The following is a 144179-nucleotide window of genomic DNA, read 5'->3' as shown; positions in this document are numbered from 1 at the left end:
ATAAAATATTTTATAATATAAAAAATAATTTTTATTAAATATTGTTAGCTAATATATAAAATATTAAAATAAACTTTTAAAGCTGATCTTTTCTTTACTGTAAAAAGGTTATACTTTTGCAGTCTTATTGTACATCCAAATTTTTTTTACAACCAAGTTTAACTAAGTTGGTCTAAATCCAACAAAATTCACTCACACAACGTGAGCGTGAAATCATACACTTCTTTTTCTATGTGTTTTTACCTTTTTTCCACACGATGTTTTTGCCTCCTCCTTCTTCTATTAGTGCTGCTATTGATGCGTTTTATTTTTATTTCTTCTTCTCCTCCTCTTCCTCATGTGTTATTGCACTTTTTTTTTTCTTTTTCTAGATTTATTCCACTTAAGAGAGTGAAACAAGAATACTTATCAAAAAAATAAGAAGGAGAAGATAAAAAAAAAAGATGAAAAGAAGAAGAAGAAGAAGCAGAAGATAAGGAAAAAGAGTGAAAATTTTGAATTGTGCATAATTTATTAGAAAAATAGCAACAAAATTTCTTAACAATAACCCAAAAAAATTTTAATTTTGTGTTTTTGCTATAAAGTAGAATTACAAACAGTAGTTCTCTTTATAGTGTTGATTTTGTTATAATTGTGCTAGTTTAGTGTTATCTAACTCATGTTCATGATTTTTCGGGATTTAAATTTACGTGCATGTATTTTTGTGGTTAATTGAGTTTTGTTTGTGTGATTGTTCTTAATTGAATTCGTGTGTCATCATCATTAATTATTTTTTATATCATTTTGAGTTAAATGTGTTGTACTTACTGTTAATAACTTGGATTTGTTATAATTAGATTATATAAGGTCTGGTGTCATTTTAAGCCATATTCTTCACTTTTTCTGATCCAAAATTGATTTGGATATGTTTGTGTGGTTGATTGAATCTTGTTTATGTGCTTGTTCTGAACTGAGTTTTTGTGTCATTATCATTAAGTAATTTCGGTGTTATTCTAAATTAAATGAGGTGCACTTGGTCTCATTGACTGGGATTTGATGTAATTAGGTCATACAAGAGAACTGTAGTGATTCTGGTGTCATTTAAGTCATATTCATGATTTTTTTTCTTAATTTAATTTTCCTTCCTATTTACGTTCCTTATTTTAGCAAAAAAACTTGTAATTTTAGAATAATCTTTGTAGAATTTTCTAGCTTCTTTAAGTGTGTTGAAAGTTATCCCAACCTTTGGCACAAATTGCTCATCAACATCACACAAAAACTACAAACACATAGAAAAGTATAAGCACGACACCATTGTAAATTAACAACAACACTGAAACTGTTCATATTCGTAATTAAAGAATTTCATCAGCTCATTGCTAAATGAAAAAAAAAACATAAAAGTAAAAAATACCATAACTAATTTCATTTAGCACTGAATATATAGCATAAGAACCAACAAAATTAACCACAAAATCATATATCAAAGTAACCACAACAAATATACAGCACCAAAATTAATTCTACCTTGCACCAAATTATGTTTTAAACAACACCATAACTATCATTAAACATAACAAAAATAGATTGATCGAAAAAACAATTCAAAATTCTTAGATTTCATTCAAATTCAAATCCTTAATTGTCAATACTGATTTTCACAAAGAAAAATAAAATTATTCGACTTGTATCCAAAACTACTACACGAGCATCAACTACTCATAAACTACATTAATCAAAGAAACGAATCAAACCTCTTCAAGTTGATTCGATTCAGAACAATGATTGAATTCACCCTGGTTCAACTGATATGAATTTGTATCATATATCGTTTTTGAAAACAAAACTACTATACGATTCTAATTTCACTACTTGATTTCAAAAAACAAGAATCACTACAAAATAACTAAAAATTTGATTGAAAATAAATTTAGATTAAAAACATTGATTGTAAAAGGAGAAATTTGTAGAGAAAAAGAGGAAATTCACAGAGAATGCAGAGAAATTAAGAAGAAAATGAAAATACAATGAAAAAATTGTTTATGTTAAAAATCAGTTACATATAGATAGTGCATGAACGTAAAAGAGATTTTAACAATTTGATTGGACTTGATTAGATAATTCACTTATTGTAGAACATTATTGATACTTTTGTTGGATCCCTAATTATATAAGCACTTGTTATATTGTAGTAATGAGCTTGTATATTATTTATTAATTTTATTATACATTTTTTCAAATTTAATAGATAGAATAAAATAATGAGAGTAATATATAATTGTAAGAAGAATTAAATCTCAAAGTCATCCCTGAACTTACAGTCGAATCTCAATCTCATTATTCAATTTGCAATTGTCCTAACTTTGTCCGTGATATTAACAATATTGATTCACGGTCGTCCTTAAGGTACTTTCTGGTGACGGAATGATGATTTGATTGGACGGAGACCACGCTGGAAGCCACGCTGGACTGATAAAGCGTCATCGTTTCATTTTTGGCACCTAAATAAAATAGAAACAACATCGTTTAAGGTATTTTTAGGGGTTTTAACATGTTGGGGTTACTTTTCTCTCTCTCTCTCTCTCTCTCTCTCTCTCTCTCTCTCTCTCTCTCTCTCTCTCTCTCTCTCTCTCTCTCTCTCTCTCACGAAGTCTTTTCTTTATTTTCTTCAATGGTGCCACTTTGAGAAGGGTTTTATTTGGTGTTCTCTCTGAAGGAAAGCAACCACACTGGAATCGCCTCATCTTTGTCGCAAACGGAGTGGTCTAGGGAGAAGCATTTTGACTGATAGAGGTAACCAAAATAAAAAAGAAAAACTAAATAGCCACTGCCTACTCCATTTTTTCTTAATCGTGGATTTTTCTTTGTTTATTCTGCACTGTTAACTCAGTATCCATTCATTCATCTCTTTTTTCCATTTGTCTGTTGTCTATGAATTTGTGTTAGGGTTTGCTTCTTGTGATGTTTCATCTTTTTGTTTGTTTTTGTTTGTTGGGATCATGGTAGCTATGATTGGAATGTACTGTAAATAGAAGTTGTTTTATATGTAGTTTATTAGTTTTTATGGCGGGTTATAATTTAGGTTAATTGTATGTTCTTGGTTGATGGTGTCTCACCTTGGTTTTTCTTTTTTAAAGATTATGATGTTGATGATGAATATCATGATGATTCAGATGCGGCAGATTCTTGGTATTCGAAAAAAATGAAGACACTTCCTAACTCAGAGGATAAGCTAGGTGAGGTTGATGTTGACGAAGCGTTCCCTATTTTTAAAAGTGGTAGAAGATTTGGAGAGCTACACCTTGAGGTGGGAATGAAATTTAACACAAAACAAGATTTTAAGGAGGCTATGAGAGAGAACTTCATATAGGAATGATAAAGAAACAATAGGATAAATAAGACAAGAATTAAAATTGAATAAAAAAAAGATAAATTATAATTGAAATAGAAACAAAGGGATAGATTGAAATTGAGTACAAAGAGAATCACTCTACTTTCTACCCAATTTCTTGACGCAACAAGAGAGGGACTCCTCAACCTAACTTGTCAACGCCATAGTTTGGAAATTGAATCGAAAGGACTCCTCAACCTTCTACTCAATTCTCCGATGCAACAAAAGAGGACTCCTCAACCTCAATTGTCTACACCATAGTTTCATCACGAAATCAAAAAGGGGTTTTGAAACCTCTAAATCATTCTGTGCTAAGACTACAATAGCTAAGAAGGTATTTATAATATCTTATTAGGTTAAATCAAAGAAAATTCTAAAGACCATACACATAAGGCCCAATTTAATAATTAAATAAACAAAATCAAAATACATTAAATTAAAACATTCTAAAAATGTAAACTAATATCTTCTAAATAACACTTAAAATCTTCATATCACGAACATTTGAAGCGCGTATTATTCTCCTCCTCTTCAAAAAAGATTCGTCCTCGAATCTTGTAGGTGAAAAAAAATATATGAAAAGGACAATAACTACAAAGAAGATAATTTTTTTCTTTTTGTTTTTTTTTTTCTTTCCTTTTTGTATTTTTTTTCTTTTTCTTTTTTGCACTTTATGCTTTTTTTATTTTTTTAAACAATAATGAAATGCAAACGAAAAATAAAAACACAAGAACTTAAAGAAAGATGTGACAGACACTGGATTCTCTCTTTTTTTATAAAAGAAGAACAGATATAGATTAATAAGAATTAATCTAATACCTGAGCTCTGATACCAAATGACAAAGAAATAAAAGGATAAACAAGACAAGAATTGAAACTGAATAGAAAAGATAAATTGTAATTGAAATAAAAAAAATGGATATGTTGAAATTGAGAACAAAGAGAATCACTCTACTTTCTACCCAATTTCTTGACGCAACAAGAAAGGGACTCCTCAACCTAACTTGCCAACGCCATAGTTTAGAAATTGAATCGAAGAGACTCCTCAACCTTCTACTCAATTTCCCAATGTAACAAGAGGGGGACTCCTCAACCTCAATTGTCCACATTATGGTTTCATCACAAAACCAAAAAGGGGTTTTCAAACCTCTAAATCATTCTATGCTACGACTACAATAGCTAAGGAGGTATTTATAACCTCTTATTAGGTTAAAATAAAGAAAACCCTAAAGCCCATATACATAAGGCCCAATTTAATAATTAAATAAACAAAATTAAAATACATTAAATTAAAACATTCTAAAAATATAAACTAATATCTTCTAAATAACACTTGAACTTTTCATATCACGAACATTTGAAGCGCGTATCAAAGAAGGTAGGAGAATTCGGTTCAAGAAAAATGATAATGTAAGATGTTAGACTTTATGCAAAAGTGAAGAATGCTCCTAGGTTATTTATGCCTCTAGGGACAGTGAAGATGTTTCTTGGCAAGTTAAAACTTTTAATGATGATCATACCTACCTAAAAGAGATAAAGAATAGATTGACCAACAGAAGGTGGATAGCAAGCAAGGTGGTTAAGAAAGAGGATATATAAAGAAGCAGAAGACCACCAAGCTGAAGAGGATATATAAAGAGGGTTCTTGCTGCCATTGTGGTGGTAAAGGTCACGACAAGAGGAACTGTCCAAGAAGAAAGATGAAGATGAGGCTACAATTGTTGTATCTATTGCTGCTACTGTTTCATCTGGTGAAGCTGTTGCAAGTACTGAGAATCAACCTCCAATTGCTGCAAATGAAGTCTAAGATGAAAGCAATGCTACGGAGATTGAGCTTGCATTGACATTATCCAACCTATTGTGTCAAAAAATGAAGACTCTTAACAAGTCTTAAATATTGTTCTCTTTTAAAGTTGCTTTGTATCTCTCTTTTCAGCTAATTAAATATTTTTCTATAATTGTTAATAGGGTGCCACAACTGATGTGCATCCCCAGGCTAGGCAAGCAAAGCTCCCCCCTAAACGAAGACATCCTCATACCTCAATTATTCTACCACCACCAATTGCATCAGCTTTAATTACTCCACCAGCCACGACTGCTCCAATTTCAAGTACTCTACCACCACCACCCATTCTTCCAGTTTCAAGTACTCCCCCACCGACAAGTACTCCTATTGATCCAATGGTTAGTGCATCTGAAGCTACCGTTTTAAAGCTGAGCAACTTCATGCGATTTGTACCAACTCCAAAATTTAAACACTAAAAAAGTCCAAGAATTGAACTTATGCATCAAGATATTTTTGTTGTGACATTTTGGTTTTAAATATTTACCTTTAGAGTTACTGAGTTTCATATCTATGTTAGGGTGTATGTGTTTTGGTTCTTATTTAAATACTTTGTGTGGTATGTTTTTTGATGATGTCTAGTTTAACAAAGACAAGTTTAAAACATTTTACTTGGTGTGAATGTTATTAATGAATATGTTGGTTTTATTACTGTATCTTAGCTTTGTTTTTCTTCAATTTTAAATTACAAGTTGGCAACAACAATAAAAAAATAGAATATTAGTCATTTTTATTCGTCTGTTCATAGGATACAATCATAACCATCACATTTAGGTTTTCTATTACACAATATCCAAATTGAACTTCACCACTTTTATGCTACACAGACAACTATCACAATTATTAACATAATAACCAACAACAAATAAAATGCCACTTTTAAAGTTCTAACTTCATATTTCAAGTTTCCAATCTTTTAGTTAAATTTTATTTTTCATTCCTGTATTTTAAATCCAGGATCAGCTCTACCAATTACTTTTTCTTCATGTTGAACTTTGTCAGTCCATATAAAAAGACCACATTATTTCTTGCCAACACTTTGCAACCACATTTCATAGCCATAGAGAAGAAATATTACATATTGAAAGAGCACGAGACTAGCTACATACATTAACAAAAATGATTTATATTGTAGTTTGAACAACCATAAAGTGAATTCGCATTTGTTCCTTCCCATTTGAGACAGGTCAGCTACCATACCCACACCTCTCTGGAAGTTATTCATGAATGCTTCTAGTGGTTCTCCTCCCACAGCTTCCCTCAGATCATCGGTTGCTACATCTACCAACAACGTTGCTGCCTCCACCCATCATACCCTTTCGCAACATGCCTAACAACGGCAGAGAAGAAGAAGGATAGTAGCTTCTAATATTGGACGCATCTTTCTTGAGCTCAAATTTGGATTAGGGTTATAAACTACTACATGGACTAAATTTAGTTAGACAGTAATAATAGTCATGTAATATAGTCATTGATTGTCCAACGTGGCTTTCCTCCATACACGTTATCACTCTGTTCATGAATATTCATACCTTGGAAACAGCCTTGAGTCAATATTGTTAAGATTGGGGACAAAGATGGGACAATTACAAGTTGAGGAATGAGATTGAGACTCGACTGCAAGTTTGGAGACCACTTTGAGATTTAACTCTTGTAAGAATATGAAAAAAATTTAGAAAGTTATATGCTATTAGTGTCCTGGCCCCTAGAAAATCTAAAATACAAAAAAACTTTTCTATCTTTAAATTAGTGTCCTTCTCGAATCAAGAATGATCCATTCGTCTTCCAATTTTTATAAAATTTTAAAAAATAATATTTGTAATATATTGGTGTATAATTTTTTTACATTAAAAATAATTTTTAAGTTTTTTATTTTTAATTTTCACTTAATTAATGAACTAACTAAAAAGAAAAGATAAGAGAAATATTTAGTTAAAACCTACAAAATGAGTTTACCCAATTTTTTTTTCTTTTCTCTTTTTTTTTCCTTCTTGCCAACAACTATTTTTCTTCTCGCTGGAAAAAAGTTGGGTGTAGATTTATCAATGACAACTCAAAATATAAAGGGGGCATAGGAAAAGACGTCTATTTACAGCATTGGTGGCACGTGCCATTGTCATGTGTGGCTAACTACAGTGTTGATTCCCATTTTGATTAGATAATGTCAATTATTTATTTATTTCAGACCCTATAGATCACTTATTAATTGTCTCTATTGTACATACATAATAGCAAGATGCTATCCAAAAAAAGAAAGATGAAACTATTTAAAAATGGAAAAAGACAAAACAAAGAACAGAAATTGAGATATTGAAGGAGATTTTTTTGTGTAAAGTATAATCAATCAAATCAAATGAAAGCTTAATCCAAATCAAGGAGTGTGAAATGTCAATCTTATCCTCGTCAATGATGATCACTTGTTTGGGCCATAGACCATAACATACACAATGATTATTATTGTGGTGTGCTGTAAGAACAAGACAACTTGGAAATAGATGTGCACTTTCCTGCATAAAGCAATTACATGGTTAGTTAACACATTCCATTTGTGCACAAAAAAATAAGCCAATAGTGAAAAAAATCTCTCTATCTCAATTGGCTTCAACTCATACGCATTCATCCTTAGCCCCATTATTCACTCTCATCATGTCAATTGATACGTGGAGGCATATCATTGGCTATTGAGGAAAAGGAAGGAAAACATAACCTCGTGTGAAATGGGTGAAGTGAAATGCCTTTTTGGATTGGTGTTGTGATATGGAAAAAAAGGATGACATTAAGTTGTTGCCACACCTTGGAGAAATCCAATTCAGGATTCTTCAGCCAAATTCATTGGACCTATGTTCTTCAAGGGAAGGGAAAATGTTACATCTTACTTCTATTATTACGTATTGCACGTTATGTGGACTCATTTCATAAAAATCAAATGAAAAAATTTAAGATGAAAAGACAATATTTAACTCAAAATTTTAAGATAATAAATTAATGAGTTGCTCGTCTTATAAATATTTTTATTTTTTTTATGTAAGACTAACTTTATACACTTTTCACACTTGTAACATTAACAACATCCTTAAATATACATGAAAGTTGATTAGTCTGTATTTTATGATCTGCGAAAAATTAGAAAAGAAATACATATTTCTCATGATAAAAAGTGTATGTATAACCAACTCATAAAGAAAATGATATTTAATATGTGGATTCTTTTAATCGACGGGATTATTCATCACAAAACTTCCTAATGCTAATAAATGTGAGAAATGTTTGATGGAAACAATATCATGTGGTTACATTTGTCCATACTCAGGTAAGTTAATGCCAAACATTTCATTTCAATCTTAATCTACTAAGGCACTCAACTAAGAAGGGTCAAATAATTCTAGAAGAATTAGAGTCGATTAAGATTATTATCTGCCCCATTTTCTTAATATGCATTCTAATAATAGGGAGCTGGATCTGACTTAGATAACTATTTAAGCTTTAAAAAAATTGATATTAGGCACAGCATAGTTTTTTCTCTTATTGAAAATCACCTTTAGATTTTACTATATCTAATGAATTCTCTACCAAAAATCCAAAATGACTGCGAAATTCTCATAGTTGAAAGAGCCTAACAGCGGAAACGACACAAATGTCCAACACAAGAACAATATGGAAGCACTCACAACGCAATATGGCAGCAACTATAACAAGCAAATATAGCAAGTAAAGCAATAACAAGAACACACCGAGATTTTAACGTGGAAAACCCCCTCAATGTGAGAGGTAAAAACCACGGGTCGTCCAGACCAATGAAATAGCTCCACTATAATCAAATGAGGTATAAGAGAGTCTCAAACAAAGCACAAAAACGTGCATATAACCAGCCAAAACATCAATGCACCAAAGCTCACAAATAATAGGCAAGAAGATGAAATATACCCAAAAAACAGAGCTGATGTCGAAGCCAATTTCTCCCTCTGCAGATCTCCAATTAAAATCTCCACCGTTCAGAATAAAGACCAAAATGTGAAGAATCTACAGTTCAAATTTCACGTCGATCCAACGGTGAAAGAATGAGAAACTGCCGTTCCAAGATTGCTGCTCTGTGTAAAAACGGGAAACCTAATTTCTCTCTTGCGAAACCAATTTCTCCTACTGCAAACCTCCAATCAACATCTCCACCGATCAGAATGAAGAACAAGATGATAGGAACACGCAGTTTAAATTTCAAGCCGATCCAACGGTGAAAAACTGAGAAACTACCATTTGAAATTTGCTACTTTGGACAAAAACGAAAATTCTGTTTTTCCCTTTCTTTCTCTCTTTTGTGGCTACTCTCTATCACTCTCAATGACACTCAAAAACTGATTAGGGTTGTGGCACAATGGGTGCAAGAGACACCCTCAAAATGTTGGGCTTGGGCCTCACAAAGGAGAGAAAAAACCCAACAAATCTCCCCCTTCTCGACTAGGTGGAGGCCCTCGCCATTCCGGCGATCAAACAACATGTTTCAAACTTTTCTCTTGACAATGCTTTTGTCATCATATCAGCACCATTGTCATCAGTATGAACTTTCTCAAGTTCCAACAACTTGGAATCTAACACATCCCGTATCCAATGATACCTAACATCGATATGTTTAGATCTTGGATGAAAAGTAGAATTCTTGGCAAGATGAATAGCACTTTGGCTATCACACAACAAGACATAACGGTCTTGCTTAAAACCAAGTGCTGCAAGAAACTTCTTCATCCACAACAACTCTTTACATGCTTCAGTTGCTGCAATAAACTCTGCCTCTGTGGTAGAAAGTGCAACACACTTCTGTAGCCTTGACTGCCATGAAATAGCTCCCCCTGCAAACTTGACCAAATAACCTGAAGTAGACTTTCGAGAATCAATATCTCCTGCCATGTCTGCATCAGTAAAGCCAACTAGCAAAGGTTTCTCACCACCAAAACTCAAACTCAAGTTAGTTGTACCTTTGAGATATCTCATAATCCATTTAACAGCATTCCAATGTTCTTTACCTGGATTAGAGAGAAAACGACTCACAGTACCAACCGCATGAGCAATGTCTGGTCTAGTACACACCATAGCATACATCAAGCTTCCAACAGCTGAGGCATAAGGAATTTCATCCATTGCTTGTTTCTCCTCATCAGTGGTTGGACACTGCTTGGTACTCAACTTAAAATGAGGAGCAAAAGAACTAGCAACACATTTGGCATCATTCATGCCAAACCTTTGAAGCACTTTCTTTATGTACTTCTCCTGTGACAAATAAAGCTTCTTGGAATCTCTATAACGAGTAATAGTCATGCCCAAAATTTGTTTGGCAGGACCCAAGTCCTTCATAGCAAAGAACTTGCTCAACTGTTTCTTCAACTCATTAATCCTCAAAGCATTCTTGCCCACAATCAAAATATCATCCACATAAAGCAAAAGAATGATAAAATCATCATCAGAAAATTTTTGCACAAATACACAATGATCTGAAGTTGTCTTACGGTAACCATGCTTCTCCATAACAGATTCAAACTTCTTGTACCACTGTCTTGGAGCTTGCTTCAACCCATAAAGACTCTTCTTAAGCTTGCACACAAAATCTTCCTTTCCTTTAACAACAAAGCCCTCCGGTTGCTCCATGTAGATCTCCTTATCTAAATCACCATGAAGAAAAGCGGTCTTCACATCCATTTGCTCAATCTCCAAATCAAGAGATGCTGCTAATCCAAGCACAGCACGAATGGATGACATCCTCACAACAGGAGAAAAGATCTCCTCATAATCAACACCTTTTCTCTGGCTAAAACCTCTAACAACCAATCTAGCCTTATACCGAGGCTTAGAATTGCGTTCTTCATTCTTGATTCTGAATACCCATTTGTTCTTCAAAACTCGCATACCCTTCGGTAGCTTCACCAACTCATAGGTATCATTCTCAAGCAAGGACTTCATTTCTTCTTGCATAGCTTCAAGCCATTGAGCTTTGCTTTCATCTTCAACAGCCTCTCCAAAGCATTCAGGTTCTCCCCCATCAGTCAACAAAACAAACTCATGTGGAGAATACCTTGACGAAGGCTTTCTCTCTCTTGTAGACCTTCTAAGTGCATTTGCAGGAATTTCTAAAGCTGGTTCTTCATCTTGATCATCATCACCAACTTCATCAAGTATCGGATCAACTGTTCCATCTTCACCTGCACTTGTATCATGCTCATTATTTTGAGCTTCAATTCTACCATCTTCTACCATAGGCATAGAGGGAGTAATATCCAAGTCAGAAAAATCATCACTAGGCTGAACCATTGGCTTCTCCGCATGATCAACATCCTTCAATGTTTGGTCTTCAACAAAGACAACATCTCTACTCCGAATCACCTTCTTGTTAACAGGATCATAAAACCTGTAACCAAACTCATCCATGCCATAGCCAATAAAAATACACTGCCTAGTCTTTACATCAAGCTTAGATCTCTCATCTTTGGGAATATGAACAAAAGCTTTACATCCAAAGACTCTTAAATGATCATAAGAAACATCTTTACCTGACCATACCTTCTCTGGCACTTCAAATTGCAAGGGAACACATGGTGTCCGGTTCAAGACATGAACAACAGTGCTCAAAGCTTCACCCCAAAAGGATTTTGCCAATCCAGATTGTGACAACAAGCACCTAACTCTTTCAACCAATGTTCTGTTCATCCTTTCAGCCAAGCCATTCAACTGAGGAGTCTTCGGAGGAGTCTTCTGATGTCTTATACCATGCTCTTTACAATAAGCATCAAATGGACCTGAGTACTCACCACCATTGTCAGTACGAATGCATTTCAACTTCTTCCCAGTTTCTCTTTCAACAGAAGCTTGAAATTGCTTGAACACATTCAAAACTTGATCTTTGGTCTTCAAAGTGTAAACCCATAATTTTCTAGAATGATCATCAATAAAGGTTACAAAATAGATAGACCCTCCAAGTGTTCTTGTCTTTATCGGCCCACATACATCAGAATGCACCAAGTCAAGTATCTCCGGCTTTCTTGAAGGTGGATGGCTCTTAAAAGAGACCCTGTTTTGTTTTCCAGCAAAACAATGATTGCACTTTTGCAAAGCAACCTTACAACCAGATAAAAGATTCCTCTTGGATAACATATTCATGCCTTTCTCACTCATATGACATAATCTCTTATGCCATAAATCAGTTTCATCAACAAACTCAGCAGCATTAACAATATCTTTCATAATCTTTGCTTGAGTTAAATAAAGAGTAGAGTGTCTTGTACCTCTAGCAACAACCATGGAACCCTTGGTGAGCTTCCAGCTATCACGAGAAAATGAGCTATTCAAGTCTTCATCACACAACTTACCAACAGAAAGTAAGTTCAAACGAATATCTGGAACATGCTTCACACGCTTCAAAGTCAACTTGGTACCGTTGGAGGTTTCTAAACAAACTTGTCCAACACCAGCACATTTTGCAACACCTTGATGAGCCATTTTCACATCACCAAAATCACCAGGAGTATAGGACGTAAACAAATCCCTCCTAGATGTAACATGAATAGAAGCACCGCTATCAATCACCCAACTAGTGCTATTATCAACAAGGTTAACAGATTCAAACTCCTCAACAACAAGAAAATCATCATGAGTTACATTAACCTTGTCTTCCTTGTTACCATCATCTTTATTTGTGCTATTTTCTTTACTTGCCTTGGCTTTCTCCTTCTTTAGCTGCCAACAAAATCTCTTCACATGTCCCTTTTGACCGCAATGATGACACTCAATATTCTTATACTTTCCTCGAGACTTGCTTCTGCTTTGATCTCTACCTTTAGGACCTCGACTTTTGCTTCTCCCCCTAGACTCAGAAACAAGAACATCTGAATGTGTAGTCGATGTACCTTGTGACTTTCTTCTCATCTCTTCATTCAAAACACTGCTCTTGGCAAGATCCATAGAGATTACACCATCAGGAGCAGAATTGGACAATGACATTCTGAGAATTTCCCACGAGTCTGGTAAGGAGCCAAGAAGTAACAATCCTTGAACCTCTTCATCAAACTTGATACCCATGGAAGATAACTGATTCATAATTCCTTGGAAATTGTTCAAGTGATCTGTTATTGATGTCCCATCTGTATACTTCAAAGCCAACAACTGCTTGATCAAAAACATCTTGTTATTCCCAGTTTTTTGAGCATACAACTGTTCAAGCTTAATCCAAAGGGTTCGAGCATGTGTCTCTCTAATAATATGGTTCAACACATTATCGTCAACCCACTGCCTAATATATCCACAGACTTGTCTATGCAACAAAGTCCAATCATCATCAGACTTATCATTAGGCTTCTCTGTACCAAAAACTGGTTGATAAAAATTTTTGACATAAAGAAAATCTTCCATCTTTGACTTCCACAAATCATAATTAAGACCATTAAGAGTGATCATCCTACTAGTATTAGTATTAGCTTCCATTGTTCACAAAATCACAAGCCCAGAAAAATACCAACAAGCTCTGATGCCAGTATGAAAGAGCCTAACAGCGGAAACGACACAAATGTCCAACACAAGAACAATATGGAAGCACTCACAACGCAATATGGCAGCAACTATAACAAGCAAATATAGCAAGTAAAGCAATAACAAGAACACACCGAGATTTTAACGTGGAAAACCCCCTCAATGTGAGAGGTAAAAACCACGGGTCGTCCAGACCAATGAAATAGCTCCACTATAATCAAATGAGGTATAAGAGAGTCTCAAACAAAGCACAAAAACGTGCATATAACCAGCCAAAACATCAATGCACCAAAGCTCACAAATAATAGGCAAGAAGATGAAATATACCCAAAAAACAGAGCTGATGTCGAAGCCAATTTCTCCCTCTTCAGATCTCCAATTAAAATCTCCACCGTTCAGAATGAAGACCAAAATGTGAAGAATCTACAGTTCAAATTTCACGTCGATCCAACGGTGAATAAATGAGAAACTGCCGTTCCAAGATTGCTGCTCTGTGTAAAAACGGGAAACCTAATTTCTCTCTTGCGAAACCAATTTCTCCTACTGCAAACCTCCAATCAACATCTCCACCGATCAGAATGAAGAACAAGATGATAGGAACACGCAGTTTAAATTTCAAGCCGATCCAACGGTGAAAAACTGAGAAACTACCATTTGAAATTTGCTACTTTGGACAAAAACGAAAATTCTGTTTTTCCCTTTCTTTCTCTCTTTTGTGGCTACTCTCTATCACTCTCAATGACACTCAAAAACTGATTAGGGTTGTGGCACAATGGGTGCAAGAGACACCCTCAAAATGTTGGGCTTGGACCTCACAAAGGAGAGAAAAAACCCAACAATAGTCAATATCGATTCAACTATGAAAAAATTAATAATAAATTCCACATCAAAGATGGAATATAATAATAAACAAATTCCTCATCGTCACACCTAAGACTGGATATATAGAATATAATTTGCAAGACTAAATATATGTGGATGGTTCAACTAACAAACATAATAAATTCTTTATCATATAAAAATTAAGTAGATAAAACACAATTTTAAAAACAAACTAAAAGGTTAGGAATTAAGGCCATTATGGCCATATCCCTAAATTATGTGAAACTTATTATGATGATAAATAGTCTTCCGTTAACATAATTTTGAATAGAGAAAGCATGCAACCATACATGCATGCATGTTTCCATTGTTGGCACTCGTCTAAAGTTTGAACAATGGTTAATCAGAGTTAATTTTTAACAAGTGAGATTATCTAATATATGTGGATGGTTTGATATTTTTGTGTCCTGTAAACTGTGTTTGGTTTTGAGAATAGAATAAGACAATATACTAAAAATTAGAACACAAATAATATAAACATAAAAATTAATATTTTTATATTTTGTTTAATAGTAAATTGAATATAAGATAAAATAAATAATAAAAAATCTAATTTATCTCAATTTTTTTTCATACAAAATTTAAAATAAAATAATAAAATAATAAAAAATTGATGATAATAAAAAAAATAAAATAAAAAATAAGTTGTATCTTCGTTTAATATATATATATATATATATATATATATATATATATATATGTTTTTCTCGTTAGAAATAATACAAAATACATTAATTCAATATTTTAAAACATAATATCTCTATCTATATCTTATTTACTAGATATAATTTTATGTCTATGTATCGATGTCTCGTATACTATCCTTATAACCAAACGCAGTATTTGTTTAATTGGATGGGAATATGAAAACACGCGTAAAATATATATATACACACACTCTTGCTTACTTTTCTAGCTTCCATGCAATTTCCAAATTCCAAAGAAGCTCAATTAAAATCTCTTCGAAATTGGATTAGAAATGATTCGTATTTGATACGATGGAGATGTGCCAGCTCCCCAACTCTTGTGTATTCTCAACTTATTTGCTAACACATGAGAATTGAGATTAATATATTATTATATAGTATATTATTATTTCAATGACAATGACCTTTTACGATGAATTCGATTCTCCATTACTCTTATCCAATATGTATATGTATATTCCCTCCTATGGCTTATGGTGATAACTGGAAGATCCTCTAAAATGACAAAATGTTTTTAATTTCAATTATAATCACTTAAGCTCCTGTATTTTTTTTTTTCGTATGTGTGGATTTTGTCTTAGGGTCAAGTTTTCTTTTGTTGCCTTGTTATATGTATATGAACATCCTATTAATAAGGCATGTTCTGGCCCACTTCATAGTTGGGCTTGAACTGAAGCTTAAAATAAGGAGCCTCTTTCTTCATCCTAGGATACAAATATTAGTATTGATCAGTACACCAATAGTATTGATCGCGGGAAATTTAATTTGAATATGAAAGTAAAGGAAGTATTGGACTTGCGTATGGGGGAGGAGGGGTGTTTCACCTCGTGTGGGATCAGAGGAAGCAGAACTCGGACCCTGCGAGTTATGTCCCTCAAAATGTAAAAAAAAATTACCCAGAACAAGAAAACCGGAGGATCCGAATTCCACGTTTCAGATTTCAAATTCTATAGCTGCAAATCGAATCATACGATTTGTGAAGCAAAATTTCATCACCCAAGAACTCGCATGGTTCGAGTTGTGTACTCTGAGTTTTTTCACATTTTTAACATAAATCGGACCCTCCGATTTGTGTACTCTAAATTTTTTTCAACTTTTTAAATACAAATCGGAGGGTCTGATTTGTGTACTCCCATAATTTTAAAAAACACAAAAAATTACCATATTAAAGTATATCACTCATTTTGCTTCCATATCAAAATTTTTTAGCCTATTGATCGCACCCAAAAGAAAAAACAAAATGTAATATTGGTTAAACTTAGACTCAAAAGTGTCCCTTAAGAGGCATAAAAATAACAATAAAAAGTATCAATTGTGTGCCGTATGAGCTTAAAATAGATTATATCCCTGCCGAATAAATGACTATTGTGATTAACATTAAAAAGAAAGAGCTAGTCTGTTTCCAATTAAATGGATTGATGAAACCAAATTTAATGTGATTATTCACATAAAGTTCTTTATGTGAAAATAATAGTTACAAAACATTAGATAATTTAACATAGTTGAGTGAATTGCTTAAATTTAATTAGGCATGTGTGAAAGGAATTTGCTCATTCTATCATACAACAAATTTGCTAGACTTTTTAAGTTTAGATAGTTCACAAAAACATACAAGACATATTAATAATCATAAGCTTAAATTTAATCAAAATTGTCTCTGTCTACAAGCTTAAGACCCCAACTCATATCTTCACAGTGCCTCACATGAGGAACAAGTTCACCTGTGTCAATTCCTCTCTTAGCCCTGCAGTCATAGAATGGAGGAGCATGGAAACACGGTTCCATTGACATGGCACGCCGGCAAGGAGGATTCGGAGCAGTTCGGTTCTCGGGCTTGTAGAGTATCCAAGGCTTCAAGCCTCCAAGACCTTGAGCAACATATCCAAAAGTAGACCAAGAACTAGTAACCAACACATCACTCAAACTTAAGAGGTACATTTCGGCCCAAGCTTTTTGGTTATGAATCTGTTTCTCGGATTGTTGATGTCCTTCATGGCTTGGTTGGTAAATTCCAACAACTTCTCCTGTCACAGTAGGATATTCCCAATACATGTCCCTTACCTTTTCAAAATAGCCAGCATTTAAGGATGTCATTAGCACCGCTTTCGATTTCGGTGTTTCTGATGGACTCACTATGTCGTCTTCGCGGTTAACATCCGGCAAGAGATTCTCCTTCAATGTACAAGCTAAGATTTGATCCAATACATGTTGGAATGGGCCAGGATCTGTGTCGAACACTCGAATTTGTATGCCAACTCTTTCATTGGCATTGGCTAAATAAGACTCGTAGTATCTTACAACTAGTCCCCACACGTTGTTTGTTGGGTGGAGTAAGTATCTGCCCAAGAAGTGGAAAATTGTTTCTTTGTTTGGGAATAGGTCCTTCAGTTCCTGCTCGAAAGACGGCATCAAGAATAGAGATGGAGTGAAGTAATTATCTGTTTTGATGAGTAACCATGGTACTTTCTTGAGGAAATTTTGTTGTTCATCACAGAAGAAAAGCTTGTCTTCATCATCATAGTCATGGACTAGATGAAGGTAGAGAAAAGACGGCGGCAAAGTTGAACTCGCAACCGAGTTGTTTTTCAATATTTTTCCATAACATTGTTCAGATTTCTGATTGAAACCATGAAACTGACTTTTGAGAGGAAAATCAGGAGGGAGAAACCAGGACACTTCTGGGAATGGTTCACAAAAGAGATCAACCATATCCACTCCCGGATCGACCAGCAGAACTCGGTCCGTAAGGAGAGCATAAAGAAATGCAGAAGCTAGGGTCAATATCCTATTCCCCAATCCACTAAATGAAATCCACACAACATATTTACAAGGTGAGGACTTGGAAAACTGACCAGACCTGAGTTCTTTCACAGTTTTGTTATAAGCTTCGGTATAAGGTCCACATTGTTTGTGTAGAGCTTCATATTTTCTTAGCCTAGAAATAAGGTAAGAAGAAGGTTTAGCTGATAGTCCTTTGTGATAATTGGCTGTTTGATACCTGCTGAGACAAGATCTTTCATCGAATCCATCGATTAGAAGGCCACCAATCAGTTTATCAATTGGCTTCTCAACAGAATCAGAGGAAATATTGTTCACACCTTCAAGTCACAGAACATCAAATTCCATTACTTAACAATGAATTCAAATAAATAGTAAAGCACTAAATCACAAGAAAGACAAATTTTTGGACATGGGTATGAGTTGAATTGAACATTGAAAAGAGAATCAATCAAATGTAAGAACCCTAAAAAAGTTAAAATCTTGGTATCATAGAGGCAAATATAACAGAGGAAATTGGATAGCCAACTTCAAACAAAAATCTAAATTCTGTTGTTTTCCATGTGCACTTCTCATCACCAAATTCTAAAAGGACAAGAAAACTACTCTGTTGTTGGATCAAGTGCTTACCATCAAAACAAAAATCATAATTGAATTTTCTGTCGCTGTCTCAGAGTACCCTAGGGTAACACAAGTGAAGTAAAACAATGCTTATACTTTCTGAATCAAAGTTCCATTTTGCTTAGAAAATTGAAATGCACCAGGCTAAGAATAAATTAAGCAAGTTAATCTTAAACCAAGTAGCTAACACAATGAAACATTGGGAATGATGAAGAAATTACCTTGTTGCTGAAAGACAGTAGTAGTAATAGTGGGTGAAGCTTCTAGAACAGCATCAGAGGGAGGGTCTCTAAGAACAACAGAGAGTGAGAAGAGCACAGAGAAGAGCATGAAAGAAACAAGAAAGAACCCCATCAAACGCATAAGAGGGAGAGTAGTAGTATTATTCTTCTTCTCCAAATCTGAGGACAGATTCAGATTCAGATTCTTCAATGCATCATCAGTGTCATCACCACCTTCTTCCACATTCCTAATTGTAATGAGCCTTTTCATCACTTGCACATAGAAAGTTAAAGAGTAATAGGTGTGGTTCTTGCTTCAACAAGAGACACTGAACAATGATCTAAATCCAAAACTGATTAACTCATACATACAGTGTTGCTGTGTCACTAAGGTTAAGACATAATTTAATAGAGTCATTTGAAAAGAAAGATTATAAAAATACCAAATATACATTAAAATATATTAAATACAAGCACATATAGAATTAATTACATAATTGATTCTTTATGTGCTCATATTACTTTTGTAATATACATCATTTTTGGATGATTTTTTTTCTTTAATAAGAATTAATAATACAATCTTAGTGTTTATGTAAAATTGGCTGTCGGTGGCTCTATTATGTTAATGTTACCTTCCACTACCAATCGCCATTATTTATGGCTATGTGTTGTCCGCCTCCTTCAATTTTAAAATAAAATAAAGTTTTTCATATAATGTCTCAATGACCGTTTTTTTTTTCTTTTGGTATTCTGTGAGTCTCACGTTTCATGAATTAATTAAGAGTATATATCCATTTTGGTCTTCAAAGAATTTTAAATCAGACATTTTAGTCTCCAATTAAAATTAATTACTCGATTGGTCTCTAACAATTAATTCCATCAGTCACTTAGGTCTTTGGCTCTGTCAACTCTAACGGAAGACAAAATGGTCCCTGAAAACTCTAACATGAGACAAAATGATCCCTGACAACTCTAACAAGGGACAAAATGATCCCTGACCCTTTTATTCGAAAACGACACTGTTCTTTCCCAATTTTCATCATATCTCGCATAACCTTAACATTCATACTTTTATTCTTCACCTTCACAATCTTCTTTTTCATCTTTTTCTTCCTACTCTTTAGTTCCAAGATTAAGTCATAGTGTAATTGTCACACATGTCGCACCTACCTCAACATGTCATGGACCACACACTTCCTAAATCTTTGTGACTGGTACATCCACCTCCTCTGCACTTCACCCACGAAAAGTATCCACTTCTACGTCTTTGATAACATCACCTCCAACCCCGACAACATTTTTGGTAACAAAAACAAAGCAATAACTACAAAGAAAACATAAAAACTAGCAGAAAATAACAAACAAGGAGCAAAAGAATATAATGATTTTAGCTTCTCCAAAGACACTTCAAGATGAATCCGATCAGTTATACAACATCAAATCATGATCATTCTCCTTCCAACTTTTACTCTGCAAAATCATTGGCCTTTTTCATAGATCAGTAAATCATGCATCAAAGATCAACTTCATATGTCTTCTTATTCACCTTAGACTTGATATTTGCACTCATAAGTACATAAATTACTCCTATATTGTCGATCTTGACACCATCGATTTGTGCATTCTACAACTTCCTCCTTTAACTTCTCTAATACCAACACTCCATTATTAAAGACAATGTTATTTCTACATCTCCATGTGCACCATATTACAGGAAAAATAACACCATCCACACTTCCTTCATATCTTTTCTTATCATTCTATCCATCCACACCTCAAAGCATTCTTTGGTGGTTCCTGGCCAAACCCAAATCACACTCCAATCCACCAAGATTGATCCCACAACTTTCATATACGATCACATGAAAAAAACAAGTGATGTACCGTCTCCAATCTATCCTTACATAAGACATAAAAGGATTCCGCTTCTGGTACAATCTTAAACTTACATAATCTATTTCTAGTATTCAATCTTTCTAAAATTACAAACCACATCGCAACTCAACCCATGGAGGATTTTTTTTCTTGTGAACATTAAATTTATAGAGTGTGCATTGTGTAGTTTGAAGTTACAGTGTTAGACTGTTAGTGTTATGCGAGATATGATGGAATTTGGGAGAGAACAGTGTCGTTTCCGAATAGAGGAGATCAGGGACTATTTTGTCCCCTGTTAGAGTTATCAGGGTCTATTTTGTCCTCTGTTAGAATTAACGGAGTAAAGGACTTAAGTGACTGACGGAGTTAATTGTTAGGGACCAATCGAGTAATTAATTTTAGTTGGGGACTAAAGTGTCCAGTTTAAAATTCTTTGAGGACCAAAATGGATATATACTCATTAATTAAAGAATAGGAAAGTATTAGAGATTAATATCTATTTAAAATATAATAATTAAGCAGTTCAGTACACGAGATTTGAAGAGTGTTCTCACTAAGAACTCCTAACTCTAAAGTTTCAGAGGTGATAACACGTTGTCCGCAATGAATAGTGTTCCTTCCATTAAAATGAAAATACAAATCCACTGCAATGTATTGGCTTTTGCATAAAGAAGCCTCCAAAAATTGTCCACCACCAGTGTTATCATCCAAGAAAAAAAAATTGTTGTCCTTTCAGCAGGACTGTTTGCAAAAGTAACATTTCAGTGGATAAAGTAGTTACAGTATTCCTTCTAAAAAAAGTGTAGAGGTGACGACGGCTTCGTTGGTCAGAGTTTATAATAAAATTAAATTCCAGATGCAAGCAACATATCTTTCTGCCCATGTGTAAAGACTTGCGATTAATAAATGATTAGATTTGGGACATCCCATTTTAACGCTCACCGGAACTCTTTAAAAATCTCAATTTTTTCTGCTCGTTCCATTCATTGATAGATAAACAACTCTATATAAATATTAGAATGGTACAGGTTACATGGAAAATATAAATCTATTGTTAATTGTACCTGGTAGAACTTTTGGTTGAAGCAGTTTTAGAGTGCAAAGAATGGCTGCAAAAATAAACTTGATCAGAGACATCAATCCAACCAAGCTTACTTGGTCATTGGTCGTGGGTGTTGCCCAATTGTATGAGTTTTCCAGCCAGTAAAACCAGAATGAGGTGTTTAACTTGGAAATGGTTTTGCAAGATGAGCAGGTATTGAATGAGTGATTGTTATACGTTGCATCTTCTTCTTGAGTGCTTTTCTAACAAGTTTTAGTTTCTTGGTTTTAAAATGTTTTGCAGGGTGATAGAATTCATGCAACGATACGCAAGCATGGGTTGGATTTGTTCGGGGAGAGGATAAAAGAGCATGCCGTGTATAATATGCCAAATTTTATTGTGAAAATTAACAATGGGAAGGTAAGGACAACTGCTCATAAGTACATGTTTAGCTTCTATACAAAGACAGACGTGGAAGTCCTTCCAATTGAGACTTTTGCTTTTAACCCATTCAAAATGTGTCCATTTGCTGAACTTGAGACAAATACTCCAATGGATGAAAATTTGTTGTTTGGTACGTTACGTCGACATACTTTTTATTTTGTTAAGATATGATCTTGAATTTTATTACAGGTTTATATTTAAATGGCCTTATTGTGATATGCAGATTACATAAGAAAGGTTGTTGGAAAGGAAGAAGCTATGGGGATGATTACACGCACGAGTGAAGAAAGCAAGCGTATTACACTACAATTGGAAGGCCTAGAATAATATTTACTATTTTGTCTCTCCTTTTAGTTGTATATTTTGTTTTTGTTTTGCAGTCATTTAATTCAGGCATATGCTGGATATTAAGTGTCCAAAAATACTGTTAGAATTGTATTATGCCTTTCATTCCAAGAAGCACAAGATTAAATGTACATTGTTTGGGGAATCGGTGGACCAAGTGCTTCCACACTTCGTACGAGATGATGGGGAGCCTTTCATAATGTTTGTTCAGCTCTTTAAGTCGAATGTATACTTAAGTTATGTGAATGTTCAAAGCACTTACTATGTCTCCAAATGTTACTTCAATCCAAACCTTCCCGAAGTTATTGATTTCAAGAAAAGGTGTGTCTCTAGAGTGCCCAAATTGCTGCTCTGTTATGAGTTCATAAAACATAATTTAAAAACCATATTAATTTATATGAGTCTTCTTGGACTCTTTACAAATTTGCAAAGGAGGTTGTGTTGTGTGCACAATGGATAATTCCTCTTCAATCGCAACTTCAATACTCTGTGGCAGATGAAATCAACACAGGCATTGCCCCAATACGCACCATAGAGAAGGTTCTTAATATGATACAGGTGAGGTTTGTAATTGATCACTTAAGCCGATAAAGTTTTGTTACTGATTTTGAAACATTCTTTTAGAAAACCTCCTACTGGATTGTGGGAAACATTGTGTCTTTAAAGGTTGGTAAAGATGACTGGTCCTATAAGCCATGTAAGACATGTCCAAAGAAAGTTCTAGAGAGCAAAAATAGGTATTGGTGTGATCATTGTAGACGTGTAGGCTTTAAGGCTACACTAAGGTTAACTGTTTTGTATCCAATCTTTGTTTGCTTTTTTTAAGGTTCGGTTGATATCATGAACTATGAAATTCAGTGTAGTTGCATATGGTCATGTTTTTATTGTTAGCGGTGATGTGCTGCTGAGATGTTGTTCCATGTATAAGCTGCAAGTAATCGTGACTAATGGAAGTGGTTGTATGAAGCTCCTTCTGTGGAACAAAGAAGCAGAGCATATGGTGGGAAAGGCTGCTGTGATAATTAAAGAGTTATGCGTAAGTCTAATTCATGAGAGTTTAAAATACTTTGCTCCTGTAATGTATGTTTTCCGGACTGATAAAAAAATTATTATGTGCATGTAAAGAGGTGGAAAAAAGGAGAGTCGTATCCTAAATACTTGGATAATATTGTTGACAAAAGGTTCTTATTCAAGCTCAACATCATCTACAAGAATATTAATGTCGTGGAAGGGGTATACAACGTTTTAAAGATTTTAGATGATGAATGGCTCATGTCCAGTTTTGGTTCTGCCAATTCTTCTTTCGATGCTTCTGTAAGTATAGCATGTTGCGATTGGAACTAGAACTAAGCTGTGTTGATTAGTATACTGTTGAAACTAACATCTTACCTTCAAATGATCTTCATTCCTGCAGTGTTCTCAACATGTACCTAATCCCTCTACAACTGAAATAGGTGATAATAGCAATGGCATGGGGCAGTTTCTCTGTCCAAGGTAAGAAGTTTATATGTCTTTTTTTTATTGATATCCACCTTATACAGAGATCATTAAACCTGATCAAGAGGTCGCTCATGTTTTGCTTGCTAATTGTCGAGTTTCTGTCAACAATAAGATTTAGTAGTTGAGGGCAACGATGATAGCTCCTCTGAGACTCCAGCCAAGAGGTCCTCCCCTAATACAGGTGATGGTTCTACGGCAGAAGCAGGTGTGTCTGCAGATGTGCAAGCATCAATTAACAAGAATTTTAAGAGGAATTGTGGAAAAAAATCTCGATTGAAAACTTTTGATGTTAGTTACATTGTTGGTGTGTTTAAGAAGTTATGATGAGACAAATGTTTTCTTAGCATTCTAGCTTAGTATATGTAGTATCTGCAATCTGATAGGAATTCATGTATTCAGTATAGTTAATTAATTTGCTTTGTTAATTGGGTTGTTAGGGTTTAGGGTTTGCACCTATCGACAGATACTATGGTTGTCAAAACCTTTAAACCTTACAAGTAAAATTTTCTATTTTACTATGTGGCAGAAAATTCCTTTCACTTATTGCTAGTTAACATGATTGCAATGTTACTTGATCCAAAGGATGCCTAACACATCCATCATAACTAAATTAGTTCTTGCAGAAAATTTTTGCCATACATTAAAGCTTGTTAGCTTTCGAAATTGAACTATTAGTATCAATAGGAATAGGATAATTCACTTATTGTAGAAGTTAGAGACATGTTTGGATTAACGTTCGTAAAAGGGAGATTTGTATAAAATTGATTTTGATCAAAAGTGATTTGGTATTAACGTGGTTTATGTTTTAGTCATTTTTATTCAAAATAAATTATAGTACACTAAATATTGTTTGGATTACATTATTCAAAATCACTTTTAGATGAAAAATTATAGAAAAAAACATGAATTTAAATAATTAGTTTATATTATCTTATAATTTTATTTTAGATATTTAAATAAATTTTAATATTCTTTTTTTAGTACTCTCAGTACTCTTTAGTACTCTAATAGGATTAATAGAATCATAATATAATGCAAAAAAATATTCCATACAAAAAAGAAATAACAATAATAGTGAAAAAACTCATATAAACAAAAAGATAGAAGTTTTATAAAAATAAGAATATGCATAAGAGAGTATTAGAGAAAAATATTATAAAAAAACAAACATATGAATAATGAAGGACATAATTATTTCTTAGCACATTATACTTTGATCATGCATAATATATAATAATACGTTGCTCGTTGGGACAATACATATAAGTAATGCTATATGGATTTTCATTTAGTGTATAATTATTATATGGAAAAGTATCGAGAGACAATGAGAGTAGTAAACGATGTGAACAATAGAGTAAAAAGGAAAAAATAAAATTAAAATCATAAATCAGATGATTAATTAATTATTAATAATTGCAGATTTTAAAATTTAAAAAATAAGGATTTCAAATTAAACCAAATCACAAATGGTGCAGTTACACCCAATAATCACGCTAACTTCTCTTCTCCAATCATGATCTCCAGTCTGCAGAGTAACCTAACCGCCGATTCACTTTCCCGCTCTCCGGTCCGATGCTGCCCAGACTCTAGCTGCCACCACCTAGCCTTCGTCCCACGTTGCCCAACCTCTCTGTGAAATTCGATCGCCTCGCACCAGCCCTGGACAGCCTTCTTCGCGCTTCCCACCCGCCGTCGCCCAACATTCAACCGACACCGCCCAACCTCTCCACAAATGTTTGATCGCTTTGATTATTTGATTTTATTAGATCAGTACGTTGGTATACTGTTTTTTCATTTTGCTTAAGGGACCATATTGGGCATGACTTTCATAACATTGATTGGCAGTGTCAAGAAAGGTGGTCCAAATGTAACATCTAATCCATTGTTAGCCGCTATACTTGAGAAAGCTAAGGAGCTTGATGTGCCAAAAGATATTGTTAAGCGTAACATCAAAAGAGTTTCAGAGAAGGGACATGAGGCTTATAATGAGAAGTTGTTGCGTGGTTGCTTTATCGTCGGATCTCCTCCCCTGCCTCCATGCATCGTCGTCGACTCTCTCCACCCCGCAAATATGCTGAATGTTCAATTCACTAGGTATGTAGATGGTTATTTTAATTCTTAGTTGGATGGTTATTTTGTTCGATTCAGTTTAAGTATATACCATTAGCAAATGCTGGATGGTCATTTCACTAGGTAGTCAGATGATTATTTTAATAATTACGTAGATGGTTGTTTGAAGACGATCCCGCTATAGTGATGGGGAAAGGGGCTACAGGGGTGGACGAGGTGGAATGATTGATGAGGGTGGGGTGGCAAATGGTTTGGGGGGAAGAGGGTGTTTAGGTGAATTCCTTTGGTAAATTAAGGTTGGGATGGAAAATTAACTGTTTGGGTTTTTTGGCTTAAATAATTTGGAAAGTTTTCATTTTTTTCTCTTATATTAGGCTAAATTCACAGCCCATTATTCACATTATTTAGATTCCTCATTGTCTCCCTAGCGAAATTGTTATTATATACATTAAACCATATATACTATGTTGCTATTCATTGTACCTCAACTAAGTCAATTAGGCTAGTCTTCTGCATAACCAATAGCTTTGTAAATTCCGTTCAATTTCTTAGGTGGCTCAATTTCATCTTATAAAAAACTCTTTAAAAAAATGCCCTGGACACAATAATGCTGAGTTTTTCATTAAGTTTTTCGTAGGAAAAAGTATAATTAGACATAAGAAGAAAAGCATGAGGTTGAAGTCGAAAAATTCCACGGTATATCTGATGGAAAGACACTGTTAATGTTTTTGAGACCATGTAGCGAGCACCTCCTAAAACATTCTATACCGTATCAGATTTGTTGTATTGAAGATATATAATCGAAAATACGAGCAATTTTTCATGCCAAGTAGATCAATGAACAAGATACATAGAAAATTCTCATATAGAGACTTCAGTGTAAGGCAACAGTTCTAAGATAATAATAGAATTCTACCTCTAAATAGAGAAAATTTAAGCGAAGAAAAAGCAGAAAACACTAAATGGGCTGATTCTCGATCAAGAAAATTCTCTGTGCTCATTCTTAATCGCCGATATGGGAAGAAGGTCTATTATATAAAGCTAAAGTTTTGTTTTTATAGTGCAAGCTAAGACTTTTCAACTTACATTCATTACTTCCAACAGTAGCCCACGTCTATTTTAGGCTGTGTTTGGCAAAGTATCCTATGATAGATAAATATAGAGACACTAAGATGGTGGTATTTTTCTTTGTCTCCACGCTCCACTGTCCCTTCTTTGTTGGCGGTAGAAAGTTTTTGTTTGAAGACAAAGATTTTTTGCTTATTCATCTAATTGTCTTTTCTATATATGATTGTATCTCCTAATAATGTCTTTATATTTCTATTTTAAGACAGTTACCAAACATGGTCTTATGTACATAGAATAATGGGAATTAAAGGGCAGTTAAGGATTCATTCTATTATGTTACCCCTTCTAAAGTAGCTGCATAGATGAACACGGATTTTTTTTCCTGTAGTCAAAATTCAACTTGTGCTTGATTTTGGTAGCGATTATACTCGGCCGTCTTTGTAATTTGAATTTCATATTTAATTATCTTGAGAACTTAACATGATTTAGAACTCAATAATTATTTTAATATTTGTCATTTTCTTTCCTTTGTGCGTCTTTATCAGGTACTTGATAGCCTCGCATATAACCGATTATCAAAATCCGATGCTCTTCTTCAATACCTTGGCAGTGATGAAAGATGCCATATATCATGAATATCCACTGTAGGTAATAAATTATTTCTTCGCACATTATACTTTCATCATGTATAATATATAATAATACGCTGCTCCTTGGGACAATACATATAAGTAATGCTATATGGATTTCTATTTAGTGTATCATTATTATATATATTAAACCACATATACTATGTTGCTATTCATAGTACCTCAACTAAGTCAATTAAGCCAATCTTCTACATAACCACATTAATTATGTTCAATTTCTTAGGTGGCTCAATTTCATATGATAAAAAACTCTTTAAACAAATTTTCTGGTCATAATAATGTAGAGTCAATTAAATATACTTCAAATTAAGTTTTAGAATTTTTATTGTGGTTTCGTTGTTTAATTTAAACTCGAATCTTCCACAATTAGTCTAGCTGAATTTAGCAGTATGGTGCCTCAATCAATTACTGATGCAACTTAATTTAAATACATTAGAATAGGATAAAGAACTCAGACCTCTGCCAAATTGTATCCTATTTTCGTTGCTTCATTTATGGCATTCTAACTACATAGATAATTATCTATATATCTTGTAATCAGATTTTTAAAATTTTACCTTATAATGTGTTGTCATTTTTAAGAAGTCCTTTCACCCATTTATTATGGAAGTCTGACGTTGTTAAAGTAATAAAGGACTTGCCTGTTTATGTTAGAGGAACCAGATGGCAAGGAAAAATCGAAATGAAAAATATATTACCCCATTTGCAAAGTAGAACTCATTAGAAAGTGAATAAACCAGGCAGAGGGATAAAATAGAGAATACACACACTTAAGTCTGATTTGTTAGTCATGTCACCATTAATGGTAAATCTTCACCGAGATTCTCTTTGATTATATTTGTAGTTAGAATTAAAACTTCTCTTTATTGTATCAAGATATGCCTTGAAAATGTTGAGATTTCATCTTCTTGCTTTTGTAAATAATAAACCTCTACTTACTCTCCATGCATTTTGCCATCATCACTTCGAGATCAGTGTGAGCATAAGATGCAACATCTCAACAGTGTATGAAAAGTGCATTGATTGCTAAGAATGGAACATGCCAAAATACTATTTACTGAATGAGAATTAGAAGATCTTTAAGAAATTTCTTGTCTCACTCAAATTGGCTTCACAAACTCTGACTCTACTGATAATAGTAGAGCTAAAAGCTGTTCCACTATTTGTTGTGAGATATTGTTTATTTGTCAACCTTCAATATTACCTAAAAAAGACTCATCAATATATGTATACTTGAATTTAAAAAAAATTGAATTGCGTAAATACATCTAAAAAATTTAATCATGTCATTAAAGCTAAACTCCTCTATACTCCTCTATAAATAAAGATCAGTCCTCACAACAGAGGAACATATCTCATACTCAGCTAAAACTTCTATCCCAAACTCTCATATCTTTCCACTCCCACAAATCTAATTTGTGCGATCCCTATATTTCAAAGAGGATGAGTGATATTCCTTCAGTTTCTCTTCTCCTGGCAGAATTCCCTAACGAGATTCTCTTAGACATATTCCACATTGTGGATGCTTCAACCATCTTTAATGTCTGCTGCACATCTCACTACTAGAGAGTGAAGCTTAGCAGCTATGAATTCGTGTCAATCATTGCTGAAAGGTAAAAACATCATGGCTGCTCACTGATGTTGCATTTTTGCTATCCGTCCTCTTTGTTGAAGTCACTTGATTGGGTCATGAGGATGGATTCTTCGAGTGGTTACACTATTCCATTTTACTTCCCTTTTTTGCTGACATATGAAGGTTGGTTCCAAATTATTAGCATTGAAAATGGTATCTTCTGCATAAGATACTCCTCCATGGGAAGGAAGTCTTACCTGCTAGCTTGGAAATCTATTAGCAGAAGGCCCAAAATCATTCAAAATTCTATTTATGTTTACAAACCTGACATGGTATATCTATATGCATTTCTATACTATCCGTACACTCTTCATTATGCCATTGTGCATGTCTTTAAGCATAGTTTGGAAAGTATTGCATGCACACTAGCCATCTATATAAGCTTTATAAGAGACTGGCATATGTTAATGACATGTCCACCATATATGCAAACTATAGATGCAACCTATGTTACACTTGATGGATGTATTTATTGGGTAACATACTCAGATGAGGATGTTGAAAGAACAAACCCTTATGTTGAATGTTTCTCTATATTATCTAACACTTTTCAACAGATTTTTGTTCCTGAACAAGCTCTGGCTCATTACTGCACGCTCATGATTCTCAACCAAAAGCTTTGCCTTGTTGCATCTGATCATGACGAGGAAATATTCCACACTTCTATTTGGCATGTTCATGTTACCGAGAAAGATCCAACATGGACTAAGTTGTTCATGTATAATGGTATTGATTTCTCTTTACTTCTACTATGTTTGTTGATGACGATATAATAAAAATCAAAGAAAGACATTTTGAAACTGAGGGTGCGGATGAGTCACACTTTTCACATTTTTATATTTGCCGATATACTCCCATAAACAACAAAAGGAGAACTCTTCATTGGATAGAATATGAAGATCAAGTAAGGCTTAGGTCACTACATGTGTACTATGAGACAATATATCCCGTGTGAAGTCGATCTCACATATTGCATCCAGTTTTAGCAAGGTTATAAGAAGCCAGATGTTAGGATACCTCTAAGGTACCTCTGTTGTTTGTAATGACCTTAGTTTTAGGCCTATGTATGGTGCATGTCTCATTAATCTTTAATTTATGTCATTAGTGATTAATCACATGGTCTAGGCACCCTTATTAGTAGTACAAGGTATATATTAAAGCTAATTATGCAGTGGTATGTTAATGCATTTTTCCTACGACACATCTACTACAATATCATGTAATTTAATGCTTTGGTTGCTATGAACTAATATAGATTAATGTTGTTACACTCGCCTTAAATTTATTACTCAGCATTGTCACTTAAAGTCACTCACTTTATGCTTGAATCATAACATATATATGGGTTAAAAAAATGGATGCTTTAGTCAATGTCATAGATTATTTGTTGAAGTCAATTTGAGGCAAAATGTAGCATAATAAAGGGAGCTTCATGTCATAGAATTTGCCATTTTTTGAAAAGGCTCATGGAAACTGGATTTCTCCTTATATGCCACTCACTATAAATTCTGAAACAAAATTAATTTAATGGGAGGTTTATTCAGAATATGGCTCTGTAATGAGTGACAAAAATAGAATGCAAAGAAAATACTGAAACTATTAAACAAGACATGTCTGTAAAGAAATTATTAAATTAGTTTCAGATTTTGTAGTTGCTACAGTTTACTAGCAAACAATATATTATTTGTCTATGAGCCCATGAATGACTACTTTTTCACCACATGCATAAATGGGGTTTACATCTTGGTTGGACTAATATTCCTTTAATTTTGATAATATGCTTCCATTAGTTTACTATTTATCCAGCTCCCTTTGTAAGAAAATAAAGTTAACAATATATAATTATACATGAATTGGTTTAAACTATGAAAAGTTTTAGTATTTATTCAAAGAATCCTCTCAATTTTTTTTATTAATGGTCTACTGATTGGTTTAGGTATCAATGTGACAAAAGAGTGAATTAGCCATGTCTTTGGAAGTAGCTTACATGCATTCAGTATTAATTTATTTTGTTGCAATTACATTTTTTGTTTGATTAATCTGAGCAATTCTTGGTTTAATTAATATGAGGTTGCAAAATAGTTTAAAAAAGAATTTGGTCTTGGTATATTGATCTTGTTTTTTTTTTCTTTTGAATATAGTTTCTCTCATGTAACTACATAAATGGATAAGTAATAGTTGTTGAAGTTCATATATATGAAGACATTTGTACAAACAAAAATGTAAGCAATATATTTTTCACAAATAAGAACTAACCTAAAACAAAAATTCTCAAAATAAAGTAAATTAAGAAATGTCAATTTTTTATTGTAAAATAAGACTAGGTCTTTACTACATTGTTTAGGATTATATTTAAGTAAATATTTTTTTTATATTGTCAACAAGATATTATAACAATTCATATGTTATATTTTTTTAAGAATAAAAATTATTAATGTCATCTCTTATGATTGATATGCAACTCTTTTAATAAAAAGATTTAGTTTTTAATGTTGTTTTTAACTTATTGATAGTTGAATATGTGTTTAATATCATCAAATTTATAATTTAAAAAATTACCTAAATATATAAATTTTTTATACTATTAATACCTAAAAATTGAATTCTATTTTTTATTCTTCCATTGATTCAAAAAGTAAATTATTCAATTATATTTTTTGGTTAATTTATACTATTAAACCCTCTAATTATTTGGTATGATATAATAGCTTACATGCATTTAGTATTAGTTTTCATGCTACTAAAATTTTGTTGCATCCTCGGCTGATTTACAAAAAGGTTCTAAATATATCTACATATGAAGGCAAACATAAGTCATTCAAAACCAAGGTTACACTGAACTTTAAATCATAGTCCTTAAAAGAAAATTCTTTTGTCACAAGACTTAAGCATAATATAGAGGATAAGATTCAACTGCAAGCATAGTTAATTTCTAAAGTCTGTAGATGGATAATCTAATTAAACATACAAAATGTTGCACTCCAACTTGGACCTTGCATTTTTTACGGTGGAAAGTCATGTCATTTTAACTTTTCACTCAGTATCTATTAAATTATACATGCCAAGAGCTGCACCAAAAGAATGGACTATCTTTAGCCTCAGCATTGTATGTACTCAAAGACATATGCCACTGCTTCTATGTAGCAGTGAAAAATGCAGCTTCGTGCCAATTAAGTACAGCTAGCATCATAAACCATTCATTTTCTATATTTCTCCCTAAGAAGCCACGCATGTGGCCTCCTCATCAAAGCAACCAAACTATGGGGTCACGCCTGAACTTCATCTGAACCGCAACGTGAAGATTCCAATTGTATTTTCATTCTTAAATGTAAAATAGCATAAATCTCACTAATTCTCAATAAACACCAAACATATCATCAACTGCTTTCGAACCATTTTTTTCCTGAGCATTCAGACCTCGAGCATTGCAATACTTACATGAGACAAATAGAACAAAATCTTCCCGATGCCAAAAAAAGCTAAGTGAAACAAATTCGAAAAGTTATCTGAAAAAAAAAAAAGAAAGCTAATAGATTCCTGTCACAAAGATGCTTCTAAAGTATATGTTTAGATTAGATGAAACAATTTTATTGTTGCTTATATGCTTTGTTCGTACATTACCAAGTTTTATCTCATATGTGCTAACATGTTGTAGAAAATAATGAAGTAAGTAGCACGGGACCTTCTGCAGAAGCAACATCTATCCACAGTACATCAATCTTGTGAGTGTGTAGCTCAACAATGCCAACATAGAACCCCCTGAAGTGTAACACCCTACCATACAGAGACTTATGCTTAAGTCATAATTCAAAGATGGCAAGGTATTACGACCTCTAAAATAAAAATTTAGTACGTATAGTAGTATGAATGATTGTTTATAACTAGGAGCCTTTGTAGAAAAAGGGGTAAACAAAAATCGCAACTCGAAAGCGCAACACTCCGATCGATAACGTAACGAACAAGGATAATCCAACGCGTGATTATATATATACAAAAGAGTGTCAAAAACAGGAATATCAAGACTCAAGATCCGGATGCGAAGATAACCGGTCCGAGCATAACAATATATATACATATGATAAAATAAGGAAAAACCCAAAGGAAACCCAAAGGGACACAAATACAGAAAACCTATTTTCCAAAATCTCCCATAAGAGGAGTCATCACAGTTTGTATTATTTAATGAAGATATAAGTATCTAAACAAAACATATAAACCAAAAACATGGTCCCCAAGAACAAGGAATCTTCGCAATCAAGAAGTCTCCAGCATGCCTCAGCGGGAAACCTCACGTCCTGCATCTGAAAACCACAAAATCCGCATGGGTGAGAACCAGAGGTTCCCAGCAGGTAACAGCTTCCACATATATAATACATAATAATGGAGGAAAGCCGAAGGCAATCCTAGAACTCCCTCCAAGAAATATCAAAGCTTAAAAACAAGCTAAACCATATAAGGGCATCTGACTAAAGATTCTTCAGTCTAACTAATACTTCCCTTTCCAATTCCTTCAAACCTCCCAACCACCAGCAGGAGTATATTATAGCAAACACAGTTATATCAGACAAAGAATATACAAATAGGAGCAGTTAAGACATTTAGACAATTAGCAAGTAATATGCAGTCAAATAGGCAATCTCAAACAATTCACATAGTATGCATATGATGAATGCCTGTCCCTATTGGCCGATGATATCATCTTGTCGGTTATATAGCCAACCCGACAAGTCCTGGTCGCTAACCATTGGACTGTCCCTCTGCCGTGCATCCCCAAACTCGAGTTATACTCGTTATAAACTTGATCATAAACATGATCCATATACATCACCCTCACTGGTGAATATTTACGGGGGTTCGAGCTCATCCGGGCCTTTCACAGTGCCCGGCCACACTTACGACATAGGGTCAACAGAGTCTCAAGCCTCAACCTGGAGCACGTGGTGGCTAGCCACTGCTACTACCCAGGGAAACTCGTATCTCTGATAGTGGAAGTGCAAATCACAATTATCAATAATTCAGCATCAACATGCGTGAATTCTCATCCATGGATCAACATCCATACTAGCCATTCCGGCTCACGGTTCAATCCAGAACCAGCCAATATTCATAGCATACACAGCTATTTCGACTCACGGTTAAATCCATAACCAGCCATTTCATTAACAATTATAGCCTTTCGGCCCATGGCATCACAAGCACTTCCACCACCATCCTCCGCATCTCACATAATCATCTTGATCCTCATTGATCATTCATATTCCCCTTGCTTCACTCGCAAGTTACCTCATTCACTAGCCCCTTTTTAATAGCTAGACATGCCATAATGATTTAAGACATAAATGGTGAGATCGGAGGCTTAGAAGTATGAGATTTGGCTTTTAAAACTCAAAAATCAACTTTGGGATGAAAACAGGGCCGCGCATACGCGCACTCCACGCGCACGCGTGGATGGCCACAACAACTCATCGACGCGCAAGCGTCATGCACGCTAACGCGTGGATTCCAAACTTGCCCATCGGCGCGCACGCGTCACCTACGCGTACGCGCGGGTGTTCTCGTGCCCCAGGCACAACACCGGCACAGTTCTGGCATAACTCTCTGTAAAATGGCTGGGCATTGGGTGCAGCACAATCGGCGCGCCCGCGCACATCACGCGTACGCGTGGATGGCATTTTCTGGAAGATCGGCGCGCACGCGCCAAGTGCGCCCACGCGCAAGGGGTCATTCTGCTAAAAATTTTCTAAGTTAAAAGCTGCAGAATTCACAGATTTACACCCCAATCTCCCGACGGACATAACTTCCTCATTTTAAATCGTTTTTCACCCGTTCTTCGAACGGCATGGACATCCCGGATCCAATTTCATTTCTAAACAGATTTGGCACAAAACGGAGATCCGTAATCCAAGTTATGTCCCGTCAAAGTATGCCCAAAAACCATATTTTCATACAAAACCACAATATGCCATTTTCAAAACAAACCATTTTCAACTCTTTTCAAAACCAATCAAAACATGCCAATTTCATCCCTTTCCTTGAAATCAATTCAAAATGTATCAAATTCAACATCAAGCCTCCTCAACTCACACATTGACACATTACCACAATTTACCAAAATCACTATCTCATCGTTTTACTCCACTTCACCCAAGTGGCTCAAACTCAAACATATTGACATATCATATACTATTCCTCTTGCCAATTATCAACAACACCAATTCCAATAAGTCATTATTGTACACAATCAACATCATACTCACCATCAACATGGTTCAACCCACAATTCAACCATAACCATTCATCAAGCATATATTACAACATGCATATTTCTCATACATCATACCATTAAGGCATCAATAATCATCATCACATATATGACCACATCATATATCTCAAGCATCTAACAATATCAACCATTCAATGCCTATCTTAGGGCCTCTAGCCTAAGTATTTCCTACCACATTACATATTAGATACGGGAAACCGAAACCATACCTTAGCCGATTTTCCCAAGCTCCACCGGAGCACTTCTAAACCACTTATCCACAAGCTCTCAAGGCCTCAACACTTCCAAGAACAGATTTTGCACCACCAAACCCTTTCCAAGCTTTTCAAAATCACCAATCAAGCTCCAATATCCACACATACACAACCTAAGCCACAACCATCATACCCATACACAACATCTCAAACCCAAACATCATAAAACAACAAAAATACACTAGGGTTGAGAATCTTGCCACACCCAAGGTCCAAGGAGACAAGATTAACCTTCTCCTTCAAGAGAGTTGGGTCCTATAACATCAAAGAACCCAAAATCTCAACATTTAACTCATGAAACTCGAAAATAGGGGCTGAGATTTCGAACAGCAAGGTGTGGCTTACCTCAAGATTAATGGTATGGGTTTTGTAGAGCTCTCCGCGGTGAACGCGTGGCCGCAAACGGGGCGGCAATCGGAGCTCTAGATCAAAAGTTATGGTGGTTTGAAGATCAAGTGAGAGAAAGAACTTGAGAGAGTGTTCTTCTCCCCTTCTCTCTAATTTTCAGCTTGTGTGTGTAACAAATGAGGAGAGAGAGTGCTGAAAACTAGGGTTTTGGTTAAGTTATGTTGGGCCAAGGGCCCACTTTGGGTCCAATTGGCCCGGTTTGGCCCGTTCGGTCCAATCTTGGTCCGAATTCTATAAAATTGGTACCAAAATTCTCGTCTCAGTCTCCTCTATCACATTTAGCCATAAAAATCACATTTTAGGCTTTCTAGAATAAATTCTCATTTATGGGTTAATTAGCCGTTAATTAACCGGGTTTTACATCCTATCCACCTAATTGGGAATTTTGCCCACAAAATTCAAATGCAATTACCTGAGAATAAATGCGGATAATCCGATCGCATCTCTGACTCAAGTTCCCAAGTGTGTTCCTCAACGCCGCCTCGACTCCATGCCACTTTGACTAGTGAAACATCTTTTCCACGCAACCGTTTAATACTAGTATCATCAATTCTGACTGGAGCCACTGGAAGCGTCAAATCTTCCCTTAACTGAACCGATTCGGGTTCCAACACATGGCTAGCATCAGGAGTGTACTTCCGAAGCTGCGACACGTGAAACACGTCGTGCAGGTTCGAAAGATGAGGTGGTAAAGCTATTCGATACGCCACCGGTCCAACCCTCTCCAGGATTTGAAATGGACCAATGTATCGAGGATTCAACTTCTTTGCCTTAATCGCCCTACCTACTCCCGTAGTCGGAGTAACCTTAAGGAAAACATGGTCTCCTTCCTCAAATTCTAAGGGCTTTCGCCTCTGATCGGCGTAACTCTTTTGACGACTCTGCGCCGTAAGCATCCTATCACGGATTTTCTTGACTTGTTCAGTAGTCTCAGCTATCATTTCTGGCCCCAACAAGCTTTTCTCTCCAACTTCATACCAACATAGCGGAGATTGACATTTCCTCCCATACAAGGCCTCATACGGAGCCATTCCAATGCTCGCATGATAGCTATTATTGTATGCAAACTCCACTAATGGCATATACCGATCCCAACTCGCCGGTTGGTCCAAAACACAAGCTCTCAACATATCCTCTAGTGTTTGGATCGTCTTCTCGGATTGACCATCTGTTTGAGGATGGTAAGCCGTGCTCAAGCTTAATCGGGTTCCAAAAGCTTTCTGAAATGCACCCCAAAACCTTGAAGTGAAACGAGGATCTCTATCGGAGATTATAGTAGCAGGTACACCATGAAGTCTCACAATCTCCTTTATGTACAACCGTGCTAGCTCCTCAAGGGTGTAAGTCATCCGAATGGGCAAAAAGTGAGCTGACTTCGTCAGTCGGTCCACAATCACCCAAATAGCATCAAAACCAGCCCTAGTCCTTGGCAATCCCGACACAAAGTCCATTGCAATACTTTCCCACTTCTATTGTGGAATCTCTAAAGGTTGCAACATTCCGGAAGGTCTTTGATGTTCAATCTTTACCTTTTGACAAGTTAAGCACTTTGAAACATACTCCGCCACATCATTCTTCATACCCGACCACCAAAACATCACCTTTAAATCATGGTACATCTTAGTACTTCCCGGGTGAATGGAGAATCCGCTTTTGTGTGCCTCCTTTAAGATATCTTGCCTCAAAGTGCCAACATCCGGCACAATGATCCTACCCTTGAATCTCCATAACCCATCTTTTTCTTCCGACACCCTCCACTGTTTTCCTTGCTCAATGGCCGGTAACACCTTCCATAAAGCTTCATCATTTTGATGAGCCTTTAGGAGTTCGGACTTAAAGTCACTTGAGATTTCTAATCGGCTCAAACACAAGGTTCCGGATACTTCTTGAGTACCAATTTTTAGACTCTCAAATCCCTTGAGCAATTTCTCCTCTTGGAGCATCATCCAAGCTGCACATAATGACTTTCGACTTAACGCATCCGCCACTACATTCGCCTTTCCCGGATGGTAATGCAACTCAAAGTCGTAGTCCTTCAATAATTCCATCCACCTTCTCTGCCTCATATTAAGCTCTTTCTGATCAAAGAGATACTTCAAGCTCTTATGATCAGAGAAAACTTGGAACTTAACCCCATAGAGATAATGCCTCCACACCTTCAAGGCAAACACAACCGCAGCGAGTTCCAAATCGTGCGTAGGGTAACTAACTTCATGAGGTCTCAACTGTCGTGAGGCATACGCCACCACATTACGATGCTGCATCAGCACGCACCCTAAACCCTTTAATGAGGCATCACAATACACCTCAAATGGCTCATTCGGCTCGGGTAACACTAACACAGGTGCGGTGGTCAACTTTTTCTTCAATGTCTGAAAGCTCTCATCGCACTCAGGAGTCCAAACAAACGGAGTGTCTTTGCGGGTTAACTTTGTCATTGGCAAGGCTATCTGTGAAAAGCTTTTGATAAACCTTCGGTAATAGCCAGCTAGACCCAGAAAACTCCTTATCTCTGTTATGGTGGTTGGTTGTTTCCAATCCATCACCGCCTCCACCTTAGTTGGATCTACTGCTATTCCCTTCTTACTCACCACATGGCCCAAAAACTTCACCTCACTCTTCCAAAACTCACACTTAGACAGTTTTGCATAAAGTTTCTTCTCTTTTAGAATCTGCAACACGGTTCTCAAGTGTTCCGCATGCTCTTCTTCAGTCTTGGAATAAATCAATATGTCATCAATGAAGACAACAACGAATTTATCCAGAAACGGACGGAAGACTCTATTCATGTAATCCATAAACACTGCAGGAGCGTTCGTCAATCCAAAGGACATCACAGTGTACTCGTAATGACCATAACGAGTTCTGAAAGCGGTCTTAGGGATATCCTCACCCCTCACCCTTATCTGGTGGTAACCGGATCGCAAGTCAATCTTGGAGAAAACTCCAGCTCCTTGTAACTGATCCATGAGATCATCAATTCTCGGTAATGGGTATTTATTCTTTATTGTAACCTTGTTTAGCTGCCTGTAATCCACACAGAGCCGCATACTCCCATCCTTCTTCTTCACCAGTAACACTGGAGCACCCCACGGAGAGACACTTGGTCGTATAAAATTCTTTCCCAACAAGTCCTCTAACTGAGACTTTAGCTCGTTCATCTCTAACGGTGACATCCTATAAGGAGCACTCGAGATTGGTCCCGCCCCGGGCACCAACTCAATAGCAAACTCAACCTCTCGGTTAGGTGGAAACTCATCAATATCATCGGGAAACACTTCCGGAAACTCACACACAACCGGAATCTGTTCCAACTTTTGGTCATCACCCGAAACGCCCGCGGTTAACAACATGATACCCTGATATTCGATTCCAGAACAGTTCACCATCATCGAATTCAAGTAATAATTATTCACCACGACCGGCCCTTCCGTATCTTCCGGCATAAAGTACACCGATTTTGTAGAACAATCAAGTAGGACATGGTTCTTAGATAACCAATCCAATCCCAAGATAAGATCAAGACCGATCATCGGTAAGCAGATTAAATTATGAACAAAATCACGCTGCTTGAACCTAAAGGAAACTTCCGGGCATCCTAGCCTAGTTACCGTGGCTTCATGGGTAGCATTGTACACTCTTAGATCATAACCTAAAGTTACAATCTTCAACCCTAACTCATGGGCTTTCTCAAATGCAATGAATGAATGTGATGCTCCCGAATCAAATAAAGCATTTAAAGTTTGGCCAGCTAATTCACAGTTACCTCGAATGAGTGTCTCAGATCCCTCAGCTCCTACAGCTGAAGTGGTGAACACCCGACCAGTCTGTTGTGCCTTCCCAGCACCTTGTTTCTGCCTCTCCAGACAATTGGCGGCTTTATGCCCCGCTTTTCCACAATTGTAGCACAAACCCCATCCGGCCTTGTATGGTGCTCCCGGATGGTGACTCCCACACCTAGTGCAAGCTTGATCATTCTGAGGCTGCTTCCCAAACTTCTTTCCTTGGGAGTTGTTGTTGTTGGGCCTCCTGAAAGAGCCTCCTCTCTTGAAAGACGAACCTCTAGGTGCAAAGCTCTTCCCTCGGTTCTGTGGAAATGATCCTTTGTGACTCCCCTTCTCAGTGGTTGCCCTTTTTACACACTCTTCAGCAACCCTACACTTGTTCACCAACTCGGAGAAAGTCCTAATCTCCATTGGTCCCACTGAACTGAAGATATCACTCCGGAGTCCTCCTTCATACTTAACACACTTCCATTCCTCATATTCCACCGGAGTCCCTTGGCACATACGAGAGAACCTGAACAGCTCCTCAAACTTGTCAGTATACTCTGATATGGACATAGCACCCTGCTTCAGCTGTAACAATTCAAGTTCCTTAGCCGTCCTAGCAGAAATCGGAAAGTACTTCTTATAGAACTCCTCTTGGAAGACATTCCAGGTGATATAGTCATCACCCTGCTGCAGAAGACGTCGGATGCCTTGCCACCAATGCAATGCCTCACCGGTGAGCATATAAGTGGCAAACTCGACACGCTGTCCTTCGGGTACCACTTGTGCTTGTAATGCTCGCTCTATAGCCTGAAACCATGTATCAGCCTCAGTCGGACTAGTAGTTCCCTTGAACTTAGGTGGATTAACCTTCAAAAAGTTTGCCAAGGTCATCGGGCCCTGAACTCCACCTCCATCATTACCATGGTTGTTCATATTTTGACCAAGAGCCGCAGCAGTGGCTTGCATAGCAGCAGCCATGTTCTCCAACGCAGTCATGAAGTTCACCGGGTCATTCGGGTTATTCTCCGGCGCACGAGCATTCGTACGACCTCTCGCACTACCTCTACCGCGTCCACGAGGCGCCATCTGGTTCCTATACATACCAAACAATCGATATTAAGTTGATCAGTCTCAATATCGGAAGTCTAGTACTTCAAAGTCCCAAATGCATGCTCATGAACGTTTATGCCAATTATATCAAGTAGATATACTAATAGCACATAACACACACACAGAGAATGCACAGAAGCATAGTCAGTCCATCCCTCAGGCTCTACAGGAACGAACTGCTCTGATACCATAATGTAACACCCTACCATACAGAGACTTATGCTTAAGTCATAATTCAAAGATGGCAAGGTATTACGACCTCTAAAATAAAAATTTAGTACGTATAGTAGTATGAATGATTGTTTATAACTAGGAGCCTTTGTAGAAAAAGGGGTAAACAAAAATCGCAACTCGAAAGCGCAACACTCCGATCGATAACGTAACGAACAAGGATAATCCAACGCGTGATTATATATATACAAAAGAGTGTCAAAAACAGGAATATCAAGACTCAAGATCCGGATGCGAAGATAACCGGTCCGAGCATAACAATATATATACATATGATAAAATAAGGAAAAACCCAAAGGAAACCCAAAGGGACACAAATACAGAAAACCTATTTTCCAAAATCTCCCATAAGAGGAGTCATCACAGTTTGTATTATTTAATGAAGATATAAGTATCTAAACAAAACATATAAACCAAAAACATGGTCCCCAAGAACAAGGAATCTTCGCAATCAAGAAGTCTCCAGCATGCCTCAGCGGGAAACCTCACGTCCTGCATCTGAAAACCACAAAATCCGCATGGGTGAGAACCAGAGGTTCCCAGCAGGTAACAGCTTCCACATATATAATACATAATAATGGAGGAAAGCCGAAGGCAATCCTAGAACTCCCTCCAAGAAATATCAAAGCTTAAAAACAAGCTAAACCATATAAGGGCATCTGACTAAAGATTCTTCAGTCTAACTAATACTTCCCTTTCCAATTCCTTCAAACCTCCCAACCACCAGCAGGAGTATATTATAGCAAACACAGTTATATCAGACAAAGAATATACAAATAGGAGCAGTTAAGACATTTAGACAATTAGCAAGTAATATGCAGTCAAATAGGCAATCTCAAACAATTCACATAGTATGCATATGATGAATGCCTGTCCCTATTGGCCGATGATATCATCTTGTCGGTTATATAGCCAACCCGACAAGTCCTGGTCGCTAACCATTGGACTGTCCCTCTGCCGTGCATCCCCAAACTCGAGTTATACTCGTTATAAACTTGATCATAAACATGATCCATATACATCACCCTCACTGGTGAATATTTACGGGGGTTCGAGCTCATCCGGGCCTTTCACAGTGCCCGGCCACACTTACGACATAGGGTCAACAGAGTCTCAAGCCTCAACCTGGAGCACGTGGTGGCTAGCCACTGCTACTACCCAGGGAAACTCGTATCTCTGATAGTGGAAGTGCAAATCACAATTATCAATAATTCAGCATCAACATGCGTGAATTCTCATCCATGGATCAACATCCATACTAGCCATTCCGGCTCACGGTTCAATCCAGAACCAGCCAATATTCATAGCATACACAGCTATTTCGACTCACGGTTAAATCCATAACCAGCCATTTCATTAACAATTATAGCCTTTCGGCCCATGGCATCACAAGCACTTCCACCACCATCCTCCGCATCTCACATAATCATCTTGATCCTCATTGATCATTCATATTCCCCTTGCTTCACTCGCAAGTTACCTCATTCACTAGCCCCTTTTTAATAGCTAGACATGCCATAATGATTTAAGACATAAATGGTGAGATCGGAGGCTTAGAAGTATGAGATTTGGCTTTTAAAACTCAAAAATCAACTTTGGGATGAAAACAGGGCCGCGCATACGCGCACTCCACGCGCACGCGTGGATGGCCACAACAACTCATCGACGCGCAAGCGTCATGCACGCTAACGCGTGGATTCCAAACTTGCCCATCGGCGCGCACGCGTCACCTACGCGTACGCGCGGGTGTTCTCGTGCCCCAGGCACAACACCGGCACAGTTCTGGCATAACTCTCTGTAAAATGGCTGGGCATTGGGTGCAGCACAATCGGCGCGCCCGCGCACATCACGCGTACGCGTGGATGGCATTTTCTGGAAGATCGGCGCGCACGCGCCAAGTGCGCCCACGCGCAAGGGGTCATTCTGCTAAAAATTTTCTAAGTTAAAAGCTGCAGAATTCACAGATTTACACCCCAATCTCCCGACGGACATAACTTCCTCATTTTAAATCGTTTTTCACCCGTTCTTCGAACGGCATGGACATCCCGGATCCAATTTCATTTCTAAACAGATTTGGCACAAAACGGAGATCCGTAATCCAAGTTATGTCCCGTCAAAGTATGCCCAAAAACCATATTTTCATACAAAACCACAATATGCCATTTTCAAAACAAACCATTTTCAACTCTTTTCAAAACCAATCAAAACATGCCAATTTCATCCCCTTCCTTGAAATCAATTCAAAATGTATCAAATTCAACATCAAGCCTCCTCAACTCACACATTGACACATTACCACAATTTACCAAAATCACTATCTCATCGTTTTACTCCACTTCACCCAAGTGGCTCAAACTCAAACATATTGACATATCATATACTATTCCTCTTGCCAATTATCAACAACACCAATTCCAATAAGTCATTATTGTACACAATCAACATCATACTCACCATCAACATGGTTCAACCCACAATTCAACCATAACCATTCATCAAGCATATATTACAACATGCATATTTCTCATACATCATACCATTAAGGCATCAATAATCATCATCACATATATGACCACATCATATATCTCAAGCATTTAACAACATCAACCATTCAATGCCTATCTTAGGGCCTCTAGCCTAAGTATTTCCTACCACATTACATATTAGATACGGGAAACCGAAACCATACCTTAGCCGATTTTCCCAAGCTCCACCGGAGCACTTCTAAACCACTTATCCACAAGCTCTCAAGGCCTCAACACTTCCAAGAACAGATTTTACACCACCAAACCCTTTCCAAGCTTTTCAAAATCACCAATCAAGCTCCAATATCCACACATACACAACCTAAGCCACAACCATCATACCCATACACAACATCTCAAACCCAAACATCATAAAACAACAAAAATACACTAGGATTGAGAATCTTACCACACCCAAGGTCCAAGGAGACAAGATTAACCTTCTCTTTCAAGAGGGTTGGGTCCTATAACATCAAAGAACCCAAAATCTCAACATTTAACTCATGAAACTCGAAAATAGGGGCTGAGATTTCGAACAGCAAGGTGTGGCTTACCTCAAGATTAATGGTATGGGTTTTGTAGAGCTCTCCGCGGTGAACGCGTGGCCGCAAACGGGGCGGCAATCGGAGCTCTAGATCAAAAGTTATGGTGGTTTGAAGATCAAGTGAGAGAAAGAACTTGAGAGAGTGTTCTTCTCCCCTTCTCTCTAATTTTCAGCTTGTGTGTGTAACAAATGAGGAGAGAGAGTGCTGAAAACTAGGGTTTTGGTTAAGTTATGTTGGGCCAAGGGCCCACTTTGGGTCCAATTGGCCCGGTTTGGCCCGTTCGGTCCAATCTTGGTCCGAATTCTATAAAATTGGTACCAAAATTCTCGTCTCAGTCTCCTCTATCACATTTAGCCATAAAAATCACATTTTAGGCTTTCTAGAATAAATTCTCATTTATGGGTTAATTAGCCGTTAATTAACCGGGTTTTACATGAAGCAGCTGTCATTACCTTTACTACAAGGTATGTCATGTTCACGGTTTATATGTGCCGGAAAAATAATTAATGGAAAACAATAACTAATGTTGTCTTCAGCTACACTGTACACATCTTTCAATTGCTTATTATTTTTTCTAAATCTTCTAATTATGTTGTAAAGTTAACTTTTTTGCTTTAACGATTGGGAACCCCAACTAATTAGAGAAGCCTATCATGTTGAATTGTCACAAAATGACATATTTGAGTTACGACCACTCCATTATATTATTCTTAATTATATTTGTTACCCAAAACATGCATGTTTCAGACACCAACTATAACCCGATTGATCCAATTTCTCTAAACCTATCAATTAGTGCCACCTTTAAAAATAAGCTGACATTATAATTGGCCACTTTAAGAATTTTGGATACCACTGACCAAACACTGAGTAGAGAGTTTTTGAACATCTCTGACAACTTCTTGGGTTCAGATTCCTCCATCACAAGGAAAACACCTCAACGTTTGGAGACTTACAAATTTTATGCACGTTGTTAATGTTTAACAAAGAAGCCAATTGTAACTAAAATATATACACTTTGTTTTTAGGTGCAAAAAACACGATGCAATTAACTTCGTATCTAAGTCATCCCTGCTACTATGCTCAAAAGCTTTCAAGAAGTGTGGGCACAGGCCGGCACATTCTAACTCCATCTTCACATGACCTCACCAATGCAAAATCATCCTTGCTACCAACAAATTCTCCTCTACTTGCAAGCGAAGGTACAAATCTCCTTCCATTCTTTTTCATAATTCTTCAAGATAGATTATTCCTGGTGACGTCTATGTATTTTTTGAATAGTATCAAAGAATAAAATGATGAAGCCACAATAGTTTCTTTTTAGATCCAACAATGTCCCAGAAGATTCCTTCAAATGAAAGTCAAAGTGGTGTCATTTTTTTCGGGTCTTGCAAAGGTCTAGCATTGACATGCGAGATACTCAATGCATCATTAGATGGCAGAACCAACTTAGAACCAACCACCCTACATACCTCCATCTTATTTCAATGCAACCCAGCGAAGGTTACATTTAATTTATTTTTTTTAAGGCTGCTTCTTCATGTATACAAATATATAAAAGTTTCACTTGGCAAAGTATTTGAAACAATGATTAATAACAAATCAAAAGCATGTACAACTTTTTCGCATGAAGAACACAATCATTTTTATAGTGCATTTTTCCAATCCAGATGAAGCCAGTGGAGATGATGCACATGAATTTCATACTAGCACAGTTACCAGCTCCTGTTTAGGTGACCAACAAAATCCTAGAGAATCTCCTCTTAGTAACAGACTTAGAGCATTTATTCCGAATATTGAGATATGAGCCAACAAAATATTCATTCATTATAACATAGTTGATTGAATCTTTTGAATTTAGCATACTTGGAACACACAACTGGCCACATACAGTCAAATCTAATACCGAATGAAACATTGCACACGAATATAGTTGACGTCTCCAATACAAGTTTGTGCTTTAGGAGTAAATTTTTGCCATCCCCGCCTTTTGATGATGAACCTATCTACCGTAAAAGATTTTAGAATCTAACTTTCAAGCTTTAACGTGATAAAATGTCTCAATATAACCATTTAACTTATGAAATTATCAACTTCATTCATTGACATATAAGATTAAAATAGGTAAAACTTGCTATTGAGTCCATTTACATGGTTCAATTCTCAGATTCACCAGTTTATGAAAAGAAGTTATATTCTCTTTATTTTACATTCCATTTATTTAACAACCACCCATCATTTATTTTAGGTTATAGAAACTGAAAATTAATTATCCATATAGTCAGGGACGGATTCAGAAATTTTTTGAAGAGGGGTCAAAAATAAAATATCTATATAATTAAATATTGTATTATATAATTGATGATATTATTTTATTATTATTATTTTTAATAAAAAATTATTAATAAGTACTATATTAAAATAGAAAGTTCTACTAAAAAATAATAATGTTATATTTGATATCATTTATAATAACTAAAATTCTAATTTTTATCCTTTATTATTATAAATAATATAACATGAATAATATAGATCAGTTATTCTGATATTTTTTATATATGCATTTAAAATAAATTAGCGAATAAAGTATGTAAAATATTTATATTAATATATAATTTATTTAATGTTATTATTTTAATATCATGAGAAATAAATAATTGTTGAAATAATTTAATTTTTATGTATATATTTTTTTACTATTCAATTAGAATTTGTTATAAAAATTAAAGTATTTTTTATATGATAATAGATTTAAAAGTTAAGGAAATATTAAAAAGATAAAAGGAACAATAGAGAAATAATTCATTAAAATAATTGGTTAATGAAAAAAAATAAAGAATAATGAAAAAAGCATTATGGATCAAAAAGATTGTTCTAAAAAAATATAATACACTATTAATATTCAAAATGTAACAATTGGAATTTAAACCCAAGTCATGGGACAAAAAATATTTTAATTAGCTACTAGATTAACAATTAAATTTTAAAGTTAAATTTATCATCATATAATATATAGAAGTTTTAAAATCATTGGAAGGATGATCTTTGTTCCACCATCATCTGGTGAGCTATATTATTTAAGGTTGTTGTTAAATATTGTAAAGAGACCAACAAGCTATGCAGAAATTCAGACTTACAATGGTGTTATTTACTCATCATTTCGAGATACATGCTATGTGCGCGGCTTGCTTGATGACGACAAAGAATACATTGATGCTATTGAGAAAGTAAGTCATTGGGACTCGGACCATTATTTGCGAAGGTTGTTTGCGACTCTATTGTGGTCTAACTCAATGGTATGCCCCGAAGCTGTTTGGGAAAAAACAGCCATGCTATTGAGCGATGAAATTTTGCATGATCATAAAGCCATGTTTGGCCTACATGGTAAGCAAACAATTACAATAAATAATTTTTTAATTAAATTTAAAATCTTTAAAATGTTGCTTACATGTTTTTGTTGTCTTTCTTTTATCTATCATCAATTTTCGTGTACAATAGTAAATGATATTTTTACCTTCTCAACATTTCAGATCTAGCTTTGAGTGATAAAGAATTAAAGAATCTAACGTTGATTGAGATCAAGCAAATATTGAATAGTAATGGAAAAGGCTTGTGGAATTACCCGACCATGCCATTTTTATCAGGAGATACTGACCATCTCAGAACACAAAAAAAAATGATCTTTGATGAGTTAAATTATGATCGTGTCATTAGAAAAGGAACACAACGAGTGCTTCTCCAAATTAATTATAGAGCAAAGAAGGGTTTATGATAAGATCATCAATGCTTCTGAAAGTCAACATGGACGTGTATTCTTTTCGTATGGCCACGGAGGTACATGAAATACTTTCCTTTGGAAAACTTTAGCTTCGGTACTAAGATCAAAGGAAAAAATAGTCTTAACTATTGCATCTAGCGGCATTACCTCTCTATTGCTACCTGGAAGTCGGACTGCACATTCTAGGTTTACCATATCATTAACTCCAGATGGGTTCTCAACTTGCAACATCAAACAAAGAAGTCCATTAGCAGAATTAATTGTAACAGCTAAGATCATAATTTGGGACAAAACTCGTATGATGAGCAAATTTTGCTTCGAGGCACTGGATAAGACAATAAGAGATTTGATGAGGTTCAAAGATTATCAGAATAAAAAATTTCCTTCTGGGGAAAAACAATTATTTTCGGCAGAAATTTTAGACAAATCTTACCAGTGGTCCCGAAAGGAACTAGACAAGATATCGTAAATGCGTCTTTAAACTCATCATATCTATGGTAATATTGTGAAATATTAAAGCTCACTGTAAACATGCGACTGCAATGTATAACTACAGATACTTCGGCAGAAGATTTAAAGCAATTTCTAAATGGATTCTTCAAGTCGGCAACAGAACATCTGAAGGAACATGTGATGGATGCAACATGATTAACATACCTCCTGAATTGCTTATTACTAATTATAATGATCCTATACAGGCAATGATTAAAGCAATCTATTCTAATTATATTGCTTACATGGCTAACGAAAGCCACTTGAAGGTTCGAGCTATTTTAGCTTCTATAATTTATGTTGTAGATGAGGTAAATGATTACACGACTGCAATGAACAACAATCAGTACAAGACCTATATTAGTTCCAATAAGTCTCTGTCCGAAGGAGGTAGCACTGAAATTGATGGCATCCACACACCATAATTTTTAGCAACACTTAAGTGCTTAGAGCTTCTAAATCATGAATTGAAGCTAAAGGTCGGTTGTCCTGTTATGCTTATTAGAAACATTGATCACTCATAAGGGCTTTGCAATGGTACTAGGTTGATAATTACAAAACTTGGGAATAAAGTTATCGAGGCAAAGTTGTTGAATTCTAACCACTGTCTCAATAAAGTCTTCATTCTTAGAATGACACTCACATCGTCAGATGTAAAGATACCATTTAGATTTCAAAGGCGACAATTTTCTATTTTGTTATCTTATGCAATGACAATAAACAAAAGTCAAAGACAATCGTTGGACTATGCCGGATTGCTACTGAAAAAACTAGTGTTTACACATGGCCAACTTTGTTGCCATCTCAAGAGTCACAAATAAAAAAAATTTAAAAATTTTAATTACTCATGATGAAAACACTAACAACACAGAAAATATTGTTTATTCCAAAATCTTCAGAAATATATCATAATAAATTCAACTTGGGGTATTTTTTCTTTATCATCTCATTTCTATATACATTCATGATCCCTTATACAAACCTATTCTTTTCCCTCATCTGATATTGCTCCAACTTTAATTTATTGTTGACCATGATAATATATTTGACCAACATTTTTTTCTTTTCAGAATTTATATAATAATCTATAATTTTCTTATATTATTCTCAATCTTGCTGATCCAGCAACAACATCCATATCTTGAATATTAAATACTACCAATCTTGCCACATAACATATCCTATCTCATAGAGGATTAAGACTTGCATGGCTTATTTTAGTTATATCATTTTAACTACTTTTTTGTACTTCTATTACATCAAACTTATATTTTTTTTGTAGTTTTTACACCATTAAAAATCTATTTTATTTCTTGCTACTGTATACCAATTATTTTTACCTAATATTCAATTCATCATATCCTCAGTTACGATCAAAAACATCGCATAAACTTCATTAATTTTTCTTTTTCTTTTATAGAAACTCTTTCCATTTTTTTCAAAATTTAAACAAATTTGTTTACACCATACATAATCTCTTTTATTTTCTATACTAAATAAAATACAAAATATGAACATACATTTATGTCATTGTAGTTTGCATCTATATTGTTTGCGCACAATGTGGATATCTTGTTAGATTTTATTATAGAAAATATAGAGTTAATTAGTATTTGTTTAAATGTTAGACAAAAAAAAGTATTGATAACTTAATAATTTTTTAAAAAATTAATATTTAAATTAGCCTTTAACTATTTTTAAATTAGATATCTCAGTTTTTAATAAATTTTTATTATTTTAAAATTTTTTTAAAGTTATTTTACTATTTTAAAAGAAATTAATATTTTTTAAAATTTAATTATCATATAGCATAATTTATTAAAATTTTATTTATTGAATACATATATTAAAAACTTTGTTAGAAAGTCACGAAATAACAAATCTATTAAAAATTAATTAGATATTTACTTTTTAAGAAAAAAATTGACGATTAATATTCGGGCTTACAATACAATCAACCAATTCAACTTCACTGTCATAATTTTGGCAAATTGGATAGAAAATCTTCCGCTTAAAATAAATTTAAACTGCTGACATTACTCTTATTTATTTACCAAAAATATACTTAAAATCATAAGTTCCAACTTTATTAATAATCATAAGTTCTTATTTATTTGAATAAACAATATTAGATGGTTAGTAAATATTATTATTTTGACTATTATTTGGCTAACTAGGAGCAGAGTTATATTAACTTTTAAGGAGGGAAAAAAATTATCGTTAACAAAAAAAAAAATTAAAAGGGACTAAATTAAAATTTATAAATAATTTATAAAAAAAAACTTGATAATTGAGAGAAGGCATTGCCCTTCTTGTCTTGTACGAGCTCTGCTTCTTCTAAAATCAGGGATAATTTATGCTCATAATTATAAAAATTTACATATATAAATTAATATTATATTTATATTTATATTTATTAAAATTTATATATATAAATTAATAAAATTTATTTATTAAAATAATTTAATATTTATACCGATAAAATATTAATAAAAAATATTAAAAATTATTGGTCACCAAAAATGTCTGATTCTGAATATTTAGTGATGGAACAACAAAGAAACAAACAAGGGATTAAGGCATCGCAATCATTAAGAAGTGGTTCAAGGAACACGGTACACGGATGTCTGATACCAAAGTTGAACTCCAGGAGAAGAAAAAAAGAAGCTCCATGCTAATAATAATATTCGGTAGCTAAATGTTATCGACAAAGAAGGTCCTCTTATTCGCAATCTTGTAAGTAAAATTTAATGAATAATTTATAACAATATCTGTAGTTTGTTGTTAATTTATGAGTTAACATGTAATAATTACAGTGTTGTTAATTTATATTCTAAAAAAACTCAAAATTTAGTTCATCTAGTTGTAAATTATTTTAATATAATATAAAAATTTAACGGTATGAAATATTTTTTAATTAGTCATTAAATAGAAATAATAATTAAATTAATATCTTATTTTCATATCCCATAAACAAATTAATCTATCCAGAAAATGACTAAATTGATTAAGATACTTTTTGTACTAACTTGATTTATGCTTCAAAGTTGAAAAATTAACTTGATTAATTTTTTAAAAACTTATTTAATTATCGTGTGTAAACCAGAAGATCGATTTATTTTTTTTAAAGTTATCTCCCAAACTCTCACTAAAAGGATTAAAAAATTAAATAATAAAATTTCAATTAATCGAGATTATTTTTCGTTTTAAGTTTGATGATCTATCAATGTAAAACAATTTTATATATCTTTTTAATTATATAACATTATATTAATAAAAATAAATTTTTATATTATTCGTAAAAATAGTTAAGAACAAATATAGTTAAATAATTATATAAAATATTTTAACTATATTAGATATATATTAAAATTTGTCACTAAGATAATTATTAATATAAAATATAAATATATATATATTAAAAATAAATTAAATAATATATATATATATATACATAAATATATAATGATAAATTTTAATAAAAAAAATTAAAAGTAGACAATGAAAATATCAAATAATATGAACAATAGATATATCGAATGGTCAATTCACTAGGTATACGGATGATTATTCTAATATTAAAATTTAAGTAAATAATTTAAAAATATAATATATTTTTATTTTATTGAACTAATTTTAAAATTTATTATTCATATTATTCACAAAAATCATTCTCTATTAAATAAAATCTTTTTAATAATTAATTTTAATGTATAAATAGTATTTGTAAAAATATTTATACTCCCAATACATTTCAAGATAAGAATTGGTGTAAAATAAGGTTGGAAAGAAGTCAATTAAAATAAAATAAACGACGGGTAGGCATGAAAAACCTAAAATGCCCCTTGTGTGTATGCTGCTAGTCTCTGTCCTCTCTTCCCTTCGTTTTGAGGTCAGCAACGACGCGATGGTATGTGAGGAGCAGAGCGCCAACCATTTCCGATAAGCAAATCCCCACCAACACACCACGTGTCATCCACACGATTTTCCCACTATATATATTCTTTTATTTTTTTGGGATATTTTTCATACCATACTTCACATACCAGAGACTGAAACATCCCAAGAGGTTCAAACTTCGAAGATGGCTGCTACCTCCTTGTGTTCATCAACCCTCCAATCCCAAATCAATGGAATCAATCTTTCTAAAACCTCTCTTTCCCAACCACCTTCCCTCACTTTCTCTAGGTATATCCCTTCCTTTTTCTTCGCTTTTAAGCAAGATAAAGTCACGAGTTTTATTTTATTTTATTATTTTCACTGAATTCTGTGTTCATTGGAAGCAAATCTATTGAAATCTGGAAATTTTTTTTTGAATTTTGCTGTGGAATCTGAAAGTCTTTATTATGATTGAAATCAGTTCAATTCTGTAACACCTTTAGGGTGTCTATCGTGATACCTTGTTCTGGATGAGAATGTTACCATCATGCAAGTGTTGTCCCATTCTTATGCTGGTTTTTGTTAGATCTTATATGTAATCAACTCTAGGCATTTGAAAGGGGAGCAAGAACTAACAACCTTTTATGCTGTTTTAGAAGTCAGATAATTGATGATTCTGTTAATTTGCAACCTTGCTATTAGATTTGACACTGGCCTATTGCCAATGCATGAGGTTTGATAGTCTTATTCACAATAACAGGATAAAGAAATTGCTACCTTCTGATGAAACTATTTCCCCTAAAGTCAATATATTTATGCAGTGTGTAGTGCTTCTTGAAGGAATAATGTGCTCTGCTTTAATCCTGATTTGTTAATTGCTGTCTTGTGAGTTCAGGAGGAGATTTTCAACCATAGTGAAGGCTTCGTCTCGTGTGGACAAGTTTTCAAAGAGTGACATCATTGTTTCTCCGTCAATTCTTTCTGCCAACTTTTCGAAATTGGGAGAGCAGGTTCTATAATACGCGTTATATTCTGTATTCAATATCCAATATTTTGGTTTGGCTACTAAACAAGAAGATTATCAGTCAAAAGACAACAGTTTCTTACAATGTTTAATATATTAATCATAATCCATTTACCAAGTTTGCGAATATTAGTAGCTATGTCTTTTAGTTAGCAAATCACTCTTACCATGTTTTCTGATTTTCAGCAGTTATGATTCTTGAAGTTTGTTCCTTAACATGTCTAGGTGAAAGCAGTGGAGTTAGCTGGTTGTGATTGGATTCATGTTGATGTAATGGATGGTCGTTTTGTTCCAAACATTACAATTGGACCTCTTGTGGTTGATGCATTACGCCCAGTGACTGATCTTCCTCTGGATGTGCACCTGGTACTCATCTTTATACATATTTTGCATTTAGATGACTTAACGTTTTATGTACTTTTTCTGACTATTGTTAAAGCACTGCAGATGATTGTAGAACCTGAACAGCGGGTGCCAGATTTTATCAAGGCAGGAGCTGACATAGTCAGTATCCACTGTGAGCAATCTTCCACCATTCATTTGCATCGGACAGTTAATCAAGTAAGGTTTCCTCTTGATCTGTATACTTCTTAACTAATATTGTTTCAACTGAAAGTTGATACAAAGGGGATTAACTTGATTAGAACTTAACCAATATGATTAACCTGTAGAGATAATGCCATGTCTACTTACATTAGTATGTATATTTCTATTCTATTATATGGATGGAAAGAGTTGACAAAAGCCTCAAGGAAATTTGTGAAGGAGGATTAAACCTTAGAATGAGCTCAGCATTTCCTAAAACAAAAGTGGAGGAAATCCTAAAACTCAGCATTTCCTAAAATGTTTTAATATTTCAATGAACACCCAATGGTAAAATTACTTCACATCTCTCTTTTTTATCCATTTCTTTGTTGGTGTGGGTAAGTAATCAACTATTATTTAGGTTACGGTAAAATGCAGTAGAAGCCATTGGTCTCTTTTTGTATATGGCCAGACTTATATGAAGCTATCTACTTATTTCTGATGAGGTATGCTTAGCCTCATAATATCAATTAAGTATCTAAATTAATTTTCGAGTTAAGCTGCCTTGTTTTTTCTCAGGAGTTTTCCTTTTCCAGAAGCTATATATGCTCTGTAGCATGAAATTTGAGGCCTCACTGTTGAGTTTATGATTTTAAAGAGTATTGGTTTCTTGGTTTCAGGCTATGAACAACATATATGAGATGGGGAAAAATGTTTTTAAGATAGAACTAGAAAGTTTTCCACTCCCCTCTTAGCTTTTCAGTTCAAATATATATGATTACACTCTTTTGATATAGGTGAAAAGCCTGGGAGCTAAAGCTGGAGTTGTCCTAAACCCTGCTACCCCACTAAGTGCAATAGAATATGTTCTCGATGGTGAGCACTTGATTCCCCATGTTTCCCCCCTATATTTTAGCTACATAATAAGAACATTAATAATGATTAGTTCTCAGTATGCTATATGTGGCTTATTAAAGCCTAGCCACTGCCCAATACCAACCTTCATAATAGCCTTGGTATAGAACAAAATGTTGCTGAAGCTTATCAGTAAATTGGAGTTCTAATTGTAGTGAGCATATTATTCTGCTATATGTGTACTTATGTAGTTCTCTTGGCCAAAAGGGTACATTTTGAGCAGTTCTGTAGATATAACAGGAAACTCAGTTTATTTACTTATTAATTTTAACTACTCATGAAAAATACATGGACATTTTGTTTCCTAATTAAGGAAGTAACAAAAAGCGAAAAAAACTTCTTTCACAACATATTGAACTTCTGCATTCCATTTTTTAATTTGTTTTGGTAGTTAAAAGTTAGAAAAAATGATATTTTACTATCGTATTGGCAGTGGTTGATTTGGTCCTAATTATGTCCGTGAACCCTGGCTTTGGTGGCCAGAGTTTTATTGAGAGCCAAGTAAAGAAAATTGCTGATTTGAGAAGATTGTGTGTGGAGAAGGTACATGATGCAATCATTTCATCGTGTGTTTGTGTATTATTTTGTTCTTTCCTTTCAACTTTCTGTGTCTTACATAAACTCTCAATGCATTTTTTCTACCTCTCGTTCATACCAGGGTGTAAATCCATGGATTGAAGTGGATGGTGGTGTTGGTCCTGCAAATGCTTACAAGGTGCCTTATAAATAATATCTTCCATCCATCTATAATTTAGACTGATCTGTAACAAATCTTGTTTATGGTGAATTGGGGAATTATTGCTTATTTCAAGTGTATTTAGTCATGTAAATCGCAACATTTCCATAGTGTATTTTACTATAAAGAAATGAGGGAAGCGCATACTTGTTTATTCATCAAATTCAGATGCTCTACAGGGTATAGAAACCAGAGATCCTTTTAAATTGCAAGATCCAACTGAGTTTAATCTTGCTTGGCAGGTGATTGAAGCTGGAGCTAATGCTCTCGTTGCTGGTTCTGCTGTGTTTGGAGCTAAAGATTATGCTGAAGGTAAACAATTAAATAATAATTTCTGATATATGGTTTGGGTTATGTTGCTATGCTTGGAAAATGTGATTTTTGAATACTTTGCTTGATTGCAATCCCTTGCAGCTATAAGAGGTATCAAAACCAGCAAAAGACCTGAACCAGTTGCTGTGTGAAGTGCTTCCATGGTGTCCTATTCATTTTATGCATCAATGCTGCTAGCTGTTTGCCCTGTATAGATGTCTTCAATTAAGTTTTGCCTTCGGTGGTTGAAGATCAAAATTTACTGCCAGCATAAGAAATAATCAAGTAAAATACTGGCGGGCATTGTTTGGGAGCTAGTTTCATTGTGAAAAATCATTGTATAATAATAATGTTACACACTTATACTCAGTGATTCAAATTACTGCTTGTATTTGACAGATACATATTCAACACAAGACTTATGGTCTGAGTGAAAAGATGTCGACCTTTATTACCACAGATTGGTTTTTCTGAGTTTGTAGTTTTGTACTTTGCAGACAATGTTCATGATTATTTAATGTGGAACTTCTCCACATCCATGTTTAGTCTAGGTTCCAATATTTTCTTATTTACATTAAACTATATATTGAATTGCATTACACAATGATACATACAAACTGAGAGGGCAACTGTACAATAGCCCCTTTTCAAATAACAAAAACGGATTTGTATCTTCTCTGAATATGTTCACATGTCTATCATTTGATGGTGTATCATTTTAACCTCGTTTTTTCTAGAGCAATGGAATCAATGATAGAGATGAGCATATAAACAAGGTTATGTTCTGTTCAAATTCTCAAAAGATTTAACCCCTAAACGGCCAAGGAGCAAAGTATGACTACACAGTTCGTCTGCAAACAGGACAAGAGTGATTCTTGACTAGCCATCTGTCCACACATGTCAAGTGAAATGTATGACGACAACGTGGTAAGCTTCTTGCAGTTTCTCCTACAACAATGTCCTGTAAATTTCACCTCTCATTGTTAGGGTCACTACACTACCAACATCATCTAAAGTTCATATGGAGATAATGAAGGACTGTAACATGTACTACTCCAATCAAATGCTTCTTTGTGGCTATACAAGAATTCATGAAGAAAAGGGGTCAGGATATTTAAACATTGGCTCAGAAAGAACATCACCTGTAAACATATTGCACAGCAGGTATCCTCTGCCTTCATGTCCTTCAAGATGACATGTTGTGGTAACTTGTTCAATGAATCCTTTGTCATTCCTCTGGATGCTACTACATTATTAACATCGTGAATCTCATCGTAGCCTCTATTACCATGGGCAACCTGTTCAAACTATAGAAAATAACCATACATTAGAAACTAGCTATGCTCATACAGACTACTAACCAATGAAAGTTTGTAAGCAGTAAACATGTGGAAGTAGTATAGCATACAGAATCAACACACAGAATTTTGAAAGTTTATTGTACTCGTGCGTAAGTAAATAAAAATATAAAATGATCAATATGAGTTCTACAGAATAATCATGTAAAAAACTACTGGTAGCATGGGAGACCAAGGATTGGTCTTGATGTCCAACAGTTTCATATTTTACTTCTAAAGTCTTAACTTCAATTGGGAATCATATGATTGGCCGAAGCAACTATGTTCAACTAATGAAAAATCATCCAATGAGAACAATATTATATTTGGATTGGAATGAACAAACTGAATATCCCAGGAAAAGTTGTTGAATGTGAAATTTCTAGTCCAAAGTCTCCTACCACTTCTAAATTGTCTTATGTCAGATAAATGAAAGCAAAATCCTTGTATGGATAATTCGATTAACCAGGGTACCAGACCATGTTTGATTATGCCTCTTACAAATGTTTCCAATTGTCGAAACAAGCTTATGGGATGTCAAATTGTTTTGCTTCTGTCATACTATATGTTGTAACTATCTGGATAAATAATCAAATATATCTTCACGTTCCATAAATTCAGATCTGCGTTGTTACTTTCTTACAAATTACATGGTGAAACTTTCTCTGTTTTGTTCATTTTGGATTTGTATATGATATGTGACGTGCTATTAGTTCAAAATGTGAAAAACCAATTGAAGGTAGTGCATTCACATTAAAATAGCTAAGAGTCATTGCTTTTAGAAGGAAAATATGAGGAGATGGACACAGATAACAGACAACGGGGAAGGAGGAGGAAACAGAAATAAAAAAATTACCTGCAAATTGTAAGCAGTTAAAATGTCAGGTGAAATTGATTCCTCTATAAGCCTAGCACGAACAAGTTCCTCTATGAAATCTGCCTGCATTTTTTAAGACAATGAATTAAAGAAAGCATACTATTACAAATATCAGATGCCACTTAACAGCCAAGCACAACCAAGTAAAAAGGGCATCTATATTCCATACAAAGACATTTGAAACTAAAAGGTAGCCATGTTTTCCCCCATAGTTTTGCCATATATCACTTCAAACCAAGGAAAATTGAGAGGAATGAGTACCAACCATAGATGACGTGCCCCGTGAGCCAGTTTGCTCCATGCACCAATATGCACGGGAAGCTTCCAAGATTTCCACTGAGAGTATAGCCCCAGCAACGGCGCCCAATGAAGCTCCCCGCAGCAAACCACTGTGAGTTGCCTTAGCAGCTAAAGCACCAGCTATAGCTCCGGTAAGGGCTCCAGCTGCAATTCAGAAACACAAGACATGACACCAATATAGAAACAAACCTCATACCCAAATGAGAACACTTAAAAAGAGTCGCTACTTGCTATAAGGTAAAAACAGTAAAAACCCCTAGACGCTCAAATTCACAAACTTTACCATACAAAAGCATCTACACCAACAATCATCAAACTAATCTGAATTCAGAAATTACACTGCCAATCTGCCATCAATTCATTCATTCATAAAATCCCCCAAAACAAATTGACATTTGCACACAATTATTCCTTTCATATTCGAGCTTCCATAAGACAAAAGAGAGGTTGGGGGAAAAATTCTGATTCTTTTCCAAAATGAAAAGCAAATCCAATAAAAATCTCCTAATTTTTGGTCAAACAAAACCCGGAAAAAGGGTTTAACCTTAACCGCCCCCCCCCCCCCCCTTCTCTTTTTCCTCTCTTTTTCTTCTTCTTTCAATTTTATTCAAGCCCCACCATGCAAAAACAAAACTTTTTGAGACACGTAAACCAGCTTTAATCAATCATTTATCAGCAAATGAAATTAAGAAAAACAACCATGTATACATTGCTGTTGATCATTACCTACGGCAAAACACAGCGTGAGAGCTCCAGAAATGGCGCATAATAAGAATTTGGAGAGGGAGCAAAACACGAGACCCATGAGTTCGAGCGAGCGTGTGTGAGAATCGCCAAAACTAGAAGCTTTTTATTGATGTTAGGCCATAGCAATAGCAGCGAACCCCTCCACCTTCTTCTTCTTCTTCTTCTTCTATATCTGTGACGGAGGGGGATAAGGAAGGAGCCTTGAGTTTGGGGCAAAGGCTGCGCTGTCAGCAACAACAGATTGAGAAAAAGAGGGTTGGTGGGTCATTTCGGATGACAGAAAAGTTTTCAACTTTGCTGACTCGGTACACAAATTTAGGACACAAACCCCTTACCTTACGTGGGTTTCGAATTGGATAACCTTATTTTCTGTTACAAGCAACACCTCATCTCAGAATAACAAATTCATTTTCCAAAACCAGGCTTTAATCAAAGACAAAAGTAAAAATGGGATGTATTCTGGTTGAGAAAGTCAACCCGTTCATACGAAGATGACCAATTTGATTTAGGGTAAATAATTGAGGAATTATTAGACACTCTCAAAAGTCAAAACATCACTTGGACGTATATATTTACCCCGTTTAGACTTTTTTTTTTTTTTGGTAGAACTCTGTTTAGACTTTAGACCCCCTTAATATTGAGACCTACTATTTTTAAGTTGCTTAGGTTAATTTAAGTGGTGGACTTGATATTAAGTGTCAAATTTAAGTAGCATCTGTTTAGGTGGTGCTATAAAGCTATTCAATAATTAACATTTAATTAGTAGTTATGCATATAAAAGGTTTTATTTTACTTTATTTTTAGGTGGTGAAGATTGGAGAGATCATAATTTATTAGTTTTGTTTATTTGACGGTAATTAATTGAATACTGCAGTATATGATATTAGATATATAATTATTTTTATGAAGTTAAGTTTTTAAAAAAATAATTTTATTATATAATATCAAAATTCGTAAGAATTAAATTAATTTAAGTTTTTTAGAATCAAGCTAGACTAAGATACAACAAAACAACAGCGTGTCTGCATTGTCCATATTAATGATAAATTGAAAATGTCATGTTCTATGTACAAGTAGTCTACAACTATTAATGAGAAGCGTTTAGAAAGAAGATAACAAATTAAGGCGCACACGGTTTTGCTGATTTTCCTTGTAAGTTTGTCCATTATTATTGGCTACGTGCTTCAAACCAAATGCTTGAGGACTTGAGGAGTATGTGACAAATGTACATACCAATGATACCATCAAGCCTAACAATGACAAACCTTTTTGGTTTTTTATTAGAAAAAATCTCTTGGCTTTTTTTTATTTTACAAGTGAACTATCATTTTTATTCATGAAAATTCATAATGCTGATAAATCTATTCACGAATAAATAAAATATTTTTTTATCTAGAAAAGATGGACTTCTTAATCCTAAAAAATTATTTGAAATTTCTAAAATATCCTCTAATATAATTTAACTCTAACTTTTCTTTTAACTCCACACACCACTCCCATCCAAATTCTTTCTCACCACCACTCCCATCTCCAACTACCATCATCATTATCGTCATCACCATCAAAACCATCTCACTTGAAGCTGGGTTTAGTTGTTCGCATGGTTTTATGGTTGGGAGTAGATCCTACATATGAGACTGTGGAATTTCTTCTTTTGCGCCATTGTTACACTAATTGAGGCTGTGAATTCTAACTCTGGTTTATGGGTTTTGCGAATTCAAATTCTGGCATGTGTTTAAGTTGGCTGAACTAGGTATAATAGAAATAGTAATGGTGGTGGTAGTGGTGATAGTAATGGTGGTAGTCAGGGATAAAAATAGTAATAGAGTTTAAAATTAAAAAAGTGGTGGTATGAAGTAAAAAAGAAAAGTTAGAATTAAGTTGTATTAGAAAGTATTTTGTGAATTTTAAATAACTTTTTAGAATTTAAATAATTTTATTAACAAATGTCTATCTTTTATAATTAGAAATGGTAATTTTATTTATTCGTAAATAAATTATTAGTATTTTAAATTTTTATAGATAGAGATAATAGTTTCTTTTTTATTATGTGACATAATATGATATGTTATGATATTGACATCAATTTAAACAAATTATTAGCTAGGTGCTTCGCGAGAAAAAAAGTAAAACAAAGGAGCTACACTTATTCACATCTTTTGACATCATAGTAATGATCATTGTGATTATTTCTCTATTAATGATCACTTTCATTATGGTATTTATTTATCAATTCAATAATTGAGACGTTGAGTAGATCATAGTATCGCTTTATTCGTACTTTTGGATAAAGATTTTATGATTATAATATTCATCCTAAATATGAGACACATTTACTTAATTTTCTTGTCATAAACACTAAATATGGTTGGAATAGCAACTCATCCATCAAGCTCAGCGTCCACGTTCTGTCCAAAGGTGAAGCAATAATTGTAGCTTTCCTTTCAAGTAATTTTGTTTAAATGCTTAAATTCTTGATTGTTAGTAGTTGGTGTGTATTGAACGATGATGTATCATCTTATTATATAGTTAGTAGTTCGAATGTTATTGAATGATGATGTATCACTTTGTTATACTGTAAAAATAACAATTTATTGCTTTTTCGCTTTTATTGCCATATTGTGATTTTTTATTTTTATTTTGGGGTGGAATTGAGCATTAGAAGCCACTTGTTTATGATTTCTTTTTTTCCCTCTTTCTTCTCTTTATTGTATTATTTTTATAATATATGTTCCTCTTCTCAAGAACAGACGGAAATTTTTTCAGAATAAAATAAATTAATTTATTATTTCTCAAAACAAAATAATTTAATATTATATATAAAAATATGGGTTTTTCTTTCTTTCTTTTTTTCCGTAGTAGCGGCAAAATTGATGGTACCTCACAAGAATATAATATAAATAAGAGGTGGATATTCCAATATTAATATTTAGTTTAATTATTTTATTGGTTTAATTTTATTAAATTTTAATTAAATTTTTATATATTTTTTATTCGGTCTCTATATCATATAAGATTTTGTAATTAAGTTCTGTTATGATAAAAATGTTAAAATTAATAGAATATTCTGTTAAATAAAACGAATATGCCTAACACTTGATTTAATATTTTGTATAGTTTAACAGAATATTCTGTTAATTTTAATATTTTTGTCACGGTAAAGATTTAGTTACAAAATCTGATATAATATAGTGACCTAATTAAAATATATATATATAGGGACCTAATTGAAAATTCAGTAAATCTATATAAGAACCGACAAATTAATTAAACCTTAACATTTTTATGTAAATATATTTTTATAGAAGTATCGTGAAAATGTTATCATGAGAGTATCTCTCTAATAGAAAATACTCTATTCCATTCTTATTCATGACCTAAAATTTTAGTGTGGTTGTCTTAGTAAATACCATAATTCATGGTACTTTTCATACTTTCATATCATTTAACTTTTTACCATTTAACTAAAAATTATTAACCTTAATTCTAAAAAAAAATATTTTAGTTTTTGTTTAAATTAATCCTAAAAAGGTATTTCAATTCTTTCAAAATTAACAAAAAAAAAATGTTTCGATCATTCTATAAAGAAATTCAAATGCTTGACTTGTAATACAATTAAACCACCTTAATCCAGATATCACGTTTAAATGTAAGTTAAAAAGTATATTAGTCTTCTTAAAAATAAATTGAATTTAGTAATTAAACCCTAAAAGATTTTTAGTTGATCTAAAATTAATTATAAAAAGGTAGTCTATTCTTACAATTTCACTAAAAGGATATTTTAATTTTTTTAATCAAATATTTAACTGTATTAGAATCAAACAAAATAATTAAGCCTGTAGGCTTATTTTAGTATTTTTGCAACATTAACTAAAAGGGGAATTTTTACTGAAAATAAAATGGCTACTATAGCACTTCTACGAAATTAATTCAAAATTTGTATGTTCATCTTTAGCATTTTAAGTAAACCTGCCTAGTGTAAATTAGTGGTATATATGGTAACATATTTACAAAGAAAAAAAATTAAAGTAATACACTAAATTATTCTCTAAGAATTTCGTAATCATACATTTTAATTCTTAATAAATTTAAATCATCAAATAAGTTCTCGAACTTTTATTTTGTTAGGTTAGAAAAATCAGTCCTTATATCATATTATTTGTTTTATATGAAGAGATTGATGTGAGAACTTTAAATATATATTTTAGAGACTCATATATTTTTATTAAATAATAATAGAGATTAATTTATCTAAAAATTTAATGTAAAAATTAATGTGTGTAATGAAATAAAAGGTCAAAAACTAATTTAGTGATTAAATTTTATTAAGAATTAAATTGTATGCTAAAATTTTTTAGATTTTGATTTGACGTATTACTCAAACAAAAACTTTCATGAGACATTGTCATTGGCATATTAATAATGAGCAATGCAATATGACCAATAAAAATTTTCACTTTTTTTTTTTGTTAACACTTGATCAATACTCAATACTCTATATTTTAAGTATTAAATTTTAAGTAACTTGGATTAGTCTGGTTAGCTTATTAATCTATTTATGTAAATAACAGAAGTTTAAATTTTTTATTTATTTATACATACATTAATTTATTGGCCAATAATAAACATTTAAATAAAACTTTAATCCACAGTAAAATAATCTTTAATGGACTGAGTGTTACTCTATGAAACAAAAAAAATAAAATAAAATACTAAATTATAAATCCTAAATACTACCCCTTAATAGGATTAGTATAAAAATATGTTTAATAAAAATCAGGTGTTTACTAATATTAATAAAAAATATTTTCCTAACGTGCATTGCTAGAATATTCTAGATAACTAGCTTTGGTTATGGCGCTGAATATTCTTAAAAGGATCAAATGTCTTCTGTGGTTTTGTCTCTATGATGGAGTACCTACTTATATCTTCCATTTCAAAAAAGGGATGTTTAACGAACTCTGATCTTTGTTCAAGATACAACTTAGAATCGGAAGACTATTGATCATTGTCCTAGGTTATATTCGAAGGCTTTAAGAATTTGGGAAGACTTGGATATAATCTGTTAGTTTTTCTTGGACAGTAGTTTGGATTTTATAATTGGACATTCAAGTAATTTAAGGATAATGAATTTCTTTTTACAGTTGGTGTTTGGTGGGTTTATCCTAGTAATTTCTTTTAATGAAATAACTTTATTCTAGGATGAGTTAGATACAATTGTCTAGGTTAGAGTTAATCACAAAAAAACGTCTTTGAATTATTTTAGCGTTGACATAAATAACTTCTACTTTTGTTAATAACAAAAATACCCTTAATAATATTAAAAATGTGCCTAAAGTACCTATCCATAAAAAAATGCATATTTCGTTAATAGAATTAGTTGATGTGGCAAATGAAACTCAATTATAAACCTTAATTCTAATTGAATCTCAATAAAAAATCCTAACTCTCAAATCACTATTTTCTCAGCTTCCAATGCTCTACCGTTGCGGCACTATAGCCACCATTGCTGCAAGAACTTATCTTTTAACTATAAAAATTAGAACGTGAGTATGATAGATCTAGAACATGATAGTCAAAAAAATAAAAAAACCATGACGTTCAGAACTAGAAGGCGAGCACGATAGCTGGAGGCGAGCATGAGGTGAAGATGATGGAGAATGGCAGAATGAATAGTTAGAAGAGAAAAATACCAGAGAAGACAAAGACAACAGCTGGTTGAAAGAAGATGGGAATGGTGGCAGTGAAACTAGTAGAGCAGAGAATTGGGACATTAGGATTTCAAATTAGAAAAATTGAAAAAATTGAGAATTAGAATTTTTTTTGTTGACGGGACATTCATAAAATGATGCCACATGAGCATTTTTGTTTTTCACCTCAAAAACTACAATACAACAATCATAACACATAAACCAACAACTACTACAACACAACAACAATCAACAAAAATCTAAAAACACAACATGAATCAAAGAGAAAAAGGACTACCAGAACTGGAATGTGAACATGACGAATCTAGAACGCAATAATCAAAAGAATAAAAAACCAAAACGACCAGAACTGGAAAGTGAGCATGATAGCTTAAGACAAGCACAAGGTGAAGACAACGGCAACGAGAAAAGGAAGGAGATGGGAAGGCAACAACGACGACAAAGCTTTGATAGATTGGGTGAAATCATGGCTTCAAGCTCATGCAGAGGAAGAATGACAGAATGGATAGTTGAAAGAGGGAAAAAAATCAGAGAAGACAAGGACAACAATTGGCTGAGAGAAGATGGGAATGGTGGTGGTAGAACTAGTAGAGCAAAGATTTGAAAAATTAGGATTTCAAATTAGAAAAAGGTGAATGCTATGGTGCCTAAAAGATGTTGCCTGTTTACTAAAAAAGGTTAAAAAGTAATATTTAATTTAAAAGATATAACAATAAATAATTTTTAAAAAATCAAAACTTACTACAAAAGGTAAGTTAGGAAAAATTTAGACACCAATTCATAGGCACCATAGAATTGGCCTTAAAAAAAATTGTAAAAATTGAGAATTAGGGGTTTTTTTTAACGGAACATTCATAAAAATGGATGTCAAATTAGCATTTTTGTTTGCCACCTCAGAAACTACAATATAACAACCACAATATAGAAATAAGCAATTACCACAACACAACAACAATCAACAAAAAGCTAAAAATACAACATGAATCAAAGAGAAAAAGGACTACTAAAACTGGAATGCGAGCACGACGAATCTTGAACGCGACAATTAAAGGAATAAAAAACCACAACGACCATAACTTGAAGGTAAGCACAACGGCTAAAGGCGAGCACGAGGTGAAGACGACGGCAATAAGAAAAGGAAGACAATGGAAAGGCAACAACGACGACAGAGCTTTGGTAGACTGGGTGAAATCATAGCTTCAATCTCATGGAGAGGAAGAATGGCGGAGTAGACAGTTGAAAGAGAGAAAAAATTGGAGAAGACAAGGACAGCAACTGGCTGAGAGAAGATGGGAATAGTGGCAGTGGAACTAGTAGAGTAGAGAGTTGGAAAATTATGATTTCAAATTAGAAAAATTAAAAAAATTGAGAATTAGGGTTTCTTTAACGAGATTCATAAAATGGATGCCACAATAGCATTTTTGTTTGCCACCTCATCCAATTCCGTTAACAGAATACGTCTCTCTTTGTGGATGGATATTTTTGACATATTTTTTATATTATTAAGGATATTTTTGTCATCAATAAAAGTGGAGGTTATGTATGTCAGCGCCAAAATATTTTTGGGAGTAATTAACCAAATAAGCGCCCGAAGATTTCAAAAGCGGACATTTAAGTCTCCAAAAAAAATTAATACATACATCAATTTTCAACGTTTGTCTCCGTCAGCCAAATCAGTCCTTCACATGATTTCTCCATTTGAGGCCGTTGAAAAATTCTGAAATAACATGTTTAGTATCCAACATGTTTGGTAACGTGTACATATGTCCCTGATAGGCAAATTGGTCCTCATCCTTGTCCACAACATGACGTTGTTTTGGGTATGGAGCAAAACGTAACGTTGAAGTGGGAGAGTAACAGTCATGTTTCTTCAACCCTCATGGAATCAGTCTTTTCCTTGAAGCCCTTCTTCTCCACTATCCTCCATTGCCGCCACAACTGCCTCCTTTGCATCTTCTCGTAGGACCTATCCATTGCTTCTTCCTTTCTCTTCAACCCAAAGAACCACGCATGGTGCCCTCTTCCACCAATGACCTGCAACCCTTAGCTTTGTGGTATTTACAACTTCATCATAGTCCCTCTCGGCCACCACCTCTACGTTGTTGGCGGATCCCTCTTTGACATGCCTCTTTCCCTATCAATCTCCCTTCCCCTTCTCTGCGACTTCATGTGGCGTCCACTCCCCATGCTCTCTCCATTCGACAATTTCGTCTGCGTTGTGGTTCCGTGCTCTGGATAGATTTTTATCGTCACGCTCTCTTGAAATTGCGAGGCACTGAAATGTATGTTGTTTTGCGGTGTGTGTTTTGCAGTGCAGAGTACAATGCAATATTTACAGAATCTCTTTGGTTTTGTATGTATGTTCCTTGGCAGTTACGAAAGATGCTGAATGAACATTCTTTCTGTTTGTTTTTTAGGAAAATTGTCACAATAGAATAATTTAGGGTTATATAATTGTATTTGTCTTGATTATAAGTATTTATTTTGAGACCACTACAACTAGATCCATTGTGTCTTTGATCTTGGCAATTCGATAAAGAAGAGCTTTCTTTACTTGTCACCATTGCAGCTGAACTAGAGTTTACAATAGAGTTTATGATAAATTAAAGTTTACAAACCTAGCTTCAGAGATGAAGAATTTGAACTATAATTGCAACATAACGCTTGGGAGAGACACCAAATTGACAACATATTTCACTATTGTTCAGGGATTATTTTGTCATTTTTATACATATGGATACTTAATTGCCATGTGTGTAAATTAATGTGCTAACTCAATAATTTTTGTTAGTGAGTCATGTCAGAAATTCGACTAAAGATTAATTTGGCTGACGAAAACAAACGGTAGAAATTAATGTATATATTAATTTTTTTTAAAAATTAAGGGACTGATTGGTTTTGATATTTTTATTTTTATTTTCATTTTTGATGAAAAAAAAAACAAGGTATGAAAATATGAATGAATAAATATTTTAAAAATATTTTCAACAAAAACTTTTTCTAAAAAGATAGAACAAGGTAAAAACGCTATTTCCATGTTTTCAATATTTTTAGTTTTAATTTTTGAAAATATTTTCAACCCAAAACAGGGTATTTTTGGTTTTGGGATTAACGTTCAAATCTCTTTTATTGCTTTCTATACATTTTCTTTCCTCACGCCACATTCACCTAGTGTATTTTCACGCTAGTTCTTTTTTGCCCTTCTCTACTATCACATAACGTCAACTCTAATTATACGGTTCGTTATCAGCATCAGGGTATCTCTTGTCTACTTCCAATTTATATATACATCTCTTGAAAAAGTAATTTTTTTAATTTTTTTAATTTTATTTTACCCTTTTTGATATTTTATTTTAAACTTAATTTTTGTATCGTTGGTCTATATAGACGAGATAATTAAAAAAAATGAAGCTCTAATTAAAATTAAATTTATATTTGTTGAGCTTTTTTATTTTATATAATAGGTATTCTCTCTCAATTAACATATATTTGTTAAATTTCTTTATTTTTGACATTCATTTTTACAGAAACAAGACTATCTTGTTTAAAAAATAATTTTTTTATAATAATAATTTTTTAAATCGACAATTAATTATAAAAATTTTGATAATAAAAATTAAAAAAATACAAATATTTATTTATTCATTATTTTATTAATAAATTATTTGTTAAAAATATGTTTACATCAATGAATTTTAATATTAGTTAATTGATTCGTTTGGTATAAAACTAATTTTGGCTACGATTTTTTTTTGTTTCAATTGATGTTTTTATTGTTATATAATGTCAAAAAATATAATATCCAACTCTATATATATACATGCGATATCAATTTTTTCTAAAATAACATAATAAGATAGTAGTTTATTTTATATTAATACCGTATAAAATTAATTTTTAATTTAATAAAAAAATTAAATAATTAAAATCATATATTTAATAAAAATATAAAATTTCCGTAATTTGAAAAATATTAAAAATATATTTTAAAACTAAACCAATCAAATATATTTTTATTATTTTTAATACTTAAAAATAATTTTTTTTTACAAATCAATCGCATTTTTTAAAATATAAAAAATTAAAAATAAAAATAATTTTTTAAAAATAGAAATAAAAAACAAAACAGAAAATACTTTCGTAAACCAACATATGAGTATGTAAAATATCCACTTTTAAAACTTATTTTATGTTCTCCTTTAATCTCAAAATAAAAAGAAAAATGTTAGGGGATCAGTAATATTTGTGATTGATAGCTATCAACTAGTTATCAATGATGGTGTGAGATTAATGTGATATTTCATCTAATGACTGATCTTTTTCTACTGATTACATATTGAACAAAATGCAATAAAATTGCTGGCACTAGATTTTTCCAAATAAAAATAGCACGCTAATACACGTCCTTGTTGGGGGGTAGAAAGCATGAGCGAATCAAAAGGATGGGTTCCCTTCTCGCCAGTGGAAGCAGCAGTAGAAGCTTTCAGCAGCGTGTGTTCTCCCTTTTGCAACGATGCAACAGCCTCAACATTCTCCTCCAAATCCACACCCAACTAATCCTCAACTCCCTCTCTTACAAGAACAACTTCATCTTCAAGCTCCTCTCTTTATACGTCTCCTACGGCCACCTCCACCATGCCCACACCCTCTTCTCCACTCTCCACAAACCCACCACCCCCGTCTGGAACCAGATCATCAGGGCCCATGCCCGAACCCCAGCAGCTCCTTTCAAATCTGTGGAGTGCTACAATCGCATGGTGGCTTCTGGGTCGGAGCCTGATGGGTTCACGTACTCGTTCCTTCTGAGCGCGTGCGCACGTGGTGGGTTGGTTTGGGAAGGGGAACAGGTGCATTGCAAGGTTTTGGTCAAAGGGTATTGCTACAATTTGTTTGTGGAGACAAGTTTGGTGAATTTCTATGCGGTGTGCGGTGGTGTTGGGAAAGCACGTTACGTGTTTGATGAAATGAATCAGAGAAGTGTTGCTAGCTGGAACTCTATGCTTGCTGGGTATGTTAGGTGTGGTGATTTTGATGGGGCCAGAAGGGTTTTCGATGAGATGCCTTGTAGGAATGTTGTGTCTTGGACCACCATGGTTGCCGGATGCGCTCGTGGTGGCAAGTGCAAGCAGGCTTTGTCGTTGTTTGGTGAGATGAGTAGGGCGGGTGTGGAATTGGACCAGGTGGCGCTGGTGGCTGCCTTGACAGCATGCGCTGAGTTGGGGGATCTGAAGTTGGGAAGATGGATACATTGGTATGTTGAACAGAGATTTGTTGTGAGGAACAATGAGCAGCCTTCATTGCGTTTGAGCAATGCACTCATTCATATGTATGCCAGTTGTGGAATCATTGATGATGCTTACAGAGTGTTTATGAATATGCCGCGGAAAAGCACAGTGTCTTGGACTAGCATCATCATGGCTTTTGCGAAACAAGGCCTTGGAAAGGAAGCGCTTGATCTTTTTAAGGCTATGCTTAGTGATAGTGTGGGTGTAAATGAAATAAGACCAGATGAAGTAACCTTCATTGGAGTGCTTTGTGCTTGCAGCCATGCTGGGTTTGTAGACGAAGGACGCCAGATTTTTGCATCTATGAAACATACTTGGGGAATCCACCCAAGGATTGAGCACTATGGATGCATGGTTGATCTCTTGAGCCGTGCTGGCTTCTTAGATGAAGCACAGGGACTTATCAAAACCATGCCTTTAAAACCAAATGATGTGCTATGGGGTGCCCTTCTTGGGGGTTGTCGAATACACAAGAACTCAGAACTAGCATCGGGAGTGGCAAACAAGGTAGTAGCCGAGCTCAACGTCAACCAAGCCGCAGGCTATCTTGTCCTCTTGTCAAACATATATGCTTTTGCCAAAAGGTGGCAGGATGTAGTTGCTGTGAGACAAAAAATGATCGAGATGGGTGTTAAAAAGCCTCCGGGCAGAAGTGTTGTGCAAATTAATGGAGTTCTGCATAACTTTGTGGCTGGTGACGTGACACATAAGCATTCGTATTATATCTATGAAACCCTCCATGGGATCACCAAACAAGCCAATTGGGAAGACTATGAACCAGACATAACAGAGGTCTTAGTTGATGCTTAGGGGAAAAACCGCAACTTTTGAGCTAGCTTTATAGTTTTCCTTGATCATGATATCTCTACAGAAGGAAGATGCTCATTTTCTGATTTTCAAAGTGGTTGGTGATTGTTGCTACTTGCTAGTTGCTAGTGATGGCACTACTTTCATACTGTGAGTCGACCCCATCGGTTTGATTAAACAAACATTTTGAAGAAAATTTTGCAGGCATCACAGAAACATATACATTTCATGAAGATTGAACACCTGTAACATTCACTTTACTCTTAACGTGTAAACTGAAACAGTTATTGTAAATTTGTAATTGTTCCATTCTTAATAGGTTAGCCATTCTTTCAGCTCAACGTTATTTTCCTTTGTGAGTATGCTTGATGTTGGTTTTGGCGAAACAAAGCCTATATCAGTTCGAAATGAGGCTTATTGGATTCTCTTTGAGCTCTATCTTCAGGTACTTTTACTTGTGATGTTGATCTTTTGCTGCTGATTTGGAGGTCCATAACTGAACTTCTAGGGACTGGGATAGAAAGTTCGGTTAGAAGGAAACATGATACGAGAAGCATTGTATAAGGTGGTTGGAAAATGATGACATGACAATGATTTTTCTTTTTGGTGACTAAACATAACACAAAGAAAAAAGATCTAAGAGAAAGAGAGTACTCATCTCTAATAATAATGTCTAAATTATCAGGGGGCAGTAACCACTCTAGATACACCTGCTTGTTTAAAGCAGCAGTCTTAGCCATTAAATCAGCCGCTCTGTTTGCTGTGCGCTGGATGAGAACTAAAGTAGCTGTCCAATTGCGCTGGAGCATCTCTTTGATTTTGTCAAACAGATCAAAGTCATTCCTAATCATGCTGGTTGTGCCTCGCGAAACAAGAAGAAACGTATCAAGATTATCAGTTTCATAGAAGACATCTAACAAGCCGTCTCCAAATACCATGAAACTTACAACAGAGAACACTAGAAAGAGGTATACTGGCAGAACAATCTTTTATCCAAATTCCCATGCTGACTCTAATAATACATCCAAAGCTAGCTAATTGCTCATTTTAAAAAACGCTTGCTTCGCAGTTCACTTTACAAACATTCATTGGAGGTGGTTTCCAGTTATATTTCAAAGAAGAATGAATAATATGTTTTTGGTTGGTAACAACATTAGAGAAATCTCGAACAGCATGTTTAACCAAGTGACATGACAATGATTTGAGTTGTTGATTTATTAAATGGTCAACACTTATAAAAATATGAAATTATAATGTCTATGCAATGATGTCATTCAAATAATTCAAAAATACTATTTGTATACCAAAATTAACCACTAAAATCAGTTACTAATGTATTTGTGTATAAATATGTGATTTAGTTTATTTTTAATTTTATTTTTAGAGTAAAGGACAAATCCGTCCCTGACCTTTTTTACCGCGGATATTTTCGTCCTCGAGGCTTGGGAAATACGTTATCGTCCCTGACCCCCCAGAAAACAGGACATTTTTATCCCTCCGTTAGAGTGTCTCCGTTTAGCCCTGACGGAAAACGATGACGTGGCCCCGTGGCACTGACCTGGCCTTAACGGGGTGCCACGTTTGCTGGGCTTTCCAAAAGAGGACAAATATGTCCCCAGAGCCCAAAACGCTGCCGTTTTCACCCAACCTTTCGAAACTAAGCATTAGTCACACACACAATACACATAACGCGAAAACGATCAGAATCCCTCCCCCTGTTTCTCCCTCCAAAAATTGCACTACGTGGAAGAGCAGTCGTCGTGCGGTGAGGAAGCTGTCGGAGGCAAGAAAGAAGGTTACTGCATCACTTTAGCACTGCCGTCTTCCAATCAAGGTAAGATCGCCTTCCTTACTCCTGAAGTTTCTGTGGTTTGTAGTAATGGTGAAGTGATCATGCGTGCATGTTGATAGTGTCTGTAACAGTGGTGTAGTGAGGGCTAAAATTGGTTTTTAGAGCATAGTGGCAAGTAGTCGTAGGAGGTATTGTGTTAGGGCAAGGGGGGTTCTGTAATAAATTTTGAATGTAATGTAGTACTGAGACATTGTTGTTTCTTGGTAAATTTCAGATGGTGGATGTATTTGTGGTGCCAGTTTTTCACCACGGAGGTAGCTTCGTGAGAGGTGGTGATGGTGTTCTTGTTTATGAGATGGACCTAGATTTTGTGAACTTCGGGGATCTTGTAACGCTATTCAAGGGTTTGGGATACCAGTCGTACAAGGCAGTTTACTGGTATGATCGAACAAGTGGGTTGCTTGAGTCTGGGTTGAACGAGTTAACCGGAGACGCAGGGATCAATGCAATGCGGGAGAATTTAGTGAAGGACCAATAGTCTCTTGAGTTCCACATTTACTTTGACCACCCCGTTGATGCTCCGGAGGTAGTAGATAATGCTGGCAAGGATGGTGATGATGAAGTGGAAGTGGATGAAATTTTAAAGGAATTGAATACATCCTCTTCGTCGGATGATGGCTATGAGAGCACCGAAGATGTGTTATATAAACCTCCACCAGCTGGGTTGAAGAATGATGGAAGTGATTCTGACAGTAGTATAGGGGCTGTTGGTGGCAAGAGAAAAAGAGTAAGAGAGCCAAGAAAAAAGGTGGTAACCCCGAAGAAGAGAGTCACAAAGAGACAAGGGGTGAAGGATAAGTATAAGAAGGGTAAGAAGAAGGTGCAAGATGGTAAAAGCCAGAATCGAAGTGGAGATGATAGCTGTCAGACTAAAACAGGGGCAGCTGGTGAAGGTGGAATGGACTCAGCTGCTGGGCCTAGTGATGGAGAAGGTGGTGACAATAGGGCTGGAGTAGAAGACATAAGGAGATACTATGTAAGTGAAGTCCCCACAGAGCCTGAGGAAATCATGTTTGAGTACGAGTCTGAGGAATTGCACACACCTATGGGATCAGAGGATGAAGGTGTAGGCCACAAGTTTCCAGAGTTTGATGATGACTATGCTCATGGTCAGGGCAGATTTGAGTTAGGGATGAGGTTTGCAAGTGTTGAACGGTTTAAAGATGTGGTGAAGGACTCATTCATTGCTGAAGGTAGGGAGGTTAAGTGGATCAAGAATGATAGGGAGAGAGTGAGAGTGGGCTGCAAGGATGAGGAGTGCAATTTCTTGGTTCATCTGTCTTACAACAAAACTCTGCAATGTTACCAAATTAAGACGTACCAGCCAAATCATACTTGTGCAAGGGATTTAGGAAGTAACGCAGCTGACCAGCATTGGATCAGCAGGAAAATTGTGAAGAGGATGGCTACCCAACCACACATGACCACTAGGGAGGCAAATGAGTTCCTAAGGGAGGAATTTTCTTTGGCTCCCCATCCTAAGATGGTGTAGAGAGCAGTTGTTGAGGCTAGGGAAAAGATTATGGGAAACGAGAAGGAACAATACAAGAGGACAAGGGACTATTGTGAGCAGATTTTAAGTAGTAATCCAAGATCTACTGCAAGGTTGGAACTTATGTCAATTCCAGAAGCCCCCCTATTTTCGATAAGATATACATATGCTTAGATGCCTGTAAGCGAGGGTTCAAGGATGGGTGTAGGCCTTTGCTGCACCTAGATGGATGCTTTCTGAAGACATACTACATGGGGTGGCTTCTTGCAGCAGTTGCCCAAGATGCAAACAACCAATTCTATGTTGTTGCATATGGTGTTGTGAGGGCTGAGACGAAGGATGCTTGGAAATGGTTCCTGACTAACCTTCAGGCTGACATAGGAGACGATGCACACCATGGCTGGAACTTCATTTCAGATCAACAAAAGGTATGATGCATTATTGGTTCATTATTGCACACTTCATATATCTGCTGAGTTGTGATTGTTGGCTGCTCATGTTCAATGCAGGGTTTACTCCTTGCCCTAAAGGAAGTCATGCCAAACGGCAGGCACAGGAACTGCGTGATGCATATGTGGAAGAACTTCATTAATAGGTTCAAAGATTTATACATAAGAGAGATTGTCTGGGAGTGTGCCAGATGCACAACAGTTACTGAGTTCAAGGACTGTATGGAAAGGCTGAAGGCAGTGAATCAGCGAGCTTGGGAATACCTCTCCAAGTTTGAGCCAGAGACTTGGGTCAAGGCTTATTTCTCACATGGGCCGAAAGTTGATAACCTCACTAACAACATGTGCGAGGTCTTCAACGCCAAAATTGTTAATTACCGCTGCAAGCCGATCCTGACTATGTGCGAAGAAATCAGGTGTTACCTGATGCGGAGGATGGTAAATCACAAGCGGGTTCTGAAAAATCACCCTGGTAAACTTGCACCAGTACAGCAAAAGAGGATGGAAAGATTACTTACTCTTGGGACGAAGTGGACAGCAGAGTGGGTTGGAGATAATGAAAGAAAAAGGTTCGAAGTGAGCCGCAAAGGAAGCAAGGTAGATGTGGACCTCATTAAGTACACCTACTCCTGCAATCGATGGCAACTTACTGGTAATCCAAAAATCTACTTATAATCTGTTAATTTCTTCATCACCTGTAATTTAACTAGTCTGTGCTATATGATCAAATTGAAAACATTTTTTGTGCAAGGGATGCCATGCATACATGCACTTGCTGCTATTGTGAAGAGGCGTGACAAGGCGGAAGATTATGTCCACCCTTGGTTGTGTATGGAATCAATTCGGAGGACATATTCACACTGCATCAAACCAGTCCCCAGTGCAGAATTCTGGCCTCGTATTGAGTACTCACAACCAGAACCCCCCATCATCAAGAGACCTATTGGCCGGCCAAAAGTTTACAACAGACAGAAAGATCCTGCTGAGCCATTGATGCAAGGTGAAAAATTGAAGAAGTCTTTCTCGGTGGCTTGCAGTAAGTGTGGTGAAAAGGGCCACAACTATAAAACCTGCAAGGGAGCTCCATCAAACCCCAACTGGAAGCCTAAGACCAAGAAGTCTAAGAAGAAAGGAGGATGCAGCTCTCAAGAACTAGTTGTGCTTCCTTTGTCCCAGTCAACTCCACCCCCAATGGTAAGTTTGCATTGTATGTTTCTGGTATGGATTACCCCAATGGTAAGCTTAGTGATGACTATGTCAGGGACTTATTTGTCTGATTGCCATATAGTTCAGGGGTTTATGAGTACTAGTAATGAATTCGTTAAGGATCAGCATGTCTTAATACAACATGTTCATTAACTCTCCAGGATTCTTCAAGCAGCCAGCCAACCAACACACAACCCCTGCATCAAGCAAATACTGTAACTGTTTAAATTGAGCTCTTTGTGATGTTGATATACATAGTTGTCTGAATCACAGTTGGTGTCGTTTAAATTTTTTTCCATTGGTTGGTCTCCTCTTGCGTGCAGGTTACAAGTGCAGCAGGACCAACTCATGCAAATGATGCAGCAGCTCCAACCAGGGTTACTAGATCCACGCTTGTCATAGCACCTCCTTTACCAACAGTCACTCCATTCAGGCCACCAGCCCCAAGTACAACCCCTCAATGTAATGCTCCAAGCAAGGCTCCAGAGATTGTTAGCAACACTTTTCGCCCGAAACCATCAAAACTCAGACCAAAGCAGAAGATATTCAGGCCACCGGCACCACTGGTTCAAGGACAGTCTAGCGCAATGCAGAAAGCCGCATCTCAAGAAGTCTCCCAAATAACAACACCAACTGACCCAGCATCCAGGGAATCAACATGAGTGAAGGCTGACGATATTATGATATTTTTTGTTTAGATGTAACCCCAATGTAACTGATTACCACAACTTCTACATACAATTTCCTTTTTTTGATTTGGGTCTTTATTTTGAGTTAAAACAGCACTTGTCAACAAACGACATGTTAATGGTAGCATTCCTTTTATTTTGATGTCAGTACATGATGAATGTATACTTTTATACTATGAATATCAGTAGTTGCAACTTTTATCAACTGTGATTTTGCCAACTTATGTTACACACAAACATTTCTTTCCCAACTTTTATCAACTGTGATTTTGCCAAATTATGTTACACACAATTATTTATCAACTGTGAAGCCAGATGCACAAATGATTAATACATTTTTTCCCCAGCATCTTGACCAACCTTACATCATTACTTACAACTAAATAAAGCAAAAATAAGGACAACAAACAACACACACATAATCCACCCATTTTGATTCTTTTTAACCTCTAACGCTTCTATCCTCTTCTCCAACAACAACATCTTGTTTTCCATCTCTTTCATCCTGAGAGGCTCTTCACCATGCAGAATTCCCTCCTTTGCCAGGTACCTTGTAACACCAACACCAAGACCGGCTACGTGCTCGTCCAACCACAAAAAAAACTTGCAGCATGGTTGTCTTACCTGCACAGAATCAATCCTCAAGGCTCAGAAAGGGTTGGAGTTGAGGATAAACCCTAACACAAACGGAGTTACACAAATGTCCTTTGCTTACCTTATAAAAGGGACATCCCAGAAACAATCTGTTCGGATTGCTGCTCGTCCTCGACATGAACAGGATTGCGTTTTCTCCACAGAAGCACCTTGGTGACACACCCTCCTTTCCATCACTGGCGTCCCGAACTGGGCCTCTTCTCGAGCTTGACGACACTCCTTCGGATCCCATGGTCGCAATGTTCCCTTTCCTCCTTCACCGGCTTCACTCTCACACTACCTTCGAAGGATTAGGGTTTCAGGACTTCATAGATTGGGGAAGGGGGAGAAACGGCAGCGTTTTGGGCTCTGGGGACATATTTGTCCTCTTTTGGAAAGCCCAGCAAACGTGGCACCCCGTTAAGGCCAGGTCAGCGCCACGGGGCCACGTCATCGTTTTCCGTCAGGGCTAAACGGAGACACTCTAACGGAGGGGTAAAAATGTCCTGTTTTCTGGGGGGTCAGGGACGATAACGTATTTCCCAAGCCTCGAGGACGAAAATGTCTGCGGTAAAAAAGGTCAGGGACGGATTTGTCCTTTACTCTTATTTTTAATATATATTTGTATTTTAACATATATTTTATACCAGTAGCTAATTTTAGTATACACGTAACAAAATTACAAATTATTATATTATTCTGCAACAAATGCATTTTGGCACCTGTTTACATATATTTTTCTTTTTAACTATTTTTAAGAAAAATATTATGTAATCAATTATTACAGAAATTAACATTTAACGATTATTTATGTTAAAATTTGTTAAACGAGGCACCTTCTCCTGTTGGCACAGTACACTGAACCACTTCTCCCCACTGTCCTCCGATTGCTTTAAACGTTACCGGAGACCATACGTGTAGAGGGACTCCGTAACACTCCAGCCACACCACACCCTTCGAGTCTGACATCTCTCTTCCTCCTCCTCCCACCTCCAAACCCTATGGAATAGGTGCAGCAAATTATTGAGGCCGAATGTAAACGCTTCATCGGCATGTTTCACAGTATCAAAAATTAGCAGCACTTTAGATCTCCTGATCTCCCTGACGTCGACAATGTGAGGCAGATTCTTCCTGACCGTATCCTTTAACGAATGCAGGTCCAGTGGTTGCAAGGTTTTTCCAACTAAACTCCTCACCAACCAATCCATATTCTCTTCCACGATGGCCATTTCGATCCTTTTCATACCTCCATTTTCCTGTTTGATTTCCATTTGGTTATTCACCGGATGTCCGTCTACGATTATGTCAGTTCTCACATCTTTCCCCCGATGATAATCCTCTGCTCCACGGACATACTGACCTCTCCGATCCACTTGCACCGGTCTTTCCTTTGTCTGTAATTGCCTTCGAAACTTCGCTTTCCCGATGGTAATCACCTTCCCACGTAATCTCCACTGGTTCATCTCTGCAATAGCCTTTAGGGCGCCACCTTTTGTCGTGTACCGGACAAAGGCAAATAGATAAGTTCGTTGGCTCTTCCGTTTTCGTTATTTTAGTATTATTGTTTTTTAAACGAATTTTTTGTCTTTTTGATATCCAAAACGGATATGATATAATTCTGTCTGTTTTTAGTATTATTTTGATTTTTTCTTATGTTTTAGTGAGTCAATCCTCAATAACTAGTAATTTTAATTCGACAATAGGTTACATTATGACACCAAATATACTGATGTGTGGCACATTCTAGTACCAGTTTAGATACCTCTCTTTTCTCATTTATTTTTTGAAAAAATATTATGTAATCAACCATACACAAATTAACATCCAATGATTAATTATATTGAGATTTGTTAATAATTCTAATATTTTATATCATATCTCTTTAGTAATTATGATGATTTATTCTTATATTTCTATGGATCAATAATTCTAATATTTTATTTTATATCCTTTTAAAAATTATCACAAATTTTTTTTATATTTCTATAAATGTTATATATAGTATTTCATTTTATCATTCATGAGCTTAAATTTTAGAGCCAAGTATGCTGACGTGATGCATTTTAAGGTCAGTGTACACATTGATACTATTTTTGAAAAGTATTATGTATTAAACAATTAGATTTATTAACATTTAATAATTGCTTATGTGAGATTTATCAATAATTATAATATTTTATATCATATCTTTTTAATACTTATGCTGATTTTTTTAATATCTCTATGAATATTATATATCTTTTAAATAATTCTTAATTTTTTTTATATAATATTTTGAATGTAATATATTTTTTATTTTTGTCTATTAAATTTATCTAAACAATTAAAGAATTATTAGTTAACATTTTTAATAATATATTATTATTTTTTACTACTCAAATCATTATCATCATTATTATTATTATAACATTTAGTAAATACATTTAAAATATGTTTTAAAATATTTTTGTTCATTTTTTCTTAAAGAGGATCAATGTTCTAGGGTTCTACTATTCAGAAAATAAGTGTTGAAACTTGAAAGGTTCTTATCCAAAAAGATTAACCTCACCACTAGTATATACTATATACACGTAAAAGATACCTTAAAAGAACAACAATGTATATCCTAATCCCAAACCATAAACCATAACTATTTAAAGTTTAAACACATTGGAAACCCACACGGCTTAAAGTTAGTTATTGGAAGCAATCAAAATTCAAAGGTTACAACTTACATGAAGCATATTCCAAACTCAGTAATCTCCATCAAGTTTTCCAGTTCATTCATTTCTTTTCATTCAGGTTAGCTAGCTAACTAGGCATTAGAGGCAAGATAAGAGAGTAAGAGACATTAAGCATATTCCAACATTGCACCCAGTCATTCAATTTATACCCTCACGTGTGGGTTTCTACTTTCTCAATTACTTGCATGGGCCTCCAACTTTTTTCAAAAAAAGCCCACTAAAGGAAACCTAACTCATGAAGCAATCTCAAAAAAATATAAATAAATACCACAAGACAAAACGGCAACACCCTCGTCGTTGGTTCACTATATAAACAATCACAATTGGCGCGTTTTGAATGTTCAAGTTTACATCAATCAACTCAATTAAAAATCCATTCTGTTCTTCTCAGTTGGATACAGTGATTATCGTTTTCTGTTGAAATGGGTCCGAACGAAGACCGATCCGAAATAGTGTTCTTCGACGTCGAAACCACCGTTCCGACCCGACCCGGTCAGGGTTTTGCGATTCTTGAGTTCGGAGCCATTCTTGTGTGCCCGAGAACGTTGACGGAGCTCCGAAACTACTCCACACTGGTTCGACCCGCCGACCTCTCACTCATTTCGCCCTTGTCGGAGCGCTGCAACGGTATCACTGCTGACGCCGTCGCCGCCGCACCTTCCTTCGCCGACATCGCCGACGCGGTTTACGACCTCCTTCATGGTTGGTTTCCTCTGACTCTTTTGCTCCGCTGTCACAGAAAGCTCTGCTGCTGTGTTTTCGTTTTCAAATTCAATTTGAATTTTCCAGAAATGGTTTCTTTTTTGAAATTGAGCACCTTCGGTGACAACTCTTGTAGGTTTGAAGTTGAGTTATGGCACAGTAATTATCTGAAGCCATTTCGTGCCCTTTTTGCATGTTATTAGCTCATTGAGCTTGAATTATGAATAATGCATAGTTCTACTGGTGAATTTGTTATAGATACTCTCATGCTTGCATGCTATTAGCTAGTTCAGCTTGAATTCTGAATAATGCATAATTTTACTGGTGAATTGGTTATAGATACTCTTATGATATGGCTTGAACCATCTCTTTTGAGAGCTTATGTAGTTAGGTGGAAGTGAATTCATGATTTACCCTAAATTTTGGTTTTGAATGATGGTTATGTATCTGTCGCTTGTGCTGAGTTGTGTGTAGGCCGGATTTGGGCGGGTCACAATATCTTAAGATTCGACTGTGCTCGGATCAGAGAGGCATTTGCCGCTATCAATCAGCAAGCACCAGAGCCAAAGGGTGCTATTGACTCTCTGGTTGTGTTAACACAAAAATTTGGAAGAAGGGCTGGTAATATGAAGGTATGATTTCATTAATTTGACATGTGTGGTTCTTTTTCAGTTTCACAATTTCATGTTTGGCCATTAGCTTATAAAAAATCGTTTATTTGCTGCAGATGGCTTCTCTTGCTACATATTTCGGGCTTGGACAGCAAACACATAGGTAGCTAATGAATGTACCTAACGCAAGGAGTTATTTGTCATTCATTCTCTATAGCATCATATAGACAGTTTCTTTTTGCTAATATTTTCTGCAACATATTACCAGGAGCTTAGATGATGTTCGGATGAATCTTGAAGTACTTAAATACTGCTCAACAGTTCTATTCTTGGTAAATTTCTTAATTTTGAAGCTTTTGTTATGATTTATTGCTGGAATTGGAACAACTCTGCAATTGATGTATCGCCTATTGTTATTATTGTTGTTGTTGTTGTTTTTTTTTAACTAAACAGAAACCAAAATTCATGGTTACTCAGGTTTAATTATACATGACAAACCTTAACACTTGGGCTTCCTTTTAAATAATTAAACTGCAGTTTGTGGGAAGAATAATCCAACATTTCTTGGTGTTTCAACTCTATAGTTACATGCATGATTTCTAAACTTTCTCCCTTATTTTACAAATTAACTGAGAAATTTATCATAGAGATAACGATAATCTCTTTGTCTATACAGGAGTCTAGTCTCCCAGATATATTGACTGCAAACAGTTGGATTTCACCCAATGCTATTACCAGAAGTCGTAGTAACGGGAAATCTCCCTTAGATGGAAGCTCAACAAATATGAATAAGGATTTTGTAATGTCATCATCTGCCACTGAAACCAAAGAAGAAAATCATCCAATACTTTCTCTTACAAGGGGCAATGCAAACGGATCTGTCTTAGATACTGCACAGTCCAATATAGATAAACAAGACTATTTCGACCTACGTACTCTTGGTGATGAAATACAAAAATCCATTCAGTCTGATGTTGCCATGGATGAAAAACCCACACAAGAGTCAACTGAGATGTCTTCCTCATCTTTTGTGTCTCCAGCATCCAGCAGCTACGTTGTTCTAGAACCGGATGAAATATGTATTCCTTCTATTGATGCATCTCTTGTTCCATCTCTCTTTGGCAGTCGGAATATAGAATTACAGCACAGTGGTTTCCCCTTTCAGCTTCATTGCACTAGTCTGAAAGTTCGATTTGGAATAAGCACAAAGTTTTACGATAATGCTGGTCGGCCGCGGTTAAATTTTGTAGTTGACGCATCACCGAGTTTATGTAAAGTTCTTGATGCATGTGACAGTGTTGTACAAAAGTTATCCGTGGATTCTGGAAGCAGCTCTGATTGGAGGCCAGTTGTTATTAGAAAAGAAGGCTTCTTCAACTATCCGACTGCCAGATTGCAGTAAGTTCTTGGCCTATATCATAAGCATGCATATTCTTTTTTCTTTTTCTTTCTTTTTTAAGAAAAAGTTTGAACCCCCAGTATTTTAGCTTATCAAAGCCAAATCTGATTTGAGCTGAATTAGCAATGAAAATGATAGCCTTATTTCAGCATGCAAAGTTTTTCTGGAAACTGGCAATTAAATTTTACATGACCACCAAATATTTATTGGGGTTTGAAGCAACTAAAGAAGATTTTCCATTATTCCGAACTTGTTTCTAGTTATATTTAAATCATAAGAAATTACAGTATATCAATGTGCGCTTTCTATTGTTTGTGTGCTTAACATCATGAAGGTAGGGATGACTTAAAGAATATCATTAACTGAATTGAAGTGAATTCAAATTTTTCTGCTATTGTGATCCTATTGAGAATTTCACTGATTTTTGCAACACTTACATTGCAGTATACCTACAGCAGTATGTGGAGACGTTGCCTTCTATGCCACTGAGATATATCAGAGAGAATCATCTGGCACTGTGCAAAGACTCCTCTTCAGCAAGTTTGACGCCGAAGAACTGGGTTCGTTGTTCACGCCTGGGACATTTGTGGACGCATTCTTCTCCCTAGATCCATATGACTATCAGCAGAATGCAGGGATCAAACTAGTTGCCAAAAAGTTGATTATCGATTGCAAGTAAAAGGAATATCCGAAGATGGGATTTTACATTTAATTTTAGGTTAGGTGCTACATTATGGCACTGATTAAAATTTGTTATCAACAGAATTTGCTACAATCACATTTGTTTATTAAGTATAGAGTACTGATGTTAATTAGTTCAATTTCATGATTCATAGTTCAACTAATGTTCATACCTTCCAAAATTCTTCTGTTTACTCATGGTCATGGGTTCGTCCTCAACTAGTCAACTCAACTCCATCTTCACCTTCTACAATAAACTTGTCGCAAAAAAATGTAGATGAGAGATGAAAGTAGCATTATTAATTTCAAGGACCAATAAGAGTCAATATTAAAAGTGAAAAATCAACACTCACCCTTGCCGCAGTAATGAAGTAAGTAACAATTGAGAAAGAACCGTGTTCTTTAAAAAAAGGTTAAATATATTTTTTCTCTATAAAATTTTTGAAAAACTTTTTAAAATAACTCAACATCTAATTTATTTTAATTTTGTCTTTAGTATTTTAAATATGTTTTAATTATATTCTTGAGGGATAACACTATTTTCGGAGATATTAATATAGTAATTGTATGCTGATGTGTCATTAACCGTTTAACATGTAGGGTTGTAGTATAATTAAAACATCATGATAAAATTGAAACTATACGTTAAAGATAAAATTAAAATAAAGTATGAATGTTAAGGATAAAAATAGTATTTACTATTTTTGTATTTTTTTTTTCTAAATAAAAATCATATCAATAACCCCCTTAACATATCACTTTTATTAAGACTCAGTTTAATATCATAATATTTTTTATTTAGAAATAAAAATTATGGTAAATGTGACACATACTTCTTAAAAGATTATCTAAAAATATTTTTTGAAATGTATCATTTTTATCATATAAAAATAATTTAGATACTTTTGAAAATATTTTTACCATAATTTGTTAAGTAGGAGAAGAGAATATAAGGTATTGATTAGTTGTGATGGTATATGGTGAATGAAATATTGAAATTGCTTATATAAAAGAAATTTTTTTAGACATAGCTATCCCCATGCATCCGTGTTAAATGTTTTCATATCTCGATTACAGATTACTACTATGCTTGAGATAATTGTATTTTGTACATTGAGCAGTCGAGATACATATTTTTTGTGAGTATTTCACATTCTCATTGTAATCGATCAGACCAAAATTTTTTCTTACACATCGCGGACCTAAGTAACCGACATGTGTGTATATTTTAATTACACGCATAATAATCAATATGTGATTCACTATTTAAATACGTAAATTGTTTTAGAATTACTCCATTTCTATAATAATTTATGAAATTTATGTAATTATCTAAAATAGTCATCAGATACAAATCTTTTTATAGTAGTCTCTCCGATAAAACTCCGGATATCATAATGATTTCTATATCATTTCAAATTTTAAGTTATCGAAGTGCTGATATGACCATTTTTTACCACGTAAGACAATTCTAACAGCTAAGTAAAGTAAATTCATTCTAATTTAAACTCAGTTTAGTTCCTCTCAATTTATAACTCTAATTTCATTGTGCAGAACACTTCTTCCGAGTTCTTCTTCATCATCTCTATGATACCTGAATCCTTAACTCTCCTTTTCCTCGTGTGCCTAGCACAAATGGCTAGATATGCACAAGCCGCCAAGATAATGGCTGCTCCAACTGTTACAGCAATGATCAACGTGCTCTTTCTTGAACTCTTATTGTTGTTTAATGTGTTTTCTGATAACATTTAAAAAGTAGATTCATTAAGCAAGTTATAATAGCATACGTCCTAGTTTCTAAGCAAGAACAAGAAGAAAACATACTTAGTTCTGAATGGGGGAGACGGATGAAGAGATCAATTCCTTCGCTTAAAAATTGTTGCAAGTCAATCAAATATGTGATCCAATAAAAGCAGCCAATGCCAGAGCAATTCTTCAAGCACTGAGGTCCACATTGTTCTTCCTCCACATCCAACCTCTATGCGAAATACGAAACCGTCATAGTTACAAGTTTCAAGAAACCATCATCTTCTTGGACTTGGCATGCTACTACTTCACTTCCATTCTTCCTCATTCTCTCACACTTGAGTGGTTCCTTCTTCACACAATCACTGGTCCAGTTTTGCCTCTTCCACTCCTCCAAATTTCTAGGCTCATATTTACTCAAACAACCGCAAATTGGTGAATTTTGTGTATACTTTATGTATTTTCATAAATTTTATATTTATTTAATTTAAATAAAAAAATTCAATAATAAATATATGGTAAATTTTACTCTATCTTTTCTATAATAATATATAAATTACTCTTTATGATACGTCACTTTTTAATTGGTTGTTATGTTAACTATGGTTAAACTATTTTAAAATTAAATTATATCCCAAAATAAGTAATTGTATAATTTACTAAAATACTAAAAATTGATTCTTTTCTTCTTCTTCCAAATCATGCTTCTAGTGGCTTTTCTCTTTTTTTCTTTTCTTGGACCCTTTATCAGAATGCTTGTTGGCCCCAGCATCACTTGCCATTTCATTGGACTCATTCAACCTTCCTGAATCATACCTTTTGCTTCATTCGTTACTTGTAGATCATCAGACATCTTAGAGCCAAAAAACTCTGAAACACCTATTGTCTCCAACTCTTTCACCACACGATCACATATGTCCTATAGAAAGGAAAAAATGGCACCAGGAAACCAATGAAAAAAATAGCAGCAGATAATGATCTTTTATTCAACAGTAACTTTTTGTTACTTTTATCAAACACTATACCTTCATAAAGCTGATGCGGGGTTGAGGTAGCTGCGGTGGTTGGCGTGGCTGCGGAGATGCAGAAGCTGCGGGCTGCGAGCGGCGAGCTGGGTCAATGGATGGGTAGGACTTGAGTTGATTTTTTCTTTCAATTTTAGAGAGGAATAGGAGTTGCGGTCCATTGGGTTTCAAACAATAGTAAAAAACATAAATTTATTTTTTAATATTTACAAAATTATATAATCATCCATTTTATAAAACTATTTAATTACAAAATAGTCCTATTTTAATTAAGATATTAATTCTTAGTGGATTAAATTAACTAAAACTAAAACTAAACATCCAATTAAAATGTGCTCGTCCAAACATATTTATATATCAAAGATTCAATATTAATTATGTTAGAATATATTAGGATATTTCTATATTAATTATGTTAATATTCTTTGATGTTATTTGATTTTTTTCCTCATCATACATAAATAAGTAGTACCTTATATTATATTTTACACATCTAATACACAAATTTGTTCATCATATCCAAATAAATAGTACCTTAGCTTATATTATTATATTTTATACATCATATATAAACTTGTTCATGTATTCGAAGATTTTATCATGTATAACATTGTCTCTTTTTTTTAAATTACAAGTTGAATTTTATATGAATCGAATCTTATATGTTAACATTAATATACACATAACACAAGTCAAATATAATTAAATTTAAATTATTGTTTATGTGTGTTTGGTTACTCGTCGGGACATATGGTGCATGGCTAGGTGTGAGCAACGGTGGGGTGTTGAGAATTTGGACCTAACTGCGAGCTTGGTGAGGGAGAGAGAAGCCACGATCATCCGTAGATTGGCAGGTGGGACCACCTGTAAGAACACTCTGATACTAAAGTAAGTGTTCGTATAAAGAGACGGCTAATTAAGGTGAAAAGATGATGTACTTTAGGGGAGGGGTAGGTCTCTCCCCTTTTATACCTTGTACTCGGGTGGGCCCTTTCGCTGGGGTCCATTCGCCTGGAAACTTCAGCCAGCTGTCCAGGTCTTTCCTAGGAGGTGGTGTGACGCATAGGTCACTTTGGCTCGTATGGGTCGAGGACCCGTTGGGTTTGTAGTTTGCCGAATGGACCTCTGATCCTTATTGGGTTGGGGCAGAAGAGTGCCCCCAACGTGGCAAGTTGTGAGGATCGCGATTAGCGCGTTCATCTTACTCGTATCTCCTCATGCAGCTGTCTTTTCCTACTCGTGACTCTGTTTGCAGGATTCACACCTCTAGTGCGCGTGAGCTGCCCCCAATGTGTTACTTGGGGCTGTTGTTTTGGTTTTCGTGTCCAGAGCATTTAATGCCTTTTATGAGTGATTTGAAAGCAAGAGGAAAGGTCCATTTTACCCCTGTCTTTTCGCGCTTCTTCCTCAACAGTTATCATCCTACCACTCATATCTCCCTTTCACTTTTCACTCCCATTTTTCACTCTCTTCCACAACTGCTACCCCCCGTTCGCCATTTCTTCTTCCTCATGCACTACAATTTGCTGCGTTTGTCTCTATACTGTTCGGAATCTTATGCTACTGCAATTTTTTATTTTAACCTATTTTACCTCAGATATTGGTAAGTGAGCATTCTTTTATGTTTATTTTTCCACTTTGATGCTTCTTTTTGCCATTTCTACTGTATCTTGCCATTGCTGCTACATTTTACTACTGCTTTTGCCTACATGAAACTAGTGCCTGTTATATAGCCCTTAGGGGGTGTGTCGTAGGTGTCTCTTTTTGGATTTAGGCCTGAAAATAGTGCAGTATAGGATAGTGATAAGGTAAGAGAACTTAGTTTTAGTTTTGGCTTAACTCGAGCTTCTGACTTTTCGAGATTTTAACATAAGTGGTGCCCCCACTGTAGTATGGTGCAGCAACCTCTTGTGAATCGTTACGTCTAGTGTACCATCGATGTCACGAGCACGTTCTCCGGGGTGACTGTGGAGGATTTACAAGAGCTTCGCAACTCGGGGGCGTTATGTCGGGGTGGTCCCGAAGAATCCAACTATAATGTTTTCGTGCCAGGCCCCCAAACACGTGTTTGTCAACTCAACCTCGAGTTTCTCCGGGTTCCCAACTAGATGTGGGTTTACAAGCCCATGTTCACAGTTATGAGAGTTCGTCTTCCTTATTCTCCGTTTGTCATGGGCCTCTTAAACCAGTGTGACATTGCTCCCTCGCAACTTCATCCAAACAGCTGAGCAGCCACCCAGTACTTCGAGATTGTTTACGATACCTGGAGCCCCCGCCTCCGTCGAAGTTTTTCTCTTCTTTTTCTTACTTACAAATCCATCCCGAGAGGGTAAGCATAAAAAGGGGTACCTTTCCTTTCGATCTGTGCAAAACCGGCAAATCTTTGATCTCTTCGAGGATTCGTTCCATGGTTTTAAAGAAACTTTCTTCAAAGTAAGGCTAGCTTGAGGTCGTCACGCTTTTTGGCTTACCCTTTGGTGCATACCGACTGATGAGCGGATAATTTATACGCTTTTTGGCATTGTTTTGAGGTAGTTTTTAGTGTATTTTAGTTACTTTTTAGTATATTTTTATTAGTTTTTATGCAAAAATCACAATTCTAGACTTTACTATGAGTTTGTGTATTTTTCTGTGATTTCAGGTATTTTCTTGCTGAAATTGAGGGACTTGAGCAAAAATCTGATTCAGAAGATGAGAAAGGACTACAGATGCTGTTGGATTCTGACCTCCCTGCACTCGAAGTGAATTTTCTGGAGTTATAGAAGCCCAATTGGTGCGCTCTAAATTGCGTTGGAAAGTAGACATCTTGGGCTTTCCAGTAATGTATAATAGTTTATACTTTGCCCGAGATTCGATGCCCCAAACTGGTGTCCAAATGCCCACCAGAGACCCTTTTCTGGCGTAAAACGCCGGAACTGGCACTAAAACTGGAATTAAACGCCCAAACTGGCATCCAAGCTGGCGTTTAACTCCAAGGATGACCTATGCACGTGAAAGCTTCAAAGCTCAGCCCAAACACATACCAAGTGGGCCCCAAAAGTGGATTTCTGCACTATCTACTCATTCTCTGTAAATCTAGTTTACTAGCTTAGTATAAATAGCACTTTCTACTATTGTATTCGAAGTCTTTGGCCTTTCGGAGTTCTTCGAACCCTTTTTGGAGGCTGGCCATTCGGCCATGCCTAGACCATTTTGTTCTTATGTATTTTCCAACAGTGGAGTTTCTATACCTCATAGATTAAGGTGAGGAGCTCTACTGTTCCTCATGAATTAATGCAAGTACTATTGTTTTTCTTTCAATTCACGCCTACTTCTTCTCTAAGATATACTCTCGTACTTAATTCAGTTAAGTCAGAATGAAGGGGGTGACCTATGACAATCACCCACTATCTTCATTACTCGCTTAACCAAGATCCGTGTGCCTGAAAACCACAAAGCGGTCTACATGATGTTCAACATAGTCATTGGACGACAGCCGGAGTATATTCTCTTCGGTCTCTGATCCACGAATTTGCATCACCACTCCTGACAACAGAGCATCCGAATTCGTGATTAGAACCTTCGTGGTATAAGCTAGAACCAATAAACAGCATTGCTGAGATCCGAAAAGTCTAAACCTTGTCTGTGGTATTCCGAGTAGGATCTAGGAAGGGATGACTGTGACAAGCTTCAAACTCACGACTGTTGGGCGCAGTAACAGTGTGCAAAAGGATCAAGGGATCCTATTCCGACACAAGTGATAATCGACAGATGATTAGCCCTGCGGTAGCTGTGCCTGGTATTTTTCATCTGAGACGAGAAATCCGACAGTTGATTAGCCGTACAAAAACCGTAGCCGGACCATTTTCTCTGAGAGGATCATACAGCTTGCCATGGAAGGGAGGATGCATGATTGGATGAAGACAATAGAAAAGCAGAGGTTCAGAAGCAACAAAGCATCTCCAAATACTTATCTGAAATTCCCACTAATGAATTACATAAGTATCTCTATGTTATTTTTCATTTTGTTTATCTGTTAATTATCAATATCTCATAACCATTTGAATCCGCCTGACTGAGATTTACAAGATGACCATAGCTTGCTTCAAGCCGGAAATCTCCGTGGGATCGACACTTACTCACGTAAGGTATTACTTGGACAACCCAGTGCACTTGCTGGTTAGTTGTGCGGAATTGTGAAAAGTGTGATCACAATTTCGTGCACCAAGTTTTTGGCGCCGTTGCCGAGGATTGTTCGAGTTTGGACAACTGACGGTTCATCTTGTTGCTTAAATTGGGTAATTTAATTTTATGTTTAAGCTTTTTATTTTTATTTTTGAAAAATACAAAAAAAATATTTAATAAAATCATAAAAACCAAAAAAAATATGCATTGTGTTCTTTTGTGATCTTGAAGTTGTTCTTGACAATTTTCTTTGTTCAATCTCATGATTTTCCTGTTTTGTGTTTTATGTTGTTTTTCGTATGCATTTTCAAAATCATAGTGTTTGAACATTCAAAATTTCTAAGTTAGGTGTCTTGCATGTCTTTCTTTTCTTAAAAATTTTCAAAAATATGTCCTTGATGTTCATCATGATCTTCAAAGTGTTCTTGGTGTTCATCTTGACATTCAAAGTGTCCTTGCATGCATTACTTATTTTGATCTTGCATTTTTATGTTTTATTTCATTTTGTTGTTTTTCTCTCTCTTTATAAAAAATTCAAAAATAAAAAAAATATATTTTCAAGTAAATAATACAAAGAAATGAAGGTTCAGAACATAAGGCAGAAGAATCACAGAGAAAAAGATCTCACTAGCGTTAAAACGCTGGTAAAGAGGCAACTTGGGCGTTAAACGCCAGAATGGCTATCATTCTGGGTATTTAACGCAAGTAAAGGTATCATTCTAGGCATTAAACGCCAGAATGGGCAGCGTTCTGGGCGTTTAACGCCAGAACTGGCAGCATTCTAGGCGTTTAGAAAAACGCCCAGTAAAGAAGGATTCTGGCGAGGGTATCTGGCTGGGCGTTCAACGCCTAAAGAGGCAGCCACATGGGCGTTAAACGCTAGAATGGATATCATTCTGGGTGTTTAACGCCAGGATGACATAAGGGAGGTAATCTTGTTTCCAATTCAAATTTTTTCAAATTTTCATGTTTTAAATCATAATTTTAAAATCTTATCTTTCCACATTTTCAAAAATCATTGCTAACAATTAATGTTTTGATTCAAAAAATTACAAGTTTGTTACTTTCTTGCTAAGAAAGGTTCAACCTTGGAATTTTAGAATCATATCTTTTAATTTCTTGTTAGTCAAGTCATCAATTTTAAAAATCAAATATTTTTCAATCATATCTTTTCAATTATATCTTTTTAAAATCAAATCTTTTTCAATCAAATCTTTTTTCAATCATATCTTTTTAAAATTTTGATTTCAAAATCTTTTTCTAACTTCTTATTTTTTCAAAAGTATTTTCAAATCTTTTTCAACTAATTACTATTTCTTATCTTTTTCAAAACCACCTAACCACTTTTTCACCTCCAATTTTCGAATTTCACTAACCACCTTTTCAAAAATCTTTTTAATTAACTAATTGTTTTAGTTCTAATTTTTGAATATTCTCTCTCATCTCTTTCTATTTATTTGCTAACACTTCTCTTCTACTTATAATTCGAACACTCTCTCTTCCTCTGTGTTCAAATTCTTCTTATTCTCTCTCTACTTCATTCCTCTATTCTTCTTTTTTCCTGACAAATCAAGGAATCTCTATACTGTGACATAGAGGATTCCACTACTCCCTTTGTTCCCTTCTTTTTCATATGAGCAGAACAAGGATAAAAACATTCTTATTGAAGCTGATCCTGAACTTGAAAGGACTCTGAAGAAGAAGCTAAGAGAAGTTAAAGCACAACACTTCAGAGAGGATCTTACAGAAAATTTTGAAAAAGAAGCAGACATGGCAGCCGAACCCAACAACAATGCCAAAGATGCAAGGAAGATGCTTGGTGACTATACTACACCAACTTCCAACTTCTATGGAAGAATCATCTCAATTCCTGCCATTGGAGCAAACAACTTTGAGCTTAAGCCTCAATTAGTTTCTCTAATGCAGCAGAATTGCATATTTCATGGACTTCCATCGGAAGATCCTCATCAGTTCTTAGTTGAATTCTTGCAGATCTGTGATACTGTTAAGACCAATAGGGTTAATCCCGAGGTCTACAGACTTGTGCTTTTCCCTTTTGCTGTAAGAGACAGAGCTAGGATATGGTTGGACTCACAACCTAGAGAAAGCCTGAACTCTTGAGACAAGTTGGTCAATGCTTTCTTGACCAAATTCTTTCCACCTCAAAAGATGAGCAAGCTTAGAGTGGAAGTCCAAACCTTCAAACAGAAGAGAGGTGAATCCCTCTATGAAGCTTGGGAAAGATACAAGCAATTAACCAAAAGATGTCCTTCTGACATGCTTCCAGAATGGAGCATCATATGTATATTTTATAATGGTCTGTCTGAATTATCCAAGATGTCATTGGACCATTCTGCTAGTAGATCTCTTTATCTAAAAACCCCTGCGAAGCCCAGGAACTCATTGAGATGGTTGCAAATAACCAGTTCATGTACGCTTCTAAAAGAAATCCTGTGAATAATGGGATGACTCAGAAGAAAGAAGTTCTTAAGATTGATACTCTGAATGCCATATTGGCTCAGAATAAAATATTGACTCAGCAAGTCAATATGATTTCTTAGAATCTGACTGAATTGCAAGCTGCATCCGGCAGTGCTAAAGAAGCCTCCTCTGAAGGAGAAGCTTATGACCCTGAGAATTCTGCAATGGAAGAGGTGAATTACATGGGAGAATCTTATGGAAACACCTATAATTTTTCATGGAGGAATCATCCAAATTTCTCATGGAATGATCATCAGAAGCCTCAACAAGGCTTCAATAATATTAATGGTGGGAGAAATAGGTTTGGCAACAGCAAGCCTTTTCCATCATCTTCTCAGCAACAGACAGAGAATTATGAGCAGAGCCTCTCTGGCTTAGCAAACATAGTCTCTGATCTATCTAAGACCACTCTCAGTTTCGTGAATGAAACAAGGTCCTCCATCAGAAATTTGGAGGAACAAGTAGATCAGCTGAGTAAAAGAGTTACTGAAACTCTGCCTAGTACTCTCCCAAGCAATACAGAAGAGAATCCCAAAAGAGAGTGCAAGGCCATAACTACAACCAAAATGGCCGAACTTGGAGAGAGTGAAAAGGCAGTGATGTCTAGTGAGGAAGACTTCAAGGGATGTACACTGACCAGTAAGGACTCCCCTATTGAGGAACCAAAGGAATCTGAGACTCATACAGAGACCATAGAGATTCCACTGAACTTTCTATTACCATTTATGAGCTCTGATGACTATTCTTCCTCTGAAGAGGACGAAGACACTGTTGAAGAGCAAGTTGCTCAGTATCTAGGAGCAATCATGAAGCTGAATGCCAAGTTATTTGGTAATGAGACTGGGGAGGATGAACCTCCATTGCTCATCAATAAACTGAATACATGGATTTAGCAGACATTACCTCAAAAGAAATCAGATCCCGGAAAGTTCTTAATACCTTACACCATAGGCACCATGAACTTTGAAAAGGCTCTGTGTGAGCTAGGGTTAGGTATCAACCTCATGCCACTCTTTGTAATGGAGAAACTAGGGATCTTTGAGGTACAAGCTGCAAGAATCTCACTAAAAATGGCAGACAAATCAATTAACAGGCTTATGGACTTGTAGAGGATGTCTTAGTGAAGGTTGAAGGCCTTTACGTCCATGCTAACTTCATAATCCTAGACACTGGGAAGGATGAGGATGAATCCATCATCCTTGGAAGACCCTTCCTAGCCACAGCAAAGGCTGTGATTGATGTGGATAGAGGAGAGTTAGTCCTTCAATTAAATGAGGACTACCTTGTGTTTAAGACTCAAGGATCTTCTTTTGTAAACATGGAGAAGAAGCATGAAAAGCTTCTCTCAATACAGAGTCAGACAGAACCCCCACACTCAACTTCTAAGTTTGGTGTTGGGAGGCCACAACCATGCTCTGAGCATCTGTGAAGCTCTGTAAGAGCTTCCTGTCAAGCTATTGACATTAAAGAAGCGCTTATTGAAAGGCAACCCAATTTTATTATCTATATTAATTACTTTTCATTTTATCTTCCATTGTTATTATATGTCTTCTTTAGGTTAATGATCATGTGGAGTCACAAAAATAGCTACAGCATTAAAGTAGGAATCAAAAACAACATAAAAAATAGCACACCCTGAAGGACAAGCTTACTGGCGTTTAAACGCCAGTAAGGATAGCAAAATGGGCGTTAAACGCCCAGTCTGATAGTATTCTCAGTGTTAAACGCCAGAAATGGCAGTCAGACTGGCGTTTAATGCCAGAAAAGGATATCTGGTGTCTGGCTGGCGTTAAATGCCAGTAAGGGTAGCAGAATGGGCGTTTAATGCCTAGTCTAGCAGCATTCTGGGTGTTAAATGCCAAAACTGGCAGCTAGACTGGCGTTTAACGCCAGAAAGGGACATCAGCCTGGCGTTTAACGCCAGAAATGCCACACAGAGGGCGTTTAAATACCAGAAAGGTGCAGGGATGAGAAATCCTTGACACCTCAAGATTTGTGGACCCACAGGATCCCTACCTACCTCAACTCACTCTCATTCCTCTTCACACCTTTCCATAACACTCTTCACCACTCACATCCATCCATTATCTCCTATCATACAACTCACCTACCCCCACCCACCCAAATTCAAACTATTTCCCTCCCAAATCCAACCCCTATGACACGGATTCCCTCTCCTCCTTACCCTATAAATACCCCTCCTTACTCCGTCATTTTCACACATTACAAACACTCCCAACCCCCCTTGGCCAAACCACTCTCACACCTCCATGTCCTCTATTTCTTCTTCTTCTCCTCCTTTCTCTCTTCTTTTTCTCGAGGACGAGCAAACCTATTAAGTTTGGTGTGGGAAAAAGCATTGTTTTTTGTTTTTCCATAACCATTAATGGCACCTAGGACAGGAGAAACCTCTAGAAAGAGGAAAGGGAAGGCAATTGCTTCCACCTCCGAGTCATGGGAGATGGAGAGATTCATCTCAAAAGTCCATCAAGACCACTTCTATGACGTTGTGGCCAAGAAAAAGGTCATCCCCGAGGTCCCCTTCAAGCTCAAAAAGAGTGAATATCTGGAGATCCGACAAGAGATTCGAATAAGAGGTTGGAAAGTTCTCACCAACCCCATCCAACAAGTCGGAATCTTAATGGTTCAAGAGTTCTATGCTAATGCATGGATCACTAAGAACCATGATCAAAGTATGAACCCAATCCCAAAGACTTGGCTCACAGTGGTTCGGGAGAAATACTTGGATTTCAGTTCGGAAACCGTGAGGTTGGCATTCAACTTGCCAATGATGCAAGGAGATCTTCATCCTTTCACAAGAAGGGTCAACTTTGATCAAAGGTTGGACCAAGTCCTCATGGATATCTGTGTGGAAGGAGCCCAATGGAATAGAGACTCCAAAGGCAAGCCGGTCCAACTGAAAAGGCTTGACCTCAAACCCATAGCTAGAGGATGGTTAGAGTTCATCCAACGCTCTATCATTCCTACTAGCAACTGATCCGAAGTAACTGTGGATTGGGCTATCATGATCCATAGTATCATGATTGGAGAGGAAGTGGAAGTTCATGAGATCATACCTCTAGAACTATACAAGATGGCTGACAAGCCTTCCACTTTGGCAAGGTTAGCCTTTCCTCATCTCATCTGTCACCTATGCAATTCAGCCGGAATTGTCATTGAGGAAGACATCCTCATTGAAGAGGACAAGCCCATCACTAAAAAGAGGATGGAGCAAACAAGAGAGCCCACTCATGGACCTCAATAAGAGCATGAAGAAATCCCTCATCAAGAAATCCCTGAGATGCCTCAAGGATGCATTTTTCTCCACGCAACTATTGGGAGCAACTTAACACCTCTTTAGGAGATTTGAGTTCTAATATGGAGCAACTAAGGATGGAGCACCAAGAGCACTCCATTATCCTCCATGAAATTAGAGAGGACCAAAGAGCTTTGAGGGAGGAGCAACAAAGGCAAGGAAGGGATATTAAGGAGCTCAAGCACTCCATAGGATCTTCAAGAAGAAGAACTAGCCGCCATCACTAAGGTGGATCCGTTCTTTAATTTTCTTGTTCTTATTTTTTTGTTTTTTGGTTTCCTATGCTTGATGTTTTGTCTATGTTTGCGTCTTTATTACATGATCATTAGTGTTTAGTGTCTATGTCTTAAAGCTATGAATGTTCCATGAATCCTTCACCTTTCTTAAATGAAAAATGTTTCTATTTGCAAAATAACAAGAAATACATGAATTTCGAATTCTATCTTGAAATTAGTTTAATTATTTTGATGTGGTGGCAATACTTTTTGTTTTCTGAATGAATGCTTGAACAGTGCATATTTTTTATAGTGAAGTTTATGAATATTAAAATTGTTGGCTCTTGAAAGAATAATGAAAAAGAGAAATATTATTAATAATCTGAAAAATCATAAAATTAATTTTGAAGCAAGAAAAAGCAGTGAAGAACACAAGGCTTACGAAAAAAAGAGAAGAGAAAAAAATGGCGAAAAAAAGAAAAAAAAAAGCAAGTAAAAAAAGTCAGTAACCCTTTAAACTAAAAGGCAAGGGTAAAGAGGATCCAAGACTTTGAGCATCAGTAGATAGGAGGGCCCAAAGGAATAAAATCCTGGCCTAAGCAGCTAAATCAAGCTGTCCCTAACCATGTGCTTGTGTCATGAAGGTCCAAGTGAAAAGTTTGAGACTGAGTGGTTAAAGTCGTGATCCAAAGCAAAAGAGTGTGCTTAAGAACTCTGGACACCTCTAACTGGGGACTCTAGCAAAGCTGAATCACAATCTGAAAAGGTTTACCCAGTTATGTGTCTGTGTCATTTATGTATCCGGTGGTAATACTAAAAAACAAGATGTTTAGGGTCACGGCCAAGACTCCTAAGTAGCTGAAGAATCAACATACTGAACTAGGAGAATCAATAACACTATCTGAATTCTTAGTTCCTATGGATGCCAATCATTCTGAACTTCAAAGGATAAAGTGAGATGCCAAAACTTTTCAGAAGCAAAAAGCTACTAGTCCCGCTCATATAATTGGAACTAAGCTTCATTGATGTTTCGGAATTTATTGTATATTGTCTTTTTTTTATCCTATTTTATTTTTAGTTGCTTGGGGACAAGCAATAATTTAAGTTTGGTGCTGTGATAAGTGGATAATTTATACGCTTTTTGGCATTGTTTTGAGGTAGTTTTTAGTGTGTTTTAGTTACTTTTTAGTATATTTTTATTAGTTTTTATGCAAAAATCACATTTCTGGACTTTACTATGATTTTGTGTGTTTTTCTGTGATTTCAGGTATTTTCTGGTTGAAATTGAGGGACCTGAGCAAAAATCTGATTCAGAGGCTGAGAAAGTACTGCAGATGCTGTTGGATTCTGACCTCCTTGCACTTGAAGTGAATTTTCTGGAGCTACAGAATCCCAATTGGCGCTCTCTTAATTGCGTTGGAAAGTAGACATCTTGGATTTTCCAGAAATATATAATAGTTCATACTTCGCCCGAGATTTGATGGCCCAAACTGGCGTCCAAACACCCACTAGAGACCTTTTTTCTGGCGTAAAACCGGCGTTTAACTCCAAGGATGGACTATGAAAGCTTCAAAGGCACATGAAAGCTTCAAAGCTCAGCCCAAACACACACCAAGTGGGCCCCGGAAGTGGATTTCTGCACTATCTACTCATTTTCTATAAACCTAGTTTACTAGCTTAGTATAAATAGCACTTTCTACTATTGTATTCGAAGTCTTTGACCTTTTGGAGTTCTTCGAACCCTTTTTGGAGGCTGGCCATTCGGCCATTCCTAGACCATTTTGTTCTTATGTATTTTCCAACGGTAGAGTTTCTACACCTCATAGATTAAGGTGAGGAGCTCTACTGTTCCTCATGAATTAATGCAAGTACTATTGTTTTTTTTTTCAATTCACGCCTACTTCTTCTCCAAGATATACTCTCGCACTTAATTCAGTTAAGTCAGAATGAAGGGGGTGATCCGTGACAATCACCCACTATCTTCGTTACTCGCTTAACCAAGATCCGCGTGCCTGACAACCACAAAGCGGTTTACATGATGTTCAACATAGTCATTGGACGACAGCCGGAGTATATTCTCTTGGGTCTCTGATCCACGGATTTGCATCACCTCTCCCAACAACAGAGCATCCGAATTTGTGATTAGAACCTTCGTGGTATAGGCTAGAACCAATAGACAGCATTGTTGAGATCCAAAAAGTCTAAACCTTGTCTGTGGTATTCCAAGTAGGATCTGGGAAGGGATGAGTGTGACAAGCTTCAAACTCACGACTGTTGGATGCAGTGACAGTGTACAAAAGGATCAAGGGATCCTATTCTGACACAAGTGAGAACCGACAGATGATTAGCCCTGCCGGTAACTGTGCCTGGTATTTTTCATCCGAGACGAGAAATTCGACAGTTGATTAGCCGTACAGAAACTGTAGCTGGACCATTTTCACTGAGAGGATCATACAGCTTGTCATGGAAGGGAGGACGCATGATTGGATGAAGACAATAGGAAAACAGAGGTTCAGAAGCAACAAAGCATCTCCAAATACTTATCTGAAATTCCCACCAATGAATTACATAAGTATCTCTATGTTATTTTCCATTTTGTTTATCTGTTAATTATCAATATCTCATAACCATTTGAATCTTCCTGACTGAGATTTACAAGATGACCATAGCTTGCTTCAAGCCGGCAATCTCCGTGGGATCGACCCTTACTCACGCAAGGTATTACTTGGACGACCTAGTGCACTTGCTGGTTAGTTGTGCGGAGTTGTGAAAAGTGTGATCACAATTTCGTGCACCACCGACCTACTGGAGCTTCTGCGCCAGCTTCAATTACTTAACAAAAGTGACCTACGATGGATTAGGTCGGCAAAACCAACAGATCACCGATGTCTTGTTGACGATTTTTTATTCTAACAACTTCAACCTCCATCTCTTAATGGGTGGTTGGGAGGTCAGTTACGATTGTGTTGATAAGATCCTGTCCTTTATTATTGTTCTTCCATTTTTTCGTCTTGTGCATTGCTATTTTTCTTCCAATTTTATAACTTTGCTTTTCGCTTCTTTTGCAGTTGGGATGGCAGTCAGACATACTTCTTTGAGCCGTCTGATGACTCATATTTTTCCTGGAGATGATAATGATAGCTCATACACCCTTACCCCGAACTCGAAGCTCCCCCTGACCGGCAAGGGTGAAGCTCAATCGCGGCTTTCAACTGAGACACCTCCCAAGAACATTGCCACCGATGAGGCTGATCGGCGTAAAGTGGTTGTGATTGAGCCAGAGACAAAAGTGATCGTCATTCATAATCCTAAGAAGAGAAAAAATGACTCCATCTCAGGGCAAGTTCTCACTGTGATGGAGAAAAATTTTAACGCCAGGTTCTTTATTGACTCCCAACTCTTGCTGGACACTGAGATTTTCTTCCGGGATGAGGATCTGGCTGCTCAAACGAGGTGGATGTACCAGAGCCTTCTTTGGGCTGCCGCTATTGCCAGAAAGGTGGAACCTGTCTTGGCTCAGTGCCAGGTTCTGAAGGGGAAACATAGAGTTGTCTAGAGAGATATTGCTAACTTGAAAGCTAAAGGGGAGGCCTTGAGGACCCGACATGCTGAGGGGGGAGAAGAAGGTGAAGGAGGTAAGTAAAGAGATAAATTGCCTTGTTGACTGAGACTTCTCCCTCTCCAAGCAACTTAATAATGCACAAGGTCGGGCCACCATGGCGGAAAACAAAGTGAAGGAGTTGGAAGAGAAGCTAGCGGAGGCCATGAAGTCGGAGGACTCCGCTTGCTAGGAGACCACGAATGTGAAAAAGAGAAATAAGGAGATCTTCAAGGACGCCCGGGACGCCATAGTTGCTACCCAAGAGGCGATCAAGGCCCAGGTTTTTTTGCTTGCTCCCGACTTCGACACTTCCACTGTTGGTACCTCTAAAATAATTCAAGATGGCAAGATCTTTGATATGCCGAGGAAATGACATGCTTTAGAACTTGTAACATTTCTTTGAACTATTTTTGTTATCGGGCTGATGTGATCCCCTTTGTATTTGTAATTCTGAACTTGTCATTTTGTTGGTCTGATGTGATGCCCTTTTGGACTGCCGTTTTAATGATTTCAATACTTATGACTAGAATCATGCATGTTTTATTGGTCACTTTACCATTATATCATTTCTTCATTTGACCGTTTGACCGTAATTCGATGAATATTCATATATCTTTGCACAGAGGTTCTCGAGGTTATTAGTTCCGAGAAGCCAATTTTATAACGGCAGCAATTATAATAAATAAATATCCACACAATGCGTAAATGTTTTTTAACAATAGGCCTCATTAAAACCCCTCAAGGGGAAAAAGTACCCCCTTAATAATTCATGACAATACAGGTAAATTTGCAAAAAGTAAAATAAAGTAAATAAAAGTAAAAACATTAAACGAGCTTGAGAGAAAGAAAAGATAACTGGTTGAACGGTTGATTGTCAAGTCCTTAGGAGTAAAATCTCTTAAGGTTCGTTGCATTACAAGTCCTTGGAATCTCCTTCCCGTCTAACCGCTCTATCTTGTAGGCGCCCTTTCCATGCACTTCTTTTATCCTGTAGGATCCTTCCCAATTGGGAGAGAGCTTCGCTTTTCCCGGGATTGGCGGGCCGATATCATTGCTATAGCACCAAGTTTTCCTCATCAGACCTCTTATTGAGAATTTTTTGGTTGCACCTCAACGTTAGCCTTTGCTTTAATGTTGTCTCCGACAAGTGGGCCATCGCCTTGGTTTCATCTACTAAGTATTTCTCAGACGCCTGGTCACCTCCTCCCAACAGCAGTCTTGGGCTTCGCTCCCCTATCTCAACGGGAAACATAGCATGCACCCCGTAGGTAAGCCGGAAGGGCGTCTCCTCAGTTGAGGATTGCGATATCATTCTATAAAACCACAAGACTGAGGCTAACTCGTCAGCCCAAGAGCCCTTCCTTTGATCCAAGCGTTTCTTCAGCCCATTCAGAATAACCTTGTTTGCTGCCTCGGCTTGCTCATTACTTTGAGGGTGCTCAATAGATGAGAACTTTTATTTTATGCCAAGGCCTGACGGGAACTTCGCAAACCTTTTGTCAAAGAATTGTGTTCCGTTATCCGACACCACGAACTCAGGAATCCCAAATCTCGCGATCACTTACCTCCATAGAAAATTTTGACAATTTGCAGACGATATGCTTGCCAAGGGCTCGGCCTCCACCCACTTGGTATAATAGTCAATGGCCACAACTAAACACTTGAATTGTCCTAGGGCCGTCGAGAAGGAGCCCAGCAAGTCGACTCCCCACTAGGAAAAAGTCTGCGAGGCTAAGATGGAGCTTAGTTCTTCCACCGATGCCTTGTGAAAACTCGCATTTTCATGGCACTTACGACACTTTTTAACGAACTCACTGGCATCCATCATGATGGAGGGCCAATAATAACCAGCTCTGACAAGCTTACGAGACAAGGATTTTCTTACTATGTGGTGCCCACAACATCCCTTATGTACCTCCTTCAATATATATTCTTCCTGTTCGGGCCGCAGACACTTCAACAAGGGTTGCTGAATCTTCTTCTATATAACTGATCCTGTACCACTGTGTATTTGACGGCATCCTTCCCTATGACCCTAACTTCTTTCTCGTTTTCCAGCAGCTTCCGTTCTTCGAGAAACCGTTGGATCGAGTTAATCTATGAAGGAGGTTCCTCTTGACGTTGAGTCAAGCATAAGGTCACTAACGGCTCCTTTACCAAGCCTTGGATGAGAGATCGATTTTCGATTCCAGGCTTGGTGCTCACCAATTTCGACAAAAGGTATTCTCTAGCATTTATCTCCCTAGGTACATCTTGGACCACAACCTTTTCAAAATCTTTGCACAACTGTTTGGTTCTTTCCAGATATTTTTGCAATAATGGGTCTCGAGCTTGGTATGTCCCATTCATTTGGGCTGTCACGACCTGTGAGTCGCTGTTAACTTCAAACTTTGCCGCCCCGACCTCCTTGGCTAGTATCAAGTCGTCGATCATAGCTTCATATTTTGCTTGGTTATTAGAGATCGAGAACTCAAATTTAATAGAGTGCTCGTAAGTTATTCTTTTCGAACTTTCTAAAATGATCCCATTTCCTCCGAATGCTTAGTTAGAAGCTCTGTCCACATGGAGCTTCCATCGTGTGCTCAGGGCCTCGGGAGCATTGCTAATCACTTCAATCAAGAAATCAACCATTGCTTGCGCTTTGATTGCGTGACATGGTTCATATTGGATATCATATAAGACAACTCTATTGCCTAGGTCATCATCTACCCCGCTAGGTCAAGCTTCTGTAGGATTTGTCGGATCTCTTGGTCGATTCACAGAGTGATCAGGTGCCTTTCAAAATATTACCTCAACCTCCGAGAGGCAATTAATAGGGCAAAAGGTAATTTTTCTAGCCTTGTATATCTCAGCTCCGCTCCCTGGAGAACCTTACTTATGAAATACGGATTTTTGTTGTTTGCCCTCTTCTCGAAGCAAGATGGCTGCTAAGGCCTCCTCCGTGACCACCAGGTACAGGTACAAGGTCTCCCCTCCTTTTGGCTTCCCGAGGATTGGGGGTTTGGACAAAATATTCCTGAAATGGTTGAAAGTTTCTTCACAAGATGCGGTCCATTCGAAAGCCATCCTCTTCTTCATCAAGTTAAAAAAAGGCAGTGCTTTGGCTGCCGAGGCGCCGAGAAAACAAGATAAGGCTGTTGTTCATACCCTGACCGAGCTCTCCAAACTCGGTAAAGCTGATAGAAGGCCCGACCTCGACCTAAGGCCCACGTTCGAGGTCGGACCTCGGACAAACAGGCCAAAGAAAGGCCCATCAGAAGGAACTAAGCCCAAAACCTAAAGGCCGAAAGGGCCTGGGAAAGGCGGTTCCGCAAAGATAGAGATGAATCTCCCAAAAGATAAGATAAGATAAGAATATCTTATCCAGGGATGATCGCAGCCAACTACTATAAATACACTGGAGCACCCAGGTATAACTCATACTCTAATTCTACTTGATATCTGCTTGGACCCATGCTAACTTAAGCATCGGAGTGTCATTGCAGGTACAACCCCCCGCCGTTCAGCACAACCAGCTCGGGTCACAGACCCCCCACCTCGGGCCTTGCCAGAAGACCGAGCTACACGTTTCAGGTAACCCTCGGAACATTGGCGCCGTTGCCGGGGACCTGGAAGTCATCCCTTTACCATGGCGGACGACCCTCCCAACAATAACCACGCTACATCAGAACAAGAAGAGGAAGTTGACACCGGAGAACGGCCGGACAGCCCTCTATCACCACGCACTCCAGGAGGAAACAAACAGAATCGCCCAAAGACATCACCCCCAGACAAAGATCCACAAAATCCCGAAAGAGAAAAAAGTTCGGAGATTCTGGAAACAGTTCGGGCACAACAAAGCCGGCTGAGACAACTCGAAGAGGACGTAAAGAAGCAGAAGGAAACTGAACAGGATCTGAGAAGGGAAGCTCGCAAACGCAGAGAATTGGAAGAAAACTGCGGAAGATAGAGGCCAACCTAAAAGATCGGACGGAACACGGCACCACTCCCGAAAGCAACCATGATCCCTTCACACAAGAGATCATGAAAGAGAAGGTACCGCGAAACTTCAAACCACCAGATATGGACCTCTACGACGGCACCACCGATCCAAGTCATCACCTCAGCAATTTCAGAAGCAGAATGTACTTAGTCGACGCCTCCGACGCGATTCGATGCAAAGCCTTCCCCACCACTCTCACTAAGTCAGCCATGAAGTGGTTCGACAACCTGCCACCAGGATCAATCTCCAGCTTTGAAGACCTGACCAAAAAATTCTTAACAAGGTTCTCTATTCAAAAGGACAAGGCAAAACATGCCCCCAGCCTACTCGGGATCAAACAAGGCAACCAAGAAACTCTCAGAGAGTACATGGAGCGATTCAACAAGGCCTGCCTGGACATACAACACTTGCCCACGGAAGCAGCCATCATGGGACTAGCAAACGGCCTAAAAGAAGGACCGTTTAGCCAATCCCTATCCAAAAGATACCCGACCTCCTTATACGAAGTACAAGAACGGGCAGGAAAGTATATCAACATGGAAGAAACCTCCCAGCTGAGAGACTCTTCCAGGAAGGAGTCAACCTACCCGCCCCGAGATCGAGATCGGGAACAGAAAAAGAAAGAAGAATCCAACTCGGACAAGCCACGAAAATACCACAGCTACACTCCCCTCCGAGTCTCCCTGGTAGACGTCTACAGAGAAGTATGCCACACCGAGAAGATCCCACCACCCAAACCTCTGAAGCACAAGAGAGCAGGAAGAGATCGGTCCGAGTACTGCGAATATCACAGACTCTACGGCCACTCTACTAACGACTGCCACGACTTAAAGAATGTTATAGAAAAGCTAGCCAGAGAGGGAAAACTCGACAGATACATAGCTGAGAAAGGAGAAGAAACCAGAAAGAGAAGACGGGGAGATAACGAAGATCGGGCCGAGCAAACACGAACCCCGCGAACTCCTGAAAGGCACATACACATGATAAACGGAGGTTTCGCAGGGGGAGGGACATCCAAATCCTCACGGAAGAGACACCTCAAAGAAGTCTACCATGTCCGAGAAGACAGCCCCTTACCCGAGTTACCTACTATCTCATTTACCCGAGAAGATGCTCTTGGAATAATACCCGGACACGACGACCCTATGGTGATCACCATCATCCTAGCCAACGCCAACTTACATCGAACCCTGATCGACCAAGGAAGCTCAGCAGATATCCTGTTCAAAGCAGCCTTCGACAAGCTCGGACTCGAAGAAAAAGAGCTAAAAGCCTATCCCACTGACCTGTTTGGACTAGGAGATACCCCGATCCGCCCCTTGGGATACATCTCATTACACACTACCTTTGGAAAAGGCGAGCAAACCAAAACACTAAGCATCGACTACATTGTAGTCGACGTCACTTCAGCATACAATGCCCTCATCGGACGACCAACCCTAAACAGACAAGCGGCTATAGTCTCGACCCCACACCTCTGTATGAAGTTCCCTACCGCAAAGGGAATCGCTACCCTAAAAGGCGACCAAAAACTAGCACGACGATGCTACAACGAAAGCCTGAGCCTAAAAGGGAAAGAGGTCAACACAATAGAACTCGGGCGAGTCCAAGCCCGAGAAGATCTTCGGCCACAACCAGAAGGAGAGACCGAAAAGATCCAGATCGGGAACACACCCGAGAAAGTAACAAACATAGGGGCAAACCTCGAAGCAGGCCTAAAGGAGGAACTCACAACCCTCTTAAGGGAGAATTCCGACCTCTTCGCCTGGAAAGCCTCCGATATACCAGGCATAAGCCCCGACCTGATGTGCCATAAGCTATCAGTATACCCGGGATCCCGACCTGTCCAACAAAGACGCAGGAAGCTCGGGCCCGAACGCATGCAAGCAATAGAAGAACAAGTGCAAGCACTACTAGATGCAGGGTTCATTAGGGAAGTAAAGTACCCCCTATGGCTCGCAAACGTGGTCCTAGTGAAGAAGCCCAATGGAAAATGGAGGATGTGCGTCGACTACACGGATCTCAACAAAGCCTGCCCCAAAGATCCATATCCACTACCGAACATCGACGCCTTAGTCGATGCCGCTTCGGGCTACAGATACCTCTCCTTCACGGATGCATACTCGGGATACAATCAAATCCCGATGTATGGACCCGACCAAGAAAAGACCTCGTTCATAACCCCAAGGGCAAACTACTGCTACGTAGTAATGCCCTTCGGGCTGAAGAACGCAGGGGCAACCTACCAGAGGCTAATGAACAAAGTGTTCTCAGAACACATCAGGCTACAGCTAGAGGTGTACGTCGACGACATGCTAGTAAAGACACAAGAAGACAGAAACTTGGTCGCCGACCTCAGCAGTATCTTCGACACCCTCCGGAAACACAACATAAGACTTAACCCGACAAAGTGCACCTTCGCCGCAGAAGCCGGGAAGTTCTTAGGCTTCATGCTGACTCAGAGAGGCATCGAAGCAAACCCGGACAAATGCCAAGCAATACTCAATATGAAAAGCCCGACGTGTGTCAAAGAAGTACAACAACTAAATGGGAGACTAGCCGCCCTATCAAGATTCTTGGCAGGATCAGCGATAAGATCACTCCCTCTCTACTCACTCCTAAAGAAAGGGAAACCCTTCTCTTGGACCCCGGAATGCGAAAAGGCCTTCCAAGAATTCAAGGAATTCCTCGGGCGGCCACCAATCTTAACCCGACCTCTAAAAGGGGAAGAGCTCGTACTATACCTGTCGGTCGGACATCGGGCAGTCGCCTCGGCGCTAATACGAGAAAATGAGGAGGGGCAACACCCCATATACTTCGTAAGCAAAGCACTACAAGGGGCCGAATTAAACTATCAGAAAATAGAGAAAATCGCCTATGCACTAGTGTTCACAGCTCGGAGACTCCGCCCCTACTTTCAAGCCCACACCATCAAAGTCCGGACAAACCAACCCATGAGACACATCCTACAAAAGACAGACATGGCAGGACGAATCCTACAATGGGCGGTGGAATTGTCCGAGTTCGACCTCCACTATGAAGCCCGGACTGCCATAAAATCTCAATACCTAGCCGACTTCGTCGCAGAATACACTGAGACCCCGGGAACCCCACTCTCATGGAATCTGTATGTCGACGGATCCTCAAACAAAACAGGAAGCGGGGCCGGTGTTATACTCGAAAGCGATCAAGGAACACGGATTGAGCTATCCCTAAAATTCGAGTTCCAGGCCTCAAATAACCAAGCCAAATACGAAGCCCTACTAGCGGGACTAAAACTAGCCGAAGAGGTCAGAGCAAAGAGGATCACGATCTTCAGCGACTCCCAGGTCGTCACATCACAAGTAAATGGAAGCTACCAGGCCAAAGACCCTACTATGAAAAAATACCTGGACCAAACACAGGCGCAATTACGACACTTCCCGGAAATACAAATCCAGCACATACCCCGGGAGCAAAATGCCCGGGCAGACGCCCTCTCAAAACTTGCTAGCACCAAGCCCGGAGGGAACAACAGAAGTCTCCTCCAAGAAACTCTACAATCCCCCTCCGTGTTAAGGGAGGAAGAAATACTAAATATATCCGGGCAACAACAAGAATGGATAACCCCCATACTCAACTATCTGAAATCGGGAACTCTCCCCGCCGAAAGAAAAGAAGCTAAAAGGCTTACAAAAGACGCCCAGAACTACACGTTAATCCACGACGTATTATACAGAAGAGGATTCTCAAACCCCCTCCTGAGGTGCGTCCCGACCACAGAAACAAAGAGCGTCCTCGAAGAAGTCCACAAAGGCATGTGTGGGAACCATCTCGGAGCCCGGGCCCTGTCCAAGAAAATAGTCAGAGCCGGGTTCTACTGGCCGACCTTGCAAAGAGACGCGGCAGAGTTTGTGAAAATATGCCCCCCCTGCCAAAAACACGCCAATTTTCACAAAGCACCGCCCGAAGACCTCATAAGCATCACCGCACCATGGCCCTTCGCAAAGTGGGGACTCGACCTACTCGGCCCATTCCCACAAGGACCGGGGCAAGTCAAGTACCTCATAATAGGGGTCGACTACTTCACAAAGTGGATCGAGGTTGAACCCTTAGCCACTATTACGGCTCAGAAAAGCCGTAAATTCCTATACAAAAACATTGTCACGAGGTTCGGAGTCCCCTACTCCATCACAACAGACAATGGAACACAGTTCACAGACACAAGTTTTCAGAACTTGGTGGCCGAGCTAAAAATCAAACAGCAGTTCACATCGGTCGAACACCCGCAAGCCAATGGACAAGCAGAGGCCGCAAATAAAGTCATCTTGGCCGGGTTAAAACGAAGACTCCAAGAGGCCAAAGGGGCATGGGCCGATGAACTCCCCCAGGTATTATGGGCATATCGGACAACCCCGCACTCTACAACAGGAGAATCCCCATTCCGACTAGCCTACGGAATGGAGGCAATGATTCCCGTCGAAATAGACGAAGGATCACCCAGAACCATCTTCTACAACGAAGGAGGCAACCCTCAGGCACAAAGGGAAGAACTCGACCTCCTACCCGAGGTCCGAGAAAGAGCCCGAATCAGAGAAGAAGTCTTAAAACGACGAACGGCCCTCAGATATAACCGAAAGGTGATAAAACGAAGCTTCTCCACTCACGACCTGATTTTAATCCGAAACGACATCGGAACACAAAATCGGGAGAAGGAAAGCTAGCCGCAAATTGGAAGGGGCCCTACAAAGTAACAGAAGTCTTAGGGACAGGCTACTACAAGATATCCGACCTAGAAGGCAATGAGCTGCCCAAAACCTGGCACGCCTGTAACCTAAGACGATACTACAGCTAGAAAAACTTAACCCGAGGTGTACTCTTTTTCCCCACGAGGGTTTTTTAATGAGACACCCGGTTAAGTAGGACACCCGACCTAGTCAAAAGGGTAAACACTTTGTACATATTCTTCTTTTTAATACTAATCAAATTTCTTTATTTTCTCTTTCTCGTTATAAAGCATATCCTAAAAAGTACCCCACCAAGGCGCATTAATTTATGCTCGGCAAAACGCAAAAAATCATTTGCCAAAGGCCATACGAGGTCGGCAAAGATGAAGCGACGAGGTTCAAATTAATGTGAGAAGTTATAAAAGTAACTCTGAAATGGCTCAAAAAGCCAAATAGAAAAGAAGTTACAAAAATAACTTAAAAAAGGCCGACCAAACAACGAAGTCGGACCTGACCAAAGGGGTACTCAAGGATCCCGATGTCCGAGAATAAACTCGGACCCAAGAAAGAAGCTGGCAAAGAACCAGGACTACGAGAAAGTCAAGGCGCTAGCTAAAAAGTTGTTACCCAAAAACAACTAAAAAGCAAAAAGCGAGAAAGTCAAGGCGCTAGCTAAAAAGTTGTTACCCAAAAACAACTAAAAAGCAAAAAGCGAGAAAGTCAAGGCGCTAGCTAAAAAGTTGTTACCCAAAAACAACTAAAAAGCAAAAAGCGAGAAAGTCAAGGCGCTAGCTAAAAAGTTGTTACCCAAAAACAACTAAAAAGCAAAAAGCGAGAAAGTCAAGGCGCTAGCTAAAAAGTTGTTACCCAAAAACAACTAAAAAGCAAAAAGCGAGAAAGTCAAGGCGCTAGCTAAAAGGTTGTTACCCAAAAACAACTAAAAAGCAAAAAGCGAGAAAGTCAAGGCGCTAGCTAAAAAGTTGTTACCCAAAAACAACTAAAAAGCAAAAAGCGAGAAGTCAAAGCGCTAGCTAAAAAGTTGTTACCCAAAAACAACTAAAAAAGCAAAAAGCGAGAAGTCAAAACGCTAGCTAAAAAGTTGTTACCCGAGAACAACTAAAAAGCATAAAAGCGGAACGAGACAATCGAAACACAAAGCATGGCATAATAAAGCTACAAGAGTAGCTAAAATAGCAGAACAGGTGTCCAAAATGTTTGCAGAAAACATCCAAAAAACAAAAAGCCCACAGGTCGGGCAAAGGCACAAAAAGTACAAAAAATTACAGAGGATCAAGGCCCTTTCCAGACTCCGCATCAACACCTGGCTGAAACATGGATATCGGGACTGCAGGAACAGCACCATCGCTTGGAACCTCCATACCAACTCTATCCTCGGCCAAAGGTGAAGTCGGGTTCACGACCGGAGCCTCGGGGTCGGACACCGGAGCCTTGGGGTCGGACATCGGAACCTCATCCTCAACAGGGGCAGGAACAATCTTCCCCTCCACAACCATGTTATCCGTACTGAACAAACTGAGATCCAATTCGGGAGCAAGAACCCGGACCTGATCCCTCAAATTCACAAACATAGCATCCATACCCTTGGCCACATTATCTTCCAGCTCATAAAGTCATCCCGAGCAGATTGCAGCTTCTCCTTCGTCTCCACAAGCTCAGCATACAGCTTGGTATAGTTCTCCGTCGCCACCCTCGCCGTCTCCTCAGACGTCTTCGCCACCGCCACAGCCGCGGTAGCCCTAGTCTTCTCTTCCTCCAAAGACTCCTCCAGCTCGGCAATCCTAGCATCCTTCAGCTGACTAACCTTATCAAGCTCGGACCGGGCCTTCTCAAGTCGGGAGCTGGTCGCCCCAAGGGAGCTTTCTTAAACTCCCGAGCAATGGCGGCATGAAGGCTAGCCATCCGAACACAACTCCGCGCCATATACTGAAAGTGATGCTCCATGGACGCATCATCAGTAGAAATAAAAGTCTGAGGAAGAATGTGCTGCTCAACCCAACCGAGAGCATCGAAATCCTTGTCATTGAAACCAGCAGGCTCTCGGGAAGTCTTCTGTTTCTTGGGGGGAGGACCCGAGGTCGAGGTCGGGGAAAGCTGACCGGGTCCGGAGGTCGGAGGATCCTGAGTTATAGCTCGGAACTGAGGGACCGGAATGGTCTTCGACCGAGTCTGAACACCAATTGTAGTCTTCTGCGGAGAAGGTCGGGGAGAAGCTTCAGCCTCGATATTCCGAGATGCCGCAGATTTCTTCGCTCGACGGAGAAACTTCATAGAATCAGCCTGAGAAGACATCTCTGCAGAAACGAAACAAAGAGGTTATCAAACAGAAAGATCAAAACAAAGTCAAAATATGAAAATGAAATCTCAAAAAGAGGTCGGGAACTACCTAACTCGGAACGGAGAAGGCTTGGATCTCCAACATTTTCTTCGTATCCAAGTGAGGTGCCCGACCCCATAGACTGCTCAACACACCAACGAAAGCCTGTTCCACCTCATCTAGACTCTCGAAAGTGTACTTAACCGACACCACACTCTCTTGCCAACAAAGAGGAAACGAAGGCTCCCCACTCTCATCTAAGAAAAAAGGTCGGACATCTCCAACAGCCCGGACTTTGAAGTAATAGTTTTTGAAATCGTGAAACGACTCATCATACAAAGTGCAAAATTTCCTACCCTGGTTAGCCCTAAACGAAACCCAGGACACCTTCCCAGCACCCGACCCCGGCTTCGTCAGTACAAACAGATAAGAAAAAAGAGAAACAGAAGGGGAGACGCCTAAAATCTGACACAAAAGTTGGAAAAGCTTTAAAAACGCCCAAGAGTTCGGATGGAGTTGTGTAGGGGCAAGGTTACAAGACCAAAGGACCTCGGATTCCAGGTCGGTGAAAGGAAGACGGACACCTAGCTTGGAGAAGAAACAATCATAAGCATAGAAGAAAAGTTTCTCGGAACTCTCTAACGGCGGAAAACATACCCTCTCCTCGGACTCCGGGGCTGCTAACTCGTAATCCCGCTCAGACTCCCTGTTCTCACAAACACTACACTCCCTACGGAACCTAATCAGATACTTAGAATCTACAACAGACGGGACCCTTAAAGGAGCAGGATCTACCCAACCTAGACCACTCGGAATCTTGGTCGACATTGCTTGAAACACCTTTCGAGACATAAAAAAATCTTGCCTACAAAGAAAGAATACAACAGCAAGACAAAAATCACACAAAGGCAGAAAAACCAAATTCAACAAAAACAAAAGAAAGCAAAGTTCTTTTACAAACAAGAAGGCAGCAACTCGAATAACAAAAATGGATCGGAGAAAAGAGTCCCCCCACACACACATACAAAGCAATAGCGGCGCCTCTTTTCGGGGCAACCCGGGCATAGAAGATATCAGAAAAAAGAAGCGTACGAAGAATAAAAGCGAAAAAAGCAAACCTGGAAAAGAAGAAAGCGACGAGCTCCGACGAAAGGAAAAACGGCGGCGCAGAAAAAACGCACAAAAAATGGAAGACGAAGAACAGAGAGAAAGAAGAGAAGATGCTCGAAAAGAAGTGATGAATAAACAAAGAAAAATGAAGAAAGGGGCAAATAAATAAAGCCTCCACAGAGCGCCGCACGAAAATCGAGGAAGAAACGGTAACAAGCAATAAAAGCTGAAACGACCGTTTTCAAATTTTGAAAAACTACTATGCCCGAGCTCGACCTTCCGAAAAAAGACGAACTCGGGCAGGGGCACTGTTCATACCCTGACCGAGCTCTCCAAACTCGGTAAAGCTGATAGAAGGCCCGACCTCGACCTAAGGCCCACGTTCGAGGTCGGTCCTCGGACAAACAGGCCAAAGAAAGGCCCATCAGAAGGAACTAAGCCCAAAACCTAAAGGCCGAAAGGGCCTGGGAAAGGCGGTTCCGCAAAGATAGAGATGAATCTCCCAAAAGATAAGATAAGATAAGAATATCTTATCCAGGGATGATCGCAGCCAACTACTATAAATACACTGGAGCACCCAGGTATAACTCATACTCTAATTCTACTTGATATCTGCTTGGACCCATGCTAACTTAAGCATCGGAGTGTCATTGCAGGTACAACCCCCCGCCGTTCAGCACAACCAGCTCGGGTCACAGACCCCCCACCTCGGGCCTTGCCAGAAGACCGAGCTACACGTTTCAGGTAACCCTCGGAACAGCTGTCAATCTCCCTGCTAATCTTTGTACGACCTTTACACATCCAGTACTTGTCATGCGAAGAACGACATCACACTTGTCCGAGTTAGATTCTACTCCTCTTTGTGTGATCATGAATCTAAGGAATTTCCCTACCTTCCTGGCAAACATGCACTTCAGGGGGTTCAACCTCATGTTATGCTTCCGGAGTGAGTCAAAAATGACCTTTAAGTCGGTTACCAGGTTGCCCGGTTCGATCGTCTTTACTAGCATGTAATCTACTAGACCTCTACCGACTTGCTAATATGATCCTTGAAGACCTTGTTCATTAGCCCTTGGTACGATGCTCCCACGTTCTTCAGCCTGAACAGGATGACCTTATAACAATAAGTCCCCCTGGTGTTATAAACGCCGTTTTGTATGTCCTCGCCAGGTCGGTGCATTGGGATCTGGTTGTATCCCGAATACACATCCATGAAGCTTAAGAATCTATACCCTATCATAGCATCCACCAAGGCATCAATGTTGGGAAGGGGAAACAAGTCCTTTGGGCACGACTGATGAACGGATAATTTATACGCTTTTTAGCATTGTTTTTAGGTAGTTTTTAGTATGTTTTAGTTACTTTTTATTATATTTTTATTAGTTTTTATGAAAAAATCACATTTCTGGACTTTACTATGAGTTTGTGTGTTTTTCTGTAATTTTAGAAATTTTTTGGCTGAAATTGACGGACCTGAGCAAAAATCTGATTCAGAGGCTGAGAAAGGACTATAGATGCTGTTGGATTCTGACCTCCTTGCACTCAAACGCGTTTTTCTGGAGCTAAAAAATTTCAATTGGCGCGCTCTCAATTGGGCTGGAAAGCTAACATCTTGGACTTTTCAGTAATGTATAATAGTTTATATTTTGCCCGAGATTTGATGGTCAAAACTGGCGTTTAAACACCAGCCAGAGACCCTTTTCTGGCGTAAAACGCCGGAACTGGCACCAGAGCTGGAGTTAAACGCCCAAACTGGCACCCAAGCGGGTGTTTAACTCCAAGAATAGCCTATGCATGTGAAATCTTCAAAGCTCTACCCAAACACTCACCAAGTGGGCTCCGAAAGTGGATTTCTGCACTATCTGCACTTAGTTACTCATTTTCTGTAAACCTAGGTTACTAGTTTAGTATAAGAACTACTTTTAGAGATTCATTTTGTAACTTATGACATTTTACATCTCATATTGTATCTTCTACGGCATGAGTCTCTAAACCCCATAGGTGGGGGTGAGGTGCTCTGCTGTGTTTCAATGGATTAATGCAATTACTATTGTTTTCTATTCAATCACGCTTGCTTCTTTTCTAAGATACTCACTCGTACTTCAATATGAAGAATGTCATGATCCGTGACACTCATCATCATTCTCAAATTTATGAACGTGTGCTTGACAACCACTTCTGTTCTATCTGAGCTCCACGTAGTCATTGGGCGACAGTTTGAGTGCGTATCTCTTGTGTTTCTAATCTACGAGTTTGACTTGCATCTCTTGACAATACAGCATTCAAACTCGTGAGATCAGAACCTTCGTGGTAGAGGCTAGAATCAATTGGCAGCATTCTTGAGATCCGAAAAGTCTAAATATTGTCTGTGGTATTTCGAGTAGGATCTGGGACGGGATGACTGTGACGAGTTTCAAACTCACGAATGTTGGGTGCAGTGACAGTGTGCAAAAGGATGGAGAGATCCTATTTCGACATAAGTGAGAACCGACAGATGATTAGCCGTGCGGTAGCTGTGCCTGGTATTTTTCATCCGAGACAAGAGATCCGACAGTTGATTAGCCATACAGAAACCGTACCTGGACCATTTTCACTGAGAGGATGGATGGTAGCCATTGACAACGGTGATCCACCAACATACAGCTTGCCATGGAAGGAAGCCATGCGTGTTTGGAGAAGAAGACAATAAGAAAGTAGAGATTCAGAAGACAGAGCATCTCTGAAACCTCAACCTGTTCTCCATTACTGAATAACAAGTATCATTCATTTCATGCTCTTTTACTTTTTACAAACAAAATCATTTTTATCACCAATTTCCTGACTAAGAGTTACAGGATAACCATAGCTTGCTTTAAGCTAGCAATCTCCGTGGGATCGACCCTTATTCGCGTAAGGAAATATTACTTGGCTGACCCAGTGCACTTGCTGGTTAGTTGCGCGGAGTTGAAAATGTGTGATTGCAATTCCGTGCACCAAGTTTTTGGCGCCGTTGCCGGGAATTGTTCGAGTTTGAACAACTGACGGTTCATCTTGTTACTTAGATTAGGAAAAATTTATCTTTTTGGTTTAGAGTAACTAAATTTGAGTCTTTTATTTTCTTTTCAAAAATCTTTCAAAAATCTTATTTTTCTTTATTAATCTTTAATTTTTCTTTGAGTTTTTTATTATTGTTTTTGTTAAAATTTTAAAATCCTTGTTTTCTTTTTCTAGATTTTTTTCGAAAATTCTTAATAAATAGATAAAAAACTAATAAACTAATAATTGAGTCTTCTGTTTGAGTTTAGTTTCATTTTTTAAGTTTGGTGTCAATTACATGTTTTTATTTTCTTTCAATTTTTCGAATTGTATGCTCTTTTTATTCTTCATATTTTTTAGTTTTATGTTCCTTGTTCTTTCTTGATCTTCAAGTTGTTCATGTTTATTTTCCTTGTTTGATCTTTAGTTTTTCTTGTTTTGTGTCTTTCCTTGTTTTTTCTTGTGCATTTTCGAATTATTAGTGTCCAAAGTATAAAATTTTTTAAGTTTGGTGTCCTTTGTATTTTTATTTTCTTAAAGATTTCCAAAAATTAGTTCTTGGTTTCATCTTGACATTCAAGGTATTCTTGGTTGTTTTCTTTGTTTTGATCCAAAATTGTTAAGTCTTGTGTCTTTTTATTGTTTTTCTCTTTCCTCATTAAATTAAAAAATATATCTTTTCCTTTATTTACTCATCATTTTCGAATTCCTTAGGTTGACTTAGTCAAAAATTTTTAAAATTTGGTAGTTTCTTGTTAGTCAAGTCAAAATTTTAATTTCAAAAATTTATCTTTTTAAATCTTTTTCAAAACAAATTCTTTTTCAATTTTCTTTTTATATTTTTCGAAAATCTTTTATAAAATTTTTCAAAATCTTTTTCTTTCTTTATATATAATTTTCGAATTACTTGTCCTATTTTATTATTTTGATTGAAAAATTTTAAGTTTGGTGTTCTCTTGTTAAGAAAGTTTCAATCTTTAAAATTTTAAAATCATATCTTTTTCAAATTTTTTCTTTTATCTATTTTTTTACAAGTATCTTTAATTTTATGTGTAACGACCCAATTCTCAATAAGTCATGATCATACCAGAAATCAAGTGTCACCAACTTGTTCACATGAGACTTTTACTATTTATTATTAAGCCTGTAATCGGGTTAGCGTACTATCGAGTTTTTGGAAAGACTATTATAAGAAAACTTGTGAGGACAGCTAATTAAACATACACAAGCCGGCATTATATATAATCACAACACATAGCATAGACCATATATACGCATACAGGTACTGTTGTATATATATATCCTGAGTTAGCATACAACCCTTTAGAAATCCTACTAAGTACAACCCAACACTCCGGGCCCTGGTCCGTACAGAAAACCCTTAAGCTGGCACCCGAACTAGCCTAGTCAACTATGTACACCCTACTCTCTCAGTGAGTCTAATCAAAAGTGAGAGATTAACACAAAAGCTAGGCTAACACAAAAAAAACTATCAAAAGGCACAACCGTACCTTCCAGGCCTCAGCTATCATCGTTAGAGGATATCACAACCACATCAGAACACTCCTCAGGATCCTCGTCCTCGTCATCGGAAATCTCTATAATCTCAGGAGGTGCACTGGCACTCGTGCTACTGGTCTGACCAGCACTCGCCGGTCCACTAATAGAGGCGGTGAACAGCTCCTCAGAAGATGCCTCGGATGAAGATACTGAGATATGCTCCACTGGGATGTCCTCCTCCAATACAGGCTTTGGAAAATGCTCCTCCATGGGCTCAGGCTCAGGGTCCGCCTGATCCGCAGGCTGATCGGGATGCTGGTGAGGCACCGGCCCATCATGAAATGGGTGAAATGGAGCATCTGGGTGGAGCCACTGTAGTGGGAACTCATGGGGCATGTCGGGGTTAAACTGTGGAGTGTCAATCGGGTGATGGAAGGGATGATCATGCAGAATGTACATACGAGTCCTAATCTCCGCAGCTACTACATTAAACCTATGCTGTACAATATCCTCGTATATATAGGGAGGATCCATCTCGTAAAATATAACTCCGGTCTCCATCTGAAGGGGAGGAAGAAAAGGGGTAAGAGAACCGTAGTTATATTTTAGAGGGTTTTACGGTTCTCTTACCCCTTTTCTTCCTCCCCTTCAGATGGAGACCGGAGTTATATTTTACGAGATGGACCCTCCCTATATATACGAGGATATTGTACAGCATAGGTTTTATGTAGTAGTTGTGGAGATTAGGACTCGTATGTACATTCTGCGTGATCATCCTTTCATCACCCGATTGACACTCCGCAGTTTAATCCCGACATGCCTCATGAGTTTCCAGTGCAGTGGCTCCACCCAGATGCTCCATTTCACCCGTTTCATGATGTGCCGGTGCCTCACCAGCATTCCGATCAGCCTGTGGATCAGGCGGACCCTCAGCCTGTGGATCAGGCGGAGCTCAGGGAGGAGCATTTTCCAGAGTCTGTCCGGAGGAAGACATCCCAGTGGAGCAGATCTCAGTATCTTCATCCAAGCCATCTTCTGAGGAGCCGCTCACCGCCTCCCATTCGATGTCTTGAGATGTTTGTTTGAGTGATTTAAAGTTTAGAAGATAAGGATAAAAGACATACAAAAATGGAGAATTTATGAAGAAATAAAGATTGGAGGATTTCTAGGTTGTGCATACGCATCATTCACAATTCACGCGTACGTATGGTAGATGCGTACGCATGACCCCAATATCGTGTCTTATTTAAAATGACACGTAATTCGCAATTTCGAGTCAATTTTGAATCTAATCCAACTCATTTTTTAAAACATTTGAAGCATGAATCATGAAAGGATCAACCAAGTTATAATGATATGAAACACTTATTAACTTAAATACTAGAACATCTTTTACGAATCCACTTTCATCTATGCTTTTGCAAATTCACTCATCGCCTATTTTTAGTTTGATTGTAGTTGAAATAATTGAAAAACTTTTGACAAATAACTTTTAAATTAAGTTATAACATAGAGTATCACTTGCACTTCGACTATAAATTCTACAAGAAAAACTTCGAATAACGAACATATTTTCAATGAGCTAAACATCGAAAAAAATATTCTGATAAATGTTTTGACATTCAAACATTTGGTAACGCAAAATAAAAGTAACATTTAATATTAATAAACTATATTAATAGCGTTTAGTAAAATAATATTATATGGTATATAAAATCAATTAATAATTAGTTACCTAATAAGAATATAAATTTAGTGTTTATAAAAAATTGTGATTATATTATTATAAAAAGTTTAATTATTTTTATGACTAATTATCTTATTAAAAATATAAAATAAATATATATAAATACATACAAATATATATTGATTAAATTCCTTTTAATGTTCATTGAGGAGTAAAAACTTTTCATGAAACCTATTTTTGATAAATAAATTCGTATAAATTTGATTGATTCAATAATTGCTTTAATCTTTTGACCTTTACTTTATGTATCATACTGGTCAAAATGTATATGTACAAGTTAACGAAAACTAATCACTAACGAAAAACCCAATTTGTTTTATAAAAAATTGTGATGAGATACATGAATCGAAAAAAGAAAAAAGAAAGGCATTTGTCAAGTGGCAATAACATGTGTCAAAGCATAGCTTGGTAATTGGTTGGAACTGCACAAGGAAGGAGTCTTGATTTTGATGGCCAAAAGTATTTTGGGTTTGAAAATAGAGCATCCTGCATCAATTTTGAGTGATAGACAGAGAGAGAGAGATTGGGATATTTTGGTGGTTTCAGAGAGAAAGATCTTTTAGGGGTGACGTGGCCATCTATCTATCTCTACCAAACTATCCACACCCACTCATATCTTTCCCTTTTTCTCATTTTTCCTTTCACTTTTTCTCTCCCACTCTTTCCACGTCACCCCCACCCCCCTTTTCCCACTTATCATATGCCCCCTGCGCACTTTAGCCTACACCAGCGTCCTCTGACCCCATTGCAGTTTTTGGTTGTTTCTTTCCTTTTTCTTCCTCAACCTGAGATAGCAATCACACACAAACACAACAAAAGCGTCTTTTACGATTTAGGATTCTCATTTTTCCAATTTCATTTTTAATCCGACTTTTTAATCTTCAATAAAAACGTTGAAAGCCTTTGTTGGATAGTTCTGCTAACGTGCGCCCTGTTCTTCTGTCCATCCAATTTCCGTACCACGTCGGCTCGATCTCCACCGTCCGATCAGTGTCCGGTGTATTATAGAATTTCCCATCTGGTGAATAGGGGTTAACCTCGATAAACCTAAAGGAAAAAATGGATAAGATTTTGCTGTAGTATATGATGGATTTTGGTTTTGAATTTGATCCATTGATTGTGACTGTCATAATTTGGGTTTTCGGAAGAAGGGTTTCTGTGGAGGTTCTTTAGTGTTCAAATTTCTCAACTTTAGCATAAAGTTTTTCTCTTTTTCGTGTTTCTTTTTTCCCGTGAGATGGAGAGGGAGGAGCTGAATTTGAACAGAGAGAGTAATAACAACGGTGTTGGAGGTAATAACAGTAAGAGTGGCGGTGATGGCTTCATTGACAGAAGCAAAGTTAGGATTTTGTTGTGTGATAACGATTCCAAGAGTTCCGAAGAGGTTTTTACTCTTCTAATTCGATGCTCTTATCAAGGTATGAATTATGTGTTTTTCTCCCTTTTCTATGTATGGAGTGAATTGTTTGTATCTGCTTTGTGATTACTAGAACTTGGTTTGCTCATGTTATTGTTCTTAGATTCTATTTTATTTGCTAGAGAGGTGTTTTTGTGGATCCTTACATGCTTACAAACTTGAGTTTTATGGGGTTTAGATGAGAGATAATTAACCCTGGTTTTGTAGGTTGGCAACAACATGAGGGGACAATTTACAGTTGTTACTTTAGATGCAAACTTAGATTCTGATCTCATTGTTATTGAGTTACTTCTATGGTTCTGAGTAACAATATCTATTCAACTTAAAAAGTTGTCATGCTTTTGTTCTTATATTTGGGTTCCATTTGATGCCAAGAGGAGTTTCAGCTGCCATAAGATGCACATAATCAAACCTCTATGAGGGAGTTGCTTGTTGCAACTGTTACAAACATGACATACAGTGTAGATTTTCCTTGGGTGATTTTGGTTTTGACTTTTGAGGTCCAAATTTCTCTTTTAAGACTCAGATCTCAAATGTATTGAAGTGTGCAAGACTCTCCACTCCTAAGTTCACCCTCCTTCTTCCTTGTTAACTTCTATAAGTGTGATGGTCTTGTTGCTTTTTTTTAATTCTTGGTGCGGGGTTACAGTTTTGATTATATGATTTAAAGCTTTGGCAGTTCTTGACTTGCTATTTTGAGATATTTTAACACAAGAACTTTGGCGCTCCACAGTTGTTTCTGTAAAGTCAGCAAGGCAAGTAATTGACGCACTGAATGCAGAGCGACAATATATAGACATCATACTAGCTGAAGTCGACCTTCCAATAAAAAAGGGCATGAAGATGCTTAAGTACATAGCACGCGACAAAGAATTGCGCCGAATTCCTGTTATAAGTAAGTTTGGTTCTTCATTTTCCATTTTCCTAAGGAACCTGTAAAACTCTTTATTTTAGAAAAATTTTGTTCTGTTCCTCATCGTTGTGTTGGAATTTCTTTTTTGGTTAAGTGATGTCTGCACAAGATGAGGTATCCATTGTTGTTAAGTGCTTGAAACTTGGAGCAGCAGACTATCTAGTTAAGCCTTTACGCACTAATGAACTATTAAATTTGTGGACGCACATGTGGAGAAGGAGACGCATGGTATGTATCGCCCAACTTCATATTTATGAATGTTGGGGTAGCCTCTCCCTTTGATTTAACAGGAGATATTATATGCAAATACTTTACATATAATAACAATAAATTGATAGATATTGATAAGCTAGACATCTCCCCTTCAAATTAGCCTGATGTTTTGCTGTTCATGTGCATGAGCATCTCTATCTTGCATATGGCACTTTTCTCAAAATTTTCAATTCACAGCTAACAGCTTAGATCTTGTCGAAGTCACCTTGAAATCATTTTTTTTTAATGTCTATGGTGGCAGCTTGGACTTGTAGAGAACAACATCTTGAATTATGACTTCGACCTGGTAGTGTCTGACCCGAGCGATGCAAATACAAACAGTACCACGTTATTTTCTGATGACACAGATGATAAGTCTAAAAGAAGCAGTAATCCAGAGGCAGGAATATCTATCCAACAACAAGAGGTAAATGTCAGAAAAGCAGTCATAAGTAATAAATGAGTAAAGGAAGTAGTGGGGGTTCACCATAGTGAAGGAGTTCAATCAACATTTAGCTTTCTTTGCAAACTATTCTACCCATCAAAGCATATAATCTGATATTTGAATGCATCTTATTATTCATATCGACTAGAAATGTTTTCAAACTACTTGTTAAAAACAAAGTATCCCCTTAACTCCCCTCTCTTTTCTTATGCACCGTTCACTTTTATCAGTAAAAATTAACCAAAATATTTTTCATTTGATGATATAGAGGAAGTTTCAATTTTTTTTTCTTTCAATTATACTGTGTGCGCTCTTAACTGTTGTGCCAGCTAAAGGTGTTTGAAAATCAAGATATGAGTTTACCAGATTTATGCTAGCAACTGCAGGTCAGAGGGTTATAATTTATGTCTATCATTTATACTTTTCAGGCTACTGTTGCCATGGATATTGTTGTTGAGGAGCATCCTAATTCTTTGGTGTCGCCTGATGTGCCTGGAATTAGTGATCGCCGAACAGGTATGCTTCTTTTTTCTTCAACTGCTATTTCCCTAGACTGTATCTGAATTTATATCCTAAATAATTTTGCATAGTATCAATAATGAGGTAATAAAATTACTCAATGGAATGAGGAAGTGGTTACTTCGTATAGGACAACTTGTTTGAATGCCATAATATGGCACAATTAGTCTATATTATCTTTCTTTCTCTTCTTTTTTTGGTCTATTTATGTTGTTCAATTTCAAGAAAATTGAGGAAGACAAATGGCAATACTTCATTATTACTTGTTATTGCACAGGTGCTCAGGGGCAGCATCAATCATACAACAATATTACTGAGGGTAGGTTATGCTCTCCACATTTTCTTTTCCATTACGAAAATGACGTCAGTCTAAAAGGAATGTTTGAGTTCCTGATGTTGCCTATGTGAGTACACTCGATTTCTTTTTTATTCTTTTCTATTTGCTCTACCAAAAATTTGTAGGTTATTTTTCATCTGCTCCAAAGAAGAGTGAACTAAGGATAGGAGAATCATCAGCCTTCTTCACTTATGTCAAAGCAACAACAACAATAAGGAGCAACATTGAAGAGATTGTTCATCTTGACAAGAATGCTACTAAACAAGTGAGAATGGAAGACATGGATCAAGCATGTGCTCAAGAGAAGGGTAACCTTCAAAGACATGAGAATGGAGAGACACTTGAAAGCCATTCACAAGAGGACTTACCCAGCAGCAATAGTATACCTGATTCTTTTTCTATTGAGAGATCTTGCACTCCTCCTGCATCAATGGAAGTTTCACAGCAAAAGCATCACAAGGAAGTGCATCGTCAGGGTGTGTTGCATCCAAGAAATGGATGCCATGGTTCCGAGCCTGATGCATCTAGCATGAATGCTCACCATGCTTATCCATATTATATGTCAGGAGTTGTTAATCATGTTATGATGCCATCATCAGCACAACTGTATCAAAAGAATATGCAGGAGCTACAGAATCATACTAGTTCGTCTATGATTGCACAATACAATCATCTTCCCCACTGCTCTCCTCATGCAAACGGGATGACGTCCTTTCCATATTATCCAATGGGTATATGCTTACAGCCTGGTCAGATTCCTGCGAATCATTCATGGCAACAATTAGGAGGTTCGAGTTCATCAGAGGTGAAATTAAGCAATGTTGATAGAAGAGAAGCGGCGTTGATGAAGTTTAGACAGAAAAGGAAAGAACGTTGTTTTGATAAGAAAATTAGGTATGTCAATAGGAAACGACTGGCTGAAAGGCGGCCCCGTGTTAGGGGACAATTTGTCAGAAAGTTGAATGGTGTCAATGTGGATCTCAATGGACACCCTGCCTCCACTGATTATGATGACGAAGATGACGATGAGGAGGAAGAAGACAACCACGTAGCAAATGATTCCTCTCCTGAGGATGCATGAGAATGTTGAGAAGCTTCTTCAACCACAGGGTGAAGGGGCCACAATTCCATCTTGAGTTCAAATGGTCCGATCGAGGACCAGCTGCTGTTCCTTGCTTTGGTGGTAAACTTATTGCATCAGCATTAATTTGGTGAGATCTGCTGTTGATACATCAGGGATGCTGATTCAATTATAATGCACAGTTGCACATCACATGCCCTTGCTCAGTTTTTCTCAGAATATCACTTCCTCGAATGATCAGTCTTACTGAGCCCTTCTCAAAGGTATATTGCTGGTTCTGTTCAATGCAGTTAAAAGCATCGGTGGTGTAATTGAAACTGTTTGAAGCAGGTTGTGGTTGCTTATGTTTATGGAGAAAAATGTTGGACAGCTTAATGTTTGCGCACTCCATACTCCATAGTGTTGTATTGTCTAAAGATTCTACTGTCAAACCAAATTCAGGACCACTAAAAGCATTTATCCTCCCTAATTTTCTTATGTACACTATTGGGTCACACTTATTTGAACGAGGGATAATATTTATATAATTTTCTAACGTATTGGTCTCTGTCTGAAGTTGAGTACACAAGAATAGAATTAGTTTTGGGGGCTTCATTGACTCGATTAATAGTCCCAAGTCCCACAGTACAAGTAAACTGTGATTGGTGATATGTGAAAAAAGAATAATGCCCCTAGTGGATGCATATTAACTATGAAGTATGGATACTTCTTTTATTTGTGGTGTTCACGTATTTTGGACATTTTTTTGGACATGATATTCATTGACATTCGTTTGACATGCATGTCTTCTGTGTCTAATTTTGTCTTAATAAAAAATAAAAAATTATTTTTTGAATATACCTGAATACATCTAAATATTATTAAGTATAATCTTATTTTTAATATATATTTTTAAAATGAATTTAAAAATAATATATATTATTAATTATTAAAATAAAAAATATTTTAAATATTTTATATAATTAAAAAATATTAAAAATAATTAAAATTTTAATTTATATTTTAATATCAGTAAAATATCAAAATATTATTATGATTTATCTAAAAAATATTTTATATTTTATATAAACGTGCTTTATATCTTATAAAAATTTTAAATTCTAATGTCGTGTAGCATTATTAATATTACTTTGCATCTAGAGGCACAGCTGATGGATAGATCTGCAGAAAGTGATACAATTAAGGACCCCAAATTTAACTGCTAAATTTGTTGGATTTATGTTTGGTTTGAAAGTAAACACTACAATCCAATAAAATATGGGAGAATAAAATTCTGTTTTGAGGGTAAATACTATCGTTCTCTTTATAGAGGTAGATTTTACTCTCCTCATTGAGCACAACTCTCATTCTCTACACAAGTTCATGTACCATCTGGTGTTCAGGAAGCATAATCTCTCTCTCTCTCTCTCTCTCTCTCTCGTTCATTTATTTGATGTGATTAAGTTTTGTATACAATGTATAGACATACCAAACAACTAACAAGAAAATATAAAATCTTCTTCCATTACTTCTTACCCCCTTGAAAAAAGTTATCCACCAAAGCTTTCTCCCATAAATTATTATTGGTATAGGCGTACAGTCACAAGATAAAGTATAATAAGGGAGATTCGAGATAAATCTTTGCCAATAACCATGCAATTCTAATAGAATGATCATCGTTCGATCTAATTTTGATTTCCCAGCTAACTGCGTTTTTACAATTTTACCCTCACCCATAGGATTTGATTTAGAACCCGTTTGGAAACTTAAAAATAACTTTTTTTTTTTTTAGTTTTTGACTTATAAAAAATAGTGGTATTAATCTCGGGTGCAATTTTTAAAACCAAATTGCAGCTTGCTAAAAAACTATTTAGAAGCTTATAGAGAAGTAAAAAAAAAATGACTTTTCTCATAATACTACTATTTTTTATCACATTTTTATAAAATAAGCACTTTTAAAACTGAAAATCCAAACACAAAATAACTTATTTATAAATTACTTTTAATATAGTCATTTATTGTTTAACCTATTTTTTCAAAAGAAGCTTAATTAAGCTGTTTACCCAGGACATTGATACCAAAAAAAAGGAAAAAAGAAACAATTGTTACAATGTTACCAAACCTTTCCGAAGTCGTAACGAGTGAGGTTTCGAAGGTAGTAACTTGTTCCTTGTGTATATGGGGATGCATATATCAATTAATTTCTACATACAAGTGATTTAAACAAACAAGTTACTTTGACCTAATTTAACTCACGCATCACTTTTTCTAATAAACTTTTCACCCAAGGTGCCAATATATAACTTCTTTTTTCAACTGGATTTCGTTTTCTTTTTCGAATTTTTGCAGCATTTTCTACATTTCTACGTTTCATTCCATCTCTGCGTTCTCTGCATTTCTTCTCATTCTCTATGTTCTCTTCATTTTTTTACATTTTTTTCGTTCAAGTTCAATGCTCTTCGTTTAAGTTTTTGAATTCAAGCTCTGAATGTCAATTGAATCAGAGCAAAGTGAATTATTATTTTGAATCGAATGAACCAACTGAGGTGTGATTCGATTCTACTTAATGTTGTTTGTTAGTAGTTTATGATTCTATAGATGAATAATGATGTTTTTCTTTGTGAAAATTGTTGTTCATGGTTGATGGTTTGAATTGAATGTAATGTACCAGTTCTAAATCTGATTCTATTGTTTTGATGAATCTATTTTCTTTCCGTTTCGGTGTATTTTGATTATAAATTGGTGTATTTTAAAAATTTTTCGGTGTATTTATAGGTTTAGACTTTCAATTGAACCAGGGCAAATTGTATTATTGTTTTGAATTGAATTAAGTGGTAAGGTGTGGCTTGAATCTAGTTAATATAGTTTGTTAGTAGTTTATGATTCTGAAGTTGAATCATTTTGTTTTTTTTTTTTTGTGAAATTTACTGTGCATGATTGATGGTTTGTATTTAATTGTAATGTATCAATTCTGAATTTGATTCTATTATTTTGATGATCTGTTTTCTCCCTCGTTTCGGTGTATTTTAGTTTCTAATATGGCTTATTTTGCACCGATTTCGATTTATTTTTAGTTTCTGAGCATTGTTGATGAGCAGCTTGTTCTAAAGGTTGGGATGATTTTTAACACGCTTGAAGAAGCTGAAAAATTATACAAAGATTATTCTAAACTTGCAGGTTTTTTTACGAAAATTCGGAACACAAATAAGAAAGAAAATGAAATTAAGAATCAATTGATTATATGTATCAGAGAGGGAAAATAAAAATCGAACATATCTCCAACTGAGAAGACAAATTCCTCAGCCGAATTTAATTATGCTGCAAAAATTTATATACATACTAGATTTTGACACGCGCGATGCGCAGAAAATTTGAATTATAATTTTTACATAATATTTTTTTATTAAATATTATAAATTTGTGTAAATAAAATAGTATATATTTATATGAAGAATTTAATCGAATAATTGTAATAAATAATATAGTAGTGTATTTTTTATTTAATCATGTATGAATACATTTGAAATTATCAAAAGTTGAAATGTATTAAGTAGTAAATTTAAAAAAGTAGCTCAATATAGTTTTCTACTTTTTTTTTTTTTTGCTTTTGGGGTTGCATTACTATTTGTTGGTGATGATTGTTTTGTTTTCTTTCGTTTGAATGTTTCTAAAATGTTTATGTGATGATATTAGAAGTTATCTAATATGTCAAGTATTTATTGTGTTATTATTTATTTTTTTATACATTATAAATAAATTGATAGATAGATAGATAGATAAATTAGATAAATCACTACTAGAAAAATACCTATTACAAACGGATATTTTCGACAGATTTTATCCCACGGAAATATAGACAAATTTTGCAAGGAAATTTTCGTCGGAAACAAAAAATGAATTAACATAAATTACAAATGAAAAAGAGAATTTGTCGAAAAAATTAGTTTTTTTCATGAAAAATAATTACCGACAAAAATCCGTCTGTATTTAAATGAACAAAAATGCTGCATTTTATTAAATTATTACAGATAAAAAATTTGTCTATAATTTAAAATATTTCGTCGGAAATATTAAAATAAAGATTTGGCCATACGACCTCCTCCTCATTTATCATATCTCTTCCCCACGCCTCCACACCCATACCCTCCAAATGCTCTATCGGCGGCGCCTCTCAGCCTTGCACCGCCGTTGCACTGAACCTCCATTGCACTGAACTTTCACCGCCCTGAAACTCCATCACACCCCTTCCCAGCTCTTCTCTGTGTGTTGCTTGCGTTGTTCCCTTTCGAACTGTAATGTGCATTTCTCCTACGTTCACTCTTTCTACCTTACGTCTTCCATTTCTTTATCTCTTTCTGAGATTCGCGCTCTCCTTTCCCTTATTCGAATTTATGCGCTACTTGTTTTATTAATTTCTCAATCAAAGCTATTCTCACAGAAATCACTAGAGCATTTCTTGTTCGCGCATTTCTTCGATCTCGCCTCAACCGTGCAGGTAGCCCTAATCTTCTTTCTCTTCTATTGCTATTTTCTTGTTTTAATTCCTATGTTCTATTTTCTTTCATTCACTTCCATCGCTAATAAGACATAGTGATTAGTTTATTTTATCCGAAATTGTTAGGTTTTGGACTTTTGGAGAAGGATTTTCTACAAAGGAAACTTAAATATTAATTATGTGATGCTTAATCCACTCATAATTACTCATAATTGTTGATTCGTAGCTAAAATTGTTCCAATTCCATGTGCCTGCAGTATTAAGCTAATTGTAAGCTAATAGATGAAGAAGAAGCTAATCTCCTGCCATGTACGTATCTTGGATTCCTCAATATAAAAGTGTGCTTATCCTTGTAGTTTTGTAAGACACAAATTCTTCTGAGTTTAATGGTCAATTCTTGTAGGAAGGATTTGCATTTTCTCACTGCACTACTTGCAAGGCACCTTATCATTTACGTGTTCAATGTTCATGGAGCTGTAGATAGGAAATGGTGTACCTTGAAATTTCAGTTTTTTGTCACCAGAGACATTTTGTTTATATTTCTGGCAGTTCAGCTTGTAGGTGAATTATTTCCATCTTCGTAGCCATGTTGATGCCATTTGTAATAATTTGTTAATTGCTCAAATATTCTGATTCTACTTGGCTGCCTGTGGCTCTGTGTGAGATTTGCCTAAAGGGTTTCCAAAGGGATCAGAATCTTCAACTCCATAGAAGAGGACACAACCTTCCATGGAAGCTAAAGCAGAGAACAACAAAAGAAGTAAGGAAGAGAGTGTACGTGTGCCCAGAGAAAACCTGCGTATCATACCCACCCTTCAAAGGCCTTAGGAGACTTAACAGGGATCAAGAAGCACTTTTGCAGAAAGTATGGCGAGAAGAAGTGAAAGTGTGACAAGTGCTCAAAGCGTTACGTTGTTCAATCAGATTGGAAAGCACACTCCAAAACCTGTGGTACCAGGGAATACAAATGTGACTGTGGAACCATCTTTTCACGATAATTAATATCTCATCTATTAATCACAAATTTGATGCAAAAAGTGGTAACTTGTCTAGTGTATGTAAAAAGATAAAGGAAATGGATTGAATAAGAGAGGTAAATAAATGGTATCCTCATATATATGAATATAAAGAAAGAAGAAAATCTGTATGTATTTTCGTGGGATGAAATTTGTCGGAAATATCCGTTTGTAATAAGTATTTTTCTAGGTGTATTTCTTGCACCTTCAGTCCTATTGATAGGGATGGCAAAAACCCTCAGCAGGGAAGGTATCCGCGGGGATTTACCCGCCGAGGGGCGTATATGGGGAGAGTTTTCTACTCGCGGGGACAGGGGGCAGGGCCCGTATAATAAACGGGGCGGGGGCAGGTGGAAACATAATGAGGGGAGGTGGAAACCTAGCCGTTGTTACCTTCAGTCCTTCACAATTCACAAACCCTAAATCTTTCATCAGATCTGAACTCTGAAGCCTCAAACCCCATCCTCTTGCAGACTCGCCCTATCCTCTTCTTCTTAGGGCAGGTGAACCACCCACGGACGGCCACCTCCCAGGCTTCCACCTCCTCAGTCCTTTACCGCTACCTCCCAATCTTCCATCCCCTTAGTCCATCTTACTCACCGCCATCTCTCAGTCTCTCATGCACTGTGGATCTCAATCATGTCGCTGCCATGTCACGCACATTGACACACTGCAACAGGGAGTCCATCGTCTTCGCCGTCGTTGCTTCTTGCCACGAAGGCATGTTGTAACACCCTACTACACAGAGCTTTACACCTAGGATATAAAACAGAGGTGGCGAGGCGCTACGACCTCTAAAAATAAAATATAAATACATATACATATGATAATAGAAAGAACGTAATATACGAGGAGTCTCAAAGAATTGGTAAAACAAAATTGCAAAATTAAAAGCACAACACTCAAGAATAAGGATTACTTGCGTACGAAGAAAACTAAGGTTCATTAACATATATACACAGGAAAACAAGAGTAGAGGGTCAAGAGTACAGAATACCAAGCTCCTAACTCAGCCTGCAAAGCTAAGGCTGGCTGGAAAATATTTACATACATATATATATGTATGTATGTATGTAGACACACACACACACACACACACACACATAAAACCAGAGCCCAAAATACACAAAAGAGGTCCTAGTTCTCCATACACCTCTAAGAAGTACAAAAGTAAAACAAGCTGCTAGGAGAGTTATATACATATAGTCATATATAAAAGTACACAAAACAGAGTCCCAAAGTGATCCCTTCACTATAGAACTCCTGACGCCTAGCGAGGTGCCTCTCGACCTGCATCTGAAAAACAACAATATCGTATGGGATGAGAACCAGGGGTTCTTAGCATGGTAAAGGTGCTGCATACATAAGATATAAGGTCTCGGGAAAGCCAGAGGCAATCCTAAAACTCCGACATTCAAATTATGATGCTTAGAGAACTAAAATAGAAACTGTTCATATCCCGGGTTAAGCTGTCCGACCCGGGATGTTCGGCGATAAAGCGACCGACCTCTTAAGGTCAGACTATCTGACCTCTTCTCAAAGAGCTTGGCCAAATTGCCAGGGAAGCCCCGAAAAGGGCCCAAATAGAGGAACACGACCCAAATGCAGAGGCAGCCCAAGCCTACAGAGAGAAGGGCAGTTCCCCTGAAGATAAGATGACCTCACCCAAAGATAAGATAAGATAACTAACTTATCTTATCTAAAAAGGTCACTCCACACCATTATAAATACACTGGAGCACCAAGGTATAACTCATACTCTGATTCTACTCAATACCTGCTTAATACCCTTGCTAACTTAAGCATCGGAGTCCCTTGTAGGTACCCCCACCCTCCGGGGACGAGGATCAGCACCACCACCAAATCCAATAAATCGGATACAACAGCTCCGACCAGTACAGAAGATCTCGTCCGAGATCGACCTACAGTTTCAGGTAACCCTCGGAACATTGGCGCTGTTGTCGGAGATCCTGGAAGTCATCCCATCATCATGGCGGACGACCATGATAACGACCACAATTCAGACCTAGAGGATAGAACACCGCACAAAAATACGGACACTACACCAAAGGATACTCCTCAACTTAACAAAAAAAATTCAAACGCGGGAGCCATGGAGGCGCTTCAAGACCGTTTAAAACAACTTGAAAAAGAAGCCCTATGTCAACGAGAGACTAAGAAAGACCTACAGAAGAAAATAAGGCGACGCCAGGAATTAGAGGACAAACTCCTAAAACTCGAAGCTGATCTCAAGCCCAAGGCCAACCGATCCCCTCATGAGGACAGCTCCCGCAAGGAACAAGATCCATTCACCAAGGAGATCATGAAGACCAAAATCCCAAAAGACTTTAAACTCCCAGATATGACTTTGTATGATGGCACTACAGATCTGGCCATCATCTCAGCAATTTCAGAAGTAGAATGTACCTCACTGACGCCTCAGATGCAGTTCGTTGCAAAGCCTTTCTGACTACTTTAACAAAGACAGCAATTAGGTGGTTCAACAATTTACCTCCTAGGTCCATCTCGAGCTTCGACGACTTAGCCAAGAAGTTTTTGGCTAGATTCTCCATCCAAAAAGACAAGGCTAAGCACGCCCCAAGTTTATTAGAAATCAGGCAAGGAGAATAGGAAAGTCTTCGCAACTATATGGAAAGATTCAACAAAACGTGCCTGGACATACAGAGCCTACCAACAGAGGCTGCCATTATGGGCCTCATCAATGGCTTACGAGAGGGACCTTTTAGTCAATTTATATCGAAAAAATACCCCGCATCTCTAAACGAAATAAAAGAACGAGCAGAGAAGTACATCAACATGGAGGAAAACTCTCGACTAGGAGAGACCTCAAAATCCGGATTCACCTCCCGGGATAAGGACAAAGAGTCCAAAAAGAAGGAAGATTGACATGGAGAAAAAATAAAAAAGTATCACAATTACACCCCTCTTCGGGTGTCCCTTGTGGATGTCTACCGAGAGGTTTGCCACACTGAAAAATACCTCCAGCCCGACCACTCAAAGGCAAAAAAGGAGGAGGAAATCGGGGCAAATATTGTGAATATCATCGAACCTACAGGCATTCTACCAATGAATGTTTCGACTTAAAAAATATCATAGAAAAGCTAGTAAGTGAGGGGAAGCTAGATTGGTATCTGGCCACCCGGGACGATGAGCAAAGAAAAAGAAGAAGGGAAGAAGATGTTGGATGAACCAAGCGGTCACCTCGTACACCAGAAAGACACGTTCACATGATACACAAAGGATTTACGAGAGGAGGAGTCTCCAAATCATCTCGCGAAAGATATCTTAAAGAAGTATATCATGTCGAGGGGAAGGAGGAAGCACCCGACATCCCCGCGATTACTTTCACCAAAGAAGACGCATCCGGTATAATCTCAGGACACGATGATCCCATGGTCATCACTGTTATACTGGCAAATACAAATCTCCTCTGCACACTGATAGACCAAGGGAGCTCCGCTGACATCTTGTTCAAAACTGCCTTCGACAAGCTCGGCTTGGAAGAAAAAGAACTCAGAGCATATCCAAACAGCCTGTTCGGACTGGGAGACACCCCGGTTCAACCGCTTGGATACATCTCACTGCACACAACCTTCGGAAAAAGAAACCAGTCAAGAACACTCAAGATAGATTACATAATGGTCGACGTAAGTTCAACCTATAACGCCTTAATAGGCTGGACAACATTGAATCAGCTCGACGCAATAGTCTCGATCCCACATCTATGCATGAAATTCCCAACTGCAGAAGGGATAGCTACAATAAAAGCAGACCAGAAGATGGCGCGCCGCTGTTACCATGAAAGTCTAAACCTCAGAGGCAGAGGAGAATAATTCCTCACAATCAAGCTCGGTGGAGTACAGAGGCGGGAAGAACTCCACCCACAACTGGAAGGTGAAATAGAAAAAGTCCAGATCGGGAACACCTCGGACCAAACAACCAATATCGGTACAATCCTAAAAGGAGACATAAAAGAGTCACTCATACAGTTCTTGCGAAACAACGTCGATCTCTTTGCATGGAAGGCCGCAGACATGCCAGGCATAGACCCCAAGCTAATGTGCCACAAGCTATCAGTCTACCCAAGATCTCGGCCAGTACAACAGAGGCTTAGAAAGCTCGGACCAGAACGCTCCCAAGCTGTGGAAGAGCAGATACAAGCTCTACTAGAGGCAAGGTTCATAACAGAAGTCAAATACCCACTATGGCTGGCTAATGTCGTTTTGGTGAAAAAGTCAAACGGGAAGTGGCGAATGTGCACCGACTACACTGATCTCAACAAAGCCTGCCCAAAAGATCCTTATCCACTCCCAGGTATCGACGCTTTGGTAGATGCTTCCTCAGGATATAAATACCTCTCGTTCATGGATGCATACTCGGGATACAATCAGATCCCGATGTATCCACCCGATCAAGAAAAAACTTCCTTCTTAACCCCAAAAGCGAACTACTGCTACGTCGTCATGCCTTTCGGTCTTAAAAATGCGGGAGCTACTTATCAGAGATTAATGAATAAGGTCTTTATGATCACATCGGAAAAATCATGGAAGCCTACGTAGATGACATGCTAATAAAGACACAAAATGAAGAGATGCTATTGTCCAACCTAATCCAAGTATTTGACACTATAAGACGGCATGGCATGCGACTCAATCCCGCAAAATGCACCTTCACGGTAGAAGCTGGCAAATTCTTGGGTTTTATGCTCACACAAAGAGGAATCGAAGCAAACCCGGATAAATGCCGGGCCATACTCGACATGAAGAGTCCGACTTGTGTCAAAGAGGTACAATAACTCAACAGGAGGTTGGCAGCCCTGTCCAGATTTCTAGCCGGATCGACAATAAGATCTCTTTCCTTCTACGCCACTCTAAGAAATAGAAGGAAGTTTGAATGGACAACGGAGTGCGAGCAAGCCTTCTAAGATTTCAAAAGGTTCCTGGGACAGCCACCTATCCTAACTCGGCCAAGGGAAGGAGAACCACTCATATGGTACCTCGCGGTAGGAAGTCGGGCAGTGGCCTCAGCACTGGTCCGAGAAGACGACAGTGGGCAACAACCCGTATACTTCATCAGTAAAGCATTACAAGGAGCCGAGCTGAACTACCAAAAAATAGAAAAATTTGCCTACGCTCTCATACTAATATCTCGACGACTTCGTCCATATTTCCAAGCCCACACCATTAGAGTTCGGACCAACCAGCCCATAAAAGGGATTCTACAGAAAATAGACCTAGCAGGCAGAATCTTACAATGGGCAGTCGAGTTGTCTGAATTCAATCTTCAATACGAAGCTCGGACAACCATCAAATCACAATACTTAGCCGACTTCATTGCAGAATTTATAGACACACCGGAAATCCTCATAGAATTGAATCTCTACGTGGATGGTTCCTCAAATAAAACTGGAAGCGTGTGATAATTGAAAGCAGCCAAGGAACCCAAATCGAATTCTCCCTCAAATTCGGGTTCCCTGCCTCAAACAACCAAGCGAAATATGAGGCACTACTAGCTGGTTTGAAGCTGGCTAGGGAGGTTGGAGCTCAAAAGCTTATCATCTTTAGCGACTCACAGGTAGTCACTTCGCAAATAGCAGGAAGCTATCAAGCCAAAGACTCCACCATGAAAGAGTACTTGGACAAAACCAGGGAACAGCTCAGACAACTCGGAGAATATGAGATCGGTCACATACCCCGAGTATAGAATGCCCGAGCTGACGCACTCTCAAAACTAGTCAGCACCAAACCAGGGGGCAACAATAGAAGCCTCATCCAAGAAATTCTACAGAATCCATCAATCTCGGAAGAAGAAAAAGTCCTGACCATAACAGGTCAGGATCAAGGATGAATGACCTCCATAATTAACTACCTCAAAACAGAAGCACTCCCCACAGAGGAAAAGGAGGCAAAGAGGTTGAAACGGGAGGCACAATACTACACTATCATAAACAATACTCTATACAAAAGAGGGATTTCAATACCATTGTTAAAATGCGTACCGACTTCTAACACAAAGAAAGTCCTAGAAGAAGTACACAGTGGCATTTGTGGCAATCACCTAGGAGCACAGGCACTTACCAAAAAAGTACTTCGGGCAGGGTTTTATTGGCCAACTCTACAAAAGGAAGCCACAGAGTTCGTAAAGACATGTCCATCATGTCAGAAACATGCCAACTTTCACATCGCCCCACCAGAGGAGCTCATCAACGTGACCTCACCTTGGCCATTCGTAAAATGGGGACTCGACCTTCTCGGACCCTTCCCTCAGGGATCGGGACAAGTCAAATTTCTCATAGTGGGGATAGACTATTTCACAAAGTAGATCGAGGCAAAACCCCTAGCTAACGCCACTGCTCAAAGAAGTCAAAAATTCCTATATAGGAACATTGTCACAAGGTTTGGGGTTCCATACTCCATCACCACAGACAATGGTACCTAGTTCACAGATGCAGGCTTCAGAAAGCTAGCAGCCGACTTGAGCATAAAACAACAATTCACTTTCGTAGAACATCCCCAAGCCAATGGATAAGCCGAAGCTACCAACAAAGTCATACTGGCTGGGCTGAAACGGAGATTACAGGATGCAAAGGGAGCCTGGGTCGAGGAGCTCCCACAAGTCCTATGGGCATATTGAACAACGCCACACTCCACCACAAAGGAATCACCCTTTCGATTAGCGTACGAAATGGAGGCAATGATCCCAGTGGAGATTGAAGAAAGGTCGCCTAGAGTGATTCACTATAGTGAAGGAGCCAACTCCCAACTTCAAAAGGAAGAACTCGACTTACTTCTGGAAGTTCGAAAAAGAGCTCGGATTAGGGAAGCATTAAAATGATGAATGGCGCAAGATACAATCAAAAGGTAGTACAGCGTACTTTTGCTGAGAACAATCTTATCCTAATCCGAAATGATATCGGAACAACCCGACCTGGAGAAGAAAAGTTGGCAGCAAACTGGAGAGGACCCTACCAAGTCATAGAAGTACTTGGAAAGGGCTACTACAGACTGTTCGAACTCGATGGGCGAGAGCTTCCTAGGTTATGGCACGCCTGCAACCTAAAAAGGTACTATAGTTAGGGATGATAAAGGATCTTAGGATAAGGCGCACTCTTTTTCCTGAAAAGGTTTTTTAATGAGGCGCCAAGCCAAGACCTACAAATCACCCAACTTAGAGGATTAACCTCCCACATGTATATATTTGTATTTTCTTTTTTAATGAAATCTGTTCAGATCTTCTACAAATGCTCAAGCCGCATTAATATGAAACATTCATCGTCCAATTATAAAGCTACAGATCGACAGAAAGTGAAAGTCAAATTCACTACGCGATCACGATAAAGACCAAAAATGAAAACCAAATTCATTAAAAGGTCGACCAAACGAGGGGTTAAACCTAATCTCTACAAAATCGGCAGAGACAAAAACAGAATAATGCAAGAAGTTATAGAAAGTGATCCATAGAAAGGACCTGACGAGGTCCTAATAAAATGGATTGCTATAAAATAACTTAAAGACTGGCCGACATAAAGAAGTCGGATCAGTCGCAATAACCGAATGTATAAGTAAATCCCTGGAAAGAGGTCTGGCCAGCCCTATAAAAGAGGATTACTATAACTTAGAAGGGCCCGACGTGATGAAGTCGGCCAAAAACATAAAAGTTATAAAAGTAATCCTTGAAAGAGACCAGAACAAGGTCCAAGAAAGAGGATTACAAAATAACTTAGAAGGGCCCGACATGATGAAGTCGGTCCAAAGTATAAAAGTTATAAAAGTAATCCCTAAAAGAGACCTGAACAAGGTCCAAGAAAGAGGATTACAAAATAACTTAGAAGGGCCCGACGTGATGAAGTCGGCCCAAAACATAAAAGTTATAAAAGTAATCCCTGAAAGAGACCTGAGCAAGGTCCAAGAAAAAGGATTACAAAATAACTTAGAAGGGCCCGACATGACGAGATTGGCCCAAAACATAAAAGTTCTAAAAGTAATCCCTGAAAGAGACCTGAACAAGGTCCAAGAAAGAGGATTACAAAATAACTTAGAAAAGACCGACATAATGAAGCCGGCCCAAAGCATAAAGCTACAAAAGTAACCCCTGAAAGAGACCTAAACAAGGTCCAAAAAAGAGGGTTACAAGCAACTACTTGGACAACACCGATCTGACAAAATCAGCAACCTCAGCGTTATACAAAGAAATTCCTAATAAGGACCTGAACAAAATCAAAACAAAATGAATTGCTGGAGATAACATCAGGCAAAGGAATCAAGCCAATGCAAAGAGGTCAGACAAAGTTCCAACACTCCCAAAGTCTAGAAAGGTACCAAGACGAGTGCAGACAGACATGATATGAAAACACAAAGTTATAATAAAAGAAAGCTTCAGAGGCCACCAAGATCAGCCCAAAAAGCTTGGAAACTACTTTGTTTTTCAAAATAAAGTTGCTAAACGAGCAACTAAAAGAGTGTCAACAGTCAGCAAAACAATATTCACAAAATAAAGAGTTTAAAAGCCCACAAGCCGGGCTATATACACAAGCAAATTCAGTTAACATCCGAAGGCTTCTCGACAGCATCAACACGGGGTGAAGGAGGACGAGTCTGAAGAGGAACTGCATCCACCGTCCCATCATCCTGGTTCCAGATGTGGCAATCCGGTCCTGACTCAGGACGATCAATCTCAGCAGTAGAAGTCAAAGAGGTTGGCACGACAGAGGCTTTGGTGGCAAGCATTGAAGGACGATCATCATCATCATCATCAGGATCATCAGGAACAATCTTACCATCCCTAACAATGTTGTCCAGGCTAAAAAGGAAAAGGTCGAGATCTGGCGCAAGAACTCGAACTTGCTCCTTCAAATTCTCATAAGCAGCAGTAACGCTACCTACAAGGTGACTTTGAAGTTTGGTATAATCGGCCCAGACAGATTCCAAACTGTTCTTGAGATCTATCATCTCTCTATAGGTGGTAACATAGCTATCCTTATGTTTTAACGCCGTGTCCTCAGCTAGTTGCACAGCAGCTGCCAGACCAATAGCCCGAGTTTCCCCCCCAACTCCTTCTCCAGCCTGATCACTTTCACCTCAAGCTCCTCTTTCAAACCCTTAATTCGGTAAAACTCCGATTTTGCCTCCTTCATAAAGGCCTTTGTAGCATGGATAGGAAGATCTTGAGCAGTCCGGTATAAAGCTGCTCCCATGTGTGCCAATTTAATGTCACTTCGAGTAATAAAATCCAAGTGATTAAGAATGGATACATCATCAATAGGCATGACACCGTAGGGAGCAATCTATTGATCTACAAACCCGACATCATCAAAGTCGGGAGTATCCAGACTAAAAGGCTCGACAGATCGAGGTCTTTTTGGAGGAGGAGCTGCGGAAGGAGAAGAGGTACTAGCAGAAGTCTGTGAAGGATCAACCAAACGAACCCGAGGAGTAGGGATAACCCTCCTCGGCCCAAGAGAACTCGCAACTAAAGGCTTCGACGAAACCTGAGAAGACCCCTTCCCGGTCACCTTGGCCGAGGCATTCTGAGCTGCTGTAGCTTTCCTCGCCCTTCTAAAGGCCTTCATGGATTCGTTGTTTTTAATCATCTCTGCAAGCAAACATCACAGCAGAAAACCAAGCTACGAGTCAGAAAAAGATCTTATAAGAGACAAACTCGACAAAATAAGCAAAACCAAAAAGAAGAATTAAAGACTACGCAGCTCAGCTCGGAGGAGAGAGGGGTTCGCTAAAAATTTCTTTGTATCAAGATGGGGGGCTGACCTCAGTTTTCTTCCAGCACAGTCACAAAAGCTTGCTCAGCCTCATCTAACATCTCCCACGTATATCTAGAAACCATTACATTCTTTTGCCATTCTGAAGAAAAGGTGGGCTCATCATTTTCACCCAGAAAGAAGGGCCGAGCTCCTTCAACAGCTCGGACCCTAAAAAAGTAAATTTTGAAATCGTGAAAAAACTCATCAAACATGGAAAAAAATTTTTCCCTGGAAAGCTCGGAAAAAAACCCAAGCAGCTTTCTTCTTCACTACACCAGGCTTTGTCAAAATGAAAAGATAAAAGAAGAGAGATTGTAAAGCAGGGATACCAAACTCATGACACAACAGCTGAAAGATTTTTATAAAACCCCAGGAATTGGGGTGAAGTTGGGATGGAGCTACATTACAGGACCATAACAAGTTGGTCTCAAAAGAGGTAAAAAGAAGAGTAATATTCATTTGACTAAAAAAGAAGTCATAGGCATAGAAAAAGGGGCGCTCTCCAGCAATTCGGGTAGAAAAATAGACCCTTTCCTCAGAAGTTGGAGACACGAGCTCATAATTCTTCTCATCGCTACCGTTGCCACAAATCCTATGAAATTGCCTAAGTTGCTGACAAAACTCTGAGTCAACCAACAAAACACACAAAAGGACCATAGAATCCACCCAATCAGCCATGCCCTCAGGGACTTGGGAAGACGTCTCGACAATATTTTTGCAAGAAGACATGAGGTCAACTAGTCCTACAAGAAGAAAAGAAGATTGGATTACTCAAAAACATCTCGGCACACTAATTAAACAACTCGGGCATAAATGGAGACAATTCGAAACTAAAGCATATAGGTATCAAGAAGCCAGGCAAAGCAACAAAAGGAAATCCCAGGACCCACTCCAAAAAGATCCAGGGGCATCCTTTGGAGGCAGAATAAGGACTCAGGAAAATCTACAAGTCTACATCTATACACTTCCCAACAGGAAGATAAAGTATCTATTTCAACAAAAATAACACTCTGAAAGGCCACAAACTGAATAAAGTCATCAAAATAACCACCTCTCAAATTACAGTTTCAGTCTACCAGCAAAGAGAACTATCAAACAGCAAGAACATGGCAAAGCAGAAAAATTGTCAAAAACACAATCTTTCTTCAAAATCAAACAAAGCCATTTGTACAGAAACAGGCAACAACATGCAAAACCCTAGAAGCTTCAACCATCAAGAAAATGCCAGAAAAGAAGAAACCAGAAATCACAGTGACAAGAAGTATAGAAATGCGAAACGGTTCAAGCTTTCCAAACATACACTCAAGTAAAATCCCTACTTTACCAGGAAATAGAACAATGCAAAAAAGGAAAAGATGAACCAACCTGAAAAAGGAGAAGAGTACGGAAGAAAGTCGAAGACGAGGAAATCAGGAATTGCCGTCGAAAGCAAAGAAAGCACCCACGTCGCAAGGAAAAACACGAAAATGCAGATAACAGGCGAAAGCAGAAAAATGAGAAAGAAACGGGGAAGTTACAAAGAAGAGAAAAAACCGTTTCTGTGTGTAAAATTCAAAATAAAAGAAGCAAGAGAAACGGGGCATTAAAAACCAATTAATAAGGGCATTAAAACCCTCGCGCATTCCCAAAGCTAGGACACTAATACAAAAGCACGCGTTTTCAGAGGAAACAAAAGAGGAAACGTTCCGCATTCAAAAAGGAACTCTACAAAGATAAAATCGACAAAATGCTCGAGTTCGGCTTCACCCGAAAAAGTTCGAAGTCCTAAAACTAAGACTCGACCTCCGAAACAATGACCGAGCTCGAGCAGGGGCACTGTTCATATCCCGGGTTAAGCTGTCCGACCCGGGATGTTTGGCGATAAAGCGACCGACCTCTTAAGGTCAGACTATCCGACCTCTTCTCAAAGAGCTCGGCCAAATTGCCAGGGAATCCCCGAAAAAGGCCCAAATAGAGGAACACGACCCAAATCCAGAGGCAGCCCAAGCCTACAGAGAGAAGGGCGGTTCCCCTGAAGATAAGATGACCTCACCCAAAGATAAGATAAGATAACTAACTTATCTTATCTAAAAAGGTCACTCCACACCATTATAAATACAATGGAGTACCCAGGTATAACTCATACTCTGATTCTACTCAATACCTGCTTAATACCCTTGCTAACTTAAGCATCGGAGTCCCTTGCAGGTACCTCCCACCCTCCGGGGACGAGGATCAGCAGCACCACCAAATCTAACAAATTGGATACAACAGCTCCGACCAGTACAGAAGATCTCGTCCAAGATCGACCTACAGTTTCAAGTAACCCTCGGAACAGAAACCATAAAATCTAAGTGGTTCTCTAAGGTTCTTATACTTACCTGAATTCTAACTAAAACCCTAAACTACTTCCCTTTCCTCCACCATCTTCCAAACACAATAGATCCACATCGACAACCAAAGAAAACAAAGCAATCACAAGTAGAATACATATACAGCAAGTAGCAAATATAGTAGGTAAGCAATATAATCACATAGGCAAGCCCAATTAATACACCAACAAACAAAACGCACATATGCATATGATGAATGTCTATCCTACTGGCCGTGAGCTCACGTGTTAGTTACTTTGCCGGAACCCAACACACCTAGGGGGTGGCAACACTACCCGAACCCGCGGGTATCCACTCTACCCCTACCCGTTCGGGGCGGGTAATTACCTGCACCCGCACCGGGGCGGGTTCTTGGGCAGGGCGGGGCGAGGTCGGGTTTAGGTTAAACCCGCCCCTACCCGCCCCGGTATATATAATAGATATATAAATATATATATATATATATATATATATATATATATAAAATAATTAGTAAAATGATTAATAATATTGTATTATATTTAAATTTTTACTTTAATTTATGTTATGAATGTAAATAATGGTTATATAATTTTTAAAATTTTATTTTATTTTTTGGATTTAATAATTATTGGGGTGGGTAGGGGCGGGGCGGGTACCCGCAGGGGCGGGTTAGGGTTTAACATTTTACTACCCGCGGGTAGAAGCGGGGCGGGTTCGATGCGGGTTTTTGTTGAGCGGGGCGGGGTTGGGTAGAGCAAAAACCCGCCCCTACCCACCCTGTTGCCACCCCTAAACACACCCGGTAGCTAACCCGGATATCATCTCTCTAACATGTATCCACACTCTTAGGATATAGTGCCCGTCGCATTTTCTGGGACAAAGTGTTCCCACACTCTTAGGATATAGCGCCCGCTACGCTCTCGGGATATAGTGCCCCTCACACTCATGGGATATAGTGCCCGACACACTTCCCAGGGTAAGGTGCTCCCACACTCTTGGGATATAGCGCCCACCACGCTCTCGGGATATAGTGTCCGTCACGCTCTTGGGATATAGTGTCCATCACACCTTACAACAGAGAGAAACTCATACATTCTCATCATCAACAAATCTCAATCAAGCCTTAATTATCACATTCATTCATAATCATTTGTAATCATTTCACAACCATTCATCATAGCTATGGCATCACACATACTTCATGTATTCACATTTTCCATATATAAATCATCACTTTCCAACCTTACTTCACACCCAAGATACCTCATTTCCCCTAACTTTATCTCATTACTACACCTATTACTAAGATCTAGGGTTGAAAGTGTGGAAATAGAGGTTTAGAGGTTTAAAATCATGTTTAAAACACTAAAATCCCATTTGTTAAAAACAGGGGTCACGCATACGCGTGGGAGTGCATTACTGAAATGTCACGCGTACGCGTGGGCGTACATTTTTTCTTCCTCGCGTATGCGAGATGTCCAACCCGAATAAGTTGGTCACGTCGCGTATAGTGGTCGCGTACGCAAGCTATGCAGAACAGCAAAAATGTTGAATGTTGCAGAATTTTCAGTTTTGCACTCTGAACTTCTGACGCACATAATTTTTTCGTTTTAAAATATTTTCCATCCATTATTCAAACGGCATAAATTTCACGGATCCAGTTTTTATATGAAATAAGTTTGAAATAATTTGGGGGTCTGGAAGCCAAGTTATGGCTCGCCAAAATTCGGTAAAAAATCAGATTTTCATAAAATCTTCCAAACCTCTATTTTCACAAAACACAACTCATTGCTCACATGAATACAACTAAACCCTGCACCAAAACATGCCAAGAAAAGCCACCACAACCCACATTCTACCACAACCAACCTCATCTCAATGTAAATTACTTCAATCCAAGATTTTCAATTATACCAATACAATTACCAATCATTCAACACTAATATACATCCTTAATCATCATTACCATTTATCATCAACCAAAATATCATTCATCAATCCTTTTTCATCAACAAAACCCACATCCACAATCATGAATCATTAATTCCTTCAAACATCATCAAATATCCACTTAATGTCCATTAAAATTACTAAACATGTTCCAAAGTCATGATTCAACTTATCTAAGGTCATCTAGCCTAAGTTTTCACAAAACATTATATATTAAATACGAGAAACCAAAATCATACCTTTGCTGATTTCTCTCCTAAGTCAAAAACACCCAAATTGACGAGGTCACAAGCCTCCAATACCGAAACCTCAGCACCCAAGCCTCAAATAGGCTTCTAATCTCTTCAAATGAGTTCTAATCTTACATATACACTACCTAACATATATTATCATATTTATATACCAAATATCAATACCCAACACATATACTCAAGGGATTTACTAGGTTTTGGGGGATTTCTTACCTTCACTGTGTCTCAAGGTAACAAAAATTCAGTAATTCCTCAAGCTAATCGGATCTTATAACATCAAAATTCAAAGATCTCAATACCTCACAACATGCAAACTTTCAAAATTAGGGGATGTGAAATTGGAATTAAAAACGTGGTTTCCTTACCTAATGGAGTATTGGACTTTGTAGAGCTCGACGCAATGGACGCGTGACCGCAAACGGTGCGATAATCGAAGCTCCAGATTGAAAGATATAGCAATTTAAATGAGGAACAAGGTTTTGGAATCAATCTTCTTCTTCCCCTTTGCATGCTCAGCATGTTTCTCTTTGAGTAGGAGGAGAATGAGCTGAAGCTCATGTGTTTTAAAGAGTTGAGTTGGGCCTTGGTCCCAATACGGATCTGGTTTTCCCGGTTCGGTC

The 144179-nt window shown here is 37.3% G+C and overlaps 8 protein-coding genes, 1 long non-coding RNA gene, 1 other non-coding gene and 1 pseudogene across 11 annotated transcripts; 6 read left to right on the top strand and 5 right to left on the bottom strand.

Moving 5' to 3' along the window:
• Positions 1 to 16925: 16925 nt before the first annotated feature.
• LOC130975310 (galactoside 2-alpha-L-fucosyltransferase-like) lies at positions 16926 to 19358 on the bottom strand. Its single transcript, XM_057900354.1, has 2 exons — positions 18928 to 19358; positions 16926 to 18405 (listed from the first exon to the last, which is right to left on the bottom strand). Exons 1-2 carry the CDS (start codon positions 19196 to 19198, stop codon positions 16949 to 16951), a joined length of 1728 nt encoding a protein of 575 aa, XP_057756337.1. The 5' UTR covers positions 19199 to 19358; the 3' UTR covers positions 16926 to 16948.
• Positions 19359 to 21408: 2050 nt separating this feature from the next.
• Positions 21409 to 24637, top strand: LOC130935418 (uncharacterized; annotated as a pseudogene).
• A 12290-nt stretch (positions 24638 to 36927) lies between these two features.
• Positions 36928 to 37332, bottom strand: LOC130963774 (uncharacterized; the record flags this gene model as incomplete). Its single annotated transcript, XM_057889838.1, has 1 exon — positions 36928 to 37332. A coding segment is annotated over one exon (405 nt), but the record flags the coding sequence as incomplete, so codon positions are not given.
• Positions 37333 to 47727: 10395 nt separating this feature from the next.
• LOC130935402 (uncharacterized) lies at positions 47728 to 49384 on the top strand. The gene is made up of 5 exons (XM_057865137.1): positions 47728 to 48073; positions 48220 to 48297; positions 48404 to 48523; positions 48677 to 48932; positions 49024 to 49384. Exons 1-5 carry the CDS (start codon positions 47728 to 47730, stop codon positions 49382 to 49384), a joined length of 1161 nt encoding a protein of 386 aa, XP_057721120.1.
• Positions 49385 to 52897: 3513 nt separating this feature from the next.
• LOC130937257 (ribulose-phosphate 3-epimerase, chloroplastic) lies at positions 52898 to 56807 on the top strand. The gene is made up of 9 exons (XM_057867069.1): positions 52898 to 53147; positions 53734 to 53848; positions 54088 to 54228; positions 54310 to 54423; positions 55185 to 55263; positions 55736 to 55845; positions 55961 to 56017; positions 56281 to 56350; positions 56453 to 56807. The coding sequence occupies exons 1-9, from the start codon at positions 53044 to 53046 to the stop codon at positions 56500 to 56502; spliced, it is 840 nt and encodes a 279-aa protein (XP_057723052.1). The 5' UTR covers positions 52898 to 53043; the 3' UTR covers positions 56503 to 56807.
• On the bottom strand, positions 56757 to 60135 carry LOC130937273 (NEP1-interacting protein-like 2). 2 transcript variants are annotated; one of them, XM_057867070.1, is made up of 6 exons: positions 59947 to 60135; positions 59591 to 59835; positions 58830 to 59008; positions 58544 to 58627; positions 57493 to 57657; positions 56757 to 57311 (listed from the first exon to the last, which is right to left on the bottom strand). In XM_057867070.1, exons 2-6 carry the CDS (start codon positions 59667 to 59669, stop codon positions 57189 to 57191), a joined length of 630 nt encoding a protein of 209 aa, XP_057723053.1. In that variant the 5' UTR covers positions 59670 to 59835; positions 59947 to 60135; the 3' UTR covers positions 56757 to 57188. The 2 variants fall into 2 exon arrangements, with proteins under 2 accessions (XP_057723053.1, XP_057723054.1); XM_057867071.1 differs by having other exon boundaries at positions 59591 to 59830; positions 59947 to 60107.
• A 9629-nt stretch (positions 60136 to 69764) lies between these two features.
• Positions 69765 to 71417, top strand: LOC130935393 (pentatricopeptide repeat-containing protein At5g56310-like). The gene has a single exon (XM_057865125.1). The coding sequence runs from the start codon at positions 69765 to 69767 to the stop codon at positions 71415 to 71417; it is 1653 nt and encodes a 550-aa protein (XP_057721108.1).
• A 9397-nt stretch (positions 71418 to 80814) lies between these two features.
• On the top strand, positions 80815 to 84111 carry LOC130950958 (protein NEN1). Its single transcript, XM_057879598.1, has 6 exons — positions 80815 to 81160; positions 81635 to 81792; positions 81888 to 81934; positions 82040 to 82103; positions 82448 to 83169; positions 83615 to 84111. Exons 1-6 carry the CDS (start codon positions 80881 to 80883, stop codon positions 83847 to 83849), a joined length of 1506 nt encoding a protein of 501 aa, XP_057735581.1. The 5' UTR covers positions 80815 to 80880; the 3' UTR covers positions 83850 to 84111.
• A 1118-nt stretch (positions 84112 to 85229) lies between these two features.
• On the bottom strand, positions 85230 to 86788 carry LOC130947419 (uncharacterized). Its single transcript, XR_009072667.1, has 3 exons — positions 86623 to 86788; positions 85676 to 86516; positions 85230 to 85589 (listed from the first exon to the last, which is right to left on the bottom strand). It is a non-coding gene; the product is annotated as an uncharacterized LOC130947419 (long non-coding RNA).
• Positions 86789 to 92961: 6173 nt separating this feature from the next.
• Positions 92962 to 93069, bottom strand: LOC130954830 (small nucleolar RNA R71). The gene has a single exon (XR_009076430.1). It is a non-coding gene; the product is annotated as a small nucleolar RNA R71 (small nucleolar RNA).
• A 26216-nt stretch (positions 93070 to 119285) lies between these two features.
• LOC130937208 (two-component response regulator-like APRR1) lies at positions 119286 to 124472 on the top strand. Its single transcript, XM_057867066.1, has 7 exons — positions 119286 to 120212; positions 120945 to 121106; positions 121219 to 121352; positions 121639 to 121803; positions 122250 to 122337; positions 122618 to 122659; positions 122803 to 124472. Exons 1-7 carry the CDS (start codon positions 120032 to 120034, stop codon positions 123756 to 123758), a joined length of 1728 nt encoding a protein of 575 aa, XP_057723049.1. The 5' UTR covers positions 119286 to 120031; the 3' UTR covers positions 123759 to 124472.
• Positions 124473 to 144179: the final 19707 nt, after the last annotated feature.

This window comes from Arachis stenosperma, chromosome 1 (assembly GCF_014773155.1).
Source record: "Arachis stenosperma cultivar V10309 chromosome 1, arast.V10309.gnm1.PFL2, whole genome shotgun sequence".
NCBI lineage: Eukaryota > Viridiplantae > Streptophyta > Magnoliopsida > Fabales > Fabaceae > Arachis > Arachis stenosperma.
Note: the sequence above shows the minus strand (reverse complement) of the source record. Positions and strands in the feature narration are given on the sequence as shown.

What these genes read in the sequence shown, in the direction of transcription:
- LOC130975310 (XM_057900354.1), bottom strand. Translation starts at nt 19,198, where the DNA reads ATGAAAAGGCTCATTACAATTAGGAATGTGGAAGAAGGTGGTGATGAC. An exon ending in TACTGTCTTTCAGCAACAAG is followed by an intron (nt 18,406 to 18,927) that starts GTAATTTCTTCA and finishes TGTGACTTGAAG; the next exon opens with GTGTGAACAATATTTCCTCT.
- LOC130935402 (XM_057865137.1), top strand. Translation starts at nt 47,728, where the DNA reads ATGATCTTTGTTCCACCATCATCTGGTGAGCTATATTATTTAAGGTTG. An exon ending in AGCCATGTTTGGCCTACATG is followed by an intron (nt 48,074 to 48,219) that starts GTAAGCAAACAA and finishes TCAACATTTCAG; the next exon opens with ATCTAGCTTTGAGTGATAAA. An exon ending in CTTTTCGTATGGCCACGGAG is followed by an intron (nt 48,524 to 48,676) that starts GTACATGAAATA and finishes CATTAACTCCAG; the next exon opens with ATGGGTTCTCAACTTGCAAC.
- LOC130937257 (XM_057867069.1), top strand. Translation starts at nt 53,044, where the DNA reads ATGGCTGCTACCTCCTTGTGTTCATCAACCCTCCAATCCCAAATCAAT. An exon ending in TTCCTCTGGATGTGCACCTG is followed by an intron (nt 54,229 to 54,309) that starts GTACTCATCTTT and finishes AAAGCACTGCAG; the next exon opens with ATGATTGTAGAACCTGAACA. An exon ending in GTCCTGCAAATGCTTACAAG is followed by an intron (nt 56,018 to 56,280) that starts GTGCCTTATAAA and finishes CTTGCTTGGCAG; the next exon opens with GTGATTGAAGCTGGAGCTAA.
- LOC130937273 (XM_057867070.1), bottom strand. Translation starts at nt 59,669, where the DNA reads ATGGGTCTCGTGTTTTGCTCCCTCTCCAAATTCTTATTATGCGCCATT. An exon ending in CACGCTGTGTTTTGCCGTAG is followed by an intron (nt 59,009 to 59,590) that starts GTAATGATCAAC and finishes TCTGAATTGCAG; the next exon opens with CTGGAGCCCTTACCGGAGCT. An exon ending in GCTGTGCAATATGTTTACAG is followed by an intron (nt 57,312 to 57,492) that starts GTGATGTTCTTT and finishes TGAAATTTACAG; the next exon opens with GACATTGTTGTAGGAGAAAC.
- LOC130935393 (XM_057865125.1), top strand. Translation starts at nt 69,765, where the DNA reads ATGGGTTCCCTTCTCGCCAGTGGAAGCAGCAGTAGAAGCTTTCAGCAG.
- LOC130950958 (XM_057879598.1), top strand. Translation starts at nt 80,881, where the DNA reads ATGGGTCCGAACGAAGACCGATCCGAAATAGTGTTCTTCGACGTCGAA. An exon ending in GAAGGGCTGGTAATATGAAG is followed by an intron (nt 81,793 to 81,887) that starts GTATGATTTCAT and finishes TATTTGCTGCAG; the next exon opens with ATGGCTTCTCTTGCTACATA. An exon ending in TATCCGACTGCCAGATTGCA is followed by an intron (nt 83,170 to 83,614) that starts GTAAGTTCTTGG and finishes CTTACATTGCAG; the next exon opens with TATACCTACAGCAGTATGTG.
- LOC130937208 (XM_057867066.1), top strand. Translation starts at nt 120,032, where the DNA reads ATGGAGAGGGAGGAGCTGAATTTGAACAGAGAGAGTAATAACAACGGT. An exon ending in GCGCCGAATTCCTGTTATAA is followed by an intron (nt 121,107 to 121,218) that starts GTAAGTTTGGTT and finishes TTTTTGGTTAAG; the next exon opens with TGATGTCTGCACAAGATGAG. An exon ending in ATACAACAATATTACTGAGG is followed by an intron (nt 122,660 to 122,802) that starts GTAGGTTATGCT and finishes AAAAATTTGTAG; the next exon opens with GTTATTTTTCATCTGCTCCA.